The sequence below is a fragment of the Dasypus novemcinctus genome, chromosome 1 (genome assembly GCF_030445035.2).
Source record: "Dasypus novemcinctus isolate mDasNov1 chromosome 1, mDasNov1.1.hap2, whole genome shotgun sequence".
NCBI classification, from domain to species: Eukaryota; Metazoa; Chordata; class Mammalia; order Cingulata; family Dasypodidae; genus Dasypus; species Dasypus novemcinctus.
In genome coordinates, this window is record NC_080673.1 from 182894891 (window position 1) to 183039069 (window position 144179).

A 144179-nucleotide genomic window follows, 5' to 3' on the forward strand; every position below is an offset into this window, starting at 1 on the left:
ATAAATAAAAAGGCTGTTGTATAATCGTTTGGATGCTTAACCATTGTCTGGAGAACTTGAAAACGCTTTGAAAATTTTCCCAAGAGAGGGAAGCTCTGACAGGGGTCTGCTGTTGAGCTTGCTCTGCTGGGACAGAAATCTGTCCAGCTGGGGCTGCCGCAACCGTGTGGACTGAAGATGTCTGGCTTTCTTCCTCCTTACCATGCTGACCGTGCGTGACCTTGAAAAATAGCTACATTTCCTTGGATCTCCACTGTCCTTCTTCTAAAAATAAAAATAAAAGCACTAGCTGAATCCCTCACCAGAGTGTCGCAAGGTTTAATGAGATTGCCTCTGATGGGTCCAGTGTTACTGCTGGAGGAGTATTACCTCTTCACCTTCTTGCTGTCAGGTCTCTTTTGGTATTTTGCCTATTTCTTTTTGTTAAATTGGTTAGGTGGGTATATGTTTCTTTTCTATAATTAGAAATGCAGGATTTAGAAGTGTAGCTGAAGTACCCATTAACCATCCTAAATTTAAGTATGGTGAATTGGATTTAGATATGGACGAGTTTGAACCTACCAGTAGGATAGGTGTGTGCATTTTATGTATAGGTGTGTATGTATTACATGTAGCCTATATCCTTGAATAGATTCACAATGTGAATAATAATGAAATACTACATAAATGTAGTAATAACTCTGTGTATGTGATTTGAGAAAGCATTTGGTATTTTGGATTAGAAGGTATAAAGTTTCTCTGCTGAAAACGTGAATGGAGGTGGAAATTCTGAATATCAGAAAGCAGTAGAAAGAAGTCACCTAGGCAGTCTGCCTATTTATTTGGGGAAGGAGAATTTATCTTCACCTCCTGAAGAAACATGGAGAGAGGGCTTGTTTTGTTTTGTTTTGTTTTGTGATTCTGTGCTGCCGAAGAAGTAGGAGGATTAGGCAGGGAAATGTTGGTACATTTATATTGAGGCTAAAGACTGATCCCAAGCTAAAGCTGAAATTAGCCAGCTAGACTTGTGTTAGCCCAAGGGATAAAGCAAATAATAAAAGCAGACCTACACCTTTTAAACTGGAGCCTTAATTTAGGACATCTGCATGATCGCAGCACAGGGTATTCATATGATGGAAGAGGGGAGGAGGAAGAAGCCGTCTGAGTTTTTCAATCTGGAGACTCAGAAATGTGTGCCCTGAGCTGTACGACTCATCCCTATCCAATAATGATAACAACGACCCCACACATCTGTGCAGTTTGCCAAGCATGTCCTCATCACCGTGCCATTTAACCTTCAGAAGAGTCCTGTGAATTGCAGCCATCATTTTCAATGGATAGAGCCAGCTCAAGAAGGGGACAGGGACTTGCTCAAAGGCACTCGAATGATCATTGGCAGGACTTGAGCGAGAACCAATCTATCCCACGCACTGCATTACTTCTCTTAAAAAAAAAAAAAAAGATACAGAAAGAAATTATTCCCTTAAAAAAAAAGTAAAGTGAAAAATTTGAAACAGCTTAGATTCCAGCTGGAGTTGGGAATCAGGAAAATGGTTTTGTTTTCTTTTTAAAAAGTTTTCTTCCCTTCCAGCAGGCCACCGTTCCCTCTTTCCATTTGAATTTCCTATTCACGGTCTTGGAGTAGTGTACTCTTTCATTTTAAGAAGGGAAGAAAACTTTTCTCCCTGTTGGTCTCCATCTCTTTCCCACTCTGAAAGTCCCTGAAAATAAGTTTAGCCAGATCTCAGCCTCAACCCCTCGGCGACGTGCGCGTGAACAAACGCATTTTGTGGTTCTAATTACCACGACCTCTCCAAGGACCGTGTCTGTCCTCCAACGTGTGTGGATTCCAATTTGCTAGTTTTAAGATGTAGTGAGCAGAAGTCTGTTCCCATAATTGACCAAGAGGCTTAGCCTGTGGAGGCAGGAATCTTCTGAGGAGTATACAGCTGCCCTGCTCGCGCTGCAGCCACCATTATTGCAGCTAAGCAGCTGCTACTTTCACTTCTTTAAAAAAAAATTTTTTTTTTCACACTCTCCACTGATTTGGGAGCTACACTTCTACTTTCTGGAGAGATGTTTACCATTTGTGTTAAAGGTTTTTTTTTAAAAAGGTGTTCTGTCATCAGTTAATTGAGGATACAATTTCAGGAACTCAATATACGTTTAAACACAGTGGAGTAAATGCATTTGGCCTCAGCAATTTCATTTTAATGCCATAATCAATATTCTTGATTTGACATACTTCCTCTTATTTTTGTCTTGAAAGCAATATATATTTTTTAAAAGTACCCCATTTGACTTGCTTCTAACACCCTCCCTCAAAGTATACTTGATTTCTAGAGTAACTCCTACCTATTTGTGTATCTGTCCACCTATCAATCATCTATCTACCTACCTACCTACTATCCACCTACATCTAGCTAGCTAGGTCGCTTTCTATTTACCGATGTATTATCTACCTCTATCTATCATCCTCTGTCTACTTCCAGGCCCACTTACTCAGGGAAGGTGCTAGGACAGCTCACCATGTACGAGACAGCCCCTGGAAGAGGTCATTTGCTACCTGGCCTCCGGTGGTCAGGCACGAGATGACTCATCTAAGTGAACCAACCGCTCATCTCTCACCAGTCCTCTTGGCCAATTATGGAGCAGTTTTGTTGCCTCTCTACTTCACTCAGATTTGAGTGAGTTAATTATTTAATGTGTTTGCAAAGCACTTTGGGTTCCCTAGAGGAAGTGTGCCACATAAATATATATAGATGAATAATTAATTAAAGTTTAAGCAGATTACTTGGTGAATTGTTCCTTAACTGCCCCATTTTCCTAATGAGGTATTTTGAAGTTACAATCTAGTTTTTGTTTCTCCCCCCTCCTCCTTTCTGGAGCCTTCTCCCTGTTCCTCTTCTTAATTTCCTTCTGTTTAATCTTTTTTCTGTTAATTCTATCAGCTCCTGTCACATTGTGGGCACTCAGTCAATCCCAATGATTTAGCACCAGATCTATAGGTAAAAGCCTTCATTAACTTCAACAGACGTCATAAGCTTCTAAGAACTCTAGGGTGAGATTAATAATTAGATAACGATTCTAATGTGCTGGGAAAATGAGAAGCCAGGCTCCTGAAATGCTGAGCTGGGCATGGTTATCAGTAGTCCAAAAAACCACCCTTGTTTACTGATCCCTTTTCCGGGATCTACTTCAAGTACAACAAGAGATCCTTGATAGCCTGAAAATGAAAATAAATCAAATCTAGCCTCTCCCCTAACTTCCACTCTTTTCCCATCAGTTAGAACAATACAAAGAGATTGCCGTTCAGAGGTGGTTTAGGTTCCGTTTGAGGGAACAACGGGCTAATTTAGATCGCATATGAAGGAGTGACATAACTGCTTATTGAATATTGATGTCCAAATCCTAGTTATTCCTTTACCAGAGATTAAGAGGAATTAGAGAACAGTTCACGTCCATCCTGCTAAACCTGACCTAGTTTATTTACACTGTAATCTTACTTCAGAGCATGAGAGGTAAATGAGCTGCTCTTATCAATTAATAGCTGAAGAAAATGTAGATTTCAAGTTCAGCATAAGATCTATTTATTCCAAAGCCCTACAGAAATGAAGAGGTGCTCCCCGTTGCGCTGGGGTGGGGGTGGGGGAGGAAGGGGGAGTGCTGGAGAGAATTTTTTCTTTCCCTCGTAAGAGTTTGAATTACTGTGCAATCTCAGATTTTCGAGTGACCTGTGTTAAAGCCCTGGGGCTAAGGCAGACCTATAATGGATCTATTTCTGAACCGTTCAGCAGTATTGGAGTTTAAAACAGCAGTCATGGTACATGCATATAATGAGGCCAGTGTTTCCTTCTGTAGCCAGGAGGGCACTGGTCTCAGCCCTGTGCAGGCTCTCGAAGTACAGAGGAGAACAAGCCCCGCCTCAGCCCACTTCCAGAACGCTCCAAGGTAGGGCCCTGCATGGAGCAGACGCAGGAGTTGCCCAAGGGATGCGAGGTAAAGAGTCAAATTCAAGCCCCTGCCCCAAAATGTGGCAGAAGGAGACATTTCAGGTGGTATCTGTTTTGCTAGAATAAAAATGAAAACAAAAAAATACAGGGCTGTGCAACACAGTGAACCCTATTTTAAATGATAGTCTACAGCTAATAGTACAACTTAAAAATGCTCTTTCATGAATTGGAACAAATGTACCACATTAATGCAAGGTGTTAATAAAAGGTTGGTATATGGGAACTCTGCTTTTTCTTTTAACAAATCAATTTTACTGATACATATTAATAAAGCATAAATACATCCAAAGTGTACAATCAGTGGTATCTGGCATAATCACATAGTTGTGTGCTCATCACCCCAATCATTTTCAGAGCATTTTCATTATTCTAGCAATAATAGTAATAATGCTAAAAAACAAAAACCAACCAAACAAAACTCATCACCTCTCAGTCTCTCTAGGCTCCCCATCGTACATAGCAGCCATTCCCGTTTCCTTCTTTCTAGTTTATTTGTATTTATATTTTGTAAAAACAGTCTATGTATGCAGTATCACCCATATTCATATTTTACATGAAGTTTCACTGAGAACTCTGTATTTTATGCATGATTTTTCTGTAAATCTATAACTTCTCTAACAGTAATAATTTAAAAAACCCTGCCCTCACCCCCAGACCTTCCTGCCCTGCTGTTACTCATCTCCACCCCCCAGTCCCACATTCCACTATTAGAAATTCACTTCACTGGGTTAAGACATGTTCCACATTCAGATACCTCTGGGAGGTATAACACATTCTCTTTACCAGTCATTAATAATTTAGTGTTTGTTCGACAAACATTTGTTGTTTGCTGAATTTATTCATGACATGAAATAATCAGAATCAGGGACTGAGAAGGTGTGTTTGGCTCCAGTGCCATCTCTCTGCTGGCAGTGTGGTGCCTGGAACCTCAGCTTTCACACCTGGAAATCCAGGACATTGGATCAGGAGAACTCTGAGTCACTTCTAGTCCCAACTCTGTGCACCTCTAAGACAGCGGGGCAAAGGGGGTACCCACCAGAAAACGGTGGTGGGTGTGAAGGTATCTGGGTACCAGGATGCTGGTGAGATCCTGAGCCACAGCAGAAAAACATGAAAACTGGTCACAACACCCAGGGTCTTTGATTTGCTTGTATCAATTTGTAGCTTTAGGTTCCATTCCCAGTGCCCTGCACAGAGCCGGGTATTTACTATGTGCCCAATAACATCAGATTAAAAAGTGTGAAAAAATAGTAACACCTACTTCACAGAACTGCTGAGAAAATGAACTGAAACACAGATGTGAAATGTCCTGAGAACCGCGCAGTGTTTATACAAATGTCGGATACGGGGCTGGGCTGGGATTTGAATCTGGTCTTTCCTTGTATCCTCCCGGCTACCCACAAAGAGTTTCAGCTTGAGGCGTCTAAGGTCCAATTTAGGGGTGTGAAGACAGTAATGAGGGGCAGCCATATAGAAAATGGGGTCAAGGTCACAAAAGACCAATGTTACTACCTTCACAAGGTTGCCCGGGCTTAGTTCAGGTCCCAAAGTGAGTGAGGAGACCTCAGATAACCCCAAGGGGCTACTTAGACCACCCACAATGGGACAACCAGGCAAGCGATACCCGTCGCGACGGCCACGTTGGGGAGAATGGAAACCACCAGTTTGCACTCGTCTTTACGTCTCTCATTATTGTAGATGTGGAAGGTTACCTAATGAAGAGGAGCCTGGATAAGCACTCGGAACGCCTGAAGCACTGTGTGACTCAGAGGCGTTAGACGGGGTCCTGACCTCCCAGAGCGTGCATGCTAAAGGATGCCAGGCCAGACAGGTGTATATGGTTTACGTACTTTCCCCTTTTCCTTTTTGGGGGTTAGCACAAGGGAAGAGTTGCATGCTTGTTGATTAGGAACCACAGGGCTAAATTTCAATTCTGGGCTGAATAGTAAATCTCCCTGAAGGTTTGAATAAATCATCCTATCTGCTTCAGTTTCAACTATTTTCAGCATTTCTATTTTAATCATTAATTCTGGTTGCCTAAGACCCCAGAGTCACCAAACTTGTGACTTGATTTGGGATGGGAATGAGGCAAGAGGCCGAGGATGCTCTGAAAGCCAAACAGAAAAAAAACAAAAACAAAACAGAAATGGATTTGAGCTACAGTGTGAAGGAATTGGGACAGACGGAAGGGACATTTTCTCGTTAGTGGTAACTGCAATCTTTAGTTTGCTCTGGTAAGGCAAACTATAGAATTTGTATTACTGTAAAAATTTTTAAATTGTGGTATTTTACGTTGAATAAACATAAAATTTACCATTTGTGACACTTTGGACTGCACTGCTATAATTTTGGTAGATAGAGGAGAGATCTTCATACAAAGAAGATAGATTGATTTTCATTCCTATCTAATGGCAAGGAGATGAATCAAAGAACTATCCATTCAGGTAAATCATACTACCTCAAATAAATAAGAATTACATATATTCCATCTGGCGCCCCTTTTTGCTTTGACTGCCAGGAAGCTCAGAGCTACTGATACCGTTGAGTTAAATTCTTAATATTAGCCTAGAGCAATGTTTCAGTTCTCTATTGCTGGGAAGAAACTTCCCCAAAGCTTAGAGGCTCAAAACAACAATTTATTTTTCTCTCTCATGGTTCAGTGGGTTGACAGGCTCAGCTAGAGGTCTCACATGCAGTTGCAATCAGATGGTAGCTGGGGCTGGAATCACCGAAGGGTTCAACCGGACTGCACACACACAATGGTGTGTCTGTTTGCATATCTCACACCAGCTGGGATGCTGGAATGGCTGGAGGCTGGCTGAACTTCTCACTCTCCCTCCACATGGCTGGCTAGCTTGGGCCTCCTCACAGTATGGTGGGGTCAGCCAAGTCAGAGTTAACATGGGTGAATTGGCTTCTCCCAGGGGAAATACTGGTAGATGTGGTTCACGGGGGGCGGGGGGTCATCTTTGGAGACAAGCTACCACAGTTATTTTTCATGGTCTTATATAAGATGTATCTTTCTTTGAGAGCCTTATTTGGAAGTAGACAAGTATGGATAACACAAACAACGCTTTCCTCTTCTCTAGGGGTTGGCACTTGCAGGCACTCTCTATACTGCCCTACTGGGTCTTCACAACTTCAAAGTTAAACGGGCTGATCAGCGACTTTATCCCATTTGTACGGATGTGGAGACAGATTCTCAAAGGTTGAGTGACCTCCCCAACATAACAGCTGGGAAGGGCTGCTCCCTGGAGCCCCAGTGTGTCTGACCTGGCAATCTAGAGTCTCAAGCCCCTAGAATGACCTAGGTGTGACTCGCAGGCATGTGTACACCACCTGGTCACCTTCCCAGCCTCCTCTTCAAGGCAGAGTTCAGCGTGGTGGCCGAGCACCACTTCTCAAGCAAAACTGCCTGCGTGCAGACTGGCTCTGGCGCTAGACCTGGGATCGCTGACTCACCTTGCATATGCCTCCGTTTCTTCATTGGAGGCTGAATGAAATGAATTAGTGCATCAAGTAATAACTTGATAAGAACTTTGAAAAGAAACCGCCCACTGAAAAGCTGCAGGCATACGTTGCTCTTCAGTGGGCCCTGGTCTTGCCTCTTCTTCTGCAGTTTTCTTGATTTTATATAGACCTTTCAGCGCGCTCCGGCTGGTCCTGACGTGGCGCTTTGTTTGATATTCTATCTTCTTGGATATACCAGAAACTCTAAGCCAATGTTAATGCCTGCCCAAGCATCACGGTTTCGGCTGCAGGATGCAGTTATGAAATATTGTCCGGACTTGTAGGCATAGACCTGCGTGTCCCCAGGCTCTCATGCGCACTCACCCTCTCTCTTATTTACCCTGGCATCTCTCACCTGGTGCTCAGCTGCTCGCTCACTCTCCATCCCTAGTGGGTCTGCACATTCGCACCCCTTCTCCCCCCACTTCATTCCTTTTCTGCCCATGCGTCCTTCTCTACATGCTCATCCAAAGTTATCCTTACACCTATGGACACGCCCCCGCCTTCCGCATCACAGGGCGTCTTCCTTCCTCAGACCCGACAGTATGCAGATGTTTCTGTCCTCACTGGGCCTGAAACGCCTCCCTCCTGTCCCAAATCCCCCAAGGATGGCAAAAGAGCTCTCTATAACCATGCCTTGCCGAGCAGGCTGCAGGTGACGTAGGACTGAAGGAGGCTCTGTACACCTGGCTCCACCTGCCTGGGGTGCTCAGCTCACAAAGTTTTTTTTATCAGAGGTCGGAGGGGGCCAGAGAATGGATTTCCCTGCCACTCACTTGGACACTGCACAATCAGCCCATGGGCAGCCCAGAGAGGTTATGTTAGCTGCTGCTTAAGGGGCCAAGTGCTTCTGACAGGGGGGAAGGCTTGGCTAAGGGAAACTGCCTGCTTTTTCCCAGCTCAGGGGCTGGGGTGGGGTGGGAGGGGGAATGAGCTGCATATGTACCTCCTCAGAAGGGCAAAGAGCCAAAAATAACTGGGAGCAACAGCATTTTCACCTGACAGGCCCAGAAATAGAGCATGCCAGGGATACAGACTGAGTGATTCCAAGACCTTCAGCATTCCCATAAAAATACATGGGAAAGCTCTCAGCTTACACAAACACTTCCATCCCTCCCTCCGCCTCCCCCCCCCCCCCCTTTTTTTTACTGCAGCTTCTCAAAGACAGGGCTCCGTGACCCATATGAGAGTCTTCAGGGTCAGAGACTGAAGCTTAAGGGCTGGGGTTGGGGACAAGTTTGGCATCTGGCAAATTGTCTAATGAAGGATGAACCAGGAGGTAATGGGTAATTAGGGAAGGTTCAAAACAAGGAGGAACAGAGGTAGGAAATGGATTTGGGGAAGGTAAAGCCTAAGGGTCACAAGAAAAATGGGAATATTGAACATGAAAAATAACCTGCAGGATTTAGCTGGATCCCAAAGGTCATCCCTGGCAGAAAAATAAAGGTAGGATATTCCCATCGGGATGGGGAACGTGATACCTGACAGCAATCTTCTCTTCTATTTTGATGTAAAAAGCAAGTGTCACAGTCCATCCATCTTCATTCTGAATAACTGAGATTGCAGGAAGGAAGGAGGGGCGGTGAAGAGAGGAGAAGGCCACAAGATTCCTGAGAACCTGAGTGTAGCAATAGTTACGTTCTGATAGGAAGAAGATGGGGGAGATGGCAATGAATAGAAAAACAAGAGAAGGAAGAAAAGAGGGAGGTAAGCAGGGAAGAGGGAAAGAAAGAGGAAGATGAGGGACCCAATCGAATCCAGAACCACATCTAAGCACTTTGTACGCTCAAGGCATGGGAGGGGGTATAAAGATCCTTTTAACCAAGTACTGTTGGTAGTAGATATGGGGGTTGTTTTCTGTTTTAAACATTTTCACTTGACAAGTTAAGAGTTGGCCGACTGCACTGGTCCCTGAGATTTTACTGATCTTAAACCGTTTCAGAAGCTGAGAACAGTGACCACGGAAGCAGACATGCTACACGAAGGCTCGGCCTTCTTCCTGAAGGCCTCCAGGTGCTCCTTTCTGGCTTTGCCCGACTTGGGCTTTTATTTCACCCATCCTCAGTCGGAACTGCACCCTTTGTCTTTTTCTTCATTGAGGTGGAAGCTGATCTCCTCTCACTGTCTCCTTAGAGCCGGTGTGATAAACTGACTCCCTCTAAGGCAGTAACGAGCAATACCAGATTATCATCTCCCCGGGGACACCAGCATTTCAGGGCAGTATTCAAACGTGATTCAAACCAAAGAATATAACAGTGGAATCCCAAGCCCTTCTACGGGGCAAAGGGAAAGAAGGAGACTTCTGCGTAAGGCACCTGCCTCTGAAATCAGGTCACACTCTGCCAACAATTGACGTGATTCTGTCTTCTGAGTCCAAATATCATAGTTGACTTCGATAAGAAATCCTGGCCCTCTCTTTCTCTGCCCCTTTCCAGGGCGGAATTCATCAGTCACTACCATCAACCCCTGCCCCCAGAACATCTCTTTTAGAGGACAAGCCCCCATGTGTTTGGTCAGTAGGCCCCCTCTTCTGGTTCCTTTTGGGCGGGTGGGGGAGAAGGGGCTTGGGTGATTGCTGGCACACAGTAGGGGCAGAGAGATGACTGAGTGAGCAACTGCTATTGGGTTTAATAGCTCAGCCCCCTGTGGGCACCTCCGCATTGACAACACTTCGGAAAATTCAAATCCTTAAAGCTCATGCGCCTTTGAAAACTCAGAGTCCATGAATCCTGATTACAAACAACCGGAGGGAAGCATTCAGTTCCCCGCAGACCAGCCCAGCGCCTGTGTGAAATGGGGGAGGAGAAACTCCCAGAAGGACCAGAAGACAGGTGGAAACGCCGGAAATATGAAGCCTTTTGATGCCCTATTCTCCTGTACTGGCCAACAATTTTCCCTCTACATATATTAAAAATTATAGGGTATACTTGACCTGACAGGAAAAATATATGGGTATTATCTGGGGCCAAGCCACCAAACCTTTTGTTGCCTGGGACCCTTGATAGAATAAATGGTACATCACACCAGAGAATTTTGTTTTCGGTGCTTTGTTTCTGTGGAAATGGAACAGAGGCGGTGGAGAAATCCGTCAAACAAAGAAATCCCCTAAATTCTTTAATGTCCCAGCAGCTGGATGACAGAGGGGCAGTAATGAACTTTCTTATAAGCCAGAGGTCCTGGAAGGGGGGTACCCGGTCTCTGGACCACCAGGATCTGCATTACCTGGCCAAGTTAGAAAGGCAAATTCTCAAGCCCCGTCCAAAACCTACTTTATCGGAAATTCTAGGGGTGGGGCCTCCGGGTAATTCTGATGTGAGCTGTTGTTGGAGAACCACGGGTGAAAGGATTGGCCTTGCCGTGAGGGACTGGGGGCCAGGGGCCTCACATAAGCCCACAGAGGTGAGATGACCTAAAAAAAAAAGTAAGGGATGACTCAGGCGAGGAGCTGGCCGGAACTGTCCTGAGATGCTAAGGGCATATCCAGGGACAGGGGATTCCGCAGGGGGTCTAAGCAGCCCTGGGCATCCCCATCCCTTCCACCACTCACTGCACGTCTTCTGGCGTGCCTTGGCCCACGGTGGTGGCACCTCCACCGGCAAAGGGCTGCGTCCTTTCTGACTCAATCTTTTATTAGTTCTAATCCGCAAAACCCACCAGCGCCAAGGGAGGCTTTTGCGAACTTTCTAAGGTAGGTTAACTGTTTCGGAGCAGCAGTCGCGGGCCCCAGCAGTTGTCTGAGCAGCTCGACCCAGCCGTGCGCTTGCCAGGACGGGCGGCAAGCTGGTAACGTCGCCCCCCGGCGCCTCTCGGCCTGGCGGCAGGACTCGGGTCGGCGAGCAGCCAGTCCCGACCTAAGTCCCCACGGCGAGGATGTGCCTGGATTTTTTTTTTTCTTCAAGCTGTTTGTGCACTTCGGGGGCCTTAGCGCTTTCATTTAGGGCTTGAGTACAATTGTATTGGCCTAATTAATTCACTTCCCTGTCGGCCCGACGTGGAAGCCCGGGAACTGGGATGCAAATCCAATTCAAACCCGCTCTGGGCGCCCATACCCCTAGACGATTAAAACAAAGAGCGCGGCGAGCGCCGCGGCACCGCTCCAACCCCCCGGGAACCATCCAGAACGTGCCGCCAACGGGTTGGCAGGCTTGGGAGCGACCGGAGCCGCAGTCGTGCCAGCGGTCCCACCCCTGCAGGTGGACAGGTGGAGGTTGGCAGGGGTCATCATCCAGCCCGGAGGCCTGGAAGGTGGGCCGCTGCGAAGCACAGCTCCAGGGGGCACCCCTTGCCCTGCGGGAATGGCGTCCCCGCCAAAAAAGCAACCAAACAAAAAAACCACTGCCCGGGTCCCCCGAACTGGGTTGCGCGACCCAGCTCGTGGGGGGTGAGGGGCGGGGAGGGGAGTGGAAAGTGGGATTGCGGGAGGAATGGGATGAGAAAGGGAGGGGGGGGGGGGGTAGGAAGAAAAAGAAGGGAGAGAAACGGGAGAAAGTGAGAAAAGAGATGGTTAGGTAGAGAGAAAGAAGGGGTCGGGAGAAGGGGGTGAGGAATAAAGGGAAACGGGAGGCAGAGGAGGGGGAGTCGCAGAGAGGCAGAGTGTGCGGGGGGCGGGAGAGGGAAGGAAAGAAAGGGAAGCGGGGCGGGCGGGGAGCGCAGCGAACCCAGCGGGGGACGGCGGCCCTGGGGCGGGAGCGGCTCGGTCCCCACCGGCGTGGGCGCCACTGCCCGGAGGGGTGGAGGCCGGGGGGCAGGAGGGAGCGGCCGGGAGGCGGGCTGGGCAGGGAGGCAGGCGGGAGGGAGGGGACCGGGACTGGGAGGCGGGGAGAGCCGGCGCTCGGCTGGGGCTGCGGGGGCGGCGGCGGCGGGAGCGACAGTGGCGGCGGCAGGTGGCCCCGCGCGCGCGGCGGCCGGCCCGGCCGGGGGCGGGCGGGAAGGTGGCGCCTCGGGCGGGGGCCGGTCCCTGCACCAGGTGACCTGTTCCGGCCCGGATCCGGGCGGCCTCGCCGTGCAGCGGCGCGACACGGGGTGCGGGTGGCCGCGGCGGCAGCAGCAGCGGCAACCCCCACGGCCCGCGGTCGGCTGCCGGGCCGCAGCCATGGTCCCCCCGGGCAGCGGCGCCCCCCCGGGCCTCGGCGGCCGCCCTGCCTGCGCGCTGCTCCTGCTCTGCTACCTGGTGAGCGCCGGACCGTGCCCGGGTCCTCCTCCGCGCGGGGCCGGGGGGACGCGGGTGGGGGTGGCCGGGGACTTCCGCCACGCTGGGCGGGGACGCCGCTGCTAGTTTTCTTTCTTTCTTGCCTCTGCGCCCCGGGCGCTCTCGGCACCTGGGATGGGTACCCCGGGCGCGGAGAGGGCGCCTGGACCCGGCTTGCCCCGCTGCGCTCTCGCTCGCGTCCCTTCCTTTGCCTCCGAGGCTCGCCCCAGACCCGGGTCAGGTTCTCCTCGAGCCCCTTCCGGTCCTTCCACTCCACCTGGGCGCTTGGCTACCCCGCGTTCCCTCCTCTCGCACCCTTCCCCACCCCTCCCGGGCTTCCCTCACAGCCTGCCCGCCGCTCCTTTCCTTCCCGTGCCCAACTTCATCGCTTTCTCCCCGCGCCTGCCACCCGTCTTGACCCTTCTTGGAGTTTCCACCGGTACTCGCGGCCGGGTTCGTTTGCTGCCCGAGGCACCCCGCGATGAACCTCGCTTTTCCAGCGCTCTTCAACTCCTGCTTGGTCACTCCAGCCAAGTTGGGGATGTCATAAAGAAATCTAGTTCTTTGTAACACGCTTAGAGTCGGAGTGGTGACTTCTGCCTGCGTTTTGTACCTTGCCATTTCAGGGACTACGTTTGGCTTTGGCACGTCAGTTTACAATCTGCACACTTCTTGGTTTCTGTTTTAGTCAACTAAATGGCAGTAACCTCTTTTTTCAAAGCCTATTCTTTTTTTAAAGCCTTGTGCAATGCAGCCCCTCAGAACTGGGTGGAGAAATAGTTCCTTTGATGGCTTTCTTCGGTTTTGAATTTTCCTGAACAATAGTAAATTTACAGAAGGTGTCACCCTTCCTGCCCGGCTTTCCTTCTGTTCCAGGATCCTGCAGAAACCTTGGGTTATCTCGCCATAAAATACTGTAAATAAATGAAATGGAAAATGCTGAATCATGAAACTGATGTAATAGGAAATTCACAGAATGCTTTAAAAAAATTGAACAGTGTCATTGTCCAGAATTCTTTTCATTTATGTGGCATTGTCTTTATTGAGAGTCTTTCTTCTTCGAAGCCAAAAAACTGCTTAGCAGATACTGGCAGAATTTGCTTTTGATCCTGAAGAAATTTGCTGCCCGGCCCAAGTTTCATTTAATGCCCTTTACCTGGATGTTTCATTTCTTGATGCAAGAATGTGTAAAAAGTCAAATTGTAATCCTGCCTTACCATCTACCTGTTGAGCAATCCATTTTTTCCCTCACATTTTGAAATTGGCCAATACCAAATTGTGAGGTCGAGTTTACTTCATATTTTCATAAGTTGTTTTCAGTTAACATGGATGATCTTTTCCCCCCAAGAGATATTATTTCATACTTATGCCATGGGGTTACAGCACACAGGCTCATAAATAAAATTGCCATGACAAATGACAGGGTTTCAGTTTAAACAGATGATCCCCATCCACAAGGCGCTGGTCACCCAGAGAGGCAGAAATGATGTAGTAGGGCAGCGTGTGAAACATTCCTGATCAGGTAGTCTGGAAGGTTCCACATGGAAACCCAAGATCTGTCAAAGAGGCAGCACTTTTCTTTAGAGAAGTTGTCAGTTTACAGAAAAATCATGCATAAAATACAGAGGTCCCATATGAGGCGCCACTTCTCAACAGTCCCAGGAATCCAAGGAACAAGAGCAGAACTTAAATGTCTAAGTGGTTTGGGATCAAAGAGATCTCAGGTGGAGCAAGTGTAAAAGTTTCTGGCTGGGGGATTTAAGGGAACAGATCAGAGAGAGGGAGAAAATGATGCGGTGGATAGACTAATGTGAGATCGCGAATTGGTGAGGATGGGCTCCAGAAACTGATTATGGGAAGTACTGTAATGTGGAAAATAACTAGAGCATGGATGAGTGTCTTGGCAGAGAGGGAAGAAATGGATTTCAGAAATATGGAGAGAGAAATGTCAGTGCTTCCTGCCTCTGTGTGCCTCCATCAGATGGGCTTCAGATAGACTACTGTAAGAAAAATACTTTGATAAACAAGAAATTCATCTTGCAACTGAAAGAAAAGCTTTTTGCAAGTGCAAGGAAGCACAGCCCGACTTAGCATGTGGGCTTCAGGCTTTGTTCTGAAGGTCTAGGCATCAGCTGGGCATTCGGCTCCGGAGGTTGGCTCTAGAGCAGGGTTGGGCTGGGGATGGTTCTTCCTGGGCAATGGAAAGCCTTTATTGTGCAGCTAATAGGTGCCACCTGAAATACTGCTTCTTGGCTTTGGAGAAGCTCAGTGTGTTGCTGGGGACAATGCAAACATCTGCATGAAACATGAAACAACAGGGAAAAATGCAAATGCCTAATTGTGTGCATTCGAAACAGTCGTGGAATACTTATTGTTTGGAAAGTGGGAGAGCACAGATTTGTTGCCCTCTGTATTTTGCTGCTTGTAACCCATTCCCCTAATGCATAGATGTATGGGCCATTAGCAAAGCTCTGGCAATTAGCAGCTCCTGTGCAATTGGCCAGGATGTGAGGTCGTGTCTAAAGTAACCTAAAATACACAAAAGCAGGAAGCACAGGCCACAGAATAGAAGAAGCAGGATGTTAAAGAAAAAAAAAAAAAGTGAAAAAATATTTTGCCATTCCTGATGGAGAGGTGAAGGATCGGCTCTGTCTTTACGTAGCTTCATAGCCCAGAGGCAGCTGGTGGGGTTTAGCATTTGACTCTGTATGAGTGTGTGTCCACGTGTGCAGCGAGTGTGCCCTGGAATGCATTTCAGAGCCAAATTGCCCATGATTTGGGCACCATGCCTGCTCTGTGGCTTCCACATCTCCTGGCCTGTCCACAAGTGCTGGGGGTTGAGAGTAGCTGGGGGTCGAGCCAGTGTCTCTAAACCCCTGCTCTTGGGAAGCATGCTGCCTGGAGCCAGGGTCCTTGCAGACATGGCGCCTTCCTCCTCCATCAGGCTGGTGCAGAGTAACCTTCAGTATCAGCCCAAGAAGAGTAGTGTGACTGTAGCTAGGATACTGCCAAAGCATGAAAAATTGTGACGAGGCCTGAAAGATAAGTCACGGAACGATGCCAGGCAGATTTCTGAAACGATGATCCCTATTTCCAGCGACTGCCAGAAAATTCCGAAGGCCAGAAAGGTCAAGCTGCAGAGCTCCTCCTCTGGGAGGGCGTGGGCCTCAGAAGCCGAGGGTGAGGAGATGGCTTCCACTGAGGTCACTGGCTCTAGGCAGTGTTCTCCACGTGGGACTTGTCCTGCTCAATGGACCCCTGGCCATTTTTTTACATGGTTAACTCTTACCTTCCTCCGAACTTGGCTAGAAGCAAGTTTGCCCCAGACCCAGCTATAACAGTGGCACTTCTGGAAGGCGTGCTGCCCATTCCCAGCTGTGGTCTAGAATGTATAATTTTTTTTTTTTCAGTGAGGAAACAAATGTCACAATGGTCATTATTTATGTCAACTGAAGGGCTAAAATAGTCATAGTAGACATTTGCATGTGTTAGACAACCAGAGGACAAAGAAATAAGAGGACATTAGCAGCACAGCTGCCTGTGGGGATGGTTAGCAGACGGTGGCTGTGGGAATCTTGTACAAATTCCCCGTAAGTGGCCATAGGCCATTGGTTATCCATGGAGGAGTTTTGATTAACCCCTTGCAGTGTGTCTGCCATCGAAAGTAGGAAGATCAAAGCAAGCTATAGGGACCCTCAATTATCCAGACTGGTGCAAAAGGGATTATGGATATTTGAATACAGACACAAGCTAGCCAATAGCTTCTGCGTTCTTCCTGACTGGCACTCCAAAAGTCTCCCAAGTGGTGGTTTGCCTCTTGCCTTCTATTTCTTCTGGCTGCCTACTGGCAAAAACGCGGGCGCCGTGAATTGGCGCAAAGTAAGTAGCCAGAAGAAAGGTAGAGAAGAAATAAAGAACTTGGCGATGTGCCGGGAAGATGAATAGCTGTGGATAGCCCTTAGGTAGCCTAAAGTGAATTCAGGTTCATTAGCTCCTTCCGTTCCTTGAGAAGGGTGAGGGGCAGGAGGGCGGTGCAGCCCGGGAGGAATAGCCGAGGAGACTGCTTTGATGGCTCTGATTTCTGGCCCATCCTCACCTGAAGAAGGGCTCAGTAACCCTGGGGATGTGTTTGTGTGTAAGGCAGTATCTACCCTGCCAAACCAGAGACATATGACAAGGTGCGATTTTCGTCTCCCCTCTCCCTTCCCACCTTTGAAGATGGAAGTGAGGGAAGTTCTGAGATTTCCTCACCAGAAAATTCTAACAACTGCAGAGGTAAGTGGGTGACATGGGGGCATCGCTTTGGGTGTTTCTGGAAGGCAAGAGGCACACCATCTCTGGCTTCCAAGTTAGCCGACGTGGGTTTGAATTTTGCTTTTGCTTTTCAGTAGCTAGTTGGCCCGGGGCGAGTAACTTACCCTCTCTGACTCCGTTCCATTTCCGCATCTGTGGACCTGGACTGCTGGCCACCTGGCAGGGCTGTTGCGAGGATGAGGTTAATTTGATGAAATATTTAACGCACCTGTTCCAGCGGCCAGCACACGCAGGCACTCAATGAAACCAAATGCCTTTGTTGCCCTCATACGATATGAGTTAGAAAGAAACAGCTAATAAATAGTATTGGGGGGGGGGGGTCTTTCTACACGACTAGCAACGTTTGTTGTTGTCGTCCTGGTGTTTCTCTAGACGGCCTCATGTTTGAGAAAGCGAATGGGTCGGCTGGGAAATGTTTCCCCCAGGCACGTCTTGATTTTGGAGACCACGCTGACTTCATCACTCGTTCCACTTAATTGTTTGCTTTGTTGACATAAACAGAATTTTTGCTAATATCTAGTCAGCAGAAACTGGAAAAGGAGGCCTTTTTAAGCCAATACAATTACCTTTTTGACCTATGGAACGTTTGATCCTGCCGGTTTGGAGACTGCATGTGCGGGCCAAGGTTTTGCGGGTGACAGATGGGGTGAAAGGGGCAAGGATGGCAAGAACAGGCACTCGGTTGTTGTTTGCTCATCACACACACCCGCTTACAAGTGAAAGTAGAGGAACTCCCCAAAGCAAAGCATGAATGATTCTTAGATTTTCCAATCTCTTGCTTAAATAACACTCCCTTCCTTAAATAACAAGTAGTCTACACAAAAAAAGAGCCTTCCTCATGCTGACAGGACTTTGGAACAAGCCAGGGTTATTTGGATAGCCTTATTGATTTTGTTTAAAGGAATCAAACGCACTCATCCTACAAGAAGTTTGGCACTATTGATAGATTTTTTTTTTCTATCCAGAGGTACATAAATCCATCTGTTTTTTGATTCCCACGTTGAATTCAATGCATTTAGATCTCCTGCTTTGGATCTTCTATCATGAACACATGGCTGACCCATTTCTTTTTCTTCTTCATTTAAAATTTTTTTTACAATGCATGTGGAATTACACAAAGGCAAAGGAATCATGTTTTGCTGCAGCTTTGTGAATCATTGTCAAACTTGACTTTGATTAGGGCTAACTTCTGGTGTAAACATCTGTTTGCAGGCCCTGGGTCTTTCCCAACCCAGCTCTGTGGTGGCTGAGCAGATCAGCAGCTACCAAAGTGGCTTCTGTCTATGAGGCTGCCAAAATGAGGAGCATAACTGGAGGGTCACAAAAATACCCACTGCACCCCAAATATCTTCCCTACGGGCTGGCTGCCATCCATTTGGGCTACACAGTTACGGCCTTGTCTCCACAAAGCTGGCAGAGGAATGCACTACCTTAGTGTTTTTTCCTTATCACATTAGCATGGATGAACTTGCCAGATGAACTGGAATCTGGCAGGAGTTGGAGAGATGGGAAATTAAAAGGGTTTTTTTTTTTTTTTTTGGTGTGGAGAAACAGAAAAATTCTAGAATGTGGGGAGGTTGTCTGAAAGATCTGTAGGTAGTTGAGAGCTGGGAGAAGGCCACACAAAATGGGCAAGATGGGTGTCTGGAGGCCACCGTCCCTGAGCTCACAGTTTCACAGGTCAACTCTCACCCCAGGGCCCAAGGGAGATGCCAAAACAAAGGGCTTTTCAAGTGTTAATGAGGCTGGATGGACTAGGGTGTGGCCAGGGCCATCTCTCAAGAGAACTTTTGAATGGAAGGAAAGGACACCAAGGCACCTGGCAGAAATGCCCATGCTCTGGCCTTTATTTCAGCAACAAACATTTACCAAAACCCTACTATGCGCCAGGCCTTGTCTTACACGCTGAAGACACAACCCTAAGTAAGGTAGGGGCTCTGACCAGTCAGTTCTAAACAAAGAACACTTGGGGAGCTTTTAGCTTACGTTCATGTAACTTGGCATATGAAAATACCTCTGAAGGTTGGACACGTGTCACGCCTGTAGCTGAAACTCTTCAAGGTAATTGCCTTATTTTCCTGGCAGGAAAGAGCTCATAAGCACACACATGACTTGAGCCAGGAAATCAGCTTCAGCTTAATCAATATTTAGGGTGTGATGTGTTGCTAGTCAGTGTTGGTTTTGCACATAACTGAGATAGCCACAATGCAGGGGGCAGCAGCTGCCTACTGGGGCAGCTCCGGCTCATGGAATGCCAGCTTCCTACAGTGCAGAGCTGCCCCCAGGGCTTCAAGGGGAGGGATTTGGACTATGCCCCAGACAAGCCACATCCTGTGAGTTCCAGGACCTCTTTGGGCTCTGCACCCCACCCCTTATCGTGTTATGACAGTATTGCAGGAAGCGGAGTTGGCTAAATGGATAGAGCATCCACCTACCACCTGGGAGGTCCAGGGTTCAAAACCAGGAGCTCCTGACCCATGTGACGAGCTGGCCCACGCGCAGCACTGATGCGCGCAAGGAGTGCCGTGCCACCCAGGGGTCTCCCCCGCTTAGGGTAGCCCCACACGCAAGGAGCACGCCCCCTAAGGAGAGCCGCCCAGCGTGAAAAAAGTGCAGCCTGCCCTGGAGTGGCGCCGCACACACGGAGAGCTGTCAGAGCAAGATGATGCAACAAAAAGAGACACAGATTCCTGGTGTCTTACTGACAAGAGTACAAGCGGACGCAGCGAATGGACAGAGAGCAGACAACTGGGGGAGGAGGGTGGCAGGGAAGGGAAGAGAAATAAAGAATAAATCTTTTAAAAAAAGGAGAGTATTTCCCCCTCCCTAAAGTTGCTCTTTGCTATCCATTGTCTCAGTTCCACCACAAACAGGGTGGCTTAAAGCAACCGAAATTTATTGGTCATAGTTCTGGAGGCCAGAAGTCTGAACTCAAGAGGCATACTTCCTCTGACACCTACAGGGGAGAATCCTTCCTTGCCTCTTCTGACTTCAGGGTTTGCCAGCCATCCTTGGCTTTCCTTGGCTTGCAGCTGTAGCACATCAGTCTCTGCCCCTGTCCCACATGACCATCTCCCCTGCGTCTGGGTCTCTTCTCTCCTTATAAGGACACCAGTCATATTGGATTAAGGGTCCCCCCTCCTCCAGTAGGACCTCATTTTAACCTAACTAATTCTATCTGCAATGGTCCTGTTTCCAAATAAAGTCATATTCAAGGGATGGGGGATTAGAATTTGAATTTATGTTTTTGGGAGACACAATGCAGCTCATAGCACCATGCATCTCCCACTTCTTGAGTAATCCTTCCCAGTCCATGAAAGTATATTTCTTTGCCAGTCTAACACCAAGTTCTCATAGGATCTACATAGATCCTTTTCCTTTTTTTCCTATTTTTTAAAATAAGAGAAGCTGTAGTTTATCAGAAAAATCATGCAGAAAAAATAGAGTTCCCATATACCCCTCCCTCCAGTTTTTCCTTTTATTAACACTTTGCCTCAGTGTGATGCCTTTGCTACAGTTGATGAAGCAATATTATTATAATTATACTAACAACTATAGGCCATAGTTTACATTAGGGTTCATTGTGTTATACAGACTTTGGTTTTGTTTTTAATTTATTCTAGTAACATATAAAGATAGCTCCCTTTTTGAAAGAAATAATAGCAAGATATCAACAGTATGAAATTATGCCAAAGTAGGTGATTTACCCCATTTCTCTATATGACAGTTCTTTAAGAAATATATCTCCTGTTGCTTTGAATTCTTCAAAACTATGTCTAAAATAAAAGCTTGATTATCTAGAACAGTGGCTGACAAACTGGCCCAAGGGCCACAGGCCAAATTCTGGCAATGCCTGTTTTCATAAACAAAGTTGTGTTAGAACCCATTCACCCCCATTTGTGTGTGTGTTGCCTCTAGCTCCTTTTGTGCTATGGTATGAAACTGAGTAGTTGCAGCAGGCATCAAATGGCCCATAAAACCTAAAATATTTTCTGTCTGGCCCCTTTTTACAGAAAAAGTCTTCTGACCTCTGATCTAGAATAGCTCTGTCAAATAGAAATGGAGCGTGAGCCACAGATGCAAGCCACATATATGATCTTAAATTTCCTGGCAGTTACATTAAAAAAAATAAACAGAAACAAGTGAAATTAACTTTACTAATAGATTTTCCTAAACTCAAGATGGCCACCTATTATCATTTCAACATGTAATCAATATAAAAATTATTCATGTAGTAGTTTACATTTTTTCTTTTCATACTCAGTCTCTGAAATCCAGTTTGTATTTTACTTACAGGACATTTCAATTTGGCTTAGTCACATCACAAGTGCTCAATGGCTACATATGACTAGTGGCTGCCGTTTTGGATGATGTAGTTCTAGAACCCCAAATTACGTGGGATTTTCTTTTAGTGCACCTGAGACTTAGAAGCAGGTCAAAATAATTTAGTCCTCATGAGTCCTCAGAGATTTCCTTTAAAACAGTTTTGAGGAAACGGACTTTGGCCCAGTGGTTAGGGCGTCCGTCTACCATATGGGAGGTCCGCGGTTCAAACCCCGGGCCTCCTTGACCCGTGTGGAGCTGGCCATGCGCAGTGCTGATGCGCGCAAGGAGTGCCGTGCCACGCAGGGGTGTCCCCCGCGTGGGGGAGCCCCACGCGCAAGGAGTGCGCCCGTGAGGAGAGCCGCCCAGCGCGAAAAGAAAGAGCAGCCTGCCCAGGAATGGCGCCGCCCACACTTCCCGTGCCGCTGACGACAACAGAAGCGGACAAAGAAACAAGACGCAGCAAATAGACACCAAGAACAGACAACCAGGGGAGGGGGGGGAAATTAAATAAATAAATAAATCTTTAAAAAAAAAAAAAAATAAAACAGTTTTGAGTGGAGACCTGGGAGAGGGCACTCTGGTGTCCCATGGTTCTTCATCCTTATCTGTCACCAGTGATCTCTGCAGTGATGAGCCTGGGGTCTGGAAAAGTCACAGGTCATCAAGACAAAATGAAACTGCTCAGTGCACTGTGCTAACTAGCATGGAAACGTGAACTGGTGCATTTTGGGCAGTAAGATGTAAAATAACGAAAATGATTATTCTAACTTCATTTTCAGTGACATCCAGTGAAATCAAATTGCTTTTCCCCCAGGAATCTGTTTCATGAGGGGTTTTGCTGGCATTCCTAGCGTCTGGCGTTACAAAGCGTTACTGGAAAAATTCATATGAGAGAGCCGCGTGTGAGCGTGTGTTTAAGGTAGATATGAAAAGAGTGGGGACGAGGCTGTCAGTCCTTCTTTGAAAAAGAAGACGATGTGATATTTCCTATACCACGGCATGTCAGACCCTGGGCTCCCTATTGTCTCACTAAACGAGCAAATGTCTCCTTCCCGTGGAACCGAGTAAGGGAAGCTTCTGGGGGCACTGCTTGGCCAGGAGAGCCAGCCCACCCATCCGCCGCTGCGCCCGTCCAGCTCCCGTCCTCACCAGCTTTGGGTAAACTCTCCTCTGAGCGGAACAGCGTCTTGATTCCCGGCCTGGGAACAGGGGTGGGAGGGTGGAGGTGTTCCTTCTTGGCGCAGCTGGCCACGTGAATAAACCGCCAGTTATGAGACATGTGTATCTCTACACACGCGGAAACAGAAATCCGCGCCGGGTTCCCAGGCGGCGAGGAGATGGTGGCGCTCGATCTTGCTGTCCTGTGCCATGAGCTGGGGACCCTGAGAGTGGGGTGGGCGGAGTGGGCCCCTGGGCCTTCCTGTGCCCATCCAGCGGCTGGGCCGGGTGCTTTCTCACCGTACAATGACGCCATCCCCTCGACAAGCTCCACTTCTCATTATAGGGGCTCCGCTCCCTCCCCGGCCAGTAATTTGGGAGTATAAATGAAAACATATAAAGCAATTATAAAATTCCTCCCTGTGGGGGCAGACGGTTTGGCCCCTACCCCCTTGTGTCGTAGCCCTTCCCACTGCTTTCCTGTGACTCCTAAAAAGGGATGGCCAGCTCTTCTGTTCTTCCTTTGACTTTTGGAGATGCTACATTTTCCATTTCATTTTTTAGGACTGTGCCCCCCCCCCACATACCCCTTTTAAAAAATATTCATGGGGTACAAATTCAAAAGATTAGGAAGGATATACAGTGCAGATCTTTTTCTTCCTGTTGTTTGCTGTTCACCTCGTTCTCCTCCCTAAAAGCAATCAAATGCTATGTGTATTTAAGGGTATATATATAAACCCAAACACATACATATATATTTCCTTTTTTAAATGACCTGAATGAAAAAGAACCTGAAAGAAAAAAACAAAATAAACCTTGAGAGGTCATTCTGTTATCTGTACATGTGGACCTTTCCCCTTTTTATAGCCGTATAATCCTCCAGGCCCTCTTAATGAATATTTAGGTTATTTCTCATCTTCTGCTATTACAGTGCTACAGTGAAAAGCACATACAGGGAGCAGCTGGGCACCGGTCTCTGACATGGGAGGTCCAGGGTTCAGTTCCTGGTGCCTTCAAAAGAAGACAAACAAACAAGGATCAGACAATGAGAAAAGACAACAAGCAATAAATAAAGACAATTGACTTTTTTTTTTTTAAAGCACATACATGCAACATTTTGTACAAACTTTTTCTCTTTTTTTATAAATTTATTTATTTATTATTTATTTATTACTCTCCCTTTCCCCCCACCCTCCCACCCCGGTTGTCTGTTCTCTGTGTCTATTTGCTGTGTCTTCTTTGTCCGCTTCTGTTGTTGTCAGCTTGTTGTCAGCCACACGGGAATCTGTTTCTTTTGTTGCGTCATCTGTTGTGTCAACTCTCCGTGTGGGCGGCGCCATTCTTAGGCAGGCTGCAATTTCTTTTGCTCTGGGTGGCTCTCCTTATGGGGCACGCTCCTTGTGCGTGGGGCTCCCCTATGCGGGGGATATCCCTGCATGGCAGGGCACTCCTTGCGCACATCAGCACTGCGCATGGGCCAGCTCCACACGGGTCAGGGAAGCCTGGGGTTTGAACCGCGGACCTCCCATGTGGTAGACAGATGCCTTAACAACTGGGCCAAGTCCATTTCCCAATTTTGTACAAACTTGAATATATTTGTAAGATAAAATTCTAGAGGTAGAATTGCCAGATCAGAGGGTGGGTGCATTTATACTTTTGATAGATATTGTCTGATTGGCCCCATAGAGGTTTCTCCTACCAGAGGGTGTGTTTCCCTATACCTTGCCCAGGACAGTATGTTTTTGGACTGCCTTTTTTTTCCCCCCAAAAGAAATATTTCCCCTTCTCTCCACTTCCCATCCCCTGGTAACCGCTAATCTACTTTTTTTTTTTTTAATATTTTTATTTATTTCTCTTCCCTTCCCCCTCCATTGTCTGCTCTCTGTGTCCATTCGCTGTGTGTTCTTCTGTGTCCACTTGCATTCTTGTCATGTGGCACCAGGAAACTAAGACTTTTTTTTATTGCATCATCTTGCTGCATCAGCTCTCTGTGTGTGCGGCGCCACTCCTGGGTGGGCTGTGCTTTTTTTTGTGTGGGGTGGCCCTTCTTGTGGGGTGCGCTCCTTGCATGTGGGGCACCCCTGTGTGGGGGGCATCCCTGTGTGGCACGGCACTCCTTGTGCGTGGGCCAGCTCACCACACATGTCAGGAGGCCCTGGAGATTGAACCCAGGACCCTCCAAATGGTAGACGGTCGCTCTATCAGTTGAGCCACGCCTGCTTCCCTAAGCTACTTTGTCTCTGCAAATTTGCTATTTCTCATCATCTGTTATAAGCAGTATCATCTAATTTTGTCCTTATGTGTTTTTCTTGTTTCATTAAGCAGAATATTTTCAAGGTTCTTCCATGTGGCAGCATGTCTCAGAACTTTGTTTTCTATTATGGCCAAATAATATTCCATTTATATATTCACCACATTTTGCTCATCCTTTCTTGGTGGACATTTGTATTGTTTCCACCTTTTGGCTATTTTGAATAATGCTGCTGTAAGCATTGGTATACAGGTATCTCGCTCACTCTGTTTTTTTTTTTTTGCGGTACCTGGGCTGGGGATTGACTCTGAACCTTGTATGTGGAAGAGCCACATTGGATCCCCTGAGTTGGTTTTTTCCTCTGTTTGTTGTTTGTTTATAGGAGGCACTGAGAACTGAACCCTGGGAGCTGGGACCTCCCATGTGGGAAGCAGGCACTCAACTGCTTGATTCAATTATCTCCTTAAGTCTGTTTTCAATTTCTTTGGGTATCTACCTAGCTTATTGGACTTTTTGTCTTTGTGAATCTGATAGGTTAAAAATGGTATCTCAATGTAGTTTCAATTTGCATTTCTTTTACCATGAGTCAGAATTGACTTATTGGTGAACTGTCTATGTTGTTTCTTCATTTTTCAAATGGATTTTTAGTCTTATTTCTAATGGATTATTCGTTGCCTCAAAAGGGAAACTCCACACTCTTGTACAGAAATCCTCTTTGATTCTTTGCTGTTGGTAGAATACAGGCCACATTCCTTGGGCTGGTATTCCATGCCCTCCAGAGCTAGGACCTTGTCTTTCTTCTCAGCCTTATGTCCCCATGTCCCTTTGTGTCTTTTCTCCTGTTCTGCTCTCCAGGCAAACCACTCTGCTTTCTGTTCCCTAAATAACCCTGCGTTTTCCTGCCTTTTGGGTCTGCTGGTGCCATTCATACCACTTGCAGTGTCTTCTTTCACCTCTGTCCCTGATGAACTTCTGTTCTTCCCTCAAAGCCCAATTTAAATACCCTTTCTTCCATAACGCCTGTCCCAGGGCTTCAACTGGAATTACTCTCACTTGGTGCCATGTTCCCTTATGGCAGGGATTTTTAACATGGGGTCTGTGATCTTGAAATGACATTCAAGAAAACATTTTTCTTGTGGAGACGTGTTGGTGTGGGTATGGTAATTTATTATATAATACACGGTATAGTGTGGACTTAGTAAGGGGTTGTGGTTTTTACCTGCCTGGCAAATGAGTCTATGGAATAGAAAAGGTTAAGACCATCTGCCTTAAGGCTTGCTTAGAGTTTAATTGGCATCCTTATCAAGTTCTGTCTTGTATCACAGTTATTTGGAAACATGGTAGCTTGCTACCAGGATTCACATCTTGTCTACCTCTGCTTCTCCTAGAGCCCTAAGCCTTGTACTGAAGAAAGGAATCTGCCCATATTTCTTCCTTCCTTGGAAATAACTAAAGCTACCGTTTTGCTATTGGGTTTTGAATACCTGCATCACACTCTCACATTTAACACCCATGTTTCGGTGTCTCGTACTCAAAACGTTGCCCTGATTTCATGACCAAACTTCCCTGATTTTTTCTGGAAGAAATGTCCACATTAAGAGGGCTTCCTCACTTAAAGAACTATGTAAATAAACACGTTGTTAAAATCTTTCTCGGCATATGCAGCATCATCCACGGTGAAAGAATCAGAAAACACAGCCCATGGTCCAAGCTTGACTGTGTTTGCTTAGGAACAATCGAGGCCTCCTGCTGGCTCATGCGTCATGTATGCATTGTCCTGGCTGTGAACTTACCGGAGAGAAAGTGCCCATGTTGGCATTCCTCTGGCATGCTGTCTGGGGTGCACTTTGAACTTTTCTCTCACTCTTTGATTTGGAAGCTTCTGACCACCATTTGAAGACATCTGAAAATGTCTAAAGCTGGGCTGTCTCTTTTTCACTCTAATGCAAGTTCAGCTGCTGCTGGATTTGTTGTGAACTAGCTCCTCCATTTGGAAACCGACTCTGGAATTATCGCCACGTAGCTTTGAAAGCCACATTTTGATCAGCAGATGCTACTGAGTCTGGGGAGAGAATTTAATGTGGCCTAATCTTCATTTGTGTGTGCGCGTTGGTTTTTCTCCAATCAGTAGTGGTTTCAACATCTTTTATCATCTGCATTCATTGCTTTATGTAGACTGATATTTTTTTTTATCCCAGGAAAATAATAAGTCACGTCTCTGTAATTATGATTTTAAACCCTTTTCTATCCTTCTTTCTTTTTGTTCTTTTCAGAATTTTGTGCCGTCTTTGGGTAAGCAGACTTCCTTGACCACATCGGTGATTCCCAGAGCTGAGCAGAGCACGACTTATAAAGACTTTATTTATTTCACTGTCTTTGAAGGAAATGTACGCAACGTTTCTCAAGTCTCGGTTGAGTATTTATGCTCTCAGCCTTGTGTTGTCAATTTGGAAGCAGTTGTTTCATCTGAGTTCAGAAGTAGCATTCCCGTGTATAAAAAAAGGTGGAAGAATGAGAAGCATCTTCACACCAGCAGGACACAAATAGTGCATGTGAAATTTCCAAGCATCATGGTTTACAGAGATGATTATTTCATCAGGCACTCCATTTCGGTATCTGCGGTGATACTCCGCGCCTGGATTACTCACAAATATAGTCGTGGAGACCTGAATGTTAACTGGGAGGAAAACTTGCTACATGCTGTCGCAAAGAATTACACTCTGCTGAAGACAATCCCGCCTTTTGAGCGCCCCTTCAAAGATCATCAGGTGTGCCTTGAGTGGAACATGGATTATATTTGGAACCTTCAGGCAAACAAGATTCCCCAGTGTCCTCTTGAAAATGGTAGGTCATTTGCCTTGCGAGGAACCTCGTTCTCCTTTCTGCGGATGGTCACATGATAGTGTGGCAGGAGAGAATCCTCATATTAGCAGCCAGGGAAAGCCAGGAAATGGAGGGATCCTCCCATAAGCCTCTCTGATGCCTCATTTGGGTCTTAAGGGGCAAAGGAGAAAAAACGTGAAGAGGGGAGAAAGATTAGGAGAGAATAGGACTGAAGAGGGAGTGAGGGAGAGGCAGAGGACCAGGGAGGGAGACCTGGAGAGGTTCAGAGCTGCTTTAGGTTGAAAAGGAGTAATAGAGTCACTCAAAGACCAGGACAAATTTTTTTTTTGTCTTGCTTACCCATTCCCTTCTCTCCCCCCCTTCCTCAAACAAAAAAAAAAACCTCTAACCACTCAAACGTCAGTTATTTTTAAGCAGGGCATTTTCTCCTGGGGAAGATGAGAAGGGGGAGGGGCATGAGGAGGAAGGATCCTTTGCATTAGCCAGGGAGGTGGTTGACAGCGTGAACTTTTCAGCCAAACAGACCTGGGTTCATTCCCTGGCTCTGCCACTTTCTACCTATGTAGCCTTGGAACTCTCTGAGACTCAGTTTTGTTATCTATAAAATGGGGATAATAAATAACACTTCCCTCATGGCAGTGTGGTGAGGATTGCCTGAGACATAATTGCTTAGCGTATAACTAGCACATTGTAAAAATGATGACGATGAGTCCAAACTCTGCATTTTATCCTAAGGGCCTCATGGTCACACAGCCTCTGCAGTGCAAATACTGGGGCCCGAAGGAAGTCTGAAACCCTCCACTTGTATGGAGTGCTTTGCTAGGTGCATACTGAGCCCCGACAGAATCACCCAGGCCCTTTGTTGCAAATGCAAATTCCTAGGCTCCATCCGTACCCTACTCAAGCAGGATGTATGGGTGGCAGGGCCCTGGAATCAGCATTTCAAACAATTTCCCATGGCTCTGATGCACTCTGAAGTTTGACAACCTCCTGACCAGGGTGGAGGAATTCCTGGGGCTAGTGACACTTAACTCCACTGCTGGAAAAGTCTGACACCTTGTCTTCAACAGGACTGCTGTAGGACAAGATAACTTAAGGATGCCTCTCCAGGGAAGCAATGGCTTTGGGTATTTCTCAGTGCTGCCCAAAGCAGCTATAGATATGAAAGCCTAAGGGGCCCATGCAACCTTGTATTATAGTTGGTCTGAGGCCAGTTTGACTTTTTTTAAAACTTTTTATTTTAAAATAATTATAGATTCACAGGAAGCTGCAAAGAGGGTGCAGAGAGTCCGTGCATCCTTCACCCAGCTTCCCCCCTCCCAAGGGAACGTCTTCCGTAACTATAACACAATATCAAAGCCAGGAAACTGACCTTGATCTAATACCATTAACTAGACAGCAGACCTGACTCGGATTTCACCAGGTTTTACATATGTGTGTGTGTATCGTGTTGTGTGTGTGTGTGCACATGCATATGTGTGTAGCTCTATATACATTTGTCCTACATTTTAATAGCCCTGTTCTGTGTTCGCCTTATTCCGTCTTTGTGTGAGGCTCTTCGCACAGAGATGTCTAGGAGAAGACAAAATCCCCTTTCTCTCTGTGTGTGCGCTGGGGGTGGGGTGGGGAATGAAATGTCTGAAATAAGTCGAGCTGCATGCATTTTGATGATCAATGTGCATCCCTCTTGCAGGCAGAACCACATGCCAGCATCTGTCTGGAATGCCTTCACAAGGCTCCCTAATTTGTTAAGGAGCACGAGGCACGGGGCTCATGCAGCCCCAGCTTTGCTTTGCCTCCGACTTTGTGAGGGCTTAATGATTCCATTTCATGTTTGGCAAATCATATATTTCTCGCTGAAGAATGACTGAATTGCAGGCTGGAAGTTTTCAAATGAAGTCATTTATGAACTGGCTGAGCTCTTAGGGCTCCTGAACATACCTTTAAAATGTGAGACAGCTTCTCTTTCTTTTGTTGTTCTTTTAACAACTCACAAGGCTGAGGAAGAGCAACAGTGAGATTTTTCTCCCTTCTTCAGAGCATTATCTTTGGGTAATAGAAGAAAACCTAATGCAGAAGAAACCCTTTTCTAAGAGTTAATGGCACCAAAAATAGGGGGGTCCTGTGTACCCTCAAAACCGGCTGTGTACACTTAGCCAGAGCTTGTTTACCCCCAAAGGGGTTCCTCTCCCTCTCTTTAAGAGGCAAGTCAGTAGAGCTGCTCTGGCATCTGCATGGGATGTGCCCGCCCCCTTTGTTCTCCTTGACAGCTGTGGGGTGGAAGGGGTCCAGGCCTCCGGCTTGTTCTTCATGGGGGCTTCTTTATTCGGCTGTTGATGAACAAGAGTCGAGTTGGTACAACAAGATGGCATAAGTGAGGCGCACAACTGAGCCGTGGGGCCGCCTTTCCTGGCTGGTCCCTGCCACGGTGTGAAGCCAAGCCGGATGTGGGGTTCGGGGGAACGCTTTCTGTGTCAAGTGTCTGGTGTCCCATGATGGCTCTGCAGCTGCACCAAAGTGCCCTGGCTTGCTTTCATTTTCTTTTTTGTTAAGAAAGGGAGTCGGTCAAGGCCCCTGTGCCCTGGTGGGAGATGAGCATGGTCCTGGGAGCCCCTCCACCCAGTGCTGAGGTTAGGATACCGTGGAGGGCCGCTTGTGCCCCCGCACTTGATCTCCTCGGCTGGGACCCGCACCAGGTCTGTGGCCTGGCTTTCTGTGGCAGGGCAGCAGGCGTTTGTCCAGCTCCTGCAGAGTAGCCTTTCCGGCCTCAGAAGCCTGCAGCTTCCGAGCCTGTGGGCTCAGGCCCGGCCACCTGGCCTCCGGGTACACCTGCACCTGCTGCCCCCCAGCCGGACCACGCCTGGGGCCGCCCTCATGGTCCCCTGCTTCCTTGGGGGAGGGGGCTGGGCATTATCCATTGTCCCACCAAGTCCCACGTGTGCCTGATGCCTGCGGGAACTCCCACCAAGAAAGAAAGCAACTCCGCAGGCCACGGGCTTGCATCCCAGACTAGGGGCCCGCCCTGACGTCTTCCCTTGCCTCCTCCCTGCCACCTGTCAGCCGTCGCCTCCACTTTCAGATCGTGTCACAGGTCCAGCAGCTCTTCACCGCGGGTACGGCTTCCACCCTCACCCCAGGCACCATCCTCCTCCTCTGGACTCCTGCAAATGCCCTCTTGGCTTTACCCTTGCCCTCCCCCCACCCATTCTCCCCCCACACAGCAGCCAGGGCTAACCAGAGCCCACGGTCCCCTGATGAAAAACCACCCTGGCTTCTCCCACTGCAGTTAGGATTGACCTGCACGCCTTACCGTGGCCTCCGTGGTCCACCCACTGCCACGCTACCCCGTGCCCACCTGCCCCAGCCATGGTCTCTCTCACCTTGGGACCTTAGCAGGTACTGTTGTCTCCCCCCTAAAACGCCCCTCTCCGCACCACTGTGGGGCTTGCTCCCTTTCCCCGTTCACGCCTCGGCTCGAGGGTCACCCCATCGCCAGGGCATCCCTGGCCACCCTCTCTGACACGGCGGCCACCTCGCCACCACCCCATCACTATCCACCTTTATCCTGCTTTCTTTCCTTCATCTCCCATCCATACCTGACACTGGAATCGACTCCATCGAGTCGTTTATTTGCCTGTTGTCCGGCCTGCACATCAGAACGCACACCCATGAGCCCGGGGTTTGTTGGGTTCCCTTTTGTGTCCTGGGGGCCCAGGGCCTGGTACGTGGTGGGTGTGTGGTGAGGGGGTTCTCATGGCCACGGGGAAGACAGCTTTCTTCTTTTTTTTTTTTTTAAGATTTGTTTATTTTTAAAATTTATTTCTCTCCTCTCCCTGCCCCGTGTCTGCTCTCTGTGTCCATTTGCTGTGTGTTCTTCTGTGTCCGCCTGCATTCTTGTCAGCAGCACCGGGAATCTGTGTTTTCTTTTTGTTGCATCATCTTGCTGCGTCAGTTCTCTGTGTGCGCGGCACCACTCCTGGGCAGGCTGCGCTTTTTTAGCGCGGGCGGCTCTCGGGGGACACCCCTGTGTGGCACGGCACTCCTTGCGCACATCAGCGCTGCCCGTGGGCCAGCTCCGCACGGGTCAGGAGTCCCTGGGTTTGAACCCTGGACCTTCTATGTGGTAGGCGACACTCTACCATTTGAGCCAAATCCGCTTCCCAACAGCTTTCTTCTTTGTGCTTATGTGTGAAGGTCCCATTGTGGCAACATCCTGGTACCCCTCCCGCCGTGGATGCATTGGGAGGTGGTTGGGGGACAGCTGAGTGCCCTCCCTGGGGCCCTGCGGTGGCCTCTGCAGGCGCCACGGGCTCCCGGGGAGAACCCATTTTGCAGCCCCAGTTGGTTCAGGCTGCAGGCTCCTGGCCAGCGAGGGTCCCTTCGCCTTCGTAGTTGGAGCTTGATCCCCATCCCTTTGCCTTTACCCGGGGTAGGCACTCCTTGCCGCCCCGCCCCCCACCTTCTACGGCCTCTGGCAAGTGGTACCCGCATTTCAGTAACCAGCTCCCATTTTCACCTCTCCTCACTCCCCTGCCCTGACAAGGAGAAACAGACACTGCTGATGGCAACACTCCAAATTAACCCCCGGCCTCCCAGAGCCCCTGTCGGAAGCCCCCCCATGTCACGCTCAGTGAAGCCATGACTGGTTGAGCACCTACCATGTGCCGGGCCCTTTGCCAGACTTGACAGAGTAACAGAGACTTTAAGGCCGAGCAGTTTTCACCGTCAGAAAAGGAGTGGAGGCCAGGCGGGCAGGCAGAAGGGAACGCCTGAGCCGGGGCACTGTGGGGAAATGCCGCCTGAGGGGCAAACAGCGGCGAGCTCTCGGCTTTGGTGTGTCGAGATGGCATATAGGTGCCAGTTCCGGTTGATTGGGCGTAGTGTTGAGAAAGCTTCTGGGGCTGAGCCTGTGCTTAGCGAGGAGAGTGCCATGTGGCCTGCTTGCCAGTGTCTGCCCAGGGTGGATGCGTGCAGAGCAGCCTCTGTTTATTCATAGAGGCAGAATCGCAGGTGTGAGATGGTCCTTCAGGAAATAAGCCTGGAAGGGCAGGTTAGGGCCACACTTTGGATGCTCTTAAATACCATGCCAGGGGCATTAAAAATCCTGCCCTAGCTTCTAGCTTTGTGAACCTTTCTTTGATCTCAGATCAGAAACTCTAATGCACTATGGCAGCCTCCCTCTTTTCCAGTCTCTTTTCCTTTCACTGAAACCTCATTCTCATCTTCAGAGCCAATGGATAGGGAGTGTGATTTCTTATAATGCAATGCCATGACCACAGAATGACGGAAGGTTAAGTCAAGTGTAGAAGCCAGGATTTACCTGTGCCTGAGAAATGATCAGTTTATGCGGATGGACTCGTCAATCAATGACACACCGCGATTATACCTTTTGTGATCGTAAAAGTTATATATTTGGCACTTTTAGGAGAAAAAACACCAGACTTGGTTCCTTTTTTCTCCCAGTAACTTGTCTTAACCTGACTTCTTCAGTAATAACACAATTAATGTCTAACATCTATATTGCCCTTTACGATTTTCAAAACACCTTTTTCCATCCACATGGTCTCATTTAACCCTCACAATAGTCCCATGGGAACGACAGGGTTATTCTCATCCTCTCTTTACTTAGGGGAGCACCCAAGCTTGTTTAACCAGAGTCCAAGCCTTCTGAATCTTTCGACTTGGCTATGCCTCCTCTCTGAGATATGCTAATGGGCCCTAACCCAGCTTCTACTTTAGAAGGAATGATTTCCTCAAGTGGAATTTTTACCAGGGTGAGTCATCCTGCCTCCTTCGTCCCCTGGACTTTGCCTCTGAAGCCGATGGGCCGCACTGCAGCGCACTGGGAGACCAGGGCAGGGAGCCCGGGATGGCTGCTTCTCCCTGCCTGCACGGAAATGCTCCGAAATGTTGTTCTCTTCTTTTCTAATGGAAAAAGTAGTACATGTACCTTCTAGAAAATGTGAATAGTGTAAAGGGTTTATGGGGAGAAGTAGCTTCCCTCTCAGCCCTTTCCCAGGGGCAAACCTAGTAATAAGAGATTCTTGTAGAGTCTCTTTCCAGAAATGTTCTGTGCATATGTGAGCATTAGGTTGATATCTTCTCTCTCTCTCTTTTTTTTTTTTTTTCTTATTACAAACCCTCATGTCCAGGGCTGACTTTTTTTTTTAAAGATGTATTTTTTATTTATTTCTCTCCCCTCCTCCCCCTGCCGCCCCCGGCCAGTTGTCTGCTCTCTGTGTCCATTCGTTGTGTGTTCCTCTGTGTCTGCTTGTATTCTTGTCAGCGGCACCGGGAATCTGTATCTCTTCTTGTTGTGTCATCTTGCTGTGTCAGTTCTGTGTTAGCGGCACCACTCCTGGGCAGGCTGCACTTTTTCTGCGCTGGACGACTCTCCTTACAGGGTGCGCTCCTTGCGCAGGGGGCTCCCCTATGCGGGGGACACCCCTGTGTGGCACGGCACTCCTTGCATGCATCAGCACTGTGTATGGGTTAGCGCCACACGGGTCAAGGAAGCTGTGGGTTTGAACCATGGACCTCCCATGTGGTAGGCAGACGCTTTATCAGCTGAGCCAAATCCGCTTCCCAGGGGCTGACTTTCAATAGATCTATATCCCCCTTTCTTATGCTCAGATGGGAGGATACTATAAACTCTACTCTGTATGCATTTACAATCAAGACTCCCCTGTATCGGTGCATATTGTGCAACCCATTTCTTCTCAACAGCTGCTGACCTTTCCACGGCAGGCCAGGCCCCAGCTGAGTTCACCTGTCCTCTGCCGCTGGCCATGCGGGTCATTCCTAGTCTTTTTCTCTGAACGACAAGGCTTCACTGAACATCCTTGTCTTTGTGCACACATAAAAGGATTTTTGGAGAATTTATTTTGGAGTGGAATTTATTTTATTTTTAATACCCCCAGTGTTGAATATTCCACAGACTTTCTTAGTAACTCACTTCACCACCTCGAATCCTTTTTGGGTGAAGTTCTCACTTTAATCACACCTGATCGCAAATGGAGGTTTCCATTCTCTGGCTTTAGCGTTAAAGAAGATTAAATACCTGCTCGCCATCGCCTTTTCAGCGTCCTGGGTTTGGGGAGCTTTTCAAAGTTACCTGCACTCTAGCTTGATTTCTCCGGGTTGGAAACATTTAACTTCTTTCCCCCCAGGTTCCACTTATAGGCTTTTAGTCATGGACTTTCCTTATGTCAAGTTTATCTCCAGCTTCTCCCCCTGCGGGCTGAGGAGCTTGGCTGCATCTCTGTGGTACGTTTGAAACACATCCTGAGTAGGGCTTTGTGAACGTGGAAATGGGATCGTCCTCAGTGCAGGGAGTCGGAGTCCAGGTTCTGATCACCTGGCTGACCGCAGAATGAGCCATGCGATTTCCCCCACGCAGGGGTGAACTGCAAAATCCTTACCCAGTAAGAGGTCCAGGGTGCACCTCACCAGGTAGGGCTGGAGATCCCTGCTGAGCTGGGTTCCACCCTAAAGGATGGGTGGGGTGGGCAGTGAATCCTTGGAGGATTAGGTATCAATGATGAGTTAAGATATGGAAACACGTCAATGTTTAACAACCACTCCAGCTGCCCAGAGTGGCTCTGAAGGACTCTGAATATCAGCCTACTTCTCTCTGGATGGCTGCGTGAGATGCAGTGCAGTTTCATAGAAAGCCCATTGGTTTGTACTGGGAAGTCCCGGGGCAGAGTCATAGCTGAGCCTCTTTCTTACTAGCTGTGTGCCTGGCAGCGGTTTTCTTGTGTCCAAAATGAGAGGGTTTGCACCATTAATGTCTCAGGCCTCTTCCTGATCTAAAATTTGGGAATTAAAAAAAATATAAAAATAGAAAAAATTAGAAATAAAATTTGAGGAAATAAAACACACAGAATGGCCAAGGCGGGAAACGGATGTGGATCAAGCGACCGGGCTCCCGTCTACCATATGGGAGGCCCCAGGTTCAATTCCCCAGGGCCTCCTGGTGAAGGCAAGCTGGCCCGCACCAGGGAAGTTTGGCGGCCTGCACCACAGAGAGCTGCTGCAGCAAGATGACGCAACAAAGGGAGATGCAGAGGAGACACAGTCAGAGACGCAGCGGACCAGGGAGATGAGGTGGCTCAAGCAATTAAGTGCCTCTCTCCCACACCAGAGGTCCCAGGATCGGTTCCCCGTGCCTCCTAAAGAGAAAAGATGAGAAGAAAAAAAGACAAGCAGAATAGAAGAACACACAGTGAATGGACACATAGAGCAGACAGCGAGTGCAGACAACAAAACAGGGGTTTGGAATTAAACTCTAAAAAAAAAAAGTCAAGGGATGGGTTCTGAACACAAACTGTTTTTCTGGCATTTTCTGTTTTGATACCTTTTTCCTGTCTGACTTCATCACTTAAGCAAAGTCAATGAAATGGATTTTGGAGAAGAATCTGAGAGAAGAGAGATTATTATGTGGCCTACACAGCATGGGGCACATTCAGAATTGTGGGAAGTGAGGAGAGAAAGGAAGACAGATTCAAATCTTGACTTGGCTACAGCTGTATTCACTCATTCATTCATTCACTCATTCACCAAAAATTTATGTAGCCCTATCATGGCACTCTTTTAAGCTCTGGGACTGGAATGTGAATGAAGTAAAGCCCCCCTCCTCATGGAGCTTACGTTCTAGAGGAAATTAGGCAAACCACTTAACTTCTTTCCATCTAAGTTTTGCTACCCATAAATCCACTAATGGTGGAAAGCACTGGTACTGTTACTCCCCATTCTGCTACCTGTGGCAGACATGACTAAGCGATTACAGTACTCCAAGCAGGTCCGATCAGTTTATCAAAGTTGTTACTAAAAGAAAAACCTGGACCAGATGAATTCTAAAGTCCTTTCCAGCTCCAAAAATTACATTCTTGTTAATTACTTCTGATTGTAATGGGAAGACAATATTATACTGAGGGAAAACTATGAAAGGACTCCAAATCACAGAACTATTGAAGCTGCAGATTTTACAAGAACATCACCATTACTTTGGTTTTGCTGAGAACAAAAGGTTTGTATTTTTGTAAAATTGTTTTAGATCTTTGGGTCTTAGCTTTTCCCTCCACAGTCTTTTGCGGCAGCTTCTCCCATTCAACCTACTTCACTTTGATCCTTGGATTCAGGAGAGGCTCATCAACATTCACTTTTAACTCCTACTTTGGAAACCTCCTTTTTACTTGACTCGGGTGGGGCAGAATCAAATCCCCTTCATTTTGATAAATGTTTCTACTCACTAGAGAACAGCATTCACCAGTGGAAGAATTCAAAGGGGTTCAAGTTAGCCCCCTGGTCTCGTATGCTCCACTGAACATGGAAGACCCGCCCAAGCTGAGCCAATGTCAACCTCTTGGTGATTTCCTCCCAGATTCCAAAGACCTTCTTGTAGTATTTCCTCGCTAACTGCCCTGTGCCTACATCCATAACTGATCAGCCAGTCCAGTGTACCCTAATTGATCTCAAATTGCAAAAAAAAAAAGTTTTGAGGTGTTTCTATTGGAATCGACAATTCCACCCTTTTGAGTTTCCATATGCATCTCTACTGGTAACAAAGCAGGTAGATTTGTGGACATCAACTGCACAAGAGTTTGCTTATTTAATCCTATTAAATATATACATGGGGCCTGAGATTCTGAAAACTGCTCTCAGAATTTATGAAAAATCAAAAGAGCAGCTTGATTTTTCCTATGGAGCTTCAATACATTCCTCGTTCTCTATCAAAACATTTTTCCCACTGTTGGGCAGCAAGAGCTGGGATGTCCAATGTCCAATGCCAAAGCCGCCTTAATTTGTGCTGACATTGGCATTTGGTGCCTTGCACAGAAGTCAACTCTTCCCTTTCTAAGAAGCCCAGGAAAAATACTCCTTATACTCTTTAATCACCAACATTTTAAGCTAAGAACCATTTTAAGGAAAAGAAAAGTGATCTTTATTCAAAGGTTGAGTTAAGTGAAAACAGAAAAACCCATACTTAGCCTTGTTTAAAGCAGTAGGTATTAAATAAAGATGAAATATGTCACTTTTCCCTTTAAGACTTTGTTATGGGCCAAAGAGAATTCTCTCACGTCTGCAAAAGAAAGTGAAAGTCTCCTCAGTTTTACGGGGTATGATTAGTAATTTTTGTGTAGGGTAATGTGCTGAGCAAGTGCAGAAAGTCTGCATGGAAGAAATGGTGTCGTTTTAAGAGCATGGGTTCTGAAACCAACCTGCTTGAGTTTGAATGCCAGCTCCACCTCTTATCGTTTAACCCTCTCTCAGGCTCTTTTCTTGTTTTTTCTTCCATCTGTTAAACGGGCATGATACTAAAACCTACTTCATTGGTTGCTGTGAAATTATATGAGATAATCTCTGAACTGTGCTTAGCACATTGCCTAGCTTATACTAAGGTTAAAATTTTGGGTTATTATTTTGGCACCTGTGCCTCCATGGCCCCATCTGCAGAATGGAGATAATCATGAGGGTTAAATGCATTACTGTGTGTACATCGTCTACGGCAGCGCCTGGCCCATAGTGAGTACTACCAAAATGCTGGCTGTTGTTACTGCTGTACAAACTCCAAGTGTTTTCCTTAGCGTTAGGAAGAGAATATGCAAAGTGGTTGAGGCCATGGAATCCTGAGTTCGAAACCTGAAATTGGCTCTTCAAATTCTCAGTTCGAGTTATTTTACCTTCCCTGAGCCTTGGGCTTGTCATCTGTGGAATGAGAGTAATAGTAGAATCTACTTTCCAGGGTTGTTATGAAAACTCATTGCGGTAGTCCCTGAAAAGTGCTCACCAGGGTGCTTGGCCCATCTTAAGTGTTCAAGATGGCCAAAAGCTTTTGATTATTTCATGTAAATATTTGGTTGGAGCTGGGCAGTGGGTTCCAGGAAAAATGTGATTTTGGAAGCATTGCTCTTCCGGAGATAATTGAAGGCAGCCGTTTTGCTGTTCGCAGATGTGGTCACTCTCCTGGGCTTTCCCTATGCCTCCAGCGGGGAAAACACGGGCATTGTGAAGAAGTTCCTGAGGTTTCACAACAGAGAGCTGGAGGCCACCCGGTGCCAGAGGATGGATTTCCCAGCGTAAGGATGGGCAGAGGAGGGGAAGATGGGGCTGGTTGGGGGTGTACTTGTTATCTGAGGACCAGACCCAGGCAAGTGAAAACCTTTAGGAGGACACATCTCTGTAATGGACCTTGGAAAAATCTTGAGGTGATTGATGCAGCTCACACAGAACTTGTGAGCCTGGAAATCTCAAAGGTTTCTTCTTCGCTTATTGCTGAATTTGGCACTCTTCGGTTGGCCTTAGACTTTATATGTCTGTCCTGAGTAGAGGGGCAAGATGCTGAGACCTGAGGTTTCCTGTCCAGGTTTCCTGTCCAGCAGGTCAAAGCCAGCCTCTCAAACTTTGCTTTGCCTCTTCTGTTTTGGAAGATTGGAGGAGCTGCTTGAAGTCACACAACTTTTGATCTCCTCCATTGATTTCGGCTAAACCTGTATATAGATGTTTTCCCATCCACTGAATTGAAGATGCTGAAAATGGTGCCTGGCTCACCTCAGACCAGACGGATTTAGCAGAGTGATTTAATTCTTCCCATGCTGCTGGCTGTAGAAAGATCTTGAGTCATTTTACTGTGCGTATGTTCTTGCTCAGCTTCCTTGTAATAACTTATCTTCATGAGCTTGCTCAGCTGGGCGGGTCAGGAGGGAGCTGTGTGGCACCATCTGTTTGCATATCTTACTACTGATTGGGAGGCTAGATTATAAAGCCCAGAATAGTGTAAAGGATTTGTTGGGATGTGTCCCCAAAGAACCTGGGACCACTGTCACTTTAACCTAAATTGTGAATTGGTAACCAGGGTAAATGGAAAGAATTTGATGTATTTGTTTTGACCTTGATTCAGGTTTAATGTATAAAATACAGTTATTCCCAGCTTCTCATCTTCAAAGTGCTGGTCCCTGTCACAATGTACAGTCCCAAATAGGTGTTCAGCAAATACTCATTGAATGACTGAAGAATCACGTGATGGCTCACATATCCTGGCTAAATTTGTCCCAATTAAGTGGGCCATTGTCATTTTATTCTCACTCTACAAATCACAAACTTTAAATATTTTTATTTTCAGCTAAATGAGCCCCAATACAGAAATGGAATAATTATGTCATTCGGTGCTTACTGGTCAGCCAGAAATGTGAGATTAAACAACCTAATGTGTACATTGAAATCATATATATGTGTCCCAATTATCACACACATAGTGGTGCCTTTTTGTAGTTTATTATATTTCTCTACCTCAGGGCTTTTATCTGTGAAAGAAACAAAATTGCTCCAAGAGCTCTAATTATGTTTTTTCTTTTAATCATTGAAATTAGAATAGCTTCTTATCAAATCACCTCTTATTAAAATCCAGATTTTTATTCTACGTCTGGCTGTATAAGCCTTAATCAAGAATTCAAATGTGAGAATCTCAAAGAGGTACAGAGACCGAGTTTTTGGTGCAAGCTAGAATGTCTGCTAGTTTTAGACAATGATGCTTAACTCCTGTCTGTTGCAGTTACTATAACTACATCCTTTGTCTCAAAATTCAAACCTGGCAAGCCGATCTCTCATTATGAATATAAAGCAAATTCATCCCTTCATTGGAAAGAAAGCAGTGTACTTGGGTGTTGTTAACTGTAATTACCTGTTCTTAGACGATATTAATCAGCAGATTTTTTTTTTACCCCCGCACTCTTATAGGTTTACTGTTTCATTGTGGCTTTATTTACTCCATTATTGCAAGGCCAGTCTCTGTGGGATTCTGTACTTTGTTGATTCTAATGAGATGTATGGCACACCTTCTATATTTCTTACAGAAGAGGGTAAGTATAAAACAGAACCTTTAACATAATACCATGTCCTGTATTGTATGCATGATTGTTCTGGAAACCCACAAATTCTCTAATCAAAAAAAAAAAAACAATATCGTGATTTTTTAAATGTTCTATCGACTGATCCATCTCTCTAGAATAATGAAGGGATTTTTCAAAGTGACAGTTCAATGAGAGTGGTGGCTTCCAAATGTGGGCTTCGAATTAAACTTTTTTTTCACCCTGGAAACTTAAAATGCTTATTGGAAAAGAAATGTATTTGTACTTTTTTGTGTTCCTTTGTTTTCACTTAAAAGGAGGAGGAACACGATTTAGTCTTGCAGCTTCTTAGAATAATTGCTGAAAAGATTTAGCCACTTCATTTACTCCTAAGTATTTTTCTGTCATTTTCATACGCTTTCATTTCCCTTTTAGGCCACTTGCATATTCAAATGCATCTTGTCAAAGGAGAAGACCTAGCTGTGAAAACTAAATACATCATGCCTTTGAAGGAGTGGTTCCGACTGGATATCTCTTTTAATGGAGGCCAGGTATCTGTACGCCCACTCCATCATTAATTGTCTTATCAGCCTTGTCCTTTACATTAAACATGGTTCTGAAGTCAGGCAACAACACAGTCTGTAAGAGCAAATGATACTCTTTATAGCTATACATTCTGTAAATCAAGCAAATGTTGTAGATGGAAGTTTAGACCGTAAGAATCTCATCCCATTTAATTAACTTTTTTTTTTTCGAGGTACTTGGGCTGAGCATTGAGCCCAGGACCTCGGATGTGGGAAGGTAGCACTCAACCACCAAACCACATTGGCTCCCCTGAGTTGGCTCTTTCATTTGTTTGCTTATTGTTTGTTCCTTTGTTTTTTTTAGGAGGCACCAGGGATTGAACCCTGGACTTCCCACGTGGGAAGCAGGCGCTCACCTGCTTGAGCCATATCCTCTCCCATTTAACTAACTTTTAAAGTGCATCTTTCAACTATAGTGTGCATGAGGAAATAATCTAGCCAGCTAGATAGCCACAATTATCTGAGCAATTCAGTCCTTTTTCTCTAGGGAGATGGGCTTTTCAGAGAAAAATGTTAAAACAGCATTGGCCAAATTTATATAGTATCTCAGATGTACAACTTTCTTTTTTTTTTTTAGGAAAATTTATTGTCTAGTTGAGCCAAGAAATGGCTTGACTGCTTTTTGCAGTTGGAATGATTGCTTATGTTTGGCATTCAAGAGACAACTAGTAACCCACAAACACGATCATTCTGATGGGATGGAGGGTCTTTAGCTACTTTGCACCGTACAACATTGCGCCTAACGGTTTCAAACTCTCATAACATGGACTTTATGGATTACGGCAAATCTGTTGTTATAATTGAAGACAATTTCATTTCTTGATACACCCGATGCCAGTTGGTATTACTTTTTCCTGGTTGCTTCATTTTCTCACCAGCTTTTCTTATCGATTTGCAATTTTCCTGCAAGAAACATTAAGAGACGTTTTGTTTGTCTTGTGTATTAGATGACACCCAGCCTTCCCTTGGTGTTTTGGTGTTTATCACATTTATTTTTCGGAAGAGAAAAGAAATCATGCCAGTCCTTATTGCCTCCCTGAGAGGCACCTGTGTAATGTTAGCTGGGATCTTTTGTATGTTTGTTTCCTTACACATCCTGGATGACCTAGCTGTGGTCCACAGTTCAGCTCCCATCTATAAGAGGGATGAGATGGCACTGTAGCTTGGCGGCTGCTTTCTCCTAAGGGAGGTCAGCTCTGCGCTCTATGTCACTTTGACAGGTATCAAATCATTAGAGCAAGTTCACTGATCTTATTTTGCACCTGCTGTATGCAAGGCACTGTACTCAAGGAGTTTATGAACCATTTACGAAAATAGCATTAGGCAGGTGAAGCGATGTCGTAAGCCTGACTCATATTGATTCTTTGAAGGGAGACAGCTCTTGGTGCTGGGATGCTCAGAGAAGGTTTCCTAGAGAAGATTCCTATGGATGGGCAGAATTTAGATGGAGATAAGAGAGGGCATTCCAGCACATTGATGGCGATTAGCAGATAAACCAGTATGGATGGAGTAGAAATTTACAGACTGTAGAAAACTAATAGAAGAAAGAATGAGGAGAATCTTGAATATCAGGAAATTTGGACTACAACTTGCTGGCAACAGGGCGTCAGGGAAGATTTTTGAGCCAAAGAAGAGTGCAGTCACAATAGTCCTTTAATTAAAGAGACTGATGTTAAAGCTGAATTCATGGTGGGGTAAAGCAGGAGAGGAGAATTGGGGAGCGCAGATGGGATGGAAGGAAAGAAAGAGGCTTCTTATTTTTTCAGTAGATTTTTTTAGTTCATTTAAAAGTTCACTCAAATAAACGTCCCCTTTCTGTCCTATCTGATCTCCCTAATGTATGCAGCTCCAAAATCAATACTTACTGCTTTTCCACACAAAGTTAGACTCTGCAGTGGGAATACCAGACCATGTAACTAAATGGACAAGTGAGTTAAATTAAGTGCTTGGTTCAGTGAAACAAGTGGTTTGAGTCTTTCTCTACCAACATATCATATGACTGAGAGGGGTGGTTTTAATGGGTTAGTGTTTGACATGGTGCTGTGGTCGCATCTTTGAGAATCTAGTCAGGCCAGCAAATGTTTCCTAAGCACTAGCACTGGGGAAATAAAGGTGGCCCCTTAACTCCAGGAGCTTAGGTCGTAGTCCAAAAAATGAGAAGGATGAATGTAAGATAGCTAACAACTTTCCTGACAAAAATGCTGTCACTGTCTGAATGGGAGTGACAATTCTCAGGGCTTAGAGGCTGGAGAAGGAGATGGAATGTATCTGTGAGGAAAAATGCACAGCGCCAATCTGCCCCAAGGCTCTCGTGGAATTAGAGTCAAAATTTTAAAACTCCCTATAATACCTTACACATTGCTCTGTCTTTCTGTGAAACAAGCTTTTCCTTTTTTTTTTTTTTAGAAGGTACCAGGATTGAACCTGGGACCTCGTACATGTGAAGCAGATACTCAACCACTGAGCTACACCCACTCCCCACAACAAGCTATGCCCTCCCACCACCCTGAGATGACTCCCTTGTCTGTCTGCTCGTTTCCGCTCATTGTCTCCTTGTTGTCTGCTCATCTTCTTTAGGAGGCACTGGGAACTGAACTCGGGACCTCCCATGTGGGAGGCGGGCGCCCAACTGCCTGAGCCACATCCACTCCCTGCTTGTTGTGCCTGCTTGTTGTGTCAGCTCATTGTATCTGCTTGTCTTCTTTAGGTGGCACCGGACACCCAGAACCTCCCATGTGGAAAGCAGTTGCCCAACTCCTTGAGCCACATCCACAATCACCTCCCCGCCCCCTGCAACAAGCTTTTAAACACAACCACATCAAATGAAATTTTGGCTTGAGTTTGGAAGTATCTGAAACCCACTGAGGGAAACCACATTGTAGATATTTTTACCACATCAAGTCCTTTAGGGAAATTTAATTACTTAGGTCTTAAAATATCCACGGGGCTGGTGAACTGTTAATTTTATTTTGTGGAAACTGATCAGGCAAAAGACTATCCAGCGCGTTTTATGAGTAATTGTACCAAAGGCTGTATTTGTGATGTGGGGTGTGGAGACATAATTGATCCTTATATATCTCTCCCAACATAGATTGTAGTTACTACCAGCATTGGACATGATTTGAAAAGCTACTATAATCAGACCATTAGGTAAGTGTGATTTTTATTTTTATTCACAGTTTTGCAGGATGAGGGTTAAGGAATCTTCATGCTTCAGCTCTCAATCCTAATGTTATTTCCACACCTCCTTATTCAACTTTTTCTAGCGTGGACTGTGCTGTGCCCTGTAGCTAGTCTTTGTACTTTTTTTTTTAACCATCCATGAACTTTCCGTTCCCTGCTCCCACTTTTTTTCATAAGCAAGAGAAGCTAGTTCTCTTTCCAGATCTCATTGTAAATTCTTCCCTTTCATGGCACTTTATAATTTATTTTCTTTGAAAATGATCTTCTACGAAGGATTCTGAAAATTAAATCAAAGGATTAATGTTGCTCATTGAGAATGGTTGGTAACTTTGGCCCAGTGTAAAACATAAAAGCAGACAGTCTTCATATTTATGTTTATAATCTAAATTTGAAATGTATGCAGCTATTGATATTGGCATAACTTTTCATCCTTCTTTAACCATTCCTCACAAAAGGTACTGAGTATCGTTCCTGTTGCCTTGTAGTTCATCATTTTTAATTTGCTTCTACATCTGCGTGTAATATTGGGTTTTATAGAGTCCAAACCAGAGGTCAACTTTCTTTGGGCACTCGGGCTACCCAGTCATAGCTAGAAAATATATGCATAACTGAATGTTTAAGAATAAGTCTAGAAAACAGAAACAAAAATCACTGGCTTTGTATGTGTAATTAAAAAAAAATATACCACGTCTGGGAGTTCATTTCCTCCAGCCTTCAGTCATGTCACTGCACGAAGCAGAAACCTGCCTCTCTAAGCAAGCACAAGCTGCTCAGAGTCCCACCTAATGGCAGTTCTCTTTAACACTGATGATAAAATAGGAAAGCAAAGGGGGACGGAGGACAGGGCCCTAGAGGGACATACACTCTATATCTCTCCCCTCCATTTCTGGTTTACATTTTAGTCAAATGGAGTCCTTTTGGGCTCTGGGCACATGCAACAATTATTTTCTTGTCTGGATTAAAGGATTAGAGCTATATAGGAAGGCTAAAGAAGTATTATTTATCTGTAAAAAAGGTCTAGCGGTGACTTGATAGCTATATTGAAGCATAAAGACTGAGGACTAGAAACAAAGCAAAAGTCTTGAAAGTGTACCAAGCTGGATTTAGACCAGGCAGGGAGAACTCAACAGATAGGAGTTTTATTATCTAACACATGGCTGTGGGACCTTCTTGGAAATGTTGTAGAATAGGAGATGCCTGAGAGGTCTATCTGGAAAAATAGATGGTCTGCAGCTCCTTTGGAAATTGCTCCTAGTGTCATGTTGTGTGAAGTTGGGCCCCAGAAGTTAAGGGTTTATGTTTCAGGGCATGAAGTCTAAAATAGTAGCTTCTCTGATCCCCTCCTTCAACCGTAGGACATTTTTGTTGTTGCTGTTTACATATATACACTAATCTTTGTTATATTTTTATTTATTTATTATTAAAGAAGCTTGAGATTCCATAAATGTACATTGAAAATATAGGGGATTCCCATATACTGCACACCCTCCCTGTCCCCCACTTTCTCCCATTAGCATCATCTTTCATTCGTGTGATACGTTTGTTACAATTGAACACAGATTGACGCATTGCTACTAAGCATGATCTATAGTTTACATAACCGGAGGACATTTTTGACAACTGCCCCTTTTCATCTTCTGTGTAAGATGAAATCTAGAGACATCTCAAGGTAGACATGAGTGACTGTAGACAGAGAGATCAGGGTACAACTCAGGGCCAGAATTGGGGTGAGGCGAGTGAGGCATTCACCTCAAGTGCAAAATCTAAGGAGGCACCAAAAAACTCAGCAATCATGGAGGATAGTTTTAATACAATATTTTTTAAAATCAGAATTAATACTATAAAATCCAGGAGGAATGAAGTATCTACATTTTAAATGAAGATGCAATCTGTATGATGATATAAGAGTCTAGGAATCGGGTATAACCAATTCAATGTTCCAGCTAAAAGCATTGAAAGGATTCCTCTACCTGGTGATCCTGGCAGACCCCAGATCTGAGGGCCCCTCACCACTGCTGTAGCTGCTCCTCTTATACTCCTGGGACTACCCCAACAACAGCTAAAGCATTAATGCCATGCCCAGCAGCAGGGGTCCAACTGCCACCCCTATCTCTGTTCTGATTGGTCAGTATCCCTTGGGGTTCCTGTGGTTAGATATTTTTTGTCTCTGTCCTGCTAGGAGGAGCTCCACTTTCAGAATGGGACAGACCAATAAACTGAATGTCAACTATTTCCTGTTTACTGGTTATAGGTGATCCAAGGAAAGCCTCTTTACCCCTTTTTATTTGTTCCTGTAATGTAAACAGAGTGATAGTTGTGATCCCTCAAAAGTGGTGCAAGAAGATCAATACTTAAGTGCTCAGGAGTAAGGAACTACAAGCAGATGCAAGGTTGTTGCTGACCTGAAGTAACAGATAATAACTGCAACCTGTATTACATTAAATCCATCCATCCATCCATCCATCCATCCATCCATCCATCCAACTATCTGCCTGTGCATCCATCCATCCATCCTTCCATTCATCTGTTCAACTATCCACCTGTCCATTCAATTGTCCATCCATCCATCCATCCATCCATCCATCCATCCATCCATCCATCCATCCAACATATTTATTAAGCATTGACTGTGGGCCAGGCACAGTTCTGACCTCTGGAAGTAAAATAATAAACACAAGGAGGTAGCCCATGCCTTCATGGAGCTAAAAAATATAGTATGGAGACAGAGCTTAAACAAATTCACAAATAACTGTAAAATTACAAATTGTGCTGAGTGCTGGTAGAGGAAACAAATAGGATCGCTTGACGGAAAATAACAAAAGGGTCAGAATTTAGACCAGGTCAAGGAGGGCGTTTTCTTGGAGGAGGACAGCAGCTGTTTTGAGGCTCTAAGTCTCCCTGTCAAAGAGATCTGAGCAGGAGCTATTTCCTGACTCTGAGTGAAGCCAATTTAATGACGTTGGCAAGTAATAAACCACAGCACTCTCCTATGTCCAGATAAGAATAAAGAGAGTTTGCCAGCACCTCTGGGGTATTCAGAAGAGACTGGCTTGGGCTTTGGAATAATCTAGCTCAGCTTTTATGTCAACAAAATTGATGAACATCAAATAATGCACTCTACAAGGAATTTCTTGCTTCTCTGCACCCTTTTTACTTTTTTTTTTCCAGTTCTTTTTGTGCAGCCATTCAGAATTTTAGATGAGAAAAATGTATCAGCACCAATGTAGATGGAGACCAATCTGGACAGTTGGTTGATAATAATGACAATTTAAAAATTATGGTCCAATGCCACAGGGACTAACTCATGCCAGACGGATGAATTGAAAATTTTGATTAAAGCAAAGATCCACAAAAAAAGATACTTACTTTGAACATGTAAATGTACATTCCTGTGCCAGTCTTTTGGAATCACGCCATTCCTTGGCGTACCGATCTGTTGTTTGGATTCCCTGTTACTTCTCCTGCATAAATGACACCCACTTTCAGTCTCTGCCAAGTAAAAAGAAAACAAAGACACCTGCAAAACAATCAGAGCCCAAATCCATCTAGAGTTCTTCAATCTCTTTTCTAAACTTTTAGTCATCCTAAATCCATGACAATTTTTTTCCCTTGCTGAGTTTACCCAGTAGCTTCGTTTTTTGTTTTTTTTTTTAAGTTTTAACTTAAAAAAAGGACTTTTTTTCTCCACATCAACTTAGCTATTACAGACAAAATCAGCTCTTCCTTCCCTTTTTCACTGGATGGCATGCTCTTTCATTAAATTGTGTGGTTTCAATGACCATACATTTGGCCTTAATAGGTTTGGGAACAGATCCATCTTACTCTTACTAAGCATACAGCTCAAGAGGTGGGAGGACCAGCAGGCCAGCAGGGAACTCAAGCAGCACTCACTGTAGCTAACAGTTACGGCACCTACAATGTACCAAGCGCTGTTCTAAATGCTTTATTTCTAGATTAGTTCATTTAACCCACACAAGAACCCTATAGGGCCCATAACTATCCCCAAATTAAATGGAGAGGTTAAGGCTCCAGAAAGTAACCTCCAGTGACAAGCATCCAGCACATTGAAAGCATAGGCCGGTCCGTTTCCCCTAGTCGTGGGGACGGTCACCTAAGCTGGTGAGCATTGCTCAGGATCCACCGAGTGCCTGGTCCCATCTCATAAGGATTTTGGAATGGATCAACAAAGAAGGGTGTTCACATCGTTCAAAGGTGTTGGAAGACAGACTCAATACCCAATTCTCAGAGATGATTGTGGTCCCACCTCGGAAAAAAAGGGTGAGGTGGGGGAAGAGGCCATCATCTTCTCGTGGCCCTTCTAAGCTTCAGAGTCTGAAAAGCAATATATCAGGAGATGAAGCATTTCTTTCCCATTGTGGTTGCCTTGGTGTAAAGCTCATTTCTAGGGGATCACTCGGCTTGCTTTCAGTTGATGCTATCAGAGAAAGCCCATTTCTTCACCCCTCTTGCTTCCTCTCCAACCAGGTGCATGTGTGAGGAGGCAGGCTCTTTGCTAACAGAAAGTCCATCCCTTCTCCTCGAATGGCCCTCAGTTGCCTGGTTCTCCCAATCCAACAAGCTGGTCTCCTGCTTTGCCCTACTCCATCGGCGTTGCCCTGGCCCATCATTCCCGTGGCTCACCAGGCTCCTGGCAGCCTCCCCGGCACTGTTTTCCTTCCTCGCACTCCCATCTGCCTTCTGTGCTCCCTGGCTCTTCTTCTTTTTGCCTGGCTTCTCACTTGATGCCTGTCTTGACCCTCACTGCTCACATATGCTCTGACCTCACCTTGTCCACCCACTTCTATCTTAAGTTTTTAAACACTGCAAATAGGTGATACACGCACATGATTTAAAACAAATCAAAACGATACCAAAAGGTGTAGTTAAGTGTCTTGCTTCTAGTTCTGACTCCCTCCACTCCTATTCCTTACCCCTCAACTCATGGGTAAGCACTTTGACTAGTTTCTTGTGTATACTTTCCAAGTTTCTTTATGCAAATACAAAAAAAAAAAATCTATTCTCCCCTTTCTTGGATCAAAGTTAAACTCTTTGTTCTGTACTTTGCTTTTTTCACTTAGCAATATATTTTGGAGATCTTTCCAGATCAGTACCCTTTATCCTTTTTTCTGCTTCATCATCAAAAAATCCATTGGATGGATGGGCCAGTCCTCATTCACCGATTCCCAATCTTTGGTAAATATAAACAGTGCTACAAGGGACAACTGTCCATGCCAACTCATTGTTTTCTTCCTTTTTCTTCCTGATCTTTTAAGGGCTTTAGGACAATGTGGACTTCCAACATGTCACCTGTGCTGCTCTCTTGTCTTTGGCCAAGCTCTTAGACCTTCCTGTGGCCTCTTCCTTCCCTGAATTCATCATTTACTTCCATCCCTATCCAATAGGCTGCATTTTTAGTTTTCCTCCATGGCCACCTTCTATTCATTCAGCAATTTTTTTTTTTTTTTTCATTTTAGAGCAAAATATTTCCCCTTAAGACCATCAATTCCAAACAGTTCCAGTGGCCAAAAATTTCAAATAACTCCAGTGATTCTAAACAATATCGATAGCTAGAATGCACTGAGTGTTTTCTATGAGCCAGGCACTCTGCGAGATGTTGTACATCTTTATATTTCATTTCATCCTCTCAACAGTCCTCTAAGTTAGGAATTACCATTTTATAAATGAGAAAACTCCATTTCAGCGAGGTCACACAGCTGGCAAATAGCTTAGATGGGAGACTAGCCAAAGTCTGCCTGAACCCACAGGGGTCTCTCCTGCGGGAACCCAAAGTGAAGGGCTTGTGTGGGAATGTGAGGTAAGTCAACGAGGGTCAGTGAAAGGGTCTCCTTTTGAAAAACCTGGTTCTGTTACTTCTTTGTGTTCTTCTCCAGTTTCCGGGAGGATTTCCATTATAATGACACAGCTGGGTACTTCATTATTGGAGGCAGCAGGTACGTGGCTGGCATGGAAGGGTTTTTCGGACCTCTGAAATACTTTCGCCTCCATACTCTGGACCCTGCACAGGTGAGCACACAAGGTGAAATGTGCGTGAGCTGGGAGTGCAGGCAGGGGCATGTAACCTAGTGTATGCAAGAGATTTACCCGAGCCAGAGTGTGCACTCGCTCTGTCATCAAACATAATTAATATCCCCAGCAAATGCGATAATAGATTTCTGTTAACGCTTGGTTCATTTGGTACTCATAAAATGGAAACCATTTACTTCCTCTGTTTTAATAACTACTAGCTTAATTATAGAGTAGATTTTTATCAGGCTGTTGCCTATCCAGTGATTAGGCTAATGAAAGGAGAGAATCTTAGTTATTTGGTAATGCTTCTTTTTACATGCTATTATTTAAAGTATCAGAAGAGAAGACTCTAGCAAATTAAAATCTCCCTTCTGTTTGCTGCGTGCTGCAGAAACACAGGCATTTGGCTCATGCTGGGGTGGGTGGCTTTTGGTTGTACATGTTGCAGAGGGCTTTATATCCAGGCCCGTTAGGACTGCCCAGAGGCTCTGAAATCCAAATCCCACCCATGAATGGAATTGCCCAGTTCTCCAGGATATCTCCAGCTGGGCTGATGGGAGAGGGTGGAGGTTTCCCACAGAAAGTCTCATAGCAGTTGTTTTCTCTGCCTTGGTAAGGACATGGGAACCCCATCTCATAACCTGAGAAAGGGACGTTCTCTCACTCCCTGGGCCCTGTGGAGTTGGTTCTGGGAAAAGTCGGGACCACCAAACAAAGTCATAATTAAGAAAAATAGGGAGCCTTACTCCCCTATGAGTGACATTCCAGAGGCCTCTAGGAGAAGGAAAAAATCAAAATCCATTTATTTATTTATTTAACAAATACTTATTAAGCATATACTATATGCTAGGCTCTGTGTTAGGTGCTGAGCTGAACAAGACGAATTAAGACAGTGGCTCTCAAACTTTTTTTAATAAAAGTAATCCACAATAAGGCATTTACTTAATATCACAACCACTACATACATGTGCATATCTATATCTGTATGCATAGATATGCACACATATATATGTTCAGTGCACTCTAATATTTTGTGTCCCACTTTATATATATATAAAACACTACCTTTTGCAACCCACTGAAATAATTTCATGACCCTCTAGTGGGTACCCCTGCAGTTTGAGAAACACTGAGGTCTCTGTTCTGATGAATTCCCTTACTGGGTCTTAAACAGAAAAATCCTAGAAGAATATGGTCCAGGCTTTAAATCAGATGTAAGCACAGTGTTGGCGAGCACTGAGGCAGAGCCATCTGCATTTGCCCAAAAGTGAGGGTCGGTGAGCTGTTAAGGAAGCCTGGCCTGAAGCAATGACCTTGGATCTGGCTCCTGGAGGTTGAATAGGGATCTGCCAAGCAGAAGAGACTTGCAGGAGGGCTTCCCAGGCAGCAGGGCAGTGCTGGTAGACTTGGCATCACTCCGTGAGAGTCGAAGGGATAAATGTGCAGCAGGAGAAGAGAAGAGGGTGGAGGCCTGATCTCTTGGAAATCCTGACATTTTAGAGGCTCTGCAGACAGGATGCCAAAGAAGGAAGCTGGAGGGAAGTGGTCAGAGCCCGGTACATCCTTGAATTAATACTACTGCCTGTCCTGTGCAAATCCAGAGTGTGACGATATGTGGGCAAACAAGCTATCTGATGATATTTATGGGGGGATGAAATCAAACCAAACTCATTCATAGAGACATGGATGGGTGTTTGATGACAATTATTGTTCATTTGCCTTTTCTTGCCTCCTGGTAGATTGTTAATCCCCTCCTTGAGACTCAACTTGCCGAACAAATCAAGTTATATTATGAACGGTGTGCTGAGGTTCAAGAAATAGTGTCTGGGTATGCCTCCATGGTGCAGCAAGGTGGCGAGAGACAAGAAGCATGTGAGTACTGAGCTTCAGGAGAGCAATTTGAAGCCCTGTGTTTTTGTATTAACACACATTTGGCTTCTGTTTCATGGCATTAGAATATATATGGCTTGGGTCAGAAAGCAATGAGGACAAGTGTGACCATGAATCCTCCACAAATGGAGGTGAGTAAAAGTGTGTGTTTCACCTGGATTCCAACAAACCAGTGACAGCCAAGAACCAAACCAGGTCTCGTTGCTTCAGCCATAGGCGATTTAGTTTAAGACTAAGTGAGAGAGTGGTTTGAGCCCTCATTGCATTATTCCCATCCATACGGATGCCAGGCCAGTCTAACAAAATAAATATGAATTGGAAAATAAATTAATCATTAGAAATGTTTCCCCATCAATGCACTTTTGTCTTGGACCATTAATATCTGGATATTAGCTTTTGGAGATGTTGAACAATGACTTTGTTGTTTGGGGTTTGGTTTTATTTTTTCAGTCTTAGAAAATGGCTCATTCTGGTACTTGTCAACAGAAGGAATGAATTTCCAACAGCCCACTTTCAATGCTTGCTCATATTTGCGTGGATGTCCCTTGACTCATATTATCAGTTATAAAACTTGGTCCTGACTTGCTTTCCAGTGTTCTCGCTTGGATCTAGCACTTAGAAATTTCTTTGGGCTATAGAACTTCTTGTTTGATATGGTGGCACTAGAGTTTGTCGCATGTGTTCCTTCTGGAAGAGAAATTCTGGTGGGGCACTTGCCATCAGCAAAACAAGTTGAGTATTTTAGTGCTGCCCACACACCTGCTGTGTCCAAGGCTGAACTTTCCATTCCAGGCAGTGGAGGGATGGCTGCATCTTGATCATGCCCCAATATGATAGGGTTCATGTAAAATAATCACAGGTAGGGATTAGAAATGGTGATGCTCAAGTGTGAAAAGGCAGCCCCTATTGCAATTCAATTTAGAAATAGGCTATCCCGGTCCCCAGCGGCTATTCTCACTGCTGAATCATCCAGAAAATATGAGGCTGTCAGAAGAGGGGGAGATAAATAGGGAAGTAATATCCCCAACAGGAAAGAAACTGCTTTCGGTTGCTGGTGGCCTGCAAGGAGCAGTCCCCCAGGGTGGAAGGCGTTGCCTGTCGATCTGTTGGGTGACATCAGGGAGATTTCCCTGCCGTCTTCTCCTGCCCTGTTCCCTGGGGATCCTTGTGCTTTATTCCTCAACTCACAACTGCCAAAAACGTGGCCTAGATATTGGCCTCCTGGGGACCAGCCGGAGACCAGCTGCTCATTCCACGGAATTATTCAACAGCCATCAGCAACCCTGGCACATTTCCCTTGGACTTGGCTCTGAATTTGTGACCTCCAGGCAAAGTCATCATAGCCAACTTCAGATCCCTGAAGCACCCAAACCAACCTCTAGTAACATTAAGTCTGGCCTCTTATTTCTACTTCCTCTTAGGAAAAAGGGTTTTAGAGAGGCAAGACTTTCCCTGTCCTGAGGGATGGGCATTTCGTGCTTCCCGTTCTGTGCAGGTGAGCTCCGCAACTCCTACCTGGACCTGAAGCGCAGGTTCGGGGGACCCTCGACGTGCAGAGCCTTCGCCTGGGACAAGCAGCTGAAAGAAAAACACCCCAGCCTCTTCCAGGTCTTGCGGGAGATGGACTTGTTGACCGGTAATTGAGTTTTTGTCGTGGTTTTTGGGGGTTGGTTAGAAAAGCAGCCTGGAGTTTGGAGTTTCATTCACCCTCTTTGATGATTTGTGCCTCAGTGTTCTTTCTTTTTTTTTTTTTTAAGATTTATTTTTATTTATTTCGCTCCCCTTCCCCCCTGTTGTCTGCTCTCTGTGTCTATTCACTGTGTTTTCTGCATCTGCTTGCATTATCCAGCGGCACTGGGAAACTGCCTCTCTTTTTTGTTGCATCATCTTGCTGCATCAGCTCTCCGTGTGTGCGGCGCCACTCCTGGGCAGGCTGCGCTTTTTTCTCATGGGGCGACTCTCCTTGTGGGGCACACTCCTTGCGCGTGGGGCACTCTTACGCAGGGGCACCCCTGTATGGCACGGTGCTCCTTGCGTGCGGCAGCACTGCACGTGGGCCAGCTCATCACACGGGTCAGGAGGCCCTGGGGATCGAACCCTGGACCCTCCATACGGTAGACGGATGCTCTATCAGTTGAGCCACATCTGTTTCCCTCAATGTTATTTCCGATCCTCATATTGTAGCTTATTCGGATTTTAAATTCTGCCCTAGACTTAAATTTAAAATTGCTCAGTTACTTAATTAAAGCAGAAATCACAAATGGACAGTCTTCAGCCAGAGTTAGCCCCCAAGTGTGGTTGATTTATTGTTGTAAATTTAATACAAAAATAGCTTTTTGTATTAAAATGCAGATTTCTAGCTTTTCTTGAGAAGTTCAAAGACCTGGCAACCCTGGACCTCCATTCTTACGTGGCAGCAATCGCTGGGGTGCAGGTGGGCTGGGGGGGTGGAGAGGTAGTGAAGGCGCGGTCTGTCCATCTACAGCCCTTCGCCCACTCTCTGTTTCATCACTGCCTTCTTCATGCTGTTACCTGCTCAGGTCCTGGGGCTTTGAACTTGAGACCTGTCATTTGAAGTATACTTCAAGTCTCACAGTAGGAATCTGCACACGCTTCCTAAAGGCTGCCCTTCCCATCAGGCCTCACGGCCACCTGGATTTGCTCAGTAATTGAGTAATTAGGACCAGGAAGCACCTTGACACCAGGCATGTTAGGAAGAGGAGCAGCTGGCGAGGTTCAGCTTGGGGAAGGGGATATTCAGAGGGGGCAGTGATAATTCTCCTGGTGGTGAGGGACAACCCGGAATATTCCCAAACCTTGAACCAGACCCTTGAGTAGAGGCGCCGCAGAGACAACTCCTGCTTCAGGTAAGAACTTCTTAAGAATGGCGGCATCCAGCGGAACAGACTTCCTTTGCAGAGCGTGACCTCCCCGATGCTGGAAGCATTCCAGCCGTTTGGGTTGTCTCACCTTTCATTCGTTCCGTACTTACTGAATAGGACTTAGTGGCTTGGGCAGGCTTCAGGGATGAAATAACATGGAATCCTTGCCCTTGAAGAACAGACTTGAAAGTAAAGAAAACTAGTGATGCCTTTTCATGAATGCCAATACACGTGAAAGGTGGAGGCACAAAGAAGTGAGTGGTCAGTTCTACCTGGGAGCTGGGAGGGGGCTTCAAGGAAGGCTTCCTGGAGGAGGTGACCAGGGAGGTAGGGTGGGTATTACGGGCAGATAGAGAAGGAGCAGAGGCAGAAAGGCATGAGCAGCATGCAAAGGGGTTGGGAGGCCGAGGAAGGCTTTGAGAACGATGATTCTGAATAGAGCTCAGAGGCCATGCTCAGGGGTTTGGGCTTGTCTTGGTAGGTGGCAGGATTTCAGGTGGGGGTGGGGGAGATGGGGGTAGGATGTGATTGGATTTGAATTTTTGAGGTCACCCCGGCAGCAGTGGGGATGGGGGTGTGAACTAGAGGGGTGGAAAGCGACAAGCAGGGAGACCACCGATGTCCATTGCCAAGGTCCCGGGAAGAGAGGAGGCAGGCCGGCAGTGAGAGCATGATAGAGTCACAGCTAAAGGACGTGAAGAGGTCGGCGCTAAAGGACTCAGTGACTGCTTGGATGTGAGCGAAGAGGACACGGAGCAGGGAGGCAGTGCCTGGTGTGCGACCAGCAGCCTCTGGGACCAGGGGGTCTGGTTCCAGTCCACCAAACATTTACTAGCTGTGCAATCTTGGGCAAACTGCTTAATCTCTCTGAGCCTCAGTTTCCTCACCTGCAAACTGGGATGACGATAATCTCTCGCCTAGTATTACCGTGAAGATGAAATAAATTAATAGCCATAAAATACCTACAGCGGGATCAGCACGGATGAGGCCCTTTGTAAGCAGGGCTTCTCGAAATTCAGTGCTGATGACGTTTGGAACTAGATCATCCTTGGTTGTGAGGTCTGTCCTGTGCATCGCAGGGTGTTTGTCGGCATCCTTGGCCCCTACCCACCAGAATCCACCCTACCCCTCCCGTTGTGGCAACCAAAACTGTCTCCAGGCATTGCCATATGTCCTCTAGGGGGCTAAATCCCCTCGTTGAGAGCCCTGCTCTACACCCGTTATTGAGCAGAGGCAATTCCTAGGTTTTGTTGGTTGTCTGGGGCATGGTGGAGGCACCATGACAGAGAGTAGGAGAGGAAGACTCAAGCTGGAGAGGTTCGGCTAATTAAGCTAAACACCCACAGTAACCTGGTTTTGATGAGATTCCTGATCATATTTAAATTTAGTGTTGCTGATTGGGAACAGGAGTGAATCATTTTCACAAAACATTCTTTTTAAAGTAAATACTCTCGATAAGAAATGTTTTCCTGTTATTTTTACAGTTTGAAAGTTTTGTTTATAAGAATTTAGAATGATCTAATTAAAAACCCAAATCACGAGCTCCTAAACCGTAAACCTTTGTGGGCATCGCCACTGTAGAATGAAGGGTCCATTCCAGCACAGCGGGTGAAATCAGCTGCCCTCTATTGGGCCGGTGGTGGGAGGCTGCCCCAAAGCGGGGAGTTGCCACCTTAGTGCCCGCTGCCCATGCTCACCTGCCAGCTGGGCCCCTCCTTTGCCCCAGTCTGCTTAGATCAGGGCTCAGGAGGGGCCAGACCTGCCACCTGCAGCCACAGCTTCTGCCTCCTTCCACTCTCCAGTTGCCTGCCATTTCCCTGGGGCCGAGGAGCAGGAGGGAGACAAGGAGGGAAGATGGGTCTCTAGAAGCAACCCCAAGGCCCCATTCTGCCTCCAGACCCTTGTTTCCCATGAAGCCTGGGAAGCCTCTGCAGCAGTGGAGCATCCACTCCTCGTTGAAATGCCTCTGGACCTGGCACGCTGCCCTTGCTTGGGAATATCCTAGCGCCCACCGGTTCACCTGGGAGAGAGACGGGCGCACATACCTTGTGTCTGCTTTCCTAACAGGGTGCCTGTTATTACATCTATCCTTGTGTCCCCTTTCCTAACAAGGCTGAGAAAAACAGAGAATTTGATTTTGTAAATTGAGGGTAATAAAAATTAAGTTACATTTTTACCCTGTCTTTACTCTGGGCCCCCATAAAAGGAATGGGAATGAGACCGGCATGACTCTGTACCCTGCTTCCCCAAATACCCTTCCTTCCAAGTTCGTCCCGCTCTCAGTGCAGGCTGGCCATCGCTTTGCCAGCAGCTCTGGAGTTCTTTGGACAACTCTAGGTAAGAGGAACTATCTTTTATTTTCTTCTGTTGCCCTGCCCTGTTCTGAACTGTTGAAGGATAGATGTAATAACAGGCATCCTCATCACAATTATTTTTTCCATGTCTGAGATATGCTACAAGAAAGGGCTCAGGGCTCAGCTGTTTGATGCTTGGAATTCTTGCTGTAGGAACTGAATAGATGCAATAACAAATGTAAGGAATTTAACTGTGCGAGTGTGTTCTTACGTCACTCATATATCGCAACCTCTCACTTGTTTATTCATCCTTTCCCTAAGCAAGTGTTTACTGTGTGGCCCCTGCAGTCCAGGAGAAAACAAAAACGGGGCTTTTTAAACTACAGGCATTTAGGCTAAATGTGAAGAAAAATATGAACTCCCATCCTTCACAGGAAGGGAATTAATTTGTGGAGTTATTTGTTCTGGAATTCCTTAAAATGGTGTCATGAAATGAAGGACCTGTATTTTCCGGTTCTTTTCTTTTTTTAAGAATAGTTGTGTTACAGAAAAATTATGTGGAGTCTCCATATACCCTCCACACACATGCAGTCGCAGTTTCCTCGATTATTAACATTTTGCATTAGTGTGGTACCTTTGTTACAATTGATGAGACATTATTACAATTATACTATTAACTATAGTCTGTAGTTTACGTTTGGGCTCGTTCTTTGTATTGTAGAGCTCTATGGGTTTTCCTTTTTTTAATTTTTATTCTGGTAACATATATACAACCTAAAATCCCCCATTCTCTTTGCTTTCAATTACACAATTCAGGGATATTAATTACATTCACAGTGTTGTGCCACCTTCACTGCCATCCATCACCGAAACTTTTCTGTCGCCCCAAAGAGTAATTTCTGGTTCTTTATGAAACAGTCATCTTTTTCTTGGCATCACCTCTTCACATATACAGCTGACTCCCCTTCCAAGCTGCTCCATATGCACGTCTGTGATTTGAGAGCATTTTCTCCCCGCACCGTGTGATTTTAGGATGGATCATCTGCTCTCGCTTTACGCCAACAACGCACTTCAAAAGAGATGAGAACATTTTGGGGTGTTCAGCTTCATGAACGGCAAGTGTAGAAAGGGGTGTCCTTGACCTTCGGGAGGGGTGGCCACCTCAGCATTGTTCCTGCAAGATTCAGCTGTCTTTGTTCCCTGCAAAAGAGAGTCGCCAGATATTTACACCCCTGCTCTCAAAGGGCTGTCATTTACTTTTTTTAAAAAAAATATTTATATTTTATTTATCCCCCCCACCCCGCCCGCCACTTGCTTGCTGCCTGCTTTCTGTGTCCATTCACTGCACGTTCTTCTGTGTCTGCTTGTCTCCCTTTGTTGTGTCATCTTGCCACGCCAGCTCTCCGCGGGCCCGGGCCAGCTCTTGCCTTCACAAGGATGCCCTGGGAAGAGAACCCAGGACCTCCCATATGGTAGACAAGAGCCCAATCGATTGAGCCACATCTGCTTCCATGTCATTTATTTTTGTGCAGTCATTTACAGACTTGGGAAAGTCTGGTCGAATGGGGACAGAGGATGTAATGCTTTGCTGATGTGACCTAAAGCCCATGAAAGGGCTTCCTGGGCGGAAGGGCGCCTGAGGGGTAGGTGGGTAGGGCCGGGCTCAGCCTGCCTGGAGTTACCGTCATGTGATCCCACGTGCGTCTCTCCCCCACTAAATGGCAAGCTGGTTGAGGTTGGTGGAAGATGTGAATATATCCAAGTGGACTTTCAGTCCTCTGCAGTGTCTGCAACAGTGCTGGGCGAACGTGAGCTGCTCCGGGGCTCGCCCCATCTTCCATTTGACCCGACACAGCACTTTTCTGCCCCGTTCTGTGCCCTGCCCTCAAAGTCCATAACTGACCCACCCGCACTCCTCAGCTTGGCCATCAGTCTTCAAGGCCCACCTCCAGTTCTGGCCCCTCGCATCATCCTCCCTGACTCGCCGGGCAGAGCTCCGATGGCTCCTTTCCCCATGCCCCTTGTAGGTATCCCACTTACAGCAATTACCTGATTGCATTGTAATTGCTGGTGTGCATGCCTAATGCCTCGGTAGCGCTCAGCAGTCTTCAAGAGCAGGAATATTTCTAGGTTTTCTTTGAAGACCCTCAATAAGCGTTTGTTGAGTAACTGGATGCTCGCCAAGGGAAGAAATGATCTCATCACTGTAGATACTCAGAAGTCTTTGTTGGGCTAATGATTCACTGAGTGAATGGGGAATTTGATTCCCAGGAGACCCAGGTCCATGGTCAGCACTAGCCAAGCCAGACTAATTAGTGTTCTGTGGACTCATCTGAGTTCTCTCTATGTTTTTTCTCATCTCTTGCGCTCGTCCTTGGATTCTTGCCCCTCAGGAGCTGCTCTGTTTTCCAGGTCCATCAGGACCCTGTTTGATGACTCTTTTCCTGTCAACAAAAGTGGACCAGAACCCTTCTCAAGTCAAGTGTATACCCATTGACAGAAGAATTCCAGAAGAGTAGCCCTCCTGCTTGGTGCTTTCATATACCTTTAATCTAGTCAGGGAGACATACAGGTGCCCGGATGTAAAACAGCCCCAAGGGACGTGCAAACTCAATTAGGGACGCATGTACTGGGTTCCTCCTAGCACGGTAAGAGGCCCTGGGGCAAAGCGTGGGCCAGCCTGCCTCCAACTCTCTGCCAAGTGCCGGGGGCTCAGGAAGGAGCGCTTATTAAATGCTGACAGCTGATGCACTAACCTGGTATAAAATGCAGCTGTTCCCACTGGAGTTTCCCCTCTGAAGTATAACAGGACTTGTTCCTCACCTGGCGGAGTCGGCATGCCTTTGAATTAAAGATGGCAGGCTCCTCCGGGCTCCCCGCTGCAGTGCATGCCAATGTGGCAGAATACACTTCTTGCCTCCCAGCGTTCCAGAGCCACCGCTCTGCATCCTGATTTCCTTGCTTGGCACGGTCACTCTCCGATGCCCCTCCATCCCTAAGTTCACCACTGCCCAGGCTTTGCACTAGTGCCCGGTGCCAGAGCCCCACGTTCTGACTTAACGGGGTCCATTCTGATAGGGCATGCTCGATGTTGTTACCTGCAGAACTGCCAGTTCTCCAGGAAAGCAGTTCCTCCAGAGTGTAGAAATTGCCCTATTAGCATTTGTGCTTTTTCTGATGCCAGGAGGGTGGTTTTTAGTATGTGCGGTTTTCCATTATTTATGGACCATGCTGGCTAGTTCTAGTTCTTTCTTTTCCTCTCCGGTCTTGCCTTCCTTGTCTAACTGAACCCTTTGAATTAAAAAAACACTTTGTTTTTTTAAAAAAGATTTATTTATTTCTCCCCACCCCCTCGTTGTTTGCATTTGCTGTGTCTGTTTGTTCTGTGCTGGCCTTCTTTTCTTTATTTTCACAAGGCACTAGGAATGGAACCTGCGACCTCCCCTGTGGGAGGGAGGCACCTAATCGCTGGAACCATCTCCGCTCCCTGCTTTGTTGTGTCTCTCGTTATGTTTTCCTCCATGTGTCTCTTGTTGCATCACCTTGTTGCATCAGCTTGCCACACCGGCCTGACACACCAGCTTGCTGTCTTGCTTGTCTTCTTTAGGAGGCACTGGGAACCAAACCTGGACCTCCTATGTGGTCAGTCACTTGACAGGAGCTCAGTCACTTGAGCTACATCTGCTTCCCCAAAAACCCTTTGAATGGGGCTCTCAGGGAGAAGTGGGGATGGGGACTGAGCTGGGGAGAGGCTGAAGGTGTGGTTATGATGGGCACATCAAGCAGGGCTTAAAGCCAGAGAACTGGTGACCGTGGTGAAGAAGGATGACCCTTCTTCAATTATCAGGGCAGGGAAGACACATCTGTGGGCTCAGGCACTGTCCAGCAGGGTCCAAATTTCGGCCAGTTAAAGAAAAGGCAGGGAGGGAGGGAGGGACAGATGAGCGGGACAGGTGAGCTGGCCAGCCTACCCCTGGGGACTTCTGCTCAAGGGCCAGAACTCTTTACCCCCTTCCCCTTTTCATCCTGCACTGGACACCTCTGAGCCCACAGACTGGCTGGAGGAAGTCCAAGGGCTGCCAGCGATGCTTCCCTGGGCTGAGGCCAGGCTGGCTCTGGGCACACCTCCTGGGGCTGCCACCACCTGCCCTCTCCTGTGAGCTTTGGCGTGTTCAGGGTCCAGCAAAAGGTGTCTTCACACAGGCTGCCCAGGGTTTGCCAGCTGCCCTAGTGTTGCTCTGTTTCCCTGTCACTTCATTTATGTTTGCCAACAGTTGCAATGTTTATTTGGAGACCCCAAAATGCAGAGCATGGAAATGGTAGAAATACACTTATGTTATTTCACAGCACCAGGATACCTGTTATTTCCACTGATGTACAGTGAAGAACCATCTTTTTTTCTTTAATGTAAGAAAGCAGGGCAGTGGACTTGGCCCAGTGGTTAAGGCGTCCGTCTGCCACATGGGAGGTCCGCGGTTCAAACCCCGGGCCTCCCTGACCCGTGTGCAGCTGGCCCATGCGCAGCGCTGATGCGCGCAAGGAGTGCCCTGCCACGCAGGGGTGTCCCCCGGGTAGGGGAGCCCCACGCACAAGGGGTGCACACCCTAAGGAGAGCCGCCCAGGTGTGCAAAAGAAAGTGCAGCCTGCCCAGGAATGTTGCAGCACACATGGAGAGCTGACACAACAAGATGACGCAACAAAAAGAAACACAGATTCCCGTGCCACTGACAACAACAGAAGCGGACAAAGAAGATGCAGCAAATGGACACAGAGAACAGACAACCGGGATGGGGGTGGGGGGAAGGGGAGAAAAATAAATAAATAAATAAATCTTTTAAAAAAAAAAAAAAGAAAGCAAACGTTATACTTAAAAAAAAAATACACAGATGCACAAAGAAGAAAACAAAGAATGGGCCATAATTCTCTTGCCCAGAGAATCTCTGATGACAGGTCTGAAGAAAGAGAGAGGTAGGAATAAAGGGAGGGAAAGAAGAGAGAGACATATATAAAATGAGAGAATCTGCACAGTATGAAAAGGTACATAAAATTTACTTTAAAAATATTTTAATTGTATTTAAAAATATCAGAAATTTACAATCTCTGTATACCCACCAAGCAACAACTCCCCCTTTCCCCTTTCTGCTATGTCCTAATACCTTCTAGTCTACTTTCTGGCTCTCTGAATTTGTTATTTCTAGATATTTATATATGTGAAGTCATACAATGTTTGTCCTTATGTGCTTTGCTCGTTTCACTCAGCATAATGATTTTAAGGCTCACCCGTGTTGCAGCATGTCTCAGAACTTCACTCCATTTCATAGCTGAATAATATTCTGTTGTGTGTATGTATCACATTCTTTTTAACCATTCATTTGTTGATGGACCCTTGGATTGTTTCCACCTTTTGGCTGTTGTGAACAAGGCTGCTGTGAACATCGGTGTACAAGCATCTGTGTGAGTCTGTTTTCAATGTCATTGGGTATACACCTAGGAGGCGGATGGCCAGGTTGTATGGAATTCTATGTTGAACTTTTTGGGGAAAGCAGTTTACTTTTGAGGAAGAAGTCGCCTCGCTTTTGAGGCCTCCTGAGCCGGATGGGACTCGTTGGATTTGAACGCAAATGAGGAACGCGCTGTGGTTTTTCCAACCAGCAAAATTGTCGGTGAAGATCATTCCTTTTATGGTTAAACGACATTTTTTCCTTTCACTTTTTTCCCCCTTTCAAATATCTGCTTTGGATGCATTGCACCTTTCAGAAGCTTGAAACTAAAAATGATTTTCCTGTTGAAGTCCCTGTTCCTCTTGCAAAGAATGAGTGTGTCTCGCTCCGTCTGAATTCTCAGCCAAGTGCTGGCTGCGGCTCCTGCAACAAGCACACAAATGGCGACCTCAGGGTATTGTTGTAAAAAAGGAAAGAGAGTGAAGTAAAAGATGCTGTACTATTTTGAACAATAACAAGGGTTAATTAATGGTAGCAGTGGCTTTTGTTTCCTTAGCTTCTGGCCCAGCAAGAAAGAAAATGAGAAAAAGGCTTCTTCGATTTTTTTGTTTGCTTGTTTCTTCATTACATCATTAATCTCCATAAACAAGGCACGCATTTTAGTTACAGATTGACTAGAAAAAATGCATATGCTAAACCAGATGGGTGAAATTAACAGTTTCATTAAACTAATTTCAGAAATCGCCTGTTTCACCATCCCACCAAAGACATTGTGACTTTGATTGTGGGCCACAGCTGTAATTCAAACTTTTGAGAATGTGCAAAACAAGCAGTTTTACCTTAGAATTATTTTTTTTATCATTATATTCACTAGTGCAGAAAATTGTTTAGACTCTTTTGCAGAGAAAATACTGATTGGCATTATTTGGGGCATTAAGAAGAATTTTAATATAGAAAAGAAATGATGAAGCCCATTCAACCTGCCTACATTTAAGTCTGTGATTTTTTTGTGCTCAGGATTTAAGTTTTGTGTAGGATTCCTCCTTTTGCTTCTAATTTTCAGCCCATCCCAATTACCTGAGCACTCTGGCTAACCATTTCTTGAATTCCGTGCCAGGGGTCAGCAGGGCAAATGTTCATTTGGAGCCTCCTTTGGTTTGGAGTGTCTTCTCTCCTCTGAGTCCACATAGCCTGGGGCCGTGGGTACCCAAGCAAAAGCCAGCATCCCACCCAGGCAAGCAGGTGAGATGAGGATGAATCGTTAACAATATGTTGATATTGCTCAGCTCAGAGCAGGCACAGAGGGGCATCTGGGATGAGTACATAGTTAAAGTAAATATATGAATAAGGATGAGTTGAATTTATCTTGGATCTTCATCCGTGTGCTGCAGTGCATACAGACACAGTGAGAAGATTCTTACCCCGTCTGATATGCGGGCAGGTTGGGATTCTTCCCTCAGCTAGGCGAAGAGAAAAATCCAAAACAAGATCCCCAGACTCCTGGTTGAAACAGAGCGTTGGCATTCAAACATATCCCAACGGGTGAGCTGGGGGAAACCTGCAAGGATGTTCATTGCCAAGTTGCTGGTTCCAGCAAGGCTACCGGAAACAACCCAAGTGTCTAGAAATAGAAAACTGGTTAGAAAAATGGTCCAGCGATAGATTGCAACACGACTGAAGAGTTAGAAAGAATGAGGTTCCAATAGCCAGGGAGAGATGCTCATGATACATGTCATTAATTTAAAAAAGAAATTTGAGGGTCAGAATCTATAGCATCTATGTGCCATTTGGTGTGGTATAGTACAGTATGCCATTTTATTGATTTATTAATTTTTAGGAGGTACTGGGGATTGAACCCAGGACCTTGTTGATCTTGTTCATGTGAAGCAGGCACTCAACCACTGAGCTATAACCTCTCCCAGGATGCCATTTTCTGTGGTATAGTACAGTATGTCATCTTGAGGAAAATGTATACCTATGTGTTAATAGATGTGTATATGAATTATTGTGAATGCAAAGGAGAAGTCTGAAAGATAGAGATTTGAACAGTGTTACCTCCACTGTTAAGGAAGGATGGGGAAGAAGGGCCTTCTGTTTTATTTTCACAAATCTGCATTGGTTTTCTGTTGTTGCTTTTTTTGTTTTGTTTTGTCTACAACAAGGAGCTATTTCTTGAGGGAATTTTTAAAACTACAGAAAATGGAGCATACCCTGTTTGCTCAGGTGGTTCCGCACCTACTGAGCTGGGGGTTTGGAATCAAGTGAGCCAAAGCAGACCCAGCTGCAAACAGGCGAGGGGAGGCCTCCAGGAGGGAGGGGAAGAGCCTGCCTGGGAGCTCGTGGAGGTGGGGCTCTGCCAGGGAGGGCGCCAGCCTGCCCGCCTGTGTGCCCGGAGACACCCTGCTGGGTCGGTGCCCCTCTTCGATCAGTGGATTGCTGCTTTTTTTTTTATTGTTTAGATTTTTTAATTTTTTTGAGGTTTTTTTAAAATTAAAGTTAATAGATCACATAGAACATTACGTTTAAAAAACATAAGAGGTTCCCATATAACCCCCACCACCCCCACCCCCATCATTTTTGTAAATTGTATTTTTTTGAAGATACATACATCACAAAAAAGGTTACATTATAAGAAACATAACAGGTTCCCGTATACCCCCCCACCCCACTCCCACACCAACAACCTCCCCCATCATTGTGGCGTACTCATTGCACTCGGCGAACACATTTTGGGGCACTGCTGCAACGCGTGGATAATAGTTTACCCTGTAGTTCACAATCTCCCCTGGTACATTCAGTGGGTTATGTATAATGTCCAGCATCTGACCCTGCAATAGCATTTAGGACAACTTCAAAGTCCCCAAAATGCCCCTCATCACATTTCTTCTTTCTACTCCCTGCCCTCAGCAACTGTGGCCACTTTCTCCCCGTCAATGATAACAATTTATTCTATTAGTAGTCACAGAAATTTTATAATAGAATATCAGTAAATCCACTCTAATCCATATTTTATTCTTCCATTCTGTGGGCCCTGGGATGGTGATGGCCACTCCAAGTGGATCGCTTCTGATCTCCATTTTTAGTGTGGATTTCTCCAAGGAAATTGCCCTTAAGGAAACCCCACCCCAAACCCCCAAACCCTCCCATCCGAGTTTTCCCACTGTAGAACTTCTCTATCCATTCCTTGAAGAGGGAGCTGCTCTTGTTGCCTTCTGAAAGTTTTTAGTAATATTTTTTATTTCAGATGGAAAGAAGAAAATAATAGAAAAATAGTGAATAACAATTTTTAAGCAGATAAAATTATAATTTTAAATGAGTTGGCCTATCTCCTCAAAATATGAGTAATAGCTGTGCATCCTAGATGGGCTTTTGTAACATAGTATCTAGGATTGTGCCCTGCACATAATAGAGACATTCCTTGGCTGGATTAATAAACAAGAGCAAAGAATAATGCAGACAGAAGAATTCAGAAGACTTTCATGCTTACATGATATGACCATATAATGTGCTGGTTTGGGCTTTAATGTTTATTACTTATAGATTTATGAGAGGGTTATGTAAAAGGAAGCATCCTTCCAGCCTAAAGCTGTTGAGTAAACAAGTCTCTCTCCATGGTAGTGAATTACTTATTAATTCAACTGCTTGCCTGTTTAGCTGAAGGAACGTGCGGGAGGGTAAGTAGCTTTGGTGATCTGCACAGCTGGGCTCAAAGCCTGGCTCAGTCACTTACTAGCCACAGTAGCCTTACACAAGTTATTTGACTTCTCTGAGCCTCAGTCTCCTCATCTGAAAAATGGGGGGGGGGGTGCTAATAATCGTACCTATCTCATAAAATTGTACGGATTAAGGGTCCTAATCTACAGAAGGCTCTTTAAAACACATTTTATCTTTGACATGTTGTAAGCCCTCAGTAAAAGTCAGTTCTTACTCTTTTTCTTGTATTTAGAGACCCACAAGAAAAACTAGAAGCAAAAGATGATAAGAAAGCAGCTTGAACTTAGGTTCTTTTGCTCAACTTTTTAGAGCACCATCTAGGCACTATTATTTGAGATAAACCACATTCTTCTTCAGAGCCGTAGAAGAGAAAAAAATTTCCAGAAATTTCAGGGGTCCTGATTTGGTGGTGAGTTACACTGAGTAAATTACTCTCTTGAGGCACCCTCTCGCTATAGAAGGCACATCCGTTTTCCCAGGATACTAGGCTGTCATTTAGTGCCAAAGAAAAAGCTATTTACGGAATGACACTGTGGCGTCCCCAAAGGGTTTAATTTACCACCCAGGAAGGTGGTTTATCTCCGGGCTCTGCAGGACCAGCCATCTTAATAACTCAGGTGGTTTAATTGGCTTTTCCCTCTTCTATCTAAAGCCACGCTGGTCTCATGATAATTAATTTCGTGTGCTCTGAATTGTGTTATTTACAGTGCCAAGAAACCAAAACGACTCCGTATTAGAAATCGGTGGGAGGATATTTGAAAAGGCTATAAAGAGACTCTCTGGCGTTGATGGTCTTCTCCAAATTAGCTCTGCAGTCCCCTTACTGATGGACTCCAGCTGCTGTGGATACCATAAAGCCTCCTACTACCTCTCCGTCTTCTCTGAAACTGGATTGGGTGTACCCCGGGATCAGCTGCAGGTAGAGTATTTCGGGGGCTCCAGGAGCATATCGCTTGTGTTATCTTTACAGAATAATGCCCTCCTGCCCTTGGTAGAACCAGATGTGCTGCACCTCCCTGGAGTGCTTTCAAAATCCTGACTCAAGGAAAACGTCCTAAGGCGTTAAATACAGGATGCCCTGCTTTCAGCGAGCGAGCAAGGGCGCTTCTTCCACTCCTGGACACAGCCGTGGAGGTGTGAGGCAGAGCAGGGACTTTTTGCACGGTTGGTGGCTTCACGAAGAGGTGCTAGGAGAGAAGTCAGGGGATGGTCCCTGTTTTCCCCACAAAAAGGGCAGGGGATTTTAAGCTGTTAGACATGAGGCAGGACTGACAGCTGGGAATTTGTAAATGGTTAGAAGCTGGCTCAGATTCTTTTTTGAAGGTGTATTTAAAAAGAAAAAAGAAAAGGTAAGCCAGCATGTCCTGGAATGACTAGGCTGATACACAGAGCTGGGCCAGATGACCTTTCAACCTGGGAGGTTTCTGACCCTCATCCTCAATCTTGTGACACGGTGTCGATTTCTTCCCAACAGGGCATGTTGTATAGTTTGGTCGGAGGCCAGGGCAGTGAGCGGCTCTCGTCCATGAATCTTGGCTACAAGCACTACCAGGGTGTTGACAGCTACCCCCTGGACTGGGAGCTGTCCTATGCCTACTACAGCAATATTGCCATGAAGACACCCCTTGACCAGCACACGCTACAAGGAGATCAGGTATACAGGAGAAAGAGGGGGAAATGGCCGGGACCCACATACCAGGGCTTCCTGCGCCATGTTTACGCATCTGCCCCCATGGCTGCTTTATTCCTTGACCTTCAGAGGGTGCATGTAATTGAATGGAGAGCAAAGCTTTCTTGCCCACTCCAATGCCCATTTCCTGATGGTGTGCTCAGGCTGAGTGCAGGTACAGTCCCACACCTACACATGGAAAGCTTTTCATGGGTGGGAGGACTGGTCTATAAAAGGGTGAATTTGGACCTGGACAGATTTTGATTTTGAAAAAAAAAAATGTGCATCGGAAACACAGGCGTCTTGTTTTTGTTCCGATACCCTGCGTGATGTTGGTGTCCTGAGATGTTAGGAGGGATTGAGTCAAACTGAGCAGGACAATACATGAGGGCTCCTTTCAGTAATGATGTCCGACTCCCCAGCTCCACCATAGCCAGTGGTACGCTCATGGGCCTACCCACTGTGGCCTTAGTCTTTCCCATGAACTCTGGGTTTTCTGTTGGCACTTGGCGAGCAGGCCTTGGAGACTGCTTGGTCGGACAGTTAAATCTTAGCCTGAGCAGCTAACTGGGGACCAGGTCATCGGTCACCCCAGCTCTGCTCCTCGGTTGTACTCTGAAAGCCACAGCGCAGAAAACATGTCCTTTGATGGCTGTGAATGGATGGTTTCTGGAAAAGAAACCCACAGTGGCCACCGTATGGCTATGAAATAAATGACTCAAAAGATACATGCTGTCAATGAACATTAACCACGAGTCAAATCATAAAACACCAAAAGGCTGTCTGTGTGAACAATCTAACTCCTTTAGAAAGTAAGGATTCCTTCTCAATAAACTTGCACACCCTTATCATTTGTACATTTGTGTTCTTGCAGAGTATATATATGTAAAAGTTGACTTGGTTTACAGGATTTAATATATTAATTGATCAAGTTTTTTTTTTGTTTTTTTTTTTAAAGACATCATTCTTCGGGGAAAACATCCGTACCAAGTCAAGCCACAAAATAATATTGCTGTTGTCTTTCTACTAAGCCCGAATGTGTTAATAATATCCTTTATATATTTTACTTTAAAGAATTCTAATTCAGCATAAATTAGCAACAGGAAATGGTATGTTGCTAACAAGCTCCTTTTCTTTTGAAGATTTGGCATATGAAATGTTATGATTATGAAAGGAAATGTTTAATTGGTCAGAACCAGAGAAGATGAATAGAAAAGATCCATCTTGCAGCTGAAAAGCTGTATGATTAAGAATCACAGATACAAATTATACAGTTAGAAGAGTCATGTCATAGCTCGTTTTCTTAAGAATATGTAATTAATGGCTTCTTGAGAATTTAAGCAGGTGTCACACGTTGATTTAAATGTCCTTTTGTTGCACAATCTATTAATTCACCGTAATTCAACGTAGCACGGGAGGAGATGTGGAAAGCCAGACCTCTAATTAACAAACCAAGTCTCCGGCAATATCTCTCTTCTTGATTCTTGTTTCATTTTCTCTTTTATGTAACTCATGATTCGCATCATTCCATCTTCTTTATTAGTAATCTCACTTCACGTCATTTCTTTATGATTTAGTGGGACTCTCCTTCAGGCTAAACAGAAAGAAGATGACAAGTTTTTTGTGTGCTTGCTTTTGTGGCTTCAGCGTCAATGAGCTCCTCTCGTTCTGCCCTCTTGGAAATTTGGTCCCCATCCAGCCTCTCTCCTCTGCACCTTTGGGGAGGAGGGTGGGATCTCCTCCAAACCTTGGTTTCAGCTGATCAGCTCCTGCTGCTGACCCTCAAACCTTTATTTCTGGCTGAGACTTTGCTGACAAACTCCACATCTAATCGCAAGATGCCCCAGATGGAGCCTGCCAGTTCCTCTCCTTTCCCTGCAAGCATGTCATGTCCTGGCATCCTCGTCCTTGTTAGAAACTGGGAGGTCATCTTTGATCTCCCCGCTGTCCTATCTGCTCTCACATGCCAGTTTCTCTCTCCTCCTCCTCTCCATCCCCGCTGCCACTGCCTCCCATCCCCAGTCTTGGTACCTTTCTGCCCTCTTCTCCCTGCAGCAGCGAGTCTCAGAATCCCCTGGCGGTTTAAAGCTCCCTCTGCCCACTTCCACCCTGTCTTACTGTGTGGCACCCAGCCGTATAGTATGTGTATTTTTTTTCTTTCTTTTTTTTCAAATGTTACATTAAAAAAATATGAGGTCCCCATAAACCCCCCACCCCCCTCACCCCACTTCTCCCATATCAACAACCTCTGTCATTATCGTGGCACATTCATTGCATTTGGTGAATACATTTTGGAGCACTGCTGCACCACATGGATAGTGGTTTACATTGTAGTTTACACTCTCCCCCAGTCCACCCAGTGGGCCATGGCAGGACACCCAATGTCCAGCATCTGTCCCTGCAGTTCCACCCAGGACAACTCCAAGTCCTGAAAATGACCCCACATCACATCTCTTCTTCCCTCTCCCTACCCTCAGCAGCTACCGTGGCCACTTTCTCCACATCAATGCTACAATTTCTTCCATTACTAAACCCAATATCTCTATTTTTTAAAAGCTCCTCAGAGGATTATAAGATGCAGCCAGCTTGGGGAAGTGCTAGCCGGAAAGAACTAAGCCCTGCTCATAGCGTGGCATAGGAGGTGGTTCCCATCTGGACCCCCTGCTCCCAGTCGCGGCACTTCCCACCCCTGCCTTGTACTGCCAGCACCGAGCTTTTAGCCCTGCTCTCTGCTCACACCTCCCACCTGCTTGCTGGGCTTTCTCCCTGTTCATTCCCCTTCCCCGCTGACTCCCACCGCTGCTTTTACACTCTCCGCTGACATCACCTCCTCCTCCAGGAAGCCTGTCTGGACGGTGCCCGCTGTAGCACCTGGGCACACCTCGCTCATTTTCCTCGTGACCGTGTCGTGGACGGGGTTGTGGAGCCGACTCCCTCACTAGCCTGTGAGTCAGTCAGTGTTGACCATGGGCACAGAATGTCCGGTGGTCAATTTAGAAAGGTGATCAATAGAATGTCTTGCTTCCTCTCTGATGCTGTCGATGCAACTGGTGTTTCGTTGCTGAAAAATACGCAGTGCGCTTGGCGTTCAACTGCCTTTTGCCTTCAGCTTCTCATTTGTATGTGGCATGCTCCTTTGGGGAATCTTGGGTATTTATTTCCCTATCTTTCCAACTTACTGCTGATATTACCCCGCTCCTTCTTTGAAATCCCTAAAATGCTAAATTTCAACAAAGAAAACACACATTCCCTCTTGGGAGGCAGGTGTTAAGGCTGATCTTAAACGCCCCGGGAGCAGGGAGCAACTTCCTGACGGCTGTCCCCACAGGCCCCGAAGGAGGGTAGGAGAGGCGGCGGCGCCAACGTGGCTGTGAAACCCGTTCCTCCTGCGCCCGCCCGCCTTCCCAGGAGTCCTGGCTCAGCCGTCCCATTTCACAACTCCGGAGAAGGCAGATGATTCTAGAGAGTGTGGGCTTCCCCAGCTGCAGAGTCCCAGGGCTTTTATGCTTCCTGCTGTCTCCCCTCCCCACCCGTCCCCCCTTTCCTCTCTCTTGCTCTCTTCCTATCTTCCCCCTCCCTCTCTTCCTTGTTTTCTCTTTTCCTTTCTCACCCGCTTTTTATCCTTGCTTCATTTTTTATTCTCTCTCTTTTCTCCCCCCTCCCTCCCTCCCTTCCTTACTTTCTCCCTTTCTCCTCCACCCTCCTTTCCTCCCTCCCTCCCTCCCCCTTTCTCTCCCTGCCTCTTCTCTTCTCTCCCCCCTCACCAGTTTCTCTCTCCCTTTCCCTCTCTTCCTTTCTGTCTCCACCACTTTCCTCCCCCTCCCCACCCCTTTTCCTTCACTCCTGAGGACAGACACAGAGCTGGTAGGAGCACTTCCCTGTGCAGCCTGTAGCTGACCAGCCAGGGCTATGAACTTCTGAACTGCTGATTCTGCATCAGAAAGAGCCTGGCGGAGCCCCAGGAGGTCCCAGCCGTGGTCTGTCTGCCTGAGTCCTCCCGGCTCTCACCCCTTGCCCTGCAGTGGCTTCTCCACACCACAGCTTCTTCCCAGCCCGGCCGCCTGTCTCTCCAAAGCATCGTTTCCTGGTCACAAAACCTTGTGAATGACAGAACAACCAAACACTGTTCCCTTTTAAGGCTTGTTTCTTCAGCCGCAAGTCTTTGCAGTTGGTCAGCCTTCACAGAAGACCCGCGTAGTTGGTGCTGTGGAGACGCAGCACTATCTGGCGTGCTCCTGGCAGTGTGGTGGCGCCATTAAACCCTGGGTGCCAGGGCCCAGCTTGCCTGGGCTCGGGTCCCAGGTCCGTTTTTAGTGGGCGTGGACCCTTGGGCAATTCCGCTAACCCCTCTGTCTCAGTTTCTTACCTGTAAAATGGGTGCTGTGATGGTCCAGACTTGACAGGGCTGTTGGCTGTGGCATGAATACGCTGTGTACCTAGTGGGAGCTCAGCGAACAGTTTCTGCTCCCAGCACTCCTTCCCCACATTCCATCCCTTCCATTTTCCAAAGCATAAAATTCTCTTAGAGGGATCTTCGCCTATTGTGTGAATTTCGTCTCAACGTCATGCTCTAGCTGTACAGAACTGCAGGTACTAATAGCTAACGTTCTAAACTGCTGTCATTTATACTTCAGGATGAGCTATGTCCCTAAAAAATGGTGTTACCATTTACTGAGAGCTTGCCGTGTCCCAGACACTCTGCTGAGCTCTTCCGTAAACAATCTTGTTTAAGCCTCACACAGCCCTGTGAGGTCAGTACGAGTATTATTCCCATTTTACAGGTGAGGCAACTGAGGCTCAGAGAAGCTAAAGAAATTGCCCAAGTCACGGAGCAAATGAGTGGTGGAGTCTAGATTTATTTGAACCTGGGTCTTTCTGACTCTGCAGTATAAAATCATTCACACTGACGAGTGCTTTTGATACAGCAGGTGTCATGCTACGTTCCACTTTACCAATGCAAAAATTGAGTCTCGGACAAAGTGTCTGGCCCAAGGCTCACGGTGATGAGTTAGAATTCAGGTCCCCTTGATCTGATAGGAAAAGTTGTCCTCTTAGTGGCTTCACTTTGATCCAAAGCTCGATGGCACCACCCAGAGGAGAGGGAGGGGGCCAGGTCAGGGACAAGGATACAAAAGACAAAATTGTGCTTTCTTCAGAGTTAGGCCGTTACTCAGTTTACCCAGAAACATTTGCTTCAGCCCAGATGCATGGAGTCTGGGGTGGAGAGTGAGGGTCACAGGGCCACTCAGCTTGGATTTGATTCCCAAGGTTGAAGAACTAAATAGACAACCATGATCAAGTTATATAACTTCTCTGGGCCTCAGTTTCCGTATCTGTGAAATGAGGCTATTGATGGAGACTGCCTTATCAAGTCGTGAGGATTCAGTGAGTTAATTTGGGGAAAGCAATTAGAACAGCATCCACAATGTAGTACATGCTGGTTGTCATGAGATATAATCACTGCCAGTGAGGGGCAGCAGCAGCTAAGAAATCCCTGCAGGGAAGGAACCGTGTCTTCATATGTTAAATCTTTCATTCAAGTCCCACGACGAGGAGAAGGAGGAAGAATAAAAATCAGAACACCCAAACTCTCCAGTTGACGAAAGCCTCCAGCTGATAATCCCTTGTAGGAGCCGCCTGGGCCTCCACTCAATTCCAAGTTCAGAGTAGAGTACAGCATGCCCCCTAGAGGTTGGACTGAAGTGCCACCTCATGAGGCATCTCTGTACACGTTGGCAGTACACTGCAAAGAGGGTAGACTGGCTTGTGCCCATACAGGATTCCAGGGCCCTCTCACTCGCGGGGACACTAAGGGACAGTGGGTGAGAGCTCTCTTGAGAGTTGATCTAACCTGGCTTCCAGTGACAGCTTTACGAATGGGACCTTGGGTTTGTTGCTTAACCTTCTGAGCCTTAGTTCCTTTGTCTATAAATCGGGAGCAGTGCTGCTTGGGTCACAGCCTTGTGAGAATTAAATGAGAGAACATATGAAGTACCTGGCACACAGTAGGTTTCAATAAATGGTAGTGGGCCTCCATGTTTAACTGTCACCGCCAGCTGGATGGCCTCCCAAGGTTAGCCACCCCGCAGGAGTTGCTGCCCCCTGGATCGGGAATTCTAGCACAGTCCCAAGTGTCAGCCCAGGCTCTGTGCCTGGAGAGCCCCCTAATGGCCCTGAAAGAGATCCTGGCTCCCCGCAGCCTCAGCGGAAGAGGGCGGTGGATGGGTGGTCTAAGGGATGGAGCTGCGACACAAATTTTTTTTCTTAGCTAACAAAGAGGGTCAGAGGGAAATCAGGCCTGACTTCTTGTTCTCTGAGACTTCTTTCCCAAACAAGTCAGATCCAGTTCTTCCCCATTTGCCTGGGACAGACATTAGGCATGGAAGCCCTCTCCTACCCCCCACATGGCACTGTTAGAATTCTTTACCTATTAGGGGAGATGATGAAATAATGTGACTGTTTTTTTTTTGTGGGTTTTTTTTTATATATATAAATGCCAAAAGCTATACATTGAAATCAGCCTAATTTTCTTCAAAGAAGTCAAATCCCTGGGAAGCCAGTGGCAAATTCAAAATGTTTCATGAATTTTCCCTTGGGAGGCATCTTTAGAGCCTCCAGCATGTTCATTCTCCCATCCTCAGAGGTAGCGTACCCTCTTCTTTTGAGGGTAGATTTAATTTTGGGGCATAGCTGAAAGTGACTTGAAGCTGAGCCTGCTAAATAAAAGGGGTTAGTCATGCAGGATAATGACACTTTGGGAAAAAAATAAGGTTATACTTAGAAAATATTGATTTACCTTTTTTGATGTCGTGTGTAACCTGACTCTGGAATCAGCTGCACAATGTGGACTTGCAAGCAAGCTTGAGCAATATAAGTATAAGTGGAATAAATTTTGATCTCCCAAGGCAAAAACTTTGATGGGAAAAAAAAATAGCGATTTAGAGACATGAAATGTGATACATTCATTTAAAAATAACTTGATCTTACGGCACTGCAGACACACCTCATATTTCAATTATTCATATCCTTTTTGCTTGAGCAATTGCTGGTTGAGAAATAAATGATGTATATTTTGCCTGCCCATATCATTTGAGTATTTTGGCTTTTTCTTTTTTTAGGCATATGTTGAAACAATTAGACTCAAAGATGATGAAATACTCAAAGTACAAACCAAAGAAGATGGCGATGTCTTTATGTGGTTGAAGCACGAAGCCACCCGAGGCAATGCAGCAGCTCAGGTAAATGGGTGGTTATTATCAGTTGAATTGTGTGTCCCCCAAAAAAGATATATTCAAGCCCTAACTCCCAGTCCATGGAAATAGGGGATTGTAAATGGAATGAGTTCAGTTAAATGAGGTCATAGTAGAGTAAGGTGGGCCCTTAATTCAATATGACTGGTGTCCTTATAACAAGAGGAAAAGACACACAGATTGGAGAACTCCATGTGAAGGTGGAGACAAGCAGGAGGCTCAGGAACACCCAAGGATTGCCAGCAAAGACCAGAAGCCAAGAAGAGGCAAGGAAGAACCCTGCAGGTTTCAGTGGGGCAGTATCACACTTCCGACACCCTGATCTCGACTTCTAGCCTCCAGAACTGTGAGACGATAAATTTCCATTGTCTTAAGCCTCCCAGCTTAACTCGTGTGTTATGACAGCCCTAGGACCAAGCCAGCAGTCCAGTCTATTGGAGATTCCATCAGTCATAATAGACCAGGTTAAGCTAGGGGGTGGTGGTGGGATAACAAAATGGTTCCAGTCTCAGGGGCTTAAAACACTGCCAGTGCATTTCTTGCTCATGCTACATGTCCGATGCCGGATGGCAGGGACCCCGTTCTTATAGTCCCTTAGGAACCCGAGCTGAAAGAGGCTTCGCCTCAACGTGCTTCCAAAAGCTTTGCAGCAAGGCGCCGGCCACAGCACATCATGGGCTGGCTCATAGATATGCTGCTCAGAAGTGGCACAAGTCAATTCTTGCCTTTCATTGGCCAAAGCAAGGCACATGGCCACTCAGGACTTCGGATGGGCTATGAGCATAGTTTGACCAAGTACTGGAAAGGACAGAGTGCCACAATATTTATGAGCAGCCCAGAAGACAACCATCAGATATTTTGGGACATAGGGGAGATTAGATGAGCATCAAGAAAAAGGCCATAAATTCACCTAGGAAAAGAGAACAATAGAAAATTATTTATGGTGTGTGTGGCAGTTGGAGATTATTTTCTGAATTCCAGAAAGAGAAAGATTATGTTTGTAAACTAATCTGTCCTCTGGGTGTGATGCCCTTGGATTGAATTAAATTCAGTGAGGGACCTCTGATTAAGTTTACTCAATAAAATCAATTTAGGGCTTCTGATTGGGCTACATCGGTAAGGCATGACGCAGGTTGAGTCCCTGTCCCCTTGGTGGGCCTATATAAATGGACACTTACTCAAGAAGACACGTGAGAAGAGTGAGAACCTTGTCATTCTGATCCTGCCATGTGCCAGAAAGGACAACACTCAAACAGCTAAGGCCCCAGGGGGAGATGAGCCATTTGCCCGAGAGCTTGTAGCTGATCTTGGGAAGAGAGCCGAGACTGATATAGAAGGCCCAGAAAGAAACCAGCCCCATGGCAGGAGAGAAAGGAAGGCCTGAGAGACGTACCCTATGCCAGCCTGCAGCTGAGAGAGAGGAAGCTCAGAGGGGAAGGCTGAACCCTCACAGAGGTCGGCAGCCATCTTACTTCAACATGTGGCAACTGACTTTGGAGAAAGCAACCTTGAGTTGGACTCTTTAGGGCCTTGTAACTGTAAGCTTTTTCCCCAAATAAATGCCCTTTATAAAAACCAACAGATTTGCATCAGCACCCCTTTGGCAGACTAAAACAGTGTGTTACCCCAAATGGATCAAACAGATCTCTTGAATATCTCTTGCTATTTGGATTAAGAGGTACAAGAAATGGCAGACAGCTGGAGAGTATCCCCTATCTGTTTTTTCCCTTGATTTCTCCATAAAGAAGACCTTGATGGGAGCCGGCTAAGGCTGAATGCACCAGAGGAAGCCTTCTTCCCACAAGATGGACGTAGCCTTTGCTTAGTGCTCCTGGTGAGCCTAGCAGGGCCAGGAAGTGCCTCTGGGACTACTAAGCAGACAGAAGAGCAGAGGTGAGAAAGGAAAGAAAAAAGAAGAGAATCAAAGGAATTGACAAAACAAAGGCTTCAAACACTCACGTACTCCTTTGTAGCAGGTCTCCTACCCTCCACAGTGACCCTCCTATCATTTCAGGAGTTACTTGGCTGAAATTTATAAGTATTTGGGGGAGAGGGAGGGGAGAAAAGGAGGGGAAACAGAAAGAAGGAAAGGCATAGGGCCAAAAAGTTCACAAAAATATCCCCTGGCCCTATTCTTGGGCCATCCATCCCTAGCCTACAGTCTTTCTAGCACAGGAAGGAATTCCAGTGTGTAGTTCTGAAAAGGCCATTTCCAGAGCCATTTCCTGCGTAGTGCAGAGTTTGTGTTAACTTTCCTTACAATGGATGTTTCTTCCTTCTTTCCTTCGGCAAATCTTTGTCGTTCAGCCAGGCTCTGCTGGGTGGGTATAGGGGACAGAGGACAAAGATAAATAGCACTTTGAAAGTCCTATCCCCAGTGAGCCTGTAGCCTTGAGTCTAATGGTGGATCCGGCCATGCAGAGAAATGGCCATGCAGAGATGAGTGCCATGGATGTGCGGCGACCTCCACAGCCTTCACTGGGCCAAGGGGACCTCTGTGAGGGGAATACCTCAGAGAGGAGGGCACAGTAGAGAAGAGGAGAGAGTTGGTTGTTGGCCAAGTTCCATCCAGCTTGGGCCCAGGGTGACGTAGATTCACACACGTGCTTGTGCGCAGACTCCCGCCTCTGGTTTGCGCTGAGGCCTTGTGTTTGCACATGTCCACCCTCAGAGCTTCGCCCTTATTTGGAAGCACTAAAGCTAAATCGTGATTCTCAGGATAAAAAGCATATTAACTAGGTTTTTTCCTTCTACCTTTTAAAGTCTTCTATTAACCATTACCCCAGCCGAGTCCTTATTCTAAATTGCTATTGTCTTTAAGCAACGATTGGCCCAGATGCTGTTCTGGGGGCAGCAAGGTGTGACCAAGAATCCCGAAGCTGCGATTGAGTGGTATGCCAAAGGCGCCCTGGAGACGGAGGATCCCGTGTTAATATATGACTATGCCATTGTGTTATTCAAGGTAAGAATCGCCTAATTTGTGCTGGAATTGTGCAGTTCTTATCAGGCTTCCAGAGCAGTTTCCCGTAGGCGTGCAGGCAAACAGCGAGTCTATAATTGAAGAAACTTGGTATATGCTTCTGTCACTCTTGATGGAAAGGGATATTTGCTAAAAATGCAGTGTCGGAAGCAGTTCCCTGGGTCTCGTTTTTAATCGTTAGTCCTGTTTGGCACCAGGATTGAGTCTCTCCGCTTTTGCCAGAACAGTGGCATTCTGGGTGAGACACCCATAGTTTATGGACAGATCGATGGCCTCCAGCCCCCGAAGGTGGCGTTTGCAAGTCCACCTGGCAGAGGTCTCAGTGAGATACATTTTAAACAAAGTGTAGGGAATGGGTGTAGCCCAGTGGTTGAGCACCTGCTTTCCCCCCCCCCCCCCCCCCAAAAGTGCCTGTTTGGACTAGATCCCAACAGTCCTGATGCTGATGATCAAATTAAAAGTCTTGGTTTTTAAGGAAACAGGACAGGGGGTGTATTAGTCAGCCAAAGGGGTGCTGATGCAAAATACCAGAAATTAGTTGGTTTTTATAAAGGGTATTTATTTGGGGTAGGAGCTTACAGATACCAGGCCATAAAACATAAGTTACTTCCCTCACCAAAGTCCATTTGGGGCAAGATGACTGACGATGTCTGTGGGTTCCTACGATCCTGGGGCTTGCTTTTTTCTGGGTTCAAGGTTCCTTCCTTCCTGGTGCTGGCTTCTCTTTCTTCTGGGTGCTGACTTCCCAGGTCTTCAGCATCAAACTCTAACATCAGAAATCCCCGCACTAAAAGCTCCAACTCTGTCCTTTGCCATGCCTTTTATCTGTGAGTCTCTACCCACCAAGGAGTGGGAAGTGGGTGGGGACTCCATGCCCTAATGATAACTCAGTCATGCCCAGGTACAGATCAGATTACAAACATAATCCAGTATTTCTTTTGGAATTCATCAATAATACCAAACTGCTACTGGGAGGAAGGGGTGGAAAGAGCACTGGTCCAGGAGTCAGAGGTTGGGAGTTAAAGTCTCATGTCTGCACCCATCATCTGTGCGTCCTTGGGGTCATCTGATCTCATGGAAATCTACTGATAACCCCAGGTTACATAACATTTCATAAACAAAGGAACTTGGAGAATGGTAAAATGATATCTTTCTTATACAAACTAATAATGGTTCACTCTTATGAAATGAGCACTTATTTTGTGCCTCACATATATTGTGATCCCTGTTCATATATATGGAAATAGAGGCACGAGCATATATATGGAAATAGAGGGCCTCTCTCTAGATTTTCTCAACTTTTAAGGGTTCCCCTCACATTGGATTAAGTCTCACCCTGCCTCACGTTGGCCTCATCTTAGTAAGGTCTTCGAAGATCCCATTTGCAGATGAGCTGGGGTTGGGACTTGAATATGTCTTTGTGGGGGACATGACTCAGTTGCCCAAAGGTCACACAGCTGGGAAATGCCAGACCTAGGAGTGGGATCAAGGCAGTGTGGCTTCAGAGGTTCTGCTCTTTACTCCCAAATGTGGAGCTATATATTTGCCAGCCTTAGAAAAGTGAAATGCTCTTGCCTCTGGTAGAGAAACCCTTGGACCCCATGCCTTTGCTCAACAAAAAAAGCAACTGCCCCCAAGTTGTGAGGGTCTTCAAGCAAGGATAGTGTTCACCTGGCCATGAATTCACATGTTTTCATCTGGCCACACACTGATTAACAGCCATGGCTTTTGCTATGTTTCTAACCCCTCTAAACCCTATTAAAGCCTTAAAGCCTTTGGTTACTATGGCTTCCAGATTTAGAGACAAGACCTCTTTCTAGTCTCCAGAACAATGTGGAAATGGTTTGACACCTAGCCATATGCCAATGCATTTGTGTCTTTATTCAACAGGAGGACAGATAAAACACCAGGCTCTGAGCTAGATGGAGGGATGGATGGCTGCATGAGCCTTGTTTCCTGACTTCAGGGAGCTCATACCCTGGTGGGAAAGACAGAGACAGAGTAGAGGCACCCTACCTTGGGAGTTGGGGCTGGTCTCTCTTTGAAGCCAAGAAGATAAAGGCACAAAACAGACAGGATTTCTGCCCACCAAAGAAGAGCTTTCTGTCTGGAGGGAGGAACAAGTACATGAAAAAATAGCTCTGGAGGTGACACAGGTTTTCCTTGGGTCTGATCTCCAAACCTTTAAGCTTTTGGGTTTTCCTGCCTTTCAACTAAGTCATCCCTAGATGGGATGAGGGAAGCCCTCCATCAGCATCTCAGGGAAGGTTTTTGTCTTTGGCTGGAGGTCTCTTGGGTGTATTCCATGTGAACACACCCCAAGCAGGAAGTGGGCTTCCTAAATGCAAAGAATAATAAGAAACATTTGTCTGTGAAGGTGTTTCGTTATATTCAAAGATGGTGCCAGGATAGCACCACATGGTTTGTCCAAGTTCCTTGAGTCCAAGGATGGTAGACCTTTGACTTTCACTGCAGCAAGCATCCTCCATTAATTCACTCAGTGGAGAGCTGTTGAGCACTATTATGTAAGGGACTTGGCATTTTCTCTCATTTAACAAGTTCCAGTACTACTCAGATCCAAGGCAACTGCATGATCTTGGTACAAGACCACCCCACTTCTGACTAATTAGCTAATGTACTGGAAACATTCCTCACCTGAAAATTGGAATATCTGGGTTCTAGTTGAGATTCTTTGAGGCTTTGGATAAATCATTTTCTTTGGGTCCCCATTTTAATCCTTCAAATCAAGTTCGAGAAGATCAGCTTTCAGTACAACTAGATTCTAACATTCTGGGCCTTTAGACGCTTTTCCAGAAGTTCAAAAGAGGTATCTTACAGCCCCATCTATGTTTTCCAAGTAGCTTACTATGTCCTTTTCTCTTTCCTTACCCTCTCTAATTAAATGAAGTAATGGTTAACTTCTGGAAAATATTTTGATCTTCTACTTTACTTCAGTTCATTGGTTTTCTTAAATTAGTACCTTAAAGTTTACTGGAAACTTGATTTATGTAATTTACCCTTTAGTTAGGTGCATGATTTTTTTTGTGGGTGCTGAAAACATATCGTATATAAGAAGGTTAGGAAACTTTATACTTTCTCAGCATAGAACTGAAACGTATGGGAGAAAATATAACATGATGATGATGAACTTGAACTCTGGAGCTCACCTGCCGGGGTTCAAATCCTGCCTCCACCTCTCACACACCGCTTGCCTCTGGGCAAGAGTTACAGTCTCAGGTGGGAATTATCACAGCCCCTCAGGTGGAGTTATGGTGAGGAGGAGATGATATAGGAAGGGACAGGGGTGGGCACTTAAGGAACATGGGAATGTTCGCTGTTACTCTTTTCGTTTACTAGAAAGCTAAGTGTTTAAATAGCATTCATGGCTCACATTCAGATCACATGTGACCCCGTCAACAACTGTGCCTGAGCCCAGGGGCAACCCCACCGTGTGTGAGTGTCAATAACAGACTCTGAGGGGGGTTAGGAGCTTTCAGCTTCCCTTGCCTGACACCTTCTCAGGCAGAAGGACATTAGAGAGATCTCAGGGACCTCCTTCCACCGTCCCCTCAGACCTACCAGATCCCCTCAGTGTGGTCACACCAGTTCCTGTCTTGTAACAGGTACCCCCAAAGCCCATTTCTCTTTGTGGTAGAGAAACCTGTGACTGGAACAACTTGATTTTCCTGGAAGAACTTGGCGAGTTTCTGTCAGTCTCTGTGGCAGCTGGGTCAGAGAGGTCAGGTCTACTTCAGCTGGCTCTCAAGCTGCCTCTGGACCCACAGTGCTCTGCCCTGGGGACAGAGCCCAGGACCCAGAGGGCTGCGAGTGACAGCCTAATAACTCTTCACTGTCCCACACCGATAAAGTGCTTTATCTGGTTCTCAAATTAGATAATCCCCAAAGGAAGGGATCCAGGATGGCCAAACTCAATTTACCTTATTCACAGTTCTCCCACCAGTACCTCTGGATTGACGGGAATGTGATTTACACTGTGATAAATGGGGAGTTTTGTGTCGCTGCTAAGCTGGGATGTTGAGGTTTGTTGCCTCTGCTCCACAAATATGAGCCAGTAAAAGTAATGATGACCACAATGATAATGTAAGGGCACTGCAGGTGGAATTCTTTCTGATAAAATTTTTAATTTAGAAGGCCTGGATTTTCTCTTTGTGTATTTTGTATTGAACATGGATGTATCTGTGTGATGCTTTTGAATGTACCTTGGATTTAGTTTCTTCACGATTATTTCTGTTTCTCGTTATGTAGGGTCAAGGAGTGAAAAAAAACAGACGGCTTGCTTTGGAGTTGATGAAGAAAGCAGCTTCCAAGGTAACACTTATGCATTCTGTCAGAGGGAAACATTTCCACCACACACACCCACGCTCTCCCATGTTTCAAAAAGTAAATGGCCAGCCGCCTCCTGCAAATCCTAAAGGTGGAAAGCGGGTGGGAGCGGCTGCTGGCATCGCAGTGATTAGTCATTTGTGAGTTACAGCACATACAGAAACCTGCCACAATGGACACAGTGAAAATCAAAAGCTGAATTCACCTTCCAGTAACTAGAATTGAGGCCGATTTTGTTTGAAGGCTAAAATTATAATCGTGGGCTGCCCTGATAACAAGGAGTGGGGCTCCTGGAAATTGAACGGGTACCAGTGCCATTGAATTGGGAGACCTGGAAAGCCTAAGGCCTTTGGAGGTTGTTAACCCTCTCATGTCCAATGCCTATTTGTTCCTCATGCTTCAGTAATGGGACTGTTTTTCAAGTTTATTGTCAGGTTTATGAATTCTTTTGCTTTTGTCACCAATTATTCTTCACTGGGTTCTTCAAACAAGCTGGTTTAAATATAGCACTATGGAATGAGCATTAGAATATCTCTTGAGAGGGGGCACACACACACACATACACCCACAGATGCACACTCACACGTACACGTGTACATGCAGACAGATGTGCAAATAGAGAGAATCCTAGGATCCACACTAATTCAACTTTGGCAGGGCCTTTTACAGCCCTCGGGCTCTTGGATGTGCCTCCATCCCCAGGGCTGTCAGGATTTGCCCCCCCACAAGGAAGCCTCCTAAAATAACCGTGCTGATTTTTCTTCTGTATTCCCTGTCCTTGGGGATCTCTATCGTCTGTAGAATAGGAAGTAGGATCCTGTCGGTTTTTCTTCCTTCTGGGGTGTCAAGAGGGTAAGTGACCCAGAAGAGGGGACCCTGCTAAGGTGCATCCCCAGCTCCTGACCCCAACATGAGTTATGTGGTGGCTGGGGCATTGTTTCCAGAGCTTCCTAAAATAGGTCAGAGAGGACGTTTCTGGCAGGCGTGAAATTTGCATCTCTTTAGCCAGCCTCAGGGTGAATGGATGTTTGTGTGCTTTATTTTGAATAGATTTTAGGTACATATTGGGGATGTGTCCTTCTATGACCTGGAATAGTCCTTAAAAATGTTACCTGATTCTCACTCAATCTCTTAGCCGAGTTTTTAAGCCCCTCCTCTCTGTCAAGCCCTGTGGTGACAGGAAGTTTGATATTTGGAATTCCCGAAGTCACATGGAGGCAGATCTGTTGATCAAGCTGGCTGAATGTCCAGAACATGACCGTTCAGCAATAAGACAGGATTTCTTGGGGGACCCCTGAGCTGGGTCCAAGTGCATTTCCTAGGCAGGAGTTCTGAAAATGTTTTGAGTGATGAAAGGTACATCCAAATAAGACTGTGGCCGCTCTAGGTTAGCGCTGCAAAATCCATTTCGATGGGTACATTCTGTAGGCTTCTTCTAAGGCTGGTTCTTGTTGCTTTATAGAATGACCTGATCTATTACTTGATTAAAATGTGCTCTGCAGTACATATCAGGAGCCTGCCTCGTGCAGGTACTGGGCTAAGCTCAAGATGAATGCCTCTGTGACGGGATCCATGCCACCGACTCTTTCTCAGACCACCAACACTCTCCCAGCCGTGTTCTAAGGTCAGATATCTTGAAGACTGCAGCTATGCGTCCTCCCAATTGTGAGGACCTAGGGCTCGGCATATGCTTTGCTTCACATCAGCATTCAAAGAGTAGCTTTTAGGGAAGCAGATTTGGCTCAATGGATAGAGTGTCCGCCTACCACATGGGAGATCCAGGGTTCAACCCAGGGCCTTCTGACCTGTGTGATGAGCTGGCCAGCACACAGTGCTGATGCATGCAAGGAGTGCCATGCCACGCAGGGGTGTCCCCCACGAAGGGGAGCCCCACGCGCAAGGAGTGTGCCCTGTAAGGAGAGCGACCCAGCACGATAAAAGTGCAGCCTGTCCAGGAGTGCACTGCACACACGGAGAGCTGACACGTGCAAGATGATGCAACAAAAAGAGGCACAGATTCCCAGTGCCACTGACAAGAATACAAGTGGACACAGAAGAACACACAGCGAATGGACACAGAAAGCAGGCAATGGGGGGGGGGGGAAGGGAGAGAGATAAATTTTTTTTAAATCTTTAAAAAAAAAACAGCAACAATGAGTAGCTTTTGTTCATTCATCAAATATTCATTGAGGGAAGCGGATTGGCTCAAGCGATTGAGCTGTCATCTACCACATGGGAGTTCCTGGGTTCGCCTCCCAGGGACTCCTGGAGTAGGCGAGCTGGCACGATGGGCAGGCGAGGTGAGCTGACACAACAAGATGCTGCAACAAAGAGACACAAAGAAGAAAGACGATGAGAGACACAACAAACCAGGCAGCTGAGGTGACTCAAGCGATTGAGCGCCTCTCCCACATGGGAGGTCCCAGGTTCAGTTCCCGGTGCCTCCTAAAGAGAAGACGAGCAGACAGCAAGCACAAACAATGGTGAGGGGGGGGATAAAAAAATAAATAAATCTTAAAAAATATATTCTTTGAGTGCCTACTATGTGCTAAGCACCAATTAGATGCTTGGGGTACAAAACAAAGATCCCTGCCTTCCTGGAGCTTCTGTTCTAATGGACTTTGCTAGTGTCTTTCCAGGTCTTTCTTGCACCCTGATTACAATATGAGGACTCAGAGGCATAGCCTCTTAGGAGTTGTTCAGACCGAAAAGGCCACAGGCTAGGCCTTGGGATTGATGTTACAGGACACCTGTTCTTCCTGTGCGAAAGGGGAGCCTACAGAGATTTGGTTGCTCACCTAGACTCTGGCCTTTTGAATATCACAGATGCAAGGGCACTGTTTGCCCCTCACATCCTGCTGGGCAGGAGGCTCTATCAGGAGTCCCAACCCCCTGCAGGACTCCAGAGCCTTCCACGACCACGCCGCAGGCAGGGTATAGACGCACCTGGCAGCACCTGGGGCCAGGGGCCCAGCGCACCTGTTGAACAAATTCAGCCAGGACAGGGAGGCTCGGGGCTCGATACATCCGTAGGCCCTTCCTTGGCCCATAGCTCTGAAACCCTCCTCCCTTCTTCACCCGGCTCCCCTTCTTGCTCCAACCCCCACGAGAGTCTACACTCCACCCTCCCTGTAGGAACTGGGGATGCTGTGCAGCCAGAGAGCACTTCCCTCAGTGGGTGTGCCTGCGTCCAGGGCAGAATGATCAGCAGATGAGCAGGCGGACCTCTTGCCACTGTTGAGCACTCGGGAAGTTCACTGTTGATGCACAGGGCTGTGAGGAACCTCTTGCAGACAAGGGTGTTAAGAGCCCACAGGACCTGCGTGGTGGTGGGGGAGGGCAGGGTCACTGTTGAGCTGGGAGGCAGAGATCCCAGTGGTCGCCAGATCAGATCCACCTGCGAAGATGCTGGGGTGGGTTCGTGTTTCCCAGCACTCAGCTTGTCTTTTGTCTTTAATGCCATCTGCCCCAAGAAAGAGAAACGGGGAATGCAGATGTGGCTCAAGTGACTGGGCTCCCATCTACCAAATGGGAGGTCCAGGGTTCAGTTCCTGGGGCCTCCTGGTGAGGACGAGCTGGCCTGTGAGGATTGCTGGCCCACATGGAGTGCTGGCCCACTCAGAGAGCTGGCGCAGCAAGATGACGCAACAAAAGGAGGCACAAAGAGACGATGAGAGACGCAGCAGACCCAGGAGCTGAAGTGGCGCAAGAGACTGAGCACCTCTCTCCCCCTCTGGAAGGTCCCAGGATCAGTTCCCGGTGCCGCCTAAAGAGAAGACAAGCAGACACAGAAGAACACACAGCAAATGGACACACAAAGTAGACAGTGAACACAAAACAATGAGGGGAGAGGGGATAAATTTTTTAAAAAAGAGAAAGGGAAGGTTTGGCTCAGGCTCAGCCTGAATGCTTCTATAATAATTCTTCCAGATTCTCTTTAGGTTTCCTTTCTTTTAAAAAAAAAAAAAGTAATTTCTTTCTTTTTGTTTTGAAATTCAGGGATTGCATCAGGCAGTCAATGGCCTGGGATGGTATTACCATAAATTCAAGAAAAATTATGCCAAAGCGGCCAAGTACTGGTTAAAAGCAGAAGAAATGGGGAACCCGGATGCATCATACAATCTTGGAGTCCTGTATTTAGATGGCATTTTCCCAGGAGTTCCTGGAAGGAATCAAGTGAGTAAGGCTAGAGCCCAATTCTGCAGCTTTCAGTCCACCTCCCCATTGTGAAGCATTTGTTGAAAGTGTGTGTCCAGCCTGGACTAGGCACTGGGGGTGAGAAGGCCACCATTCAAGAATGGACTTTGTCCTTGTGGAATTCAAGGGTCCAGTTAAGATGACAAGGCAGTGATGAGCAGAGGGTGGCATTCAGCCAAGTACAAGGGTGTGGTAAATGGCACGACCCAGGGAGAATTTGGAAAAGGGTGATGGCCAAAGCAGTCAGGAAGGCTTCACGGAGGAGGTGTGTTTGAACTGGGGGTGGGTGGGGGAGGAGGGGCACAAGGGGAGTGTGGGCAAGAAATGTTGCAGAGACCGATTTTAACTAGAACAATGCAAGCTGGGTCCAGGGTTGTCTGGTGTGAGACCAGGTTTAACAATAAAGAAAGCAGTGTAGGCACCAGTCCATGTTTCTCAAGCACTTCCTCACAGAGTCCTTGTCGTGTACAGTCTCAGGTGAGCCATCTTCTGAGATATCTACTATTATGATGTCCATTTTATAGAGTAAGCAACGGAGGCTCTGAGAAGTGAAGTGGCTTGCTCAGAGCCCTACTTTTAGAAGAGTCAGGACCTGGCCCCGGGGCGACACAGAAGCCCTTGTTAGTAATCCTGCTATTGATGGTGATCGTAAGCATCCAAGCAGCATTGCATTCTACAGAATTTGCTTGCCACCTACCGAGTCTATGCCAGGCACTGTTCTAGGCCCTGGGGACACAGCAGCAGATAAAACAGATCGCCCCTGCTCTTCTGTCGCTTACATTCCAATGGGGGGGAAAGCTAACGAATGAGTAAATGCATGCTCTATAGGCAGGTGCTGGTAAGTGCTGTGGGGAGAAACAGAGCAGGGTAAAGAGGACAGGGAGGGTGGATATTGGCAATCCACTTATAAGGGAGACCAGAGAAGGTGACATTCGACAGACTTCTAAAGGAGAGTTGTGGACATCTGGGAGAAGAACATTCCGGAAGGAGGGAATAGCCCATACAAAGGCCCTGAGACAGACACAAGCCTGGCATGCTCAAGATGCACCAGGAGCAGAGAGGAGAAGTGAAGGGGAGGGGTGAGAAGTTGCTGGACAGTGTTGAGCAAGACAGTGGTGTGCTATGTTTTAAAAGGCTCCTGCTGAATTCTAGGGGAGACTGGGATTAAAGGGAGATCAGGGTGGGAGCAGAGGCTTGATGCAAACAAAAAAAAAGAAACGAGAGAGAGGATGGGGGATGAGGCCAGGGCAGGGAAGGGGTAAGATGTGATCGGATTCTGGACATACTTTGAAGGTTGAAGTGACAGGATTTGCTGGCGGGTTGTGCATAGGGTATGAGAGAAGGAAGGAATCGGGGTGGTGGCAGGGAGTTTGGCATTTTTTGGATGTGAAGAGTGGAGGTGGCTTTTATTGAAGTGGTCATGGCCTTGGAAGCAGCAAGTTTGGGGGTGGCGAATTGGTAGAACATTCTTTGCTAAGCCCCGTGTGTGTCATTTCATCCTCCTAGCAACCCTCATGCTAGGTACTCTCAGAAACCAAATGTTTCAGTTGAAGGTGAGGTTTAGAGGAGTTAAATAACGTGCCCAAGGTCATGCAGCTGGTAAGTGGAAGGGTTGGAATTTAGACCCAAGCCAGCCTGGCTCCAAATCCCATGCTTTTAAAACTGCCCGCTGCCTCCGAGAAATAATAGTGATCAGTGCAAAGTATACCCATCTAAGGGTTTGATTTTTCCCTCTACCTCTCTCTGATTATGCTCTCTATTTTTCTGAAATGTCTGGCAGCCCTCCCACACATCTGCGAGTGTGGCTTTTTTATTGTCATATTCTAATTCTCACTTTCCTCCTGGAAATGTCATTTCTGTGCGTGAGTTTTGAAGAACGGTATTAAGCAAGGTTAGGAAAGCAAATGCCTGAATTTTCACCTGATGTGACTTCTGATAGTTTCATATCCAGCTTGCAGGGGTTGCCTGAGGATCAAATGAGACAGCAGTGGCACTGGGAAATCTTGTCTCATTTACTAGATAAACTTAAGCTGGGGCAAGGTCATGACATCCCAGAGGCTGTCTTCTGATATGGGTGTCTTTTCCTGGAACTGTTGTTTGACTTGGTTTTCTTTAAAAAAAAAAAAAAAAAGTACCAGAAACTATAAGCCAATGGTAATAATTAGTCTTCAAGTACTTCTCTGTCTTGGCCCTGTGAAACCAGCCCAGCTGGGATGACTCTTCACTAATGAGAGGCTGTTTTTTCAATCTCTCTTTATAGACGTTAGCTGGTGAATATTTCCATAAGGCAGCACAAGGCGGACACATCGAAGGGACTTTGTGGTGTTCCCTCTACTATATCACAGGCAACCTGGAGACATTCCCCCGAGATCCTGAGAAAGCTGTTGTGTAAGAATCTGTCAAATGTTACATATAAAAGGAAAACAATGGACTCTATTAACAATATCTGAGAAAATGAAATTCCTTTTCCCTGCATTTTAAAAAACTTAGTTTTTATCAATTATATATGTGTATGGTTCAAAGAACCAAATTATTTGACAAAGCTTATTAGGAAAAAAAGGAAATTCTTGTCTGTCAACTGCCTCCCCAGGCAATGTATTTCCTATTCCTTAGAGTAAATCTAAGGAATCTAAGGAACAGAGTAAATCAATCTTTTATTTATTTATTTTTTGCTTTCCTCTATCTCTAAATAATACTCTTAAACCACTATTTTTCTTAGTACTATCATTATACGTATTTTCTAATGATATACCACTGTGGAAGATAAAGTTCTCTTTCATTTTGTCACCTCCTACCACACACATTCATACTTCCTGCACTTTTCCACCTTCTCAATAAGTAAATAATAATTTTGGTTAGATTACTGTCAGAAATTACATTATTATGACAGTGTAAATGCAATTCACAGCTGAGCCATATAGTGTACTATGATAACTTTTTCTTTTTTGCACTCTATGGAATAATAATTTTTTATTGTTAATTTGCTTAGCTCTGTATGTGCTTATCATTTTCTATTCATTTCATCTCCAAATTCTCTTCCAGTTGTCTAAATCTCCTCTCAGTATGTCCAGCTCCATCAGGTATTCCTTTAATCTTCTTGGGGACCTCTCTCCTGGAGTCTTTGTCTAGGACAGAACTGTCATCCTAGGATTAACTTCATCATCATTTTGCGGGTGTCGTTTCCCTTTCCCATCTCTGTTTTGCGTTGGTTTTCCTCTTTGCTAAACCTCATTTCTTTCTCTCTCTTGGTTTGCTCCTACATTCTGTTATAGCACATCATCCTACAGTAGTTCCCTGAAGAATAGTGAAGAGGAGGCATAGTTTTGAGGCCTTGCATATCTGAAAATGTCTTATAGGGTGGCCAACTACAGCCCATGAGCCAAAGTGGCCTGTGCCTGTTCTGTATGACCCTGAGTGCTAAGAATGGTTTTTGCGTTTGAAAGGGTTGTAAAACAGACAATATGCGGCCCACAAAACTTAAGGTATTTACTATCTTGCTCTTCACAACCAGACCACCCACACACTTACAGTCTGGCTCCCCAAAGAGTTGCTTTCATAAGACTTTTGGCAGCAAACTCAACCTGACCTGAACTCAGTGATAAAATTTCACTTGAACTGACTTGAGTTTTTTTTAATCGGTGTTATTTAGAGTATTTGGTATGAATATTCATGTTTGATGTATTTGCTTGTTGTCTTTCATTTTGATTTCTAGCTTAAATCCACGTGATCAGAAAACATACTCTGAATGACTTTGATCCTTTGAAATGTGTTCAGGCTTGCTTTATGACCAACATATAGTCAATTTGGGTAAATGCTTCATATATTCTTGAAAGTACTTTCCTGAACTCATTGGGCTCAGCATTCTACATATATATCAATTAGACCAAATTTGTTAATTGTGTTGTTTAGATTTTCTGTATCCTTTTTGTGGTTTTTTTCCTACATGTTATATTAGTTATTAAGAGGGCTGTGTTAAAATCTTCCACTATAAATACAGATTTATCAGTCTCTCCTGTCAGCTCTGTTAGTTTTGCTATATATATTTTGAATGTATGTAATTGGGTCATACAGATTTAGAATTGTTTTATCTTCCTGGTTGACTCCTTTATCATTTTACAGGGTCCTCTTTGTCTCTATTAATGGTCCTTGCCTGAAAGTCACTTTTTCTGATTCTAATATAATTACACCATCTTTTTTTTGGTGAAAGTTTGTATGTTTTCCGTCCTTTTATTTTCAACCTTTCTCTACCCTTTAATTGTAATGTTTATCTCATATACGTAGCATATAATTGGATTTTTATTTATTTCTAGTTCAGTCTGACAATTTTAGTCTTTTAATTGATATATTTAGTCCATTTACATTTAATATAATTATGGGTGTATTTGGTTTTAAATATACCATTTTATTTTTTATTTTCTATTTGTCCCATCTATTCTTTGTGACTTTTGTCTTTTTTCTTGCCCTTCTTTTGTATTAACCAAGCATTTCTTTAAAATAATTGTATTTCCCCCTTCCATTAGCTTATGAGTTACACATTTTTACACACTAGTCTTTTAGTGATTATAAATATAAAGATTATAACAGACTAGCTCATTAGTAGTAAAACCCTCCAAGATAAATTAGGGGACAGAACAAAATAGATAAACCTGTATAATAAACCAATAAAGATGTTTTAATGTAAGGAGTATTAGAACTTTTAGTGAAGAATATATTTTTTCACTTTGGTGGTTACTTTTCATTATGTACCATAGATGCTTTTCGTTTCCATAAATGACACAGCATTCATAAGAAAGCGCTCTGAATGCGAAGCTCTCAGAATGCATCGTGCTTTACTTTTTTAAAATTCAGTTCTGGTTTGTTGCTTTATAAAAATTCAAACAAGCAAAAAATTCCCCAAGTGGGATTTATTGAGATCATATGAGGAAAAAAGCCATGATTAAAATTGCCACAGTTTGGATATTTTCTCCTCCCTTTCCTTTTCAGATGGGCAAAACACGTAGCTGAGAAAAATGGCCACTTGGGCCATGTCATTCGCAAAGGCCTCAATGCCTACCTGGAAGGCTCATGGTAAGCTTGGGATCGACGTTAGAGCGAACTTTCTTAGCCCTTACCTTTCAATCTGTCCGTATAGTCTTATGAGATAGAGTCTTAAAATGTAACCAAGAAAGCAATTTGCAGGGAAATCACGGCTTCCCAATAATGATATTCAGAGTATCAGAGACTGATTGGATGTTGATTGGAAAACATAGCATTTCCATGTTTAATTATACACAAGAATTAGTTCTCTAGGGGGGAACGTCCACATTCATCAAGTTGAGAGACACAGATACATTGCCTTCTCTTCCCTTCAAGCTTATTCCTCTTAGTTTTGCAATCTGGAAACAGCACAGGGCATCCTAGCTGAAATCTCTCTGCCTTTTACTGTCAGGCCACGGAAAGTCCTGATTTCCACTTTGTTCATTGGAAGAAGAGACATCAGTGTGTTTAGGGCTCAGGCCACATCCTCCCGTAGATGTCTTACTGCCTCTTCCATACCCAGGAGCCTGCAATTGCTATAACTCATGCATCAGACCGCCAGTCTCACAGCCAAACAGACACCCCTGCTTCTGAGCCTCCTTCTGATAGATTTAGTAAATCTCATCTTATATGGTCTGGGATGATACACAGCACGTGAGAACTCATTAATGCCCTCTGTTTACCACTTTCTGGTTTTACAACAAAGGGAACATCTCTTCAGATTCTATTTCATTTCTTTCCCCTCCTTCTTCTTTTGTCAATCCCAGCATTCCATCTTAATGTTCTCCTGGGCCACATTTTCTTGGCTGGTTTATTGACTAAATGATCTGGGTATTTCAGTAATAACTAAGAAGGATATGCAAATCAGCATGTATCCCATCGGTCCACTGCCTCAAAGACATTAGACCAGCCCTAGCATCAATCACACTGATTCAAACCTTAATTAAAAATTAAAATATAAATCCAAATGAATGCCATTTTCTCCTTTGGTTCACTGGTGCACATGTAACAACAGGTAGCATTGCAGTGAGCAACACTCTTCATTTAGAGAATGCAGGGGAAACGAGCTAAATTTTAAAAGGGCCATATAAAAATATTTATTGTTATCCTAAGAGAGTTTATTATCAGCAGCCCTACTTTGCACAATAGGAAAGGAATTTTTTTTTTTTTGCAAACAAAGTGTGGTTTCCCATTACGTACCTTACAATTTTTGTGATATTTCGTCTTGTTTCCCAATGAAGCTTCAGTTCATAAAGCTTCCAAACTTGACTTTACTCATTCTCTACTTCTTGCCCTCCACACCTCCCACATTTTGCTCCCCATAAGCTTCTTAGGGTGAAATAAGATTCAGTTATCCAAGAGTTTACAGGTAGGGTTTTCTCAAAGGAAGAATACATATTTAAATACCACCACCAAAGTGCTGGGCACTGTTTTCCCATAAAGAAAGCATCTTTGAGGTTTTTTTGTTATTATTATTTGTTTTTGCCTCCTTTTGAATATAATATCACAGAGCATTTCAGGTAGCACATTTAAAAATTTGTTGTGAAGGTTGGGATGAAATTCTTGTGGCCTGATCTTCTTCTTAGAGCACTCAGCCACAATATTGGGTTTTGGGGAGGTGGGAAGGACTTAAGTGCATTCTGCAGTGTATGTGAGTTTTGATTCAGTTCAGCAGATTTTACTGAGTACTCTTAAGTGCAGGATACCTTACCCTCAACTGTAGGGGATGCCACAAGTAGGGCTGGGGGAGGTTTGCTGCCTCATCTCTTCCCTAATGCTCAACTACCTGCAGCTTCTTATGCCCATATCCTGGGCCTTTGCACATGCTGACCTCAGGCCTTTGCATGTGCTGTTCTGTCCACCCAAATGTCCTGCCTAACTTCTACTTCCTTTTATCCTTCCATGTATTGTGGTTAAGTGCCCAGTATGTGGTAGCACCTGGTAAGTGTTCAAAACTATTGAATGAATGAACTAACACAAGTGACCAAAACTCAGGGACCATGAGCAGGATGAAAAGAACATCAGGGGAGCTGAGGAGCAAAAGATGCTCTCTGGTTTGGGAGCTTAATGCACAGGCTTACCTCATGAGGAGGTAAGCAGATGTGATGTCCCTGAAGAATAGCTGGAGTTTCCACCTAGTCATGAAGGTGAGGGGACATGCAGGAACGAAAGCAAAGAGAAAGAAAAATTCTGGTGAATCCAGAAAATTGTAAGCTATCTAGTTTGCCTCAATGGTTACATTTGTAAAAGGGAGTAATATACACAGGAACAAAAAGGTGCTACTTTATGGAATGATTGGATGACAGGTTATAAATATTTCACTTAACCTAAAATGTAGAAAGGAGCCTGGACATCTTTGGAGAGAGTTGTGACATGACAGAGCTGGGTCCTGAGATGATGAACCTCATCTGTGATGGCATAGAGATGGGAGAGACAGAACGAAAGGGAAATCCAGATTTATAGTGGGGACTGAAGATTTGAGCTAGACATGGGGCTACGGCCGTTATAGTTGTTCTATTCTTCTTTTAAAAAGAAATAGTTGGTACCTCCTGTCCTAGTTTGCCAAGGCTGCTATAACAAATAGCACAGAGCAAACTGACTCACAGCTTTGGAGGCTTGAAGTCCGAAATCAAGGTGTCGGCAGGATCCTGCTCTCTCTGAGGTCTGCAGTGTTCTGGTGCTGGCTTGCTGGTGATACATCACTCCACCTGTGCCTCTATCACGCGGCTACCTGTCTCCTTCGCTATCTAAATTCCCTCTGCTTATAAGGACTCTAGGCATATCGAATTAAGACCCACCCTAATTCACCTTGGCCTCAATGTTTTGGATCTTCAAAGATCAAAGATCCTATTTACAAATGGGTTCACATCCACAGGACTGACCTGGTGGTTAAGACTTGAACATGTCTTTGAAAGGGGCATGCTTCAATCCATTATACCCATGAAATAATATATGATGAATCTGTAAGTTCCAAAGCCTGACAATGAAATGAATACCCATAGACCTACCACCCTACTCAAAAAAAATGTGCATTACCCGTGCTGTTGAAGTTCCCTGAATGTGCTTCTCAGATTACATCCCACCCCCACCCCCAAGTGCCCAGAGTCATTACCACCCTGAATCTCGCTGTTGACCTGCCCCTTGCTTTTTGTTACATAGTTATGCTGTAGATGATTATATTCCTAAGCAATAGATTGGGGTTGGCTTCTTTCTGAGCATTAGATTATTTGAATCATTCCGTCTAAAATTCACCTGCTTTCTTAGCATTATGTTTCTAAGGTTTCTACTTTTTTTGTTGCGTGTTATCTGCAGACTGTTTTCATTGCTGTAACATACCACAGATGCACTTATAAATTCTCATGTTAATGAATAGATTATTTCCCTTTTTGTGTGTGTGTGTGTGCTTTCAAGAAAAACGTGGCTATGAACATTTTTATGTATTTCCTGGCACACATCATATATAAACTCGGGAGCTGGGTCACCAGGTACACACATGTTCTACTGTACACGATAATACCAACTGTTTTCCAAAATGATTTTACCAATGTATTCTCCTGCCAACCATGGATAAATTTGCCTTTCTCCATGTCCTTGCCAACTCTTGAGGCTGACACTAAGCATTCTTAAACTTAAGCCTCAGTCTGGATTCAAGAGAGAAACATCCAGAACCCACTTCAGTATGTTTGGGGCAAAGGGCCTCTATCTCTTTCTGCTCACCAAGGCTCCAGACCTTCCCCAGGCGTTAGACAGGAGTTATATGTGTGTTGTCCTCCCCAACCACAATGTGGCTTTTCTTGTACAGTCAATTTTGCTGTGATAGAACGAAATCATCAGTCAATGTCCCACATCCGTCCCCTTTTTTCATTTCGTGTGTGTGAATTTATTCTGGACATTAGTTTCAAATTACATGTGTCAGTTTGATGAGCTTGTGCTTTTCTGTGTTGTTCCAAGATTTATATGGGGCAGTTTAAAACTGGAGCATGATTGAGAAAAAGGTGCACTTTTTTTTTTTGCTGTCTCGGCATAATACAGAAGATAACGTTGTCACGCCTCAGGCTGTCCTCGGACACCAGGGGATGTTAGCTAAGGAACCACCAGCTGTCATGTTCCATTTCTCTCTACCTTGCCCCTCTGTGTGTTTTATCTGTGAGGCTATGTGTTTTGTATTGTCCTTCGTCTTAAATATACCCCAAATACTTAGCCCATGAGATCAGCAGGATCTATGGTGGGCTGGAGGCAAGACAAGTAGGCATGCAAAGTTCCAGTTGAAAGAGATTCCCTCCTTTTGCTATAGAGCACAGGTCCTGAATTCCACTGAGACCCCAGGCTTTTCTTTTTTTATCCTTCCAGTCTGTGTTGCTTCAGGCACTGGCAGAAAAGAGCACAGGGAAGATAATAAAATTGTTTGAGAAAATGCTCAGATATACTCAAATTCACAGTTCAAATCAAGCAGCTAAAGGATGGATTAAGTGGTATCACTATAGAAAGTTCTGTAAATTGTACATGCTGGGTCTGGGTGGCAGAGGTGCCCCTAAACTCTTTCTTTTCTCTAAGTCTCCTCTTCTCCATACCCCGGGTCCCCATGAGAGTGACTGTCTTGGGACAGTTTCACTTTGGTGCATTGGAAGTAAAGCTTGAAGCTTTAGTCTGCTGCTTAAACCTTGAGGAAATTCATGGAAGAGACAGAAAAAAATATTGGTGACTTGTCTTTTGGTTTCCTACACAAAACGACTGCTCAATAAATGTTTGTTCCATGAATAGAAGTATAGAAACTGCAGTGTTTAATACACACTTTCAGGCAGCATCTGCTGAAACCCAGGGACGTAGTAACAGCCGCTGGGAGGCGAGATGTGGGTAGGGTTTCCACCAGGGGTCAGGTCTCAGAGGTTTTAACGAGCTGAGAAAGTCCGGAGTTGAGAGTTTAACGCCCAACCCTGGAGTTCATCTCTTCAACATATGAAAAAGGATGGTGGGGGCGGGGAGGGGGGCGGCATCAGAGTGACCAGGAATCTGCTGAGTGATTTCCACAAGATGGACATCCATTGACATCAGGGTTTTTAAAATGTCACTTTGATGAGTTTAATGCCCCCTCACAGGAAATAATTGAGAATTCTATGTTTTCTCCTCCTGGTTTATACACTAATTGGTCAATGGGTCATGCTATTAAAATTTTTTTCCTCCTTTGCCTCCCCCACCACCCAGGCGACTTTAGAGACGAGAGACTGTCTTAATGAAATTGATCATTTTGACTCTATTCTTATAGGGGAAGTCAACCTCTTGGGCCCCCGGAATTCTAATAGCCAGCCCCGCTGTCCAAGAAAAACCCATTTCATTACATTTTACTATCGTGAGGCACGTTCCAGTCTGTAATGGCAGCAGAAGGCACTGGCCCAATATTTGACCTTGGGTTGTCCTTCAAGGCAGGCCAGCATGATCTCCTCCATCATCCGTCCCTCGGGGCAACTGTGGCAATGGTGCCAGCCTGGGTGTCTCTGGAATGGGGCCTTTCTGTAGCAGGCTGAAGACTTTCCGCCGGCCCTGCTGTCTGCAGGCTTGGATCCACTCTGAGGATTCTTGTCACCAAACCCGATTTTTGCAGGTGGTGTAAGAAAATGCCGAGGTGTCTTGTATTGTCTTTGCTGCAGCTGCTGCTGTGGGCTTGTTATCTGGGCTGCCTATTGGGGGACACTGCTCAGCCAGCTGCATCCCTCTTTAGCATGAGTCATGGCTAATTGGCCAGCTGCCTTAGGTATCTTGGAAGCCAAGAATCAGCTCACTCAGCAGCCGCGTGGCCCATGACCTGCGGCATGTCTGACTGAAGGCCTTGCCGTCCCAATTTCACCCCCAAGCACATCACTTTGTCTCCAAGGGAAGCTCTACCGGAAGCTGCTTTTAATCGTTTAAGAAAAGATGGTTTCAGAGCCTGCTTCTCTTATTCTCCCTAACCCAACCTTCCTCCACCCTTCCGTAAACCAGTTCCTAGGTGGGGCTAAAACTAAGAGAGTTATTAATGCCCACTATGTCAATTAAAAATAAGCTTGAGAAACAACTATTTGTGGTTAAAATCACTTTTACTCATAAACCAGTCATAGGTAGAAGATTTCGGAAACCAAAGACATAAAAAGAAGATCAAAATAATTACTTGCAATTCTACCCCCAATGATAAGCACATTTGGCATTTTGGCAGGTGATTTCTATGGGTTTTTTCCCTCCGCATATATGTGTCTGTGTGTGCACCTGTGTGTATTCCATTTTAGTTTTGTTTTACAAAGTTGGGATTGCCTTGTTTTGTAATTTGCTTATTTTTTTACACTGAATGGAAAATTTTGCATAGACATCTTTCTGTGTTTTCAAATACCCTTCCTCCAACATCATTTTTAATGTCTACATCTGAAAGTAGCTACCCAATGGCGAATTTAACTAGTCACCGACTCACAGGTATTTAGTTTGGTTCGTTTTTTAGTCATGTAAAGGGCTCTACTGTGAACTTCTTAGCAACAGAATCTTGCACTTGCCTATGATTGTTTGTTTGTTTATGGAATAAACCCCCAAGGCAGAGATTTATTGGGTCAAATGATATGTGTGTTTTTAGGACCGTAGGGCTGCTGACATTTATATTAATGTGTGGTCCTCCAGAACTGTTGGGGAAATTTGCCCTCCAGGAACCAGTGGCTGGAGGAGAACATTCCTTTCCTCAAGCCCTTACGATGCTCAGTCTTTTACTCGTCCTTGAACAGATGAGAATTGGCCTCTCCTTGTTTTGCAATTATTCAATTACTGCTGGTATTTAACATTTATTTTTTCTTACGCTTTCTGGCTGTTTGTCTCAAGCCCTTTGTAAATGGTCTCTCTTCTGCCAGACTTAGAATGCCCTCCAAAAACTCAGCTTTAATTAAGCTTGTTCAGAATCCTAAGCCATCTAAAGCCACATAAAAACAGAAGACTCAAGGCACAGGCTGTTTTTCTTAATGCCGCTTATCTCCTTCTAAGTGAGGATGGAAAGATTCAAGGACCAAAGGCTAAAAGACAACTCCCCAGCCAGCACTTGACATCCGTTCAGCCAGTAGAGGTAGCTGTTGTATCACCACCGCCCCAACCTTAGCTGCACACTCAGCCTTCAAGATGGAAAATAAATCAGTGAACGCAGTATTTTTAACAGTATTTATTAAAAAAAACTAAACTCATGATTTTGTGGTTTTTTAAAAAACTGCTTATTTTGTGCCCTCTTAGGTTTGAATATAAAGCTCTCTGAATATTAGTAAGAGCCACTATATGAAATTTATTATTAATCATCTATTTTTAGGCACGAAGCTTTGCTGTATTATGTTTTAGCAGCAGAAACTGGAATTGAAGTGTCACAGACAAATTTAGCACACATCTGTGAGGAGAGGCCAGTAAGTAAATGCATTCTTCTCAACCTTGAAGCGTTAAGGTTAAGGATAATGAATTGTGTTTAACGGAGGCAAAATTAGTCACTTGGCTGAAATTTTAATGAAGTAACTTTTTTTCTCTTTTTACCCCTCTTAGGACCTGGCCAGGAGATACTTGGGTATTAATTGTGTCTGGAGATATTATAATTTCTCTGTTTTCCAAATCGATGCTCCTTCATTTGGTATGTGTAGAAAAATGGGTGCTAAATTGAGGCATGGGTGGCTTTTGGTGACAGGAAACAGCTAACAGCCTTGTGTGAGGTGTGATATTTCAGAACAATTAGGAAAGAGAGTGAAAAATTGCCGCTATTCAGATCAAGGCTAAAACTCGGCTCTCAGCCTCATGCGGTGCCCTTCTCATCCACTGAAAGCTCCAACTCACCATCTCTGCAGAATAACTGAGAAAACTAAAATGGAACCTTGCCTAGGCCAGTCATTTGCCGTTTGCCTTCAGATATATGCCTGCCTTCCTCTGCTCTGCTTTGTGTGGTAGGGTCTGGCCCCAGGGACTAGAGTTCCCAGACTCCTTTGCTCATGGGCTAGTTTCAGCTAATGGGAGGCATTGGCCAGAGATCGTGGGATGGGTGAAGGGAAGAAGTTCAAGTATTTCTCCACACTCTCCCTGCCTTGGGCTGGCTCTGGCAGTGGCTGCATTTCCGTGGTCCCAGCCCTGCCTGGCAGCCCCATCCTCTGTGGTCCCATTTCTCTCTGGGCCCCCAGGCTGTGGTTGCACCCCACCGCTGCTGCCCACCTCCACATACGCCCTGCAGCCGTCCCTAGGAATGGTAGTAGCTTCCTGCATTGCTGATCTCTGGGTTGCCCACCGCTTCCCATTTGCCTTTTCAGCTCTTCCACCACCCTGGTAACCAGTTTCCCATGTTAAAATCCCTCCTTTGAGCTACAAGTTATAGATCCTGCTTTTCTGATTGGACATGGTCTGATACACACTCTCAAACAGGCATTTTCCCTCAGAAGAAAGACAGAATTCATGCCTAAAACAGTGGACCCGTGCCCACCAGTGCCAGCATCCCAGCACCAAACTTTCAGATGTGAAAAACAACCCTTGCTGACTGGGCTGGGAGGCTGCAGGCTGAGATTCCACAAACAGATGCACGAGGAGAGCTACCCAGCAAAACAGGAGAATGTGTCTAGAAATGGGGGCGCTCAGTGCAAGACCTTTTTTTCCCCCTCCTAACATAGCAAGGAAATAAAACTCTTCTGTATTCAGAGACATATAGGAAAAACTCTCAGTCGTGCAAATGGGCCGATAATTTAAAATGCCAGTCTGCCATAAAACCCCTGTGCTTTTTGTCCTGCAGCATATTTGAAAATGGGGGACCTTTACTACTACGGCCACCAGAACCAGTCCCAAGACCTTGAGTTGTGCGTGCAGATGTATGCCCAGGCAGCCCTGGATGGAGACTCGCAGGTAAAACAACCACCACCGCAACGGCTCTAGGTGATGCCCATGGAAGAGGTGGCAAGGTCTTGAGACCCGCCAGGCCCTCCCATCTCTATTTTTCACGGTGTACTGAGTCGTTTCTCATCCATTGTCCACTATCCAAAATGGCAGGCCTTTATCACCTTCTACATCCTAAGTACCATTCGTATAGCAATCCCATGGAAGGGTGATGATCCCCATTTGGTAGTTGAGGGAAACAAGAGGAAGACAAGGTGATGGATTGCTCAAGGCCAAACAGTCAACAGCCAGAGCCTAAACTACTGGCTCCACCCAGGGGTCTATCAGACTTAATCTCACCAGGTCAAACGCGAGAAATTGCAAGTGTGGCCACAGGGAAATGGATTGCTTCTACGGTTGGGCCAATGCTTCAGTAACAAGACTTTTCTCTTTGTGACTTTTTTTTTTTTAACTTTTTTATTTTGAAATAGTTTTAGACTTATAGAAAAGTTGCAAAAATTGTACAGAGAATTCCTATACATCCTTCACCCAGCTTCCCCTAATATTGCATAACCACAATACCATTATCAAATTAGGAAATTAACTACACTTCAGAATTTATTTGAATGTCACCAGTTTTCCACTAATGCCTTTTTTTTGTTCCATGGTCCAATTCAGAATCCCACATTGCATTTAGTTTTTGTCTCTCTTTAGTCTCCTTCAATCTGTGACAGTTCCTCAGTCTTTCCTTGTCTCTCATGACCTTGATACATTTGAAGAGACTGGTCAGCTGTTTGGTAGACTGTCCCTCGAGGTCTGTCCCTTAAGAGATTGTGGGTATGCATTTGGGGCAAGAATAGTACAGAAGTGACACATCCCTTTCAGTGTGTCATCTCGGGTACACAAGGTCAATATGTCTGTTTCCTGGTGAGGTTAATCTCAATCACTTGGTTAAGGTGGTTTCTGATTTTTCACTATAAGTTAGTATTGGCCTCTTTCTGATTTATAGATAACTTGGGGAGGTATCTATAAAAAATCCTGTTTCTCCTCAAATTTTGTCTGCTAATTTTCGTAGCCTTCAGTAGACCTTGCCATGATTAGCATGGTATCCTAGTGATTCTCTTTCCCTCATTCCTTCTACCTTTATTAGATGGACTTCTTCTGTGGAGATCCCTGGGTTCATTTTCACAGTGAAAGTTGGGATACTTGTTACCTTTTTATACAACAGGTTTCTTCTTGTGCTTGGGTTGCTGATCACAGAACAAAAGTTGGACACTCATTCCTGCCTCAGCATTTTTCCTTTTTCAAGGAGGTGCTGCATTACAGTGGTTATTTACCATTCTGGGTTAAAATCCCACATCTCAACCACTCCATAGCTACTTGTACATGGGAAGGTCACTTAAACTCGGAGTCTCAGTTTTCTCATCTGTAAACTGGGAATAATAGCATCTACCTCACAGGTTGTGAGGACTAAATGAGACGTTTGGTGTAAAGCTCTGAGCCCAGCACTGATTACCCTCAGTGTAGAGCCAAACTGTTTTTTGTTTTTGTTTTTTAAAAGATTTATTTATTTCTCTTCCCCTCCCCCAGTTGTCTGTTCTCTGTGTCCATTCGCTGTGTGTTGTTCTGTGACTGCTTCTATCCTTATCAGTGGCACCGAGCATCTGTGTTTCTTTTTGTTGAGTCATCTTGCTTTGTCAGCTCTCCGTATGTGTGGCGCCATTCCTGGGCAGGCTGCACTTTCTTTCACGCTGTAGAGCCAAACTGTTGACATCTGCTATCATTCAATTTTAGGCCTAGACCTTTTTTTTTTCCACCTCTATTTATTTTTGGGGAAGACCATTTATTTTTTAAAGATTTATTTCATTCATTTCTTTCTCCCCACCCCCTTGTTGTTTGCATTTGCCGTGTCTGCTTATTGTGTACTGGTCTTTTCGGGAGGCACCTGGAACCAAATCCAGGACCTCTGATTTGGAAGGGCAGCGCCTAATCACCTGAGCCTCCCCTGCTCCCTGCCGTGTTGTGTCTCTCGTTGTGTTTTCCTCGTGTCTCTCGTTGCGTCTTCTTGTTGCGTCAGCTCACCACACGACGCCTGCCCGTCACGTCAGCTTGCTGTCTTGCTCATCTTCTTTAGGAGGCCCTGGACCTCCCACATGGGAGGTGGGAGTTCAGTCACTTGAGCCACACCTGCTTCCCAGAAAGACAGCCCTTTGAAAACATTACAGGAAAATTTTCAAAAGATAAACCAAAAATGCACCCACAATTTCATGACAGGCGTTTAACCCTTCGTGTTCCTTTCAGTCCCTGCCCACACGCAAATGTTATCTCTGTAATGTTAGCGATCATATACGTGCCAGTTTCAAAATCCATCTCTTTTCACACAGTGTAGGCTGGCGTACATTTTATTATATAATCGTTAATTATTACTCTTCATGGCTGTCCTATATTCTATGGAACTAATGGACTATAAGTTGTTAAGCCTTATCTTAGGTGGACATTTATTCCTTTGTTTGCTGATATATTCTTTGATTCAACACATTTTTATCCAATCTTGCCGTGTCTTCGGACAGTGCTTAGTGGTGGGGATATAAGATAAAAAGACAATATTCTTGCCTTCGTGGGGCTTAGAGTCTACTGGGGTAGACTGGAAGGTTGTTCCCTATTTTACAGCAATTATAGAGAGTGCTACAGTGAGCATCTTTATCTTTCTATCTTTTCTCTTCATTTGAATAATTCCCTTATAATCTGAGGGATAGTGTAACTGGGTCAAACATTCTAAATAGTTTTTGATTCCCCCTTCCCCTCGAGATGGCTGCCTTGTCTGTTCATTCATTGTTCTTGCTCATTGTCTATTCATTGTCTGTTTGTTTTCCTTTAGGAGGCACTGGGAACCAAACTCAGGATCTCCCATGTGGGAGGCAGGTGCTCAATTCCTTGAGTCAAATCTACTCCCCCTCTAAATAGTTTTATGACTACATAATAACATATTGCCAATTTGCTTTCTTAAAGAACTTTCCAATTAATACCTTACTCAGCAGTGGATAAGTAAGTATAGGAAATGACTGATGCCAGCACTGGATGTTTTCTTGATTCCATGTTGCTGATTGAATAATTGTAAGTTGATACTTTTTTATTGTTTTAAATTGCCTTTATTCGATTAACAGAGAGGTTGAACACTTTTATGTTTACTTGGTTTTGATCATTTACTCTTAGTATTTTCTATCATGTGAATTCCCTATTCATGTTCTTTGCCCATTTATCTGTCAGTGTTCGATACTGTTTTTTAATTTAAATCATGCATAACTATTTATACCTTTACACTGTAGATAATTAATCTTAAGCAATTCTATTGCATGCAAGTATTCCTCTTGCTTATTTTCCCTTTTATTTTAATCTTGCCATTTTCCATTGATCAGACACTTTACATTTTTATGAAGTTGGTATTTTCATCTATTTCTTCTACTACCTCAAGTTTTAAGAATACCTTCCTTTCCAAGAGTGGAGAAATAGTCTGTTTTTGGCTATTCATATGTGTGTGTCTGTGTATGCGTCTTAAAGGTACATAACACTTTTAATCTATTTGGTGGTGGTTTGGCAGCATAGTGGAAGTTCAGGTTGCAGCTTTGGACCCTGTCTGCTTGTGTGTGAATTGCAGCTCTGCCACTTTCCAGCTAGGTGACCTTGGGCAAGTCCCTTAGCCTCTCTATGCCTATTTCCTCATCTGTCAAGTGGGGAGGTTAATAGTACCTATCTCAGTATGCTGTTAGGAGGATGAACTGAATAGGAATAGAACAATGCCTTTCATCTAGCAAGTACTTAGAAAATGCTAGCTGCTGTTAGTTTTTTCCTGATCATTGCCTTAGATGGTTGTGAGAGTCCTGGTGTATAAAACAAGGTGGAAGGTGATTCTTATTTAGGTTGTTGTCAGTAGCAACTGAAAGACAGGTGGGGGGTAGGATATAAGTCATTAAAACAGGACCATGAATTCTTTGAAGGGCAACGATCCAGTTTAATTCATAAAGCCCTAATGGTATGCAAAATACAGGGTTTTTGTTTTGTTTTGTTTTTTGTTTGTGCTTGTTTCTTGGTCTGACCACTTGGTCTCCTGATGGAAAGTCCATTTCCTCTAGGTAGTATCATAATATCCTTCCTTTATAGAGAGCCTCTAGGACCAGGTTCTTTAATTATGAGATTTAATTGGATCTGTACAGCCCTATACAGCAGGTCCTACCTCTGAGACCAAGATCAAGGTGTATAAAGAAGAGGCGGGGAAATGTGCCAGAGTGGAGATCTGTGCCAAAAAGGAGCATACAAGGAGGTTTTCCACGGTGGCCACAGGGAAGTTGAGCATGCGCCTGGCCCCAGGGAGGTACCACATTAGGACGTCCACCCTCCCCCCAACCACAAAAGCATTCTTTTGGGTCTCTGACATGCTGACAATGACCTAGAACACAGTGTGTGGGTGAGAAGCTTTGCCTTCAACTTGGTGTTCTGGTTTTGTCGATGATACAAGGGCACGTTTTTCAGCAAGTTCTGTTTTGAGTGAGCGGGAAAGGACAGATCTCCCGGTTGACTGGTTTCTGAGCAGATGGGACTCAGCAGCTTCTGAAAGCCTCCTGGTTTTCCTGCAAATATATTTCTCAGATGCATATATTTAGGGAGACGATTCATCAATGAAGATGACAAAACCATCTGGCTCCAGGGACTGAAAAAAAAAATAGAGACAAGTGTAAAAGTTTACATTCTGATGAAGGGTGTGTGTCTGCATTTTATGATTCGGAATTGAGTTTGGTTTGTGGCTTGCTTTTAGGGATTTTTTAACCTGGCCTTGCTCATTGAAGAAGGTGCTATCATCCCACAGCACATTTGGGATTTCCTGGAAATTGACCCTACTCTCCATCCTAATAACATCTCCATCCTCCAGGAACTGTACGAGAGGTGAGTCCACAGCCTGTGTCCATGTGGGACCTGAGAACCCAAGCGGGAGCCATAGGGCTCCCAATTTTCTTTTGCTAAAAAAAAAACCTCGGCCAAACCCAAACTTAGTTCCCTTTTCTCCTGTCTGAGGCTTAAGATAAAGAATCTTGATCTGAAGTTAAAGTGCTGACCAAGTTTTTCCATGAGAGTGGAAAAAATATCGTGCCTGATTAGAACATGCTGTCTTTCAAGATAGGAAGGCGTTCCTACAGCTGGACTTTGAACAGGAATACTGCTCCAGCAGCCCCTGTGTTTCAGGGTCCTCCTTACCTGCTGGCTTTTCAGTTAAGGAAGAGACTGACCTTTTTCTGAGGTTTCTGCCAGCACCCTCAAACTTCAGCTTAAGCCTAACCTGTTTAGAATTGGTTTGATTGCTCTCCCTCTCAAATGCACTTGCTCTGTTCTCTAAAAGCAGAATGTGGGAAGCGGATATGGCTCAACTGATAGAGCGTCTGCCTACCATATGGTGGGTCCAGGGTTCTATACCCCGGGCCTCCTGACCCGTGTGGCGAGCTGGCCCACGCGCAGTGCTGTCGTGTGCAAGGAGTGCCGTGCCACGCAGGGGTACCACCATGTAGGGGAGCCCCACGCGCAAGAAGAGCGCCCCGCAAGGAGAGCCGCCCCACGTGAAAAAAGCACAGCCTGCCCAGGAGTGGCACCGCACACACAGAGAGCTGACGCAGCAAGATGATGCAACAAAAAAGAGATGCAGTTTCCCAGTGCCACCTGATAATACAGGCGGACGCAGAAGAACACTCAGCGAATGGACAGAGAGAGCAGACAATGGGGGGTGGGGGGGAAGGGAGAGAAATAAATCAAAATAAATCTTTTTAAAAAATTTAAACAAAGCAGAATGTGGGGGTGAGGACCCGGAAAACACCACTAATGAGCAGCGCCGCTAGATTTGGCCTGTGCTATGTTGGCAGGTGCTGGCGCCACGGGAACGAGGACTCCTTCAGCCCCTGCTCCCTGGCCTGGCTGTACCTTCACCTGCGGCTTCTCTGGGGCACCGTCCTGCACTCTGCCCTGGTAGGTGCCGTCTCCCCCCACGCCCCGCCCCCATGGCCCCTGCCCTTTGACAGTCATCTGACATGTGCTTCGGATATTTGCAGATCTACTTTCTGGGGACCTTTCTGCTCTCCGTCTTGATCGCCTGGACTGTGCAGTATTTCCAGTCTGTCTCAGGTAAAGACTTACTAAAAGCAAAGGCAATATCAAAAAAGCAGGGATTTTTTTTCCCATCAGAAATATCCCACGCCCGCTCTTGGTGCCCTTAATCCTGTTAATTCCTTTCTCTAGGATGGGCCTTCATGGGGTAGAGGTGGGGCTTCCCTCGGAGCTGGCTCTGGCTATGGGAGGCTACAGAATTATTGTACATTTCAAAGCAAACAAAGGCTTTAGAAAAAAGTTTAGGAGCTGGGACCTAAAAATGTCTTCTGCCGTTGAAAATAAATCTTTTAAACCAAATTCTACCTCTGGGTGCCTTAAAATCCAGCTCCAATTGCCACTTCCAATGTTGAAGTCTTCCTGCTTGACCCAGTCCAGCAATCAGATGTGTGAAAGGATAAAGACACATTCAGAGTGCACAGGAATTCCCAGCCACATATATTCAGAGGGAAGGGGGCAAGGAGGACTAGAAAGCAGGTGTGTAGTCTAGTGTGTAGTCCACTGGTGACTGTTGCTTTTCTGAGATGATGTAGGACAGTAGTTGAGGACGTGGCCTCGTTTCTAGCTGGGCTTCGAGTCCAGGCTCCTCACTCACTGCCTGACTTAAGGAGAATTACTTAACCTCCCTGATCCCCAAAGTTCCCGTCAATAAAATGAGGTCATCGTAGTAGCTACTTATCAGGGACATTAGAATCAAGCGGAAAAAATGCACGTAAAGATGCTCACCACAGCGATTACTGTGGTTAAACGTTAGCTTTTATGTTTGTCCATCACATGAAACCCTCTCGATGAGTGTTAGCTATCGTGTTTATCTCCTCCGTCAGACCCACAAGCCCAGTTAGAGGAAACCCCGTCATTTATAAGAATAAAGCATGCTTAGTAGGTGCTCAAATTTGCAAACATCTTGAAAGGGTGTGAATGGACGTGATAACTGACAAAGATACCCAGAGACTTTTACAAATGGGTAGATTAGGACTGGACATGGCATTTCAGCATTCATGCACAACGAAAAGCGAGAGGAGGGCATTTCACCGCAGTTTCGATGGCGAGAAGAAAGTCGTTGCGAAAGGCTAACATGGAATCATTCCCCTCTGGTATACCTGAGGAGGTTAACGAGGAGCCATCAGAAGCCCTTTCAGATTTGATGCTCTGCCTGCGTATAAATTTTCCTCATGCAAATTCAGTCCTATCCCCTAAATTTGTTACCAGGTATAGCCCATTTATTTTGCATCTTGTCAGTGTTTTCCATTTCAAATTATCTTTGTCATTTTTTACTCTGTAGAAATATTGTTATGATTATTACAAATGCAATTCCGTTAGAGGAACTGAAAATTGTCTTTATGATTTTATACCAGCTGGTCGCCATGAAAATTCATGGGCTGCTGGAATTGCTTTTATCAGAAGTCGTCTCTTTTCCCTTTCTTCCTGTCGTCATTGCCAGTCCTTTTGCATTCTTGTCTCCCTGTCCCTCCTGCCCTTTTCCCCTTCCTTTGTCTTCTTCCGTTTTTCACCCATTTTCTTCACTTTTAAAAACTCTTTCACTTGCTTCCTCCTGTATACCTCCTTCCCTCTTGGCTAGTCTCAAGAATGCTGAATCTGGATGCCATCTTAAAAATAATTTAATTCTAGGCCCTTCATTTTACAGATGAGGAAATTGAGGCCAGAGAGGTGACACGGCCTGTCCAAAATCACAAAATAAAGGCCAAGAAGGGATGTAGGATGGCAGGATTTGAACACGTTTTACTTTTTGAAGCAATGGGTGTCATCCATCTCAGATCCTTGCACCCTTATATCAGAAATATCTTGTCATACGCCTTTTACTACCCTGAAATGAAATTTACAGATATTAACTTACCCTTTCACCTATTTTTTAAAATTGATTTATTTATTCCCCCTTCCACCCATTGTCTGCACTTGCTGTCTACTTGTCTTTTTTAGGAGGCACTGGGAATCGAACCCAGGACCTCCCATGTGGTAATTGGGAGCCCAGCTGCTTGAGTCACATCCGCTTGCCTGCATCTATTTTTAAAACCAATATGATGCCCTAACTGCAATATGAAGGAGAAATAAAAAGAAAGTAATTATAATGAAATACTGTGTGTTTCCAGATAGGAGGCTCAGGCCTAAATACCAGCTCATTGCTTCTCAACTTGAAAGTCCACATGGACATGAATCATGGCAGATTTTAATGCAGTCGATTTGGGAAGCTCCCATGCGATGTCCACCCTGCTCTTCCAAAAATACACACTGAGTAGTGAGAGAGGAGGAGTTAAAAAAAAAAAGTCTCCACACATTTCCCTGTGCCCCACCCCTGCCCAATGATATCTGCCAGCCCTGTCAGAACTCCTGTGAAGAGTTAAGATATGCAGCCAATTATCTTCAGATTTATGAAGTCTTCAATGTAAATGCCAAATTTGTGAATAACTGTAAAAGAAAAAGCTACTCAGCACGATGGGACAGGTGACTTATTGAGCAATGGGGCTGGTGTGACAGAGGCACAGACGAGACAGGGAGAAGCAGAGTGGCCCTGCAGAGGGCAAAATCTCTATCCTCTGGCCTCTCCAGGATGAGCTGGTGCCCGAGGTCCTGTGACCTGCCCCACAGGAAGGGGAGACATGACGAGGTGCTTGTTAATAGCCATAATGGTGGGAAGTGAACACAGTAATGAACTCTGGGTGCTGCCGGGAAAAGAGGGAAGGAATTGGAGAGTGAGGAGTCTCCCTTAAGCAGCATGGGTGAGGACTGTTGCTCTGAGTTAGGGATCATTGTCATTTTGTGGTTTACATTTTTTCCAGGCAGTTGTTTTCATAGTTAAGGATTTGTAGTCAAACCTTTAACTTGAGCTGTCCATCCATTTTGCACTCAGCTCCAACTCCCTTCATTTTCCTCCAGAGTTTATGTGCTCTGTGATATACAGTCAACACTTCACAGCATTTGCCGTATTAAACTGTCCCGTGTTCAGAAGGCTAGCAGCCCAGAACAGTGGTTAACAGTTCTAATGCTCAGAAGTCAGACTGCGACCTTGGGCAAGGGAGGGATTCTAGCTGTGCCTCAGTTCCTTCTTCTGTGAGACAGCAGAAAGAGCATCCCTACCTCATATTGTAGTTGAGGGAATCAAATGAGATCCTGCGGTGTAAAATGTTTTGAACTCCATGTATGTTAGCTGCCGGCTCCCAAGGAGTGATATCCACCTGGGCATTAAATAGCTTGCCTTGCGATGTGGCTTAAGTGGTTGAGTGCCTGCCTCCCACATGGGAGGGCACAAGTTCGATTCCCAGTGCCTTCTGAAAAAACAAAGGCAAACGACAGGCAAAACAAATGAAAAACCAACTAAGGAAAGCAATGTGGCTCAGAGGCTGAACGCTGGCTTCCCAAGTACGAGGTCCCAGGTTCAATCCCCAGCCTCCAGTACCTAAAAATTAAAAAATATACATATGTATATATATAGATATAGAGAGAGAGCCTTAACCTCAATAGGAAACAGGCACAAGTATCACTGCCTATCCTAACGTACTTTTCTATGCCATTAGGCTCATTCTTAACCACAAAACTCTTTGTAAAGCATCTAAACAAAGACATTGACTAGTGTAGCAAGAATACCAAGACAGGAGTATAAAAACAAAACAAACTGAAAAAAACCCACCTGCATGTCTTTTATCTCCTTTACGTCAGCTTGATTTTGACCTCTAACTCACATTTCACCGGGCAGTACAGTGTTTCTTGAGGCCAATACCGCCCAGGGCGGCTCAAAGGTCTCTGCCAGTTGCGGAGCACTGGGTGACGCACAGTCCGTGGTTCAGGAGCAGAACACACATCACCCTGTGCCTCGCTGTCCCTCCATGCCCCCCCGGCCCTCTTGTTCACCTGGGGGCTCAACCATTTTTGTCAAAGCTGAACACCGTTAGTCCTTTCTGTCCCTCGTCTTCCCTTCTGGGATTGCTGAAGGATGCAACCCACGAACTGGTTCAGCCATCTTCCTAGATTCCAAAAAACTCCTTTGCTTGCCTCACTGCAGCTCTGAAGCACTTTCCCTCTCCCCTCCCTCTTGGGGAGGCCAGGCATAATTGCCTTAATGGACTCAGGCCTCTGAAAAACAAAAATCTGGAAACCAAATATATCTAGGGCCATCTCTTTTGCCCTTCCAGGAATCTTGCTTCAGATCAAATAGCATGGAGTCTGGCTGGCTGCTCTAAGGAAGCAAGGCAAAGGGGAGAAGAGAGGGAGAAAAAGTGTAAATTGCTATTTTGAAGAGAGAATCCAGCTTTACTAGTTTGGATGTCAATTTTGTGTGAAAATAGAATACACTTGTAAAAAGCAAGAACTGCAGAATTACCAGCTCCTAGTAGAAGTAGACCTTTTTTATTTTTGTTTATTTGTTGTTTTTTGTATTTTTTGTTTTAGTTTTTGGGTTTGGGGGTTTGTTTGTTTTTTTTAGACCTTTTTTAAACCAGCGTCGGCCTACTCAAAACATTCATAATTTAAACCAACTCATCTTCTCTGTCTTAGTGGGTAGCCTAGTTAGTGTTCTTTTAAGAAAAGTAAGATGATATGAACAAGATTAATTAAACCTTTTTCTACTCTTTTCCTGTCTTCTACATTTCCAGCTAATGGGGTTTCTACTAAATTACAGTAAAATATCACAAAATGGTGCTCATGGGAAAAAAGCAGTAGCCTTTAAGTCAGAGAGATTTAATGGTGAGTGAGGTTTTACTTTTCTCCCATCTCATTACCCTTGGCACCCTACCAATAGCTCCACTCTCAGAAATGTTTAAATGACATGAATTTTATACCTGCAGAGAGCTCTGCCAGATCCAGAGGCCCAAATGGGGTAGCTAGAGCTTATTCAGTTTCCAGGGCTTCCTGCTTCCTCTCATCCTTGCACCCCACCTATGCGAACACTCTAACATCTCAGGATTAACCTGCTATAGTCCCCCTCCTTCTCCACCTTTTCCTCCTTCTTCTATGGCCCCATTTGGTCAGCTGGCAAGCAGATAATTTTCCTACAATGATCTGTACCAGGAATAGGTGATCTTTTTCTATAAAGGGCCAGAAAACTGAATATTTATCTGTGAACTCTTGGGTTTGTCTCTGTCACAACCACTCAACTCTGCCACCGGGGCATGAAATCAGTCATCAACAATGGGTGACAACAAATGGACGTGGTTGGTCTCTAATCAAATTTGACTTGTGCACATGAAAATTTGCAATCCATGTATTTTTCACATGCCACAAAATCATCTTCTCCTTTTGATTTTTGGTCAATCGTTTACAAATGTAAAAATTATTCTTGGCTCACGAGCCATACAGAAGCAGGCAGACAGCTGGATTTGGCCTACAGGCTATAGTGTGCTGACCCCAGGCTTACTCTACTCAAGGTCAGCTCTTGATTATTCTCACTTAATGTACAGAAAATGGTTCCCCAAATGGCAGCTAATTTAAAAAAAAAAATCACTTCTGTTTGGTTCTGGATATACCTGTAATTTTTTAAGCAACGAGCTTGTTTTTCTGATTACTTTGGTTCCTGCCCAGTAATAAAATTAACACACATTCCAAGTGAGCAGAGGCAAAGAGGCCACTTTAAAATTATGGTGGGCGGTGGCAGACTTGTCTAGTGATTGCAAATCCCCAATGGAAGGGATAGATCTCTCACATGGATAAAAATCTTACTGTACAAACATCAAGCAATTTTTATGATGCTCTTACATAAAGATTTAAATCGTGACCACATTAATTGTGCATTCCATTTCCATTGACACATCCGCAGGTTTGTTTTATTGTTTTTCAATCAGAAAACCCGATTACTGCTTTATCTTGTTACCATGGTGATTTAAACATTTCCCTGAGCTTGAAAAGAAAAAAACACAAAGACAAAAACAAAAATGCATGCTGCTTAGCACATTGTTAACTTCCTCAAAGATTATCAGAAAGTTAAATCTTAGGTCGTGGACACCATCTTACCCAAGCCCTTCAATTCACAGATAAGGAAACTGAGGCCTCTGAGAGTCAAACATTTTAGTACCAAAAATCCTGTCATTCAATCTCTACCCCAAGATCCCCTGTTAATGGCAGATAAAATAAGACTTTTCCAGAATCAAGTCTCCTGACTCCAGCAAAATGGTCTTTGCCCCCCACCTCTGGGCCCCATGCTCGCCGCCACAGTTAGATTACCTGCCACCGTGATGACTTAATGACCCTGAAAACCCAGCATTGTGCAATTCCCGGAGTCCTTCCTCCCCGCTCCCCGCTTATTGTCATCTTCCTTGAGACTTCTGGCTCCACAATCCTTACACAGGTATTGGAAGGGCGCCCCAAGAGGAATTCCTTTCCCCATCAGAAAAGCCAGAGGGTTTGCAACGCTTTCCTGAATTTCCTAGCATTTCCTCTCCAAGGGGAGAGGACCATAGGGATTTGGAAATGATACTCTCAAAGGGTCTTCAAATGTGCTGTCATCTGCTTACAGTTGATACATTTCAGGATGGACAGTTGGGAACCTTTCAAAATGGTCCACCCTACTGAAAACCTCGTAATACTAAGATACGTCTGAGTGTCATGAAAATCACAGTTGAAAGGCAAGTGAACAGTTGCTCACACAAGCTGTGGCCCCTGTGCTTGCCATACATCTCACCACCCAGCATATCACTACCCTCGTTTTATAGATGAAGAAACGACGGCTCTGAGAAGTTAAATAACTTGCCACCCACTGGTAAATGTCAGAGCTACTTGAGTCCTGGACTTACTAGCTTCAACGTTTGTGCTGTTTTCATGGCTACTGGAGCTTCAAAGTGAACTGTAGTGGAGCAGGGGGAGCACAGGTTGAACGCCGGCGTCGCATGTATGAGGTCCCAGGTTCAATCCCTGGTGCCTCCTAAAAAGAAAAGGAAAAAGTGAACTGTAGGCATCCCAGAAACAAACACACCACCCTTTCACTAGTCCTGGGAGCCAAGCACCTGCAACGAATAAATCTTAAGACATTTCCAGGTCACTACTAGATATAGTTAATATTTGTTGAGTACCTCCAAGCATCAGACACCATTCTAAATGCTTTGTATGCATTAACTCTTTTAATCCTTAGAGCAACTCAGTGAGATGTGGGTACCTTTATTTTCCCTGTTTTTCCAGAGGCAGAGGGAGGGTAAGAAACTCACTCAGATCACCCAGCTGTTAAAGGGCAGAGCGGCCTGGCCCCAGGGAACACAATCTTCACCAGGACCCACCTCGGCCTCAGCACAGCAAGCAGGGTTTTCAGCCGCAGCACTGTTGACATTTGAGGCCAGACGATCCTTGGTTGTGAGGGTCCCTGTACATCCAATAGATGCCAGTAACACCACTCCGCAGTGGTGACAACCCCAAATGATTCTGGACATTGCCAGATGTCCCCTAATGGGGAAATCACCCCCAGTTGAAAACCACTGACAAATAGTATAAAATCTTAGAAGTTCTAAATTTTTTGGTGGCACCCCTTCCGTACTAAAGGGTTCATCAATGGATAATTAAACTTAATAATGATGTCTTGTAAGCTTTTATACTCGTATTATTTAAATAAACTGATTTTAAACAAATCTGCTACATCATCCAAGTGGGGTAAGAATGTGAATGAAATCCATGCTCCTTTCTAGTTGATTGGAATAATACGTGGTTAGCATTGTATCCGGCACCGTGGGGGGGGGGGGGCGGGGCGATATGACTGCAGTCCAGAAAATAGATCAGAGGTGGTTTTTGTTTTTTTAATTAAAGCTTTTAGCTGGAAGTCCCAGCAGAGGTGCAGCTCATGTAGAATCACAGGACGTTTGAACCTTTGAAGATCTTTGCACATCTATCCAACCTGCTATCTCGTAGAAGGGGGCCCAAAAGTCAAAAGAAACTAGGCGATGGGCCCAAAGCTGCCGGTCTAGTTAGTGCCAGAGTCTGTAGACTAGAAGCATTTCTCTTGGCTTGCCAGGGTCTAGATGTGGCGTGTGTCCCAGATTCACTGTTTCAGGCATTCAGCACCTGTTTTGTGCATGTGTCTCCGCAGCCAGTGGTTCCCCTCGGATACCGGCCCCGGCTCCCCCGGACCCTGCGGCCCCCACAGCAAGTCCAGCTGTGACTCCAGCTGCAGAAGCCTCGGATCAAGACCCGCGCATGGTCACCAACAACCCAGAACCGCGTGGGTGAACTGTGTGCTCCAGGTCTCTCCAGATGAGAGCAAATCCTTTCAACAGCCGGTATCAGAAAGCTGGGGCCAGGGCACTGTGCCGATAAACTCCTTAACATGTCTTGTCAACTGGATGCGAATTTTGCACTTGGTGTCTTTTGTTTTTTCAGTGAAATTATAAGAAGGGCCCAGAGCAGACAGTGGTTATGGCAAAAGTTATCAAAGAAGTATAAGGAACGTCCTGTAGCAGGGCGTGTGGGGAGGTGGGCTGGGTCACGGCAAATTTCCATTTCTGGTGAGCATGTGTATCAGGACTCAGAGTTCGACCTGCTCCTTACACATTGAGATGTATTTTAAGAATCTTAGGTCCCTCATCCATTCCCTTTTATTAGAGAACAGAAAACCGTGGCTTCTCGACAAGGTAGATAATATGTCTGCACATGGGTACGCAACAGCCTTGTTCCTCAAAGCACAATTGACAGATTTCTTTGACTCCCAAACTCAGCAGTTGTAAGGCACCTTGAAATAAATAGGGCATGGCTGGAAATGCAGGGAAGGTGATAGCTTTGTAAATTGGTTTACATTTTTCTCCTTGAATTTTTCTAGGGTCGAAGTGCTTCTGAATCATTTAATGACAGCGTTGGATGTCATTTACTTTTCAACTGCAATCCATAAAATAACATTTTAGAAACTTCTTAGTATTTAAGTATAGGCTTCTCCATGAATTACCCATTAGAATAGACTGGCAGCAGTAGAATATGCAGAAAACAAGCCTTTATCTCATGGGCATGAGAGCCCCCACCTCCCTATGCCTGCCTGAATCTGTGCAGGAGTGTGTGTGTGTGTGTGTGTGTGTGTGTCAGAGGAAACAGGAAGGGTAGGTATGTCTGTATACTGTATGCTGCTAAGGTAGTAAAATAATCAGTAATGCAATATTGTGGGTCCAAACTACTCTTTGCACTACTTTATTTACAGTAGCAAATAAAATTATTTTTATACAGTTGGCTACAGCACAGTGATTTTTTTTCCTTTTTTCCATAGTGACCATTGTTATCACACAAAGTCTGAAGGTCTGTGCATTCTCCTTGAGGAGGCAAAAAAAGTCCTCTTTATGGGAGAAATTTATTACCAGTACCCTATTAAAGTTTGTGGATATGAAGGTGGCAGGACGGCCCCTCTGGGAACCCTGAGCTCAGGTCTGGCCTGCGCTGCTTGCACAGTGCAGCATTGTTTCAGGGCTTCTTGCCGCCCCGAAGCTGACCTGTATGTCAATTCTGGGTTAAGCCTGAGGTTCAGCCTCTTTCTCCGCTATATGTTCTGTTCTTGTTTTAGCAAGATTTGTTCATCCTGGTTGAGAAAAAAGCCAAGTTTTGGAGTCCAGTAATCCTGGATTCAAATTCTGCCACTGTAGTGTACTGGCTCAGGAATCTTAGGTGAGTGATTAACCCTTTCTGAGTCTCTTCTGCTCTATAAAATGAGGTCATAAATGAGATAATGTATGTAAAGCCCCAGGACAATGTCCTGAGTATGATTAGTTCTTATTTTATTAGAAAGTCTGAGGGGCCAAGGGCTCTTTGCACTGCCTAGATCCCTTCTTCAAAGCAAATGCACCCATTCCCCAGCTACTGGGCATACAGGCTGTTGATAACTCAAAGCTACGCATTGGGAATTGCCCTCCTCTGCAAGGATCTGCCCAAGGTTATAGACCCTTGCCCACAGAGCAACCCATGGCCAATGGCTCATTGATTTAGGGTAGAAATTCTCAACCTTGGCACTATCGACAGTTTGGGACAGATAGCTTTTTTGTTGTGGACGGCTGCCTGGTACACTGTAGGATGCTTAGCAGCATCCCTGGCCCCTACCCATTGGATGCCAATAGTGCATCCCAGTTGTGACAACCAAAAATGTCTCTAGACATTGCCAAATATTCCCTGGGGACCAAAATAGCATCCCCACTTCTGTTGAGAATGACTGATGTAGGAAAACAAAGATTCCATGGCTCAATTTGGAAGAATGCTGAAGGGCTAAACTAGCTCCAGAACTCTCTCTTGGTTGCAACCTCCTTGTAATTCAACTTCTCTTTCTGTCCAGTTCTGCTTTCCTCACTTTCTTATAGGATTTACTGACACTGCTCCCCATAAACCCTCATACACAATTCTGTACCTGAAAGTATATGTCCAAGGAACCCAATCATAGAAACCATGAGAGCTTGGTTCAGGTCCAGAATATGGGCTCATGGCAGCCATCCTGATCTAAGATGGTTGCCCAAACAGTGCTCAGCTCCAGATGACGCCAAGAAGAGCCAGAGTGGTTCCAGGGCCAAGTCACTCAGGTGAAGCTGGTGAACCACTTGTAATTGACGCTTAGTTTAGACTTCTGGTCTCCTGGGAATTCTCAAGAATCCAGCCCATACCTTTCTCAAACCTTGACCTTCCTCTTCTCCCCTCAAGTTATAAACTTAAAATACATCCATTTTCTTCAAAATTAATCTATAAAGCAATGGTATTACAATCAATTGGGGTTTGCAAGGAACTAACAAACTTGTTTTTAAATTTGTATGGAAGGGGACGCAGATGTGGCTCAAGCGACTGGGCTCCCGTCTACCATATTGGAGGTCCAGGGTTCAATACCCGGGGCCTCCTGGTGAAGGCAAGGTGGCCAGCATGGCAAACTGGCCCGTGTGGAGTGCTGCCCCCATGCAGGAGTGCTGCCCTGCGCAGGAGTGCGGCCCTCGCAGGAGTGCTGCCCCGCACAGGAGTGCTGGCCCTCACAGAGTCCTGGCCCACGTGGAGAGCTGGTGCAGCAAGATGACACAACAGAAAGAAACACAAGGGAGAGACAATAAGAGACACAACAGACCAGGGAGCTGAGGTGGCACAGAATGAGCACCTCTCTCCCATTCCAGAAGGTCCCAGGATCGGTTCCTGGAGCTGCCTAATGAGAATACAAGCAGACTCAGAAGAACACACAGCAAACGGACAAAGAGAGCAGACAATAGGGGTGGAAGGAGGGCAGAGAAAAAAAATTTTAAATGTGTGGAAGAATTTAAAAAGCCCAAAGTCTGAAAAAAAGAAAAGTAAAAAGAAGTGACCTACCCAATAGTGTTATTCTACAAAGCCATAGTAAGAGAAGCATGTATCGATAATGCAGAAAGAGACGTATGATGGAAAAGAATAGAGAGCCCAGAAGTAAGCCAGTATTATATGGAAACTTGGTGCATAATGAAGGGGCATCCCAGATGAGTTGGGCTGAGAATGGAATCTTTAGTAAACAGAATTAGGAAAATTGGCTAGTCATGTGCAGAAAAATAAGATATAAGCTATATCTCATGCCCTGTATTTTAAAAACTCCAAATGAATTAAAGTTGTAACTATGACAGGTAGAACTGCATGGCTAGTAGGAAAAAATGTAAGAGAAGATTTTGAAAGTTGTAAAACAGAAAAGATTTCTTAAACTTTACACCAAAACAAGGTGGATTTGCAACTTCTAACACCAGAAAGGATCAATATCTTAAATGCACAAAAAATGAACAATAAGCAGCCACAACAAACATAAAACCTAATAGGAAAAATATGCAAAGCAAATGATCTGGCAGTCATGGAAGGAGAAAATCTACGACTTCCAAGTAGAAAAGGAGTTGCTCAGCCTAACTTGAAATCAAAGAAGTGCAAATTAATGTAAAAAGATATCTCACCACACCGGCAGATGGGTGAAATTTAGAAAGACAACTAATACCCTGAGGATGTGGAGGTAGTTTGTGGGAGGATAAACTGGTGAGCAATATGTCAGTAAAGTACACAGTGAAATTAAGAAAATGTTTGCCCCAGGAAGACCTACCTCTCCACAGACCTTGCACGGGTCCAATCAGGGATATGTAAGAGGAGGATGTTTGTCATGGCACTATTTGAGAGAGTGAGGAGATAACCCAACCCGAATGCCCATCCATTAGAGAATGGATATGATAGATGCATATAATGAAAAACAATGTACCAGTCGGAAAGTAAAGAGCTAAACGGAAGTACGGCAACATGGAAAACATGAAAAATACATTGATGAGAAAACAGAAACGGAATCAGATCTATATCTCAAAACTATATATATTTGCATATTTGGGAATGAACCTCGAAGACATCATGTTGAATGAAATAAACCAGACACAAAAGGACAGATATTATATGATCTCACTGGTAGGAAATAATTCGAAAAAGCAAACTCATAGAGTGAGATTCTAGAATACAGGTTGCCAGTGTGTGGGCTGGGTATAGGAAATCAGAAGTGAAGTCTTAAAATGTACAGAGTTTCTATTTGGGACAGTGGAAAAGTATTGGTAATGGGTGGTGGTGATAGTAGCACAACAACGTTAATATAATTAACAGCAGTAAATTATATATTTGGTTTTTTAAAATTATATATTTGAATGTAATTATAAGAGGAAATTATATATTTGAATGTAGTTATAAGAGGAAATTTTTTAGGTTATATATATGTTACTAGAATAAAATTTTTAAATAGTCCATGAAACTGCACAACACAGTGAACCATGGACAATTGTTAATAGTACAATTATAAAACTGCACTTTCACCAATTGTAACACATATATCACACCAAAGCAAGATATTAATTTAAGGTATATGGGAATCCTGTTTTTATGCACAATTATTCTGCAAACCCACAAATTCTTAATAAAACAAAATAAAAAACACTATTTGTGTAAATTAAAAGCCAAACCCCCACAGAATTCTATATGTATGCATCTCTCTGTGTTTGCATATATAAGTGTGTGTGCATGTATATGTGTGTGTGTGTTCAGAATATACATATAGCTCTAAATTAGGGTTTCTCTTGGCACTGTTCACATTTTGAACCAGATAATTTTTGTTGTAAGGACTGTCCTGAGCATCCCTAGCCTTGATCCGCTAGATGTTAGTAGCACCCCCTTAATTGTGGCAACCAAAACCATCTTCAGACATAGCCAGATGTCCCCTGGTGGGTAGACAAAATTTCCCTCGGTTGAGAACTACTGTCTAAATAATGGCATTATTGCATTAGAGTGGCTATTTAGGTTTTCGGAGGCAGGGATTGGAAGAGAGACTGTTCAAATTAAACAAGAGAAGACTCTGGTACAGAACAATGGTGATGATGTTCCATTAACTGGGAAGAATTATTAACTCAACTATGTGTATTTGAGGTCCAAATATGAGAGAGAGAGAGAGAGAAGGGGAGAGGAAAGGAGAAAGGGAGAGAGGGAAGGAAGGGGGAAACTGGCCTCAAAATGAGAATTGGCATATGTTTTGCTGTTCAGTCAGCCACACCCTAAGTGTCCTTGAAGGCAAATATATTTAGAGTACCATTTAACCTCTTGCTCTTTGTCTCTCATTGTGGCTTTTGACAGGGTGAGGAATTGTCGATTTTATTTTAATGAGTCTGTGCTGAAGCATCCTTTGAAGTGTGTGAAAACGCTACTATCAGGAAAACTGTACTAGATTAACCAACAGACAAACGAAGCCTGTGAGAAAATTCAACCCTGATGAACTTCCCTGAATTTTGCAAATAGGGAAAGCTAGAAAGAACCCCTTGAAATATATATATTATTTTCTAATTGGAGCATGCTATTAAAAGGTGAAAATGGTGCATAAGAATGCTAGAGTGGCTTTAATAATATCAAATATACTTCAAGACAAGGAGTATTACAAGAGATGAAAGGTACACTTCATTATGATAAACGGGGGAGAAATCCAGAAGCTAGAACAATAAGAAATATTGCCTGCAGAATATAAAAAATACATGCAGGAAAAAAAAAATGACAGAACTAGGAAGAAATGGACAAATCTACAAAGTTGGAGACCTTATCACTTCTCTCAAGTAGTGGAACAACCAAAAAATTTTTAAAAAATCCATAGGGTATACAGAAGGTTTGAATGCTGCTTACCAACCACCTTACCAAATTAACATTTATAAAACACTACACCCAGTAATTGCAGAATATACATTTGTTCCCAGTGCACATGGAATCTTCACAGATAGACCATATGCTGGGTCAGAAAATAAAGTCTTGATAGATTTCAAAATATAGAATATTATAGAATATATTCTCTGACTATAATGGAAATAATTAGAAATCAACACTAATAAAATAACTAGAATAGATGAAAAATAGTTTGCTGCTAAATAATCCATTGGTCAGAGAAGAAATCACAAGGAAATTAGAAAATATTTTGAACTGAAGAGAACGAAAACGTATCAAACTTTGTGGGATTCAGCTAAAGCAATGCTTAAAGAAAACTAATCATTAAATGTTTATAAGATATCAAGGCAGTTCCCAAATCAGCGCTCTAATTGTCTTGCATGAGAAATTAGAAAGATGATCAAACTAAACAAAAAAGTAAGTAGAAAGAAATAATCAAGAAAAAAATCAATGAAATTGAAACCAGAAAAACAACAATGAAAGCAAAAGTTGGTTCTTTGGGAAAACGCAATAAAATTGATAAAGCCCTAGAGAAAAAAACACCAAATTATCAATATCATGAATAAAAGACGGTCACCACTACAGAATTTAAAAGAATAAAGGGGGTTCTCTCTGAAATGTGACCCCCTTGCCCTTCTGTCCGCTACATGAGCTCTGCCACCAGTCCCCCAGGCCAGTTATGCTGGAGCATCTGGGCTCTTTGCCCAAGCAAATGGATTACAAGGGCCAGAAACTAGCTGTACAGATATTTCAGGGAATTTTTCTTTTATCTGCAATATTTAGATTTATCTGCAGGTATGTGGCTGAACATTCAGATGGACTGTCTCTATAGTTTTGGCCAGATTTGCTTTTTGTGTTTGCTGATCCTTTTTTCCATGACCCATCTATCACTGGCATCCCCCTCAAGTAGTTACTTGTTCCAGATTCACGAACAGAAGGGTAAGGAGATAGAAAACTTAAGAGGTATCCTAAAAATAATTGATTGAGGTTTTCATAGTTCAACTTTGCCTTAGGATTTGCTTATGTTTGTTGTGAGATGAGCTAAGTTGCTTTCATACCCAAAACATGACCTGAAAAACACCTATACTCTTACAGAACAGCAGTGTTTAGACTTAGGTTTCATTATATTTTATTTCTAACCCAGATGGGTTTTGATTTATAAATATTGTAGACCCTGGGAAGTGACTGTAGCTCAATCGATTGGGCTCCTGTCTACCATATGGGAGGCCCTGGGATGCAAACCCAGGCAAGCTGGCCCATGCCCATGGAGAGATGATGGCCCATGTTCATGGAGAGCTGGTGCAGCAAGATGATGCAACAAAGGGAGACAAGCAGACACAGAAGAACATGCAGCAATGGACACAGAGAGCAGACAGCAAGCAAGCTGTGGGGGGGGGGGGGGAGGGAATAAATAAAATTATATATATATATAGTAGACCCTTTCTTCACAATTTTACTCTGAATTGGAGAACAGGAAACATAAGTATGCAAAATTTCTTTCAAGTCTACACATATGTTGAGAATAAATGCCTCCATAAATGATAGTACAATTTAACTATCAAAGTTTTATAATTCATTATGAGTAATAAGACTTTTAAATTAAAACTTCAAGAAAAAATTTAAAAGAATGGTAAGGGAGTATTTTGAAAACTTTATGCCAATAAATTGGATAACTGAAATGAAATGGAAAATTCCTTAAAAGACATATATATTGTCAAAGCTAACTCAAAAGTAAATAGCTTGAATAACTCTTAAAGAAATTGAGTTAATACTTAAAAACTTTCCCACAAAGAAAATTCCAGGCCCAGGTGGCTTCAGTGGGGACTCTAGCAAACATTTGAGAAAAATATAATCCCAACAGTTCATAAATTCTTCCAGGAAATAGAAAATGAAATACTTCTAAACATATTGTATGAGGCCAGCATTACTTTGACACCAAATCAAAGACATTACAAAAAAAGCAAACGACAAATATTCTTCATAAGCATAGATATAAAAATGCTTATCTAAATATTAACAAATTGAAACTATCAACTAATAAAAAGGATAATTCATTATGACCAAGTGTAGCTTATCCCAGGGACGGAAAGTTGATTTAACATTTGAAAACCAATCAATGTAATTCACCATATTTACAGAATAAAAAAGATAAAAGACACAATAATCTCAATAGTTATAGAAAAAGCACTTGACAAAATCTGGCCATCCTTCACGATAAAAACACACAGCAAACTAGGAAGAGAAGAGAACTTTCTCAACCTGATAAATGGCATCAACCAATAAAACCTACAGCAAACCTTCTACTTAATGATGAAAGACTGCTTTCCCTCTACGACTGGGAACAAAGCAAGGATGTCCATTTTTACTACTTCTTCTCAACATTGTATTGGAAGTCCTTTGTAAAAAAAATCCTAAGGAATATTTTTAAAAAGATACTAGAACAACTAAGGGGGTTTAGCAAGATCACAAGATACAAAGTAAATATACAAGATAGATTATATTTTGATATATTAGCAACAAGCAATAGGAATATGAAAAAATTTTAAATAATACTATTTGCAAGAGCATCAGAAATATGAGATATTAGGGATAAACTTAACAGAAGTTTGCAAGACCTATATACTGAAAACTAAAAACATTGCTGAGAGGAGGAATTAAAGAAAACCTAAATAAACAGATATATACCATGTTCATGGATCAAAAGATTCCATTTTTTCAAGATGTCAATCTCCATATTGATTTATTAATTTGATAAAATCCCAGTCAAAATCCCAGCAGGAATTTTGTAGAAATTACCAAACTGTCTTTAAAATTTATATGGAAATGTAAAGGACCTAAAATAGATAAAACAATATTGGGAACTGCCCAAGCCCAAACAAGGGGCCACAAGTTTACTGACTACAGAAGCTATCATCAGAGGTTGGCCCAATGAAGGGCAGTGTGAAGACATTATGTATATCATCACAAGCATCCAGCAGACTCTACCACTATACTATATGTGAAAGGAAAGAAAATGAAATTGTATTACTATGGCTAAGAGATTTGAAACAGAGTCAGGAGTCACTCTGGAGGTTACTCTTATGCAAATCTTAACCAGATATCACTAACTGCCAAAGTATACAAAGCCTCAATTAACAATGTTCCTCAAAATCCTAAGGGAGGAAGTAGATGTGGTTCAAGTGTTTGGGCTCCTGTCTACCATATAGGAAGTCCAGGGTTTGATTCCTGGGGACTCCTGGGTGAGGGCAAGCTGGCCCATGCTGTGAGCTGGCCCACATGGATTGCTGGCCTGTGCGGAGTACTGGCTTGCACAGGAGTGCTGGCCCACGCAGAGTGCTGGCCCATGCGGAGAGCTGGCACAGCAAGATGACTCAACAAAAAGAGACACAGAGAAAGACAATATGAGATGCAGCAGACCAGGATGCTGAGGTGGCTCAAGAGATTGAGCACCTCTCTCTCATTCTGGAAGGTCTCAGGATAGGTTCTTGATGCCACCTAAAGAGAATATAAGCAACACAGAAGAGCACATGGTGAATGGACACAGAGAGCAGACAGCAAGTGCAGAAACAATGAGGCGGGGAGAAATAAATAAATAAATAAAGCTTAAAAAAAAAAACAACCCTGAGGGTATCTGAACACCATAAACAAACCACAAATAAAGAACTCAGTAAACCATTTAACCTAAAGGACATTTGGAGCACCCCAAATACCACAAACAACTTAAGCAATCTTCTTTTTCCTAAAAAATCCTTACCTGGAAATGCCAAGAGGGACATAATTTGGGTTGCTATCTGAATCTGTGCTCCCCCAATTGCAATTCTAAGACCCTAAATAAACATCTTCGTTGCCTTGCAGCTTCGTTTGTTATTTCTCAGTTGACACATCTTAACAGAGGTTATGAGGGAGTAGGCATTTTACCAGGAGAAACTGAGCACGACCCAAAGGGACTGTATCATTAACAGTTCTTTACTTTGAACTAAATAGCTTCCTCACCCTCTCCTATATTCAACCCTACCTATCCCCAGAGGACGCATGCTCAGAAAAGACCAGATATAGACAAAATAAAGAAATGACATTCCCAATGCACTTTAGAATGTAAATAAACTTGTAACCTCATTTTGAAGATAATACAAGAGATATTCCAAGCCTTCAACGTTCAAAGATCAAGGCCAGTGAGTGGTAGCTAGAAACTGTGAGATAGTCATAGAGATGGGGCCTGAGCCTTGAAGGACAGGCAGCAATCTGGCCAGACAGATAGGAGGGGTCTGTCAGAGGGAGACCTGTGGGAACAAGGGCATGGAGGTGAGGATGTGCATGAGCTATTTCAGGCAATAAGGGGGGAGAGTGTTTGGGAAAGAGTGGAACCAGCAGTTCAGGTTGACAAGGAAGGCCCGTGGTGCCCCAGCAGGTGAGCATCACTCTGGGAACTCAGCAGTGAGTGAGCTCAAAAAGGGCAGGCTCTGAGCAGATCTGGATTTGCCTTCTAAAATGTTGCAAAGAGAAAACCAAAGACCGTGGTCACCAGGATGCCAGTTGGTCTCTCAATGTGTCAAAAAGCTGAAGGTAACAGACTCCAGCACCTACAATCTGTTTTATTGGACTTACCACACTCAGCTAAGATGGAGTTGAAGAAGGACAACCACCACACCATGGAGCCTAGAGTGATTATAACTGAAAGTGGGAGGATTGCATCCAGCATCCATGTGGAATCTGAGCCTCCTCTTGACTTAGAGGTGCAATGGACACAACCAATCCAATGTCCACATAGAAGAGGTGGCATTGGATTGGTAAAAGTGGACATGGTGGCTGATGGGTATGGGGAAAGGCAGGAAGAGATGAGAGGTGGAGGCGTCTTTGGGACATGGAGCTGCCCTGGATGGTGCTTCAGAGGCAATCACCGGACATTGTATATCCTTACAGGGCCCACTGGATGGAATGGGGGAGAGTATGGGCCATGATGTGGACCATTGACTATGAGGTGCAGAGGTGCCCAAAGATGTACTTACCAAATCCAATGGACCTGTCATGATGATGGGAGGGAGTGTTGCTGGGGGGGGGGGGGGGGGAGAGGTGGGGGGGGGGGGTTGAATGGGACCTCACATATATATTTTTAATGTAATATTATTACAAAGTCAATAAAATTAAAAAAAAAAAAAGCTGAAGGTGGCCCCCTGATCACTCTTGGTGCTTGCAGAGTACCAAACAGTTTCAGCATGTCACTTAGAATGTACTGGCTCACGGTTTTGATAGTAGTGTGGTAGAAGTTTGAGAGAGGTTCAGTTATTTGTGTATAGAAAGGCTAGGACTCAGGAATGATTTTGAGAAGGAAAAATGATTTATTGACAGTGGGTCAGACTCGGGAGCTTTCTGTTTCAAATCCGAGCCTCCAACAAGATTTTCAAGTTCCTTTTATACAGGGTGGGGAGTCAAATGATGCTTTTATCAAAGAAAACTACTTTTTTTGTTGGTTAAGTCTTTGCCTGAGTACCAGATAGGTTTTGGATTAACATATCACCCACATTTCAGGTGAGCCTGAATTAGCATCTTGCCCACATTCTGTCTGGATGCAACCTTGAATACACATTCAGTCTTAAATCCTTTCTGAACATTCAAAGCCCATTATCACTTAACCAGATTTCTAGAGACTAAGCACACTTGGATACAGAATTAGATGATTTTGAATTTATGCATAGGCTATATTATATTTCCCATTCGAGGCCAAGTCCAAGTTCCCTTAAGTTTTGGCATCACCACCATCAGAGTTTCCCTGGACTGACTGGTATGTACATAGAGTTTGCATTGCTAAATGACCTCCCAGGACAGGAGTCATTGCCGTGGTCACCAAGGGCAGGACTGCAGCCTCTCACCATCCCATACCCACAAGTCAGGACAGACAGCTTAGGTTATCTCTGAAGAGACAAAGAGCCTCCCACCCATAGCCCACATCAGTAGGAGAAGTCCAAAGCCAAGGCATCATCAAGGCTAGGCTTTCGCTCAGAAGACTGGAGCCTTCTGGGGCTGGCTGCTGGAAATCCTTGGTCCTTAGCTTCTCTGTCACTTGGCAATGTACATGGCAGCCTCTCCTGGCCTCTCCCTTCCTTCCTGAGTTCAAATGACTCAGCCTGTGGCTGCTCCCTCTGAGTCTGAATTTCATTCTGCTAATAAAGCACTCCAGTGATGGGATTAAGACCCATCCTGATTGGGTTGGGCCACACCTTAACTGAAGTAACCTCATCAAAAGGTGCTATTTACAATGGGTGCACGCCCACAGGAGTGGATTAAGATAAAGAATGAGTTTTTCTGGGGTATGCCTCTCCAAGCCGCCACAGCACGGAACAGGGACTTTGCCTTTGCTAAGTAAACATGCCATGCATCATGAAGATCTTGTCCTTTGCTGTCGCTCAGTTTCACCAGATAATCAGTCTGAGCTCATCAATAGGCTCTTAGTCCCAGCTTAGAGAGGTACCCGGGGAGGCAACACAACCTGGAGCCACATCAGGCTATTCGTGGACCCTCTTCCCTGAATAGGGAATTTCCTCATGTGTAGATGAGCCATCGCAAATCAGATATCTGTATCAATGTGACCACAGTTGTACTCTAAAGGTGTGGGAATCTGAGACACTAGGTTTATATTTTATCAAATTCTCACAATACCACCACAAATTAGACTCAATTTTTTTCCCATTTTGCAGGTGAATAAACTATTGTTGTGTTGTGTATTGAAATGGTATTAATGCTCTTGAATCTCAAAAAAGAAACTGTAAACATGTTGACCACAATTAGAGTGTAAACCAAGGAGAAAAACATATTTTTGCAATAACTAACAAGACAGGTGTGCAAAGAAATGCTATGGACTGGCTTGATGCCAGCCAGATGAGCTCGTCCTGTAAAAACCCAGTGCAGATGCCACTTCACAGAGCTTCACATTGAGACAGGTTGACATCTGGTCACTCTGATTCCCAGCTTCAATGCCCATGCTCTGTGGCAAAGAAACTTGCTACCACTGTCACTGAAGCCTGCGACCAGTGCCACCGCCGTCAGCTTTGCACTCCACGAAACTCCACGTGGACTTGCCTCACAAACCCACTCGGTAAAGGTATCCCACCTGCAGCCCAGTAACTCTCAGGCTGATGCACTTCAGAGACTCTTGTATCCTTTGCCTTTACATGTGCCGTGTGCCCTTGATCTGGCTATTGCGTATTGGCCATATTGGCAGCTTGTGATTAAGCGAGCAAATACATTGCATCGAGCCTCCATGCTTAAGCCACAGCAGATCTGCTTTCAAGCGCTAAACTTACTTTCGATTTTTATCTGCTTTCAGTTTGTTAGAATAATTACGTTTATGTGACATGACAGGTTGCAATAGTACGAGGCAACAACCACAAAAACTCAGTGTTGTACAGCCATAAGCATTGATTTTTCTCTCAGGCACCTGTGGGTTGGCTGTGCTTCAGCTGCTCTAGGCTGGACTCATCTGGGCTTGGTTCCCGGCTCTGGGTGGGTCCAAGCATGCTCCTCTTGGTTTTTTATTCTTCTGGGACCAGTGGGTAACTGGGGCACATTCATCTCACAGCCCAACAGCAGGTGCACAAATGCCCAAATGTGCAAGGACATTTGAAACCTTCACTCACGTCGCCTCTGGCGAAATGTCCCACCGGCTAAAGCAAGTCACATGGCTAAGTCCAAAGTCAAGGAGTAGAGAAGTGTACAACTCCCAGGGAGATAGGAGAGGGTTGATTTTGAACTTCCCTTTGGTCTGCCACCAAAGCTGGAGCTGCTTTCTTGCAGCCTTCATTGGCACCCCCTCCCATGAATTCCCTCGGTTCATTATTTTTAGCATGCAACAAAGTATTTACTTACCTCCTCTTGCAATATTGTTCAGGTCTCATTTCTTTGGGATTTGCCAGATCTCCCCAATCGAATTGTTGAGTTATTAAAGCAGAGGCTCTTCTGGGTGGCTCCCAGCAGCTGTGCAAAGAATGCTGGCACAGAGAAGGTACCCAGCAGGCAACTGCAGGACTGGTTGGGTGTATCTTCCCTATCTTCCTACCAAAGAGCCTGCAATAAGTACCACGGAGGGGATCCTGGCAGCTTGTGTGAAAGCAGGCTCAGAAGCGCTGAGCATGGAACCACGGCCCCATGGTGCTGGAAGAATTTGACAAGTCTTCATTATTTAGGGCAGATCTTCCACCAGCAGGTTCGCTGGATTAATCAGCACTGTATCTCCTCGCAGACTTAATTAGCACGGCCTTGTCAGAACTCAGCGTATTGTTGAAAATAGGCTTTTTTCTCCTAACCTATATCTTCCCATTTTCAATTACTTATCACCCAGATCTGAGAGCAAAATCTCACCTAGTAATGAGAATCGAGAAGTTGAGAGTAGTGGAAACTAGTCAAGAATGCCCTTCCTCATCACACGGAGATTAAAAGACTAACACTTACTAATCAGGAATTGTCCTTGTTTTCCAGGCTGCTAGGACTGAGCCCACACAGTGGGTTGACTTGAACAACAAGCATTTATTAGCTCACGGTTTCAGAGTCTAGAATTCCAAATCTGTGTTCTCACCAAATCTGCAGCATTCTGGAGCTGACCGGCTGCAATCTTGGGGGTTCCTTGGCTGGCATCTCTGACTCAGGGCCTCTGAATTTCTTCTGTTTATAAAGAACTCCAGAAGTGCAGATTAAGGACTGCCCTGATTCAGTTGGGCCACACCTTCACCAAAAATAACATCTTCAAAAGGTCCTGGTTATAAATGGGTCCAGGGAAGCGGCTGTGGCTCAACTGATAGAGTGTCTGCCTACCATATGGAGGGTCCAGGGTTCAATCCCCAGGGCCTCCTGACCTGTGTGGTAAGCTGGCCCACGCACAGTGCTGCTACGGGCAAGGAGTGCCATGTCACACAGCAGTGTCTCCCGCGTAGGGGTGTCCCACGTGCAAGGAGTGAGCCCTGCAAGGAGAGCTGCCCCGCATGAAAAAAGCGCAGCCCGCCCAGCAGTGGCGCTGCACACACTGAGAGGTGACGCAGCAAGAAGATGCAACAAAAAAAGCGACGCAGTTTCCCGGTACCCCATGACAAGAATGTAAGCAGACACAGAAGAACACACAGCAGATGGACACAGGGAGCAGACAACAGGGAGGGGAAGGGGAGAGAAATAAATAAATCTTTTAAAAATATAAATGGATTCACACTCATAGGCACACAAGAATGTGGATTAAGAATATTTCTTTGAGTCTGGAGGCTGGCAGAAGGTTTGCCCTCATGCACAACTGAGCAGAGTCAGAGAGACAGATAAAGCAGATACAACCCCCAGATATTGGTTCCTTTGAGGGCTAAAGAGACCCATGGGAGTTATGGTCATGGCCAATGGGGTTAACTACCAGGGCAGATGGCCCCTCTTTGGAAATGGTGTTTATGTGTGATAAATCTGGACTCAGATGGGATCTCCCTTCATAAGACTTTCATGCTAATGTGCTGGAGGTGCAGTTAATGTTGGGGTTTAAGATATATTTAGGGGATTTGAATCTCTGGACTGACAATGTGATAGCCAGATCCTGAGCCTCAACAGACTCCAGCACCTACAATCTGATTTATTGGACTTACCACACTCAGCTAAAATGGAGGTGAAGAAGGACAACCACCACACCATGGAGCCTAGAGTGATTACAACTGAAAATGGGAGGATTGCATCCAGCATCCAGGTGGAATCTGAGCCTCCTCTTGACATAAAGGTGCAATGGACACAACCAATCCAGTGTCCACATAGAAGAGGTGGCATTGGATTGGGAAAAGTGGACATAATGGACAAAGGGTATGGGGAAAGGCAGGAAGAGATGAGAGGTGGAGGCGTCTTCGGGACATGGAGCTGCCCTGGATGGTGCTTCAGAGGTAATCACCAGACAATGTAAATCCTCACAGGGCCTACATGATGGAATAGAGGAGAGTATGGGCCATGATGTGAACCAATGTATATGAGGTGCAGAGGTGCCCAAAGATGTACTTACCAAATCCAATGGATGTGTCATGATGATGGGAACGAGTGTTGTTGGGGGGGGGGGAGAGGGGGGGTGGGGGGGTGGGGTTGAATGGGACCTCACATATATATTTTTAATGTAATATTATTACAAAGTCAATAAAAAATTAAAAAATTAAAAATAAAAAAAATAAAAATAAAGCCATATAGTGGTAAAAAAAAAAAAAAAAAAAAAAAAAAAGAATATTTCTTTGCTGGGTAGGTAATTCAATCAGCACACTTACTAGGTGCCAAGGATCATGCATGCACACAGAACCTTGTTTCATCTTTATCTTACTCAGTTTTAGAGCTTCTATAATTATCCCCATTTTGCAGCTGAGGAAACTGAGGCTTAGAGGAGTCAAATGATCGAGCTGATATGCAAACGCTGGCTCCCCTATTCCCCCCCAAATTTTGCTCTTTAGTACTCTATGCCAAGTCTCTATTGTGTTCTTTTTTATTTGAATAAACTATGTGAAGCATAAGTATAGAAAATAATACTTAAGTACCCATTACTTAGCTTTGTAAAATATCAGTATTTTGCTTTTTTCTTTCAGCAATTGTTCTAAAGAAATAAAACATTCCAGCCACAGAAACCCTGTACAGGCATTCCACCCTGATCCTGTCACCCTTCTTCTAGGCCCAGAGGCATACTTGAATTTAGTGTTTCTAATTCTAATGTATATTTTTTATTTTTACTACATATGTAGGAGTGCACAGACGTTTTATGGATTTGTTAGAATGCTCTAAAATTTTATTTAAATAGTATTCTAAAATCTTGCTTTTTCACTACACCTTATGTGTTAGAGATTCATCCATGTTCACACCTCGGCTGCATGGGAATATTGTTATGTAATATTCCATTTTGTGATTATACCACCATTCATTTACTTTCCTGTTGAGCTGATAATTTGCTAGTACAAACAGTACGTGAGTGAACATTTTCTGTACAGTTCTCACCATGCACGTGTATTTGAAGTTTTCCAAAACATATAAAAAAGTGGAATAACTGGATTGAAGGATGTGCATATTTTCTACTTTATTGCTATGTTGCTCTCCAACATACTAAATCAACTTACACTCCTAGCAGTAGGGTATGAGAGTTCTCTATATCCTATATTCTCGCCAATACTTGGGATTGTCAGAATTTTAAATATTTTCCTATATACTGATGGTAAAATGGCAGCTCATTTTAATTTATGATTTCCTAATTAATAGACTAGGCACTTTGTTTTCCCTTAGGAGGCACCAGGAACTGAACCTGGGACCTACCATGTGGGCAGTAGGAGCTCAACTGCTTGAGTCACATCTGTTCCCCTAGGCATCTTTTAATATGTTAAATGGCCATTAATTTTTCTTCCTTAGTGAATGTTTTTATTATTTTTTCTGTCCTTTTAAATACTGTGTTGTTTATCTTTTTTATATTCTATATATTCGAGATACTAATCTTCTGTCAATTACATGTGTTGAAAACATGTTTTCCCCATTGTGACTTATCTTTTCACCTTTAAATGAGGTCTTTCACTATATAGAAAATTTTCATTTCAGTGTAGTCAATTAGTTAAATTTAAAATATATAGGCCTTGCAGACGCCGTCGCCACCGCGGTCCTTTGCGCAGCCATGGTCAACCCCATCGTGTTCTTCGACATCGCCGTCGACGACGAGCCCCTGGGCCGCATCTGTCTCGAGCTGTTTGCAGACAAAGTTCCAAAGACAGCAGAAAATTTCCGTGCCCTGAGCACTGGGGAGAAAGGATTTGGTTATAAGGGTTCCTGCTTTCACAGAATTATTCCCGGGTTTATGTGCCAGGGTGGTGACTTCACACGCCATAATGGCACTGGTGGCAAGTCCATATACGGGGAGAAGTTTGATGATGAGAACTTCATCCTGAAGCACACAGGACCTGGCATCTTGTCCATGGCCAATGCCGGACCCAACACAAATGGTTCCCAGTTTTTCATCTGCACTGCTAAGACTGAGTGGTTGGATGGCAAGCACGTGGTCTTCGGCAAGGTGAAAGAGGGCATGAATATTGTGGAAGCCATGGAGCGCTTTGGGTCCAGGAACGGCAAGACCAGCAAGAAGATCACCATTGCTGACAGTGGACAAGTCTAATTGATTTGGCTTCTGTCTTAACCACCAGACCATTCCTTCTGTAGCTCAGGAGAGCGCCTACCACCCCTGGGCTGCTCTCAGTATCCTATCATCTTTGTGCTGTTGCTGCAGTTCTTCGGGTTCCAGTCATCCTCCCCTTCCTTCCAGGTATAGCTGGATTGCAGAGTTAAATTTATGATTATGAAATAAAAACCTTAAACAAAAAAAAAAAAAAAATATATATATATTAATCTATTTTGAAAGACATTATGTACATACAGCTAAAAATTCAAGAGGTATAAAAGAGTATACGGTGAAAAGTCTCCTTTCTCTTTATCTTCCTCAGTCATCCATTTCCCCTTGGTATCCTTCCAGAATTATTTTATGCAAATAAAAGTAAAATATAAATACATATTTTCACTTTTTAAAATCAAGTATTAGCATACTATATACATTGCTAGCATCTTGGGTTTCCCCCCTTACTATATATCCTGGAGATTGTTGCATATCAGTACTATTCTTAAAAGGTTTCCTGATTTTTCATAGCTCCATAGTATTCCATAGTATGAATGTACTATAGTTTATATTTAACCAGTTCCTTACTGATGAATATTTAGAGGTTTCCCACCTATTCCTATTGCAAGCCATGTTGCACTGAATATCCTTGTTCCTTTCTCATTACACATATTTGTGCATCTATCTGGGGAACTAAATCCTCAAGGTGGAATTGCTTGGTCAACCAGGGCATGCACATCTGTAATTTTGATAGATATTGCTAAATTCCATAGGGGTTATAAAAGTTTTCTCTCCCATACAATTGCAGAAAGAGATCCATTTCCTACTCTATTGACAATATCACACATCTGGATTTTTCCCAACATGATAGGTGAAAAATGGAACCTCAGCGTGGTTTCAATTCGCATTTCTGTTACTATTAGTGATGTTGAACTTATAGTGCAGAAATCTAATATTTTTAGATTATTAAGACCACCTGTGTATGCTTTTCTGTGATCTGTTCATATTGAATTTTCAGTACTTTATTGATTTGCAGAAGTTCTTTGTTAGTGAATTTATCTCTTTGTACGTGATATGAGTTATAATGTTTTTCCTCAAGATGGCTCATTTGTCTTTTGACTATACTCATGGTGTTTTTATCCTATGCATGTAGTTAAATTGATTTGTAATTTGTTTTATGGTTGGAGCATTCCCTGCCTTTGATAGGTTCTTCCTTACTCTGATATCATCAAAGTAGTCTCCTACATTTTCTTTTTAAATTTGTAATATCTAGGTCTTCTATAAATTTTAAATTGGTGTTTATGTTGTGAAGTGAAAAAGCAGTTTTATTTTATTTCCCATATAGGTAACTAGCTGAATAATCACCATTTATTGAATAATCCTTTCTGTCTCAACAGATTGGTAGTAGCACTTTTGGAGATGATCAGATTTCATGTACATGAAGATCTATTTGAGTTCTTCATTCTAGCCTATTGGTCTATTTGGGTGCTTCGTTACATTTTCACATAAGGAATATATAGAAAATGATCACCTTTGTTTGACACATTGGAATAAATGGAAAAGGCTGATAGGCTTCTGGGGCCTTCAGCCACACAAAACTCCCCCTAACCACCCTGAGAGCTGACAGCATCAGGATCTCAGCACTTTTTTTTTTTTTTAACACAATCTAGGTGTTTCAATCTATTTACCTTAATACTAAACTGCTTTATTTCTATAATTAGTAATAAATCCTGGGAAGCAGATTTGGCTCAACTGATAGAGCATCCACCTTCCACATAGGAGGTCGAGGGTACAAACCCTGGTCCTTCTGGCCCCTGTGGTGAGCTGGCCCACACGCAGTGCTGAGGCATGCAAGGAGTGCCGTGCCACTCAGGGGTGTCTCCTGCAGAGGGGAGCCCCATGTGCAAGGAGTGCGCCCCTCAAGGAGAGCTGACCTGCATGAAAAAAAGCATAGCCTGCTCAGGAATGGCACGGCACACACGGAGAGCTGACTCAGCAAGATGATGCAACATGAAGAGCCACAGATTCCCAGTGCTGCTGACAAGAATGCAGGCAGACACAGAAGAACACAAAGTGAACGGACACAGAGAGCAGACAACTGCGGGGGAGGGGAGAGAAATAAAAATAATAAATTTTTAAAAATAGTAATAAATCCTGATACTTCTCTGGTAAGACAAATCAATCCTCTTTGTTTTTCTTCAAAATTGTGTTAACTACTTTTTGTCCCTTTGCACTTCCAAACAAATTTTTAGATCAGATTAATTTATAGATTAATTATGGGAAACTTGCAATCTTTGTGATATTGGCTTCACATCCATGAACATGGTATACATCATTTATTCTTCATCATCTTCTTTTAGGGTTTGCAATGAATTAAAACTTTTATCCCAAAGATTCAACGAATCTTTTGTTAGAGCTATTCTTAGATATATTATTGTTTTGCAGAAATTGTAAATAGTGCTTTTTTTCCTTTGCTTAAAGAATGAGGAGTACATCATGATAACACTAATGATAATGATATAGTAATAATAAGCAACTTCCACTTTTATAGCCAAGCACTAACCTAAGAATCTTATATATCTAAATTCATTTATCCCCATAAAAACCTTATTAGGTAGTTCTATTATTATCTTCATTTTATAGATGAGGAAAACAAGGCACAGAGAAATTATTATATTTCCCCAAGGCCACCTAGTTAGTAGATAGTAGAGCTGGGATTCAAGCCCCACCAATCTGGCTCCAGAGAATAAGTTTTTAAAAATCCAAAATATCACATACTCACTTATATAAAACCTCAGAAAGAAGAAATCAGAAAAGAAGGTGACATGTAATGAACACATACTCTGTCACATAGATTGGACCACCTGTTTTTAACTCTCACTTAAAGTTCAGAACAATCCTGTACAGTGAGGATTATTATCCCCATTTCTAAAATGAGGCCCAGAGAGATGAAATAACTTAACAAGGTTATCTTGGTCTTCGAGTATGATATAAACTTAGCTTTCCCACCTCCAAATCCTCTGTAGGCAGTTGTGGTTATTGTGGTCACATCCTTGGGAGCCAGTAGAGTCATTCTCTTTGACTCAATAGTAGTAGACTTATTGACCCCAAACCAATGCCAACCTTCCAATGCTAAGCATGAGGATTAAACCATGTGCCCCTCAAAGATGTGTTCAAGTCCTAATCCCCAGTCCTGGAAATGTAAATTCATATGTAAAAAGATCTTTGAAGACGTTATTAGTTAAGGTAAGGCTAAAGTGAATCAGGGTGGGCCTTAATCCAGTAAAACTGGAGTCCTTATAAGCAGAGGGAATTTGAACAAGATAGTAGGAGACAGGCAGGAAGAGAGATGGCCATGACAAAGGCAGAAACTGAGTTATGGCAAACCAGCACCAGAATGCTACAGATCACACATACACACACACACACACACACACACCAGAGATGCCACTCCAGCACATGCAAGCACTGAAATCACCTTACCCACAGGTTTGGCACCCATCATTCTGCCCTCCTAGAGGCAGGTGAGTGCCCAAAGTTACCTGCAGGTGAATGGGCAGAGCTGTTCTAGGGCTGGCCAGAGTTCCCAGTGGGCAAGGCGTCCTGCTGTCAGCCCAGCACCTGCTCACAGACGCAGTGCCAGGGGATAAACTGATCCTGTTTGTCCCAACAGCTCTGCTGCCATCCCCTCCCCCTGTATTCAGCCATGGTCTCTGGTGACCTGGGACCTTGCCAGGCCCAGTCCCACTGCTCCGGCTCCTGCCCCTGCCTGCCCCCCTCTCCCAGGTGGCAGCACACTCTCCTCAGAGAAGGAGCTGCAGCACAGCTCGGAGTGCACTATCTGAGCAAGGGCAGAGAGCCATTCAGGCCACTCGTCCAATGGGAATTCTGGCCTGGAGGGGTGAGGGTCTGCCGGGGTCAGAGCAAGTTGGGAGAGTTAGGGGTAGAGCCCAGGCTTCCTGGCTCTTGTCTGGTCCTCCTTCCCAAGGGGTCTTTCAGTGTGACCACAGCCCTGGCCAGGAAATGCCCTGGAGAGCGAGCAGACCCCAACGCCTGCCTTGGCCCTGCGCTGTGGCCGTCCATTGCCCCAGGATCACTCTCCTCCGCCCTCCCCGAGCTGACCAAGGGTCTGACCAAGGGGCTCTCCCTTTTGGGCCAGTGCTGTGCTTGACCTGACCATCCCCTGCACCCTCCCCCTGCCCCTCCTCCGTGTCTGGTGCTGAGGATACAGCTCTTCTCAGCATCGGAACAATCTCCAACATTGAAAAGTGTCTTTTTGCTAGGAGCCCCAGCTTCCTGTATTTTTTAATATAAACAGTGTACATAGAGTGCCAGAACTTTATTTATTTTTTTAAAGATTTGTTTATTTATTTATTTTTTATTTATTTCTCTCCCCTTCCCCGCCCCCCACCACCATACACAGTTGTCTGCTCTCTGTGTCCATTCGCTGTGTGTTTTTCTGCGAGCGCTTCTATCCTTATCAGCGGCACCGGGAATCTGTGTTTCTTTTTGTTGTGTCATCTTGTTGTGTCAGCTCTCCATGTGTGTGGCCCCATTCCTGGGCAGGCTGCACTTTCTTTTGTGCTGGGTGGCTTTCCTTACCGGGCGCACTCGTTGCGCGTGGGGCTCCCCTATGCGGGGGACACCCCAGCGTGGCACGGCACTCCTTGCGCGCATCAGCACTGCGCATGGGCCAGCTCCACACGGGTCAAGGAGGCCCGGTGTTTGAACCGCGGACCTCCCATGTGGTAGGCGGATACCCTATCCACTGGGCCAAGTCCGCTTCCCCAGACCTTTAAATAAATGGGAAATAAATATTAAAAAAAAAAAGAATGCTACAGATTTCCAGGAAAGCATGATCCTGCCAGCTTTCTTGATTTTGGACTTCTGGCTTCCAACACTCTAAGACAATGAATTCCTGTTGTTTAAGGCAACTGCTGTAGGGTCTTTGTTATAGCAAATTATGACAGCCTATAGGAAAATGAAGCATAAAAAAGAAAATGCCTCATCTTTATAAATATTTTCAAAACATTGTCAAACCTTCCCTATCTGCAGAAATTAATGAAGAGTTGGAAGATGATGGATAGACCTTCCTCCTGGCTCTTGGAGAGATGCACTCATCAATCAATTAACAAACGTGTAATGAATAGCAATTGTGTGAAAGTTACCAGGTCCTTCGCACACTTGCTGAGCTGCCTGGTTTCTGCTCTGTGGCTGCTCAGAGAACATGGCAACCACAGGGGCTGATCCCATAGGAGATCATGGTCCGGGAAGGAGGAAAGAGGCTGCCCAGAGTATCACAGCCTTGACATGTTCTGCCCACAGCTACCCAGGTTGACCAGAGAAATGGTCTAAAGATAGGTTTAAAATCACAGTTCTCATCTCTGGAAAGCTCTATTTCAACTCTACTGAGATTTTTAAATCTCATGTTCTCCAAACAGAGCTACAAGACTATGGCTCTACATTTTGTTTAAATAACACATATATGTACCTATGTGTGTATATATATATTTTAACAATTACAAAGGTAAAATATAATTAAGAAAATGTGGAGAAAGCAGAAAATCATAAAAAGCTTCCATAATTCCCATAGCTGGGGTCTCCCATGGCTAACATCTTGGTTTATATTTTCAGACTTTGGAGACTGAATTTTAGAGAAAATTAAGTAAATAATACTGCTTTGGAATTTTCTTTTTTTTTTTTTTTAAGATTTATTTTATTTGTTTATTTCCCCCACCACCTCTTTGTTTTGCAGTCTCTGTCTGTTCTCTGTGTCCCTTTGCTGTACGCTCTGAGTCTGCTTGTCTTCTCTTCAGGGGGCACCAGGAACCGAACCCAGGACCTCCCATGTAGGAGAGAGGCACTCAATCACCGGAGTCACCTCAGCTCCCTGGTTTGTTGTATCTCTTATTGTCTTTGCTTTTTGTGTCTCTTTTGTTACATCATCTTGTTGCATCAGCTCGCTGCATCTACCTACCGTGCCAGCTCACCTTCTCCAAGAGGCACTGGGAACCAAACCTGGGAACTCCCATGTGGCAGACAGAAGCCCAATCATTTGAGCCACATCCACTTCCCATGCTTTGTAATATTCTTGACTTAACTACTGTTTTCATTTAACATAAACAGTTTTCTAGCTCAATTTTTTTTTCTTTGCCATGCTTTTAATGGATGAGTTAATAGCTCAGTATATTATGGATGTACTATATTTGGTTTGTCCAAATTCTGTTCTGGGATATTTAGGTTGTCCCTGATCTTCAGTTGTTATATAATAATAAATGATGAGGAAAAAAATCCTTGTAGCCCAATATTTGTAGTAAACCATATTAATTTCCTTGGGATGAATTTACAGGAGTGGAATTACTGGATTAATGGGCGTGCAAGGTTTTAAGACTTGCTCTGAGGCTCTTCAGCACCTCAGAGTGGAACCCACGTGACTGCTCAGCAGAATTCCCAGCAGCTCTGGTCTCCAACGGTGAAGCTCAGTCTAGGCTCACCCCTGCTGACCTAGCACACTGAGACCCTCAGCAACCAAACTCTCCTGGGCTGGTTGCTCTCACTCCAAGAAGAAAAAAGGCAGAAATCACCACAAGGGAAAATGTAGGTCTTTCCAGAGTTCTCTGAGCTCAAGAACTTAGGCCTCCAGGTTGGAACCAGTTCTGAAAAATCAATTTGAGAGCTGTTTGGGAGAAGAATCAAGATGAAACTGCCTCTAGAAATGAAATTACCAATTTAGATAACAGAGCCGAATGATTCTCAAACAGGCACTGGCATTCTATAAAATACTGGTTCTGTTCTAGTTTTGTTTGGAGACCAGTGTGATATTCCAGTTCTTTGGCTGAAATATACATGGGCAAGAACAGTGATATTCATAGATACATTATCCACAATTGTCGAAAGGTGGAGGCCACCAAGTGCCCACCAACAGGTGAATGGATAAACAAAATGTTGTGCATACATGCAATGGAATATTATTCATCTATAAAAAGGAATGAAGTTCTGATGCATGCTACAATATGGATGAACTTTGAAGATACCATGTGGACAGAAATAAGCCAGATATAAAATGACAAATACTGTATGATCTCACTGATAGGAAATAAGCAGAAGAGGCAAATTTAAAAAGTCAGAAACTAGAATACAGGTTATCAGGGGCCTTGACCAAGACACTGAACTCTTTGAGTCTCTTTCTACATCTTTAAAATGGGAATAAAAATAATTACCTCACAGGTAATTGCAAGAATTAAGGGAGATAACAAAGTTTGTGCAACTGTCTGAGTGAATAGCATAGACTAGATACTCAGAAAATATTAGTCCTTTTTTTTCTTAATTCAGCAGCAAATATTGTTTGGTTCATATACTGTAAATATGGAGTCCATTCTAAGCATTATTTTATAGTTTTAAGTTCGTTCACTATCTCAAATTGAAGTAGCATCTTAATCCAATTATGTATTTATTACAATAGAATGTAAATAAGGTTTTTTTTTTGCTTTTAAACATCTTTTAATAATTGTAAAAATAAATAAAAGATTTACTATACAAGGTAGTTCTTTGTATCTTGGTCTTCTTTACACTTCCTTTTTGACTCCACAGTTAAAAATTACAATAGCAACATCAAGAATTATTTTTACTAAAACCGCTAATGGATATTTTTTAGATATCCCAGAATCTGGAATAGGTACTAGGAAATAAATATCAAACATAACAGTACATAGGTCTCTGAAGTGTATTATGATAAAGAACTTCTCATTTGTCTTATTAAATCTATCTTTTATCCAGTTTGGCAAAGATTATAGCAAGATATGACATCTGTTGTATGAGTGGTTCAAAAACGGGAATGGTTCAAAAACGGGAGTGGTTGTACTTCTGATTCTTGTTCCCACACCTTCTGTGCATATTACATAACACATAGATGTCCTGGTTTTGCTCTCTAAGAGGTTACCAGCTGATGCTTCCGAGTTTACAAGAGAAACACACGTGGAAATCTTGTCCTGGTAACTAGCCGTATCACTAATAGAATCATGACATATTCATGTGCTAAACAGGTTGTAAAGAAATAGAAAATTATGTGCAATTAAATAGAGAAAAAAATTCAGCCAAATTCTGTGTATTTTAAAAGTTCATAGTAAACAAAAATCTGAGAGGATTTTCCCATATTTCCAGATACGATAATGTTGAACATATTTTATCATGAACTTTTACATTTGACCTTCTTTTTTTGTACATACAGTTGCAAAAACTGAGTTGCAGATCTTCATTTTATATATATATGTATATTTTTTGTTTTTTAGGAACCAGGGACAGGGATTGAACCTGGGACCTCCCATGTGGGAGGGAGGCCCTCAAATGCAGGCCCTGTCCTTTAAAAACAATCCTCCTCTCTTAGCACACACACACACACACACACACACACACACACACCCTTTCTGGGATAGGTCAAGATCTCTGGGCACAATAAGGCAGCATCATCCAGGAAGACACCTGTGAGGGAAGGCATGACCTTCCCACCATCTCCCCACTTTGTTTTTTTAGCTTGAGGTTTTAACGTCAAAATATCAAGACTTGTAAGGTTTTAAAATAATCCTTTCACAAAATCGGGCAGCTTGAACTGTAAAAACATGAGTTCTTTGTCAAAGGTTCGTTTTTTCGGTCCTCGTCTGCCGCAACCAGCTGTCAGCATCTTCTTTAGAGATCAGTTTTCCCTTCACAATGACACCGCATGCTGCTCCTTGGCTGTCCTGGTACGGTTTACTGCCAAAACGCGCGACACTGCCAGACAAGAGCGCCGCTGTTGTTTCCCCGGCCCGAACGTGCGGAGCGGGTCCCCGTGTTTCCTGCCCGAGTCCGCAGATCTTGGCGAGGCGAGCCTGGAACCCCTCGTCGCCGTCCTGCTCGCTTTTGCTGCAGGACTCATGTCCCTTGCAGCACTTTGTCAGGGAAGGGACGCCAACGAGAAGATGGAACACCCAAGAGCGGAGAGCCCCGTCCCTTCGCTGGGGAGGGTTTGTAAGCACAACGTGGGAAAGGCTTAGGTCCTCCAAGAGCTCCAGCTCCCCGGGACCCGCGAGAGCACGGGCCACGCGGGGTTCCCTCGCCGTCACCGCCTTGTGCTGGCAGAGCCCGTCCTCGCCTCCACGGAGGTCCACGGCGGCGTTCAGGTGCGTGTCCATCTCGTGCACGCCCTTCCTGAGGGCCTTAGGGTGGCGTCCCCGCGTGGGAGCTGAGAGCGGCCGCCAGCAGCGGGAGAGCCAGCGCGGGTCGCCCAAGCACAGCCACCCGTGCAGCAGGGCCCGCGTGGCTCTGGGGCGGCGGTGGGCGCGCCCCCACGGGGTCCCCGGGACCCCTCGGCGGCGCGTGAGCCCGGGGCTGGGAGGCTGCCGGCGGCTGCACGTCCACGCCCTAAATAAATTTATAAAACCGTAAAAATACTATACCAAAATTACTGGGTCTGATAAAATTTTTCACATTCAGGACTATGAGCAAAGCAAACAGAGGAAGTTGAGGTAGGACAAGTGACGCAAACGGTGGAAATCACTTCTAAGCTGTGCAAAATTGCCTGGCCTGTCGCTAGGTCCAGTGCCCTGGGCTCTGAAGATGGGATTTAAAGGTTCCCAACATGGTTTGCACCAATTCATGCTTCCCACTGCCTTTTATGAATCAACTCATTTTGAAATGGTTACTCAATTTCTGTTTCATAAGATCCTAACAGAATGTGGTCCATCCACTTACACCCAGGGCTGTAGCTCTAGAAATGGTCTACCCTGGGCTTTCTTTGACATGTGAGTAACCTGCCTTTGTTTATGGACCAAGGCTTGGGGTGTCTGGGTGTTCTTTAGCTGTCTTCATGCTTACTCCATAGAAATCAAAACATGTGGAGGCTAAATCCCTTTTTTTTCCCAAATGTCAGCAGGAATAAAGATGTGAGCATGGTCTCAAACGGCACTTTGGTATTTTCCCTCCTGTGAAATAGGGATGAGAGTAGTTCCTGCCTCACAGAGCTGCTGGGGAAAGAAGCAAAAAGTAGTCCGTGTAAAGAGCATAAAACAAGGCCATGTACACAACTGTTCCATAATGTTATCATCATTATTATTAATTCTTGTCCAAGGAACCTATCAAAAACCTTCCTAAAAATATCCTAATGCAACCACATCCTCTTTCATTCTGGTTGAGATTATAAAGAAACCAACACTACCTCTGTGGTGGTTTGAAACTATGCCTTATTGGAATAATTAAATTAATCAAATGACCCTTAGCACATCAGCACTGCGCGTGAGCCAGCTCCACACGGACTCACACCCACAGGAACAGACAAATTTAAGAATATAATTTTTAGGGGTCCACAAAAGACTCAAACGATCACACCTACCTTTCTCAAATAGCAATCTTACTTCCTTACTTCCATGTCTTGAGATTTTGGCCTCACAATGACAGGCTCCATAGTCTATCTGTCTTATTTTACAGGGCTGCTATGACAACAAGGATGCTATGACAAATATACACACTGGTTGGTTTAACCAACAGGCATTTACTGTCTCACAGGTTTGGAGGCTAGTAGTCCAAAATCAAGGTGTTAACCAGATCATGCATTCTTCTGAAATTTATAACATTCTGGCCCTGACTTGACTGAGATCTTTGGGGTTCTGTGATAGATTGAATTATTTCTCCAGGGGAAAAAAAGTTCTTAATTCATTCCTGTGGGTGTGAACCCATTGTAAGTAGGACCATTTGAAGATGTTTTTAGTGATGGTGTGCCCCAGCTGAATATCCAGATTACTGGGTAAATCCAGATTACTGGATAAATCCAGATTACTGGAGTGCATTGTGAGCAGCAGTAATTCAGACACAAAGAGAAAAAGCCACAGGAGAAGTAGAAACTGGAAAGTCAGTGGAACCTGGAAGAGAAAGAAGAAGACATCGCCATATGCATTGCCATGTGACAGAAAAGCCAAGGACCCAAGGATCACTGGCAGCCAGGCCCAGAATGCCAAGTCTTCTGGGAGAAAGCATCATCTTGCTGGTGCCTTAATTTTGAACTTCTCCTAACCTTAAAATCATGGACCCATAAATTCCCATTGTTTAAACCAAA

At 44.7% G+C, this 144179-nt stretch overlaps 1 protein-coding gene and 2 pseudogenes across 2 annotated transcripts; 2 read left to right on the forward strand and 1 right to left on the reverse strand.

The window, feature by feature from the left end:
• Nucleotides 1–12509: 12509 nt before the first annotated feature.
• Nucleotides 12510–116009, forward strand: SEL1L3 (SEL1L family member 3). 2 transcript variants are annotated; one of them, XM_058300163.2, is made up of 24 exons: nt 12510–12672; nt 27013–27583; nt 38538–38664; nt 40322–40443; nt 40867–40982; nt 44107–44165; nt 50090–50222; nt 51965–52097; nt 53611–53751; nt 67154–67365; nt 67921–68100; nt 75234–75353; nt 78187–78327; nt 82612–82674; nt 86689–86865; nt 89147–89274; nt 91870–91953; nt 99206–99296; nt 99430–99514; nt 100652–100761; nt 105542–105669; nt 106635–106737; nt 106821–106893; nt 114890–116009. In XM_058300163.2, exons 1-24 carry the CDS (start codon nt 12595–12597, stop codon nt 115027–115029), a joined length of 3315 nt encoding a protein of 1104 aa, XP_058156146.1. In that variant the 5' UTR covers nt 12510–12594; the 3' UTR covers nt 115030–116009. The 2 variants fall into 2 exon arrangements, with proteins under 2 accessions (XP_058156146.1, XP_058156141.1); XM_058300158.2 differs by lacking the exon at nt 12510–12672 and adding an exon at nt 16907–16965.
• Nucleotides 116010–132565: 16556 nt separating this feature from the next.
• LOC101434455 (peptidyl-prolyl cis-trans isomerase A pseudogene) lies at nt 132566–133334 on the forward strand (annotated as a pseudogene).
• Nucleotides 133335–141778: 8444 nt separating this feature from the next.
• Nucleotides 141779–144179, reverse strand: part of LOC111764933 (group XIIA secretory phospholipase A2 pseudogene) — a 6694-nt pseudogene continuing 4293 nt past the window's right edge.

Coding starts and splice junctions, on each gene's coding strand:
- SEL1L3 (XM_058300163.2), top strand. CDS start 12,595: ATGGTCCCCCCGGGCAGCGGCGCCCCCCCGGGCCTCGGCGGCCGCCCT. Junction 44,166..50,089: donor TACTATAATCAGACCATTAG/GTAAGTGTGATT, acceptor GTTCTTCTCCAG/TTTCCGGGAGGATTTCCATT. Junction 99,297..99,429: donor ACATCTGTGAGGAGAGGCCA/GTAAGTAAATGC, acceptor TACCCCTCTTAG/GACCTGGCCAGGAGATACTT.